The sequence below is a fragment of the Pseudophryne corroboree genome, chromosome 2 (genome assembly GCF_028390025.1).
Source record: "Pseudophryne corroboree isolate aPseCor3 chromosome 2, aPseCor3.hap2, whole genome shotgun sequence".
Classification (NCBI taxonomy): Eukaryota; Metazoa; Chordata; class Amphibia; order Anura; family Myobatrachidae; genus Pseudophryne; species Pseudophryne corroboree.
The window spans coordinates 1035056256-1035200434 of record NC_086445.1 but is presented as its reverse complement, the minus strand read 5'-3'; the positions used below and the strand labels follow the sequence as shown (position 1 = coordinate 1035200434).

General features: G+C 47.3%; 1 protein-coding gene and 1 pseudogene across 1 annotated transcript; one reads left to right on the top strand and one right to left on the bottom strand.

Annotated features, from left to right (window-relative positions):
* Positions 1-38455: 38455 nt before the first annotated feature.
* On the bottom strand, positions 38456-38576 carry LOC135051691 (5S ribosomal RNA; annotated as a pseudogene).
* Positions 38577-70975: 32399 nt separating this feature from the next.
* On the top strand, positions 70976-138660 carry GAP43 (growth associated protein 43). The gene is made up of 3 exons (XM_063956779.1): positions 70976-71236; positions 96792-97347; positions 137993-138660. The coding sequence occupies exons 1-3, from the start codon at positions 71093-71095 to the stop codon at positions 138079-138081; spliced, it is 789 nt and encodes a 262-aa protein (XP_063812849.1). The 5' UTR covers positions 70976-71092; the 3' UTR covers positions 138082-138660.
* The last annotated feature ends 5519 nt before the right edge of the window (positions 138661-144179 follow it).

Genomic DNA, 144179 nt, shown 5'->3' with positions numbered 1-144179 from the left:
ATAACAATAACAAACTGGGTGATAACAGTCATAGAGGTAGGAAGGCCCTGCTCGCAAGCTTACAATCTATAGGGAAATAGGCATATGTACATAAGGAAAGGTGCTATCTATTGCATAGAATGAGAAGACATGTGAGGATATGTGTGGACAGTACAGAGTGGATGTAATTTGATAGGAAGGTTTATGAAAGTTATGTGGTCGGTTCAGGAATTTGATACGCTTGCCTAAAGAGGTGAGTTTTGAGGGAACGCTTGAAGGTTTGGAGACTAGAGGAGAGTCTTATTGTGCGTGGTAGGGCATTCCACAGGGTGGGTGCAGCCCGATGAAAGTCCTGCAGTCGTGAGTGGGAGCGAGTAATGAGTGTGGATGAGAGACGCAGGTCTTGTGAAGAGCGCAGAGGTCGGGTTGGGAGATATTTTGTGATAAGCGAAGTGATGTACGTTGGTGTAGTTTGGTTAATGGCCTTGTGTGTGAGTAAAAGTATTTTATATTGAATGCGGTAGAGTACAGGTAACCAATGGAGGGACTGACAGAGTGGATCTGCAGACGATGAACGTCTAGCGAGGAAGATAAGCCTCGCCGCTGCATTCAGAATGGATTGTAGTGGTGAGAGTCTTGTTTTGGGAAGACCAGTTAGGAGACTATTGCAATAATCAATGCGGGAGATAATGAGAGCGTGGATTAGAGTTTTAGCAGTGTCTTGTGTAAGGTATGGTCGTATTTTGGATATGTTTTTTAGATGCATGTAACATGAACTTGAGACAGATTGAATGTGGGGAACAAAGGACAGATCAGAGTCAAGGATGACACCTAGGCAGCGAGCTTGTGGGGTAGGGTAGATAGTCGAGTTTTCAACAGTGATAGAGATATCAGGTTGGTACCTACTATTGGCCGGTGGAAATATAATTAACTCTGTCTTTGAAATATTAAGTTTGAGGTGGCGAGATGTCATCCAGGATGAGATGGCAGAAAGGCATTCAGTGACACGGTCCAGTACAGATAGGGACAAGTCAGGGGAGGATAGGTAGATTTGAGTATCATCTGCGTACAGATGATACTGAAAACCAAAAGCGCTGATTAGTTTACCAAGAGATGAGGTATAGATAGAGAAAAGCAGAGGACCCAAGACTGAGCCTTGCGGTACTCCAACTGAAAGAGGTAGCGAAGAGGAGGTAGATTCAGAGAAGCGAACACTGAAGGAGTGATTAGATAGGTACGAGAGGAACCAAGAAAGGGCTGTGTCTTTAAGACCTAGGGATTGTAGTGTCTGTATGAGAAGAGAGTGGTCTACAGTGTCAAATGCAGCAGATAGATCTAGAAGAATAAGTAGTGAGTAGTGGCCTTTAGACTTCGTAGTGACCAAATCATTAACCACTTTAGTCAGTGCCGTCTCTGTGGAATGTTGGGAACGGAAGCCTGACTGAAGTGGGTCCAACAAAGTGTATGAGTTAAGAAAGTGTGTGAGTCGAGTGTAGGCAAGTCTCTCAAGTAGCTTAGAGAGACAAGGGAGCTGAGAGATAGGGCGGTAGTTTGAGAGAGCATTAGGGTCAGAATTTTGTTTTTTTAAAATGGGAGTAATCACTGCATACTTGAAGAGTGAAGGAAAAATACCAGTAGAGAGAGAGAGATGACAGATGTTAGTTAAGGTAGGGATGAGCACCAGAGACAGAGCTTTACTTATTTGTGAGGGTAAAGGATCAAGAGGAGAGGTAGTAGAGAAGCAGGATGAGAAGAGTGATGATACTTCATCTTCATTTGTGGGATCAAATGAAGAAAGAGTGCCAGAGGGTTCAGGTAAAGAACGGAGCAGGTCACTGGCTGCCGAAGAGCATACCATTTCATCTCGGATCTTATCAATCTTCTCCTTGAAGTAGGAAGCAAGATCCTGTGCCTTGATAGTGGCTGGTGGGGTAGGTGCGGGAGGATTCAGAAGTGATTTAAATGTATTAAAGAGTCGTTTGGGGTTAGAGGCTTGAGCAGAGATAAGAGTTTGGAAATATGTTTGTTTGGCAGTGTCCAGGGCATTTTTATAAGAATGGTAGACTGTCTTATATGTGAGGAAGTCACTTGAAATACGAGATTTACGCCACTGACGTTCAAGTTTTCGTGTGAGTTTTTGTAGTTGTCTTGTTGATTTGGAGTGCCATGGTTGACATCTAGGCCTACGTGGAGTGTGATAGGTAGCTGGAGCCACTTCATCAAGGGCTAGTTCTAGAGTCATATTAAGGTGTGATACAGCCATCTCAGGAGAGGTGAATGCAGAAATAGGTGAAAGGAGTTGTTGGAGTGAAGTGGAAAGTTCTTGAAGATTAATTGTGTTAATATTTCTGCGAGTTTGAGGAAGATTGGAGAACTTCCGCAACACAGGGTTTGAATTAACAGAGGAAAGCATGCAGGTGATAAGGTTGTGATCTGATAGGGGGAAAGGAGTGTTAGTGAGTTCAGAGATGGAGCATAGTCTGGTGAATACTAGATCAAGGCAGTGGCCCGCCTGATGAGTAGAGGAGTCAGTCCATTGGGAGAGGCCAAGAGAGGAGGTTAGAGAGAGTAGTTTGGAGGCATGTGCAGCAGATTTTGGACAATCAATAGCAATATTGAAATCACCCATGATAATGGTGGAGATGTCAGAGGATAGAAAGTGAGGGAGCCAGGCAGAAAAATCTTCCAAAAATTGTTTTGGATGCCCAGGTGGGCGGTAGATAGCTGCAACACGCAGAGAGAAAGGAGAGTAAACCCTAATGGAATGTACTTCAAATGATGTAAATGTGAGTGATGGAACCTGTGGTAGAACAGTATATGCAAAAGATTGGGATTGCTATGTGGGTATGGCCATTTATATGTGGGTGTGGCCGGTTCTATGTGGGTATGGCCAGTGATATGTGGGTGTGACCGGTGCTATGTGGGTGTGACCAGTTATATGTGGGTGTGGCTGGTTCTATGTGGGTTTGGACAGTGCTTTGTGGGTGTGCCCAGTGCTATGTGAGTATGGACAGTTATATGTGGGTATGGCCAGTGATATGTGGGTGTGGCTGTTGCTATGTGGGTGTGGCCAGTGTTATGTGGGCGTGGCCAGTGTTATGTGGGTGTGGTTAGTGCCATTTGGGCATGTCCACCCATTATACTGTCAGTCCCAATGTCTTCCTAAATATATAAAAGTAAAAAAAAATGCCTCAATTTTTATGGTCAAAGTACCAGGCAAAACCAGTGCTACCCCCCTGCCTCCGCTCCAGCATTAGGATCAAATATTGATGGGAATAATTATAATAGCTAATATAATCATTGTCATAAAAATGTATCCGCCTCCTGGACGAAGCTCAGACAGTCCCCGGTGCCCCGTAACGAGCCGTCATCCGAAAAGGATGAATCCGAACTGATCGATGTGCTTGTCTCTACGTCTAACGTATGCAATTTAATTACTCATCTCATTATTTCATGCAGGGAAACTAGCATCAATTCCGCCACATCCCCAACACCAGTGACGTGCAGTGAGGTCATTGGCTGGGGTGGCACTGAGATTTTATATATTTATATATATATATATATATATATATATATATATATATATAATACAGGATTATCCACCTAGTGGAACAGATAGCACTCTCCAGACTTTATCTCAATAAATCAGCAAAAAAGTATTTAATGTAAAGGTAATCTCACAGTTCCAATGTAATGTCCATTTCCAACGTTTCGGTCCACACCAGGACCTTTGTCAAGGAGTTAAAGCATGGTTACAGCAGTCATCAGCACATCATGGTCAGCGTATTTGGAAACTGTAATTACAAAGATGCTGCCTCACCGGCCCATATTAAATATCCAGCTAAAAGGCGCCAGTCCCGCCCCTATACTTCCTGGGAGTGGGGTGGAACCGCCTCTCTGTAATGGGGGTATCCAGTCTATCAGTTTCGACCTGAGATCAGAAACCTGATACCGTAGGGTCAAAAAATGTCTGGCAACCGGCAAGGTGGCAGTCCCTGTGGTGATTGCCTGATGTATTGACGTTCTGTGGTCCGCCATCCTGTCACGAAATCGTCTGGTCGTCAATCCCACATAATATAGTCCGCACGGGCATGTTAGAATGTAAATCAGGTGGTCCATATTGCAATGTAGGCTATACTTGATAGGTATCTGTCGCCCCGAATGGGGATGCGGGAATGTTGAGCCTGTTAGCATACCCCTGCATGTAGTGCACCCGGTGCATTTGAAGCAACCAGGTCTTTTCTCATGCAACCATGTGGTGTTTGTGGGTTGTTCCTGTCCAGCCAAAGGTCTTAACAGTAGCTGTTTTAGATTGGCTGCCCTACGGTAGGCCATGATGGGGGGTGGTGTCCTTTTCAGTTTGAGCTGGTCATCGGAGGTTAGAATAGGCCAGTTCTTGCGGACGGCTCCTCGGATCCTGTTGGACAGATGATCATACGTAGTCGTGAAGATCATGCGATCTGGTGCAGATGTCACATTTGTAGGAGCTGTGGATGAGTCATATTTTCTCCTGGCTTTATTCAAGCATTGCATCACCGTTTTCTTGTCATATCCTCGCTCAAGGAATCGTGATGTCATCTCAGTTATTTGTGTTTCCATGATGTCCTGTTTGGTATTGTTACGCATCACTCTCAAAAATTGAGAGATTGGGAGATTGTCCTTCAGAGCAGGTGGATGTTGACTGGTTGCAAGTAACAGAGTATTGCGGTCCGTGGGTTTTCTATAAAGACTTGTGGTGATGCGACCCTCCTCCAGTGTGATAGTAATGTCCAGAAAGTTGATACTGGCGGGATCTACCTGATGAGTGAATCTTACTGGACTATCCAGTCCGTTCAATATGCTGACCATTTTCGTTAAACGACTCTAGTGACCCTTTCCATAACAGGAATACATCGTCAATAAATCTTCTGTAAAACAAAATCTGAGATCCAAATCTCGGGAAGATCTGTAGTTGCTCATATTCAGCCATATAGATATTGGCGTATGCTGGCGCCAGGTTCGAACCCATCGCGGTCCCTTTGCGTTGCAGGTAGTATTTTCCTTTATAGAGGAAGTGATTATGTTTAAGGACTGCAGTAGCCAATTCCAAGAGAAATTCAGTTGACGGTCCAGTTGGTGGGTATTGTTGCCAGGCGTTTGCTAATGCTTGTAGACCTCGGTCATGGGGGATGATAGTGTACAAGGAACAGACATCCATGGTGGCCAACAGCGTATCCTCGAGTTCGTATGGAAAAGTCATCAGCTTCTGCAGAAAGTCGGATGTGTCTCGCACATAGCTATCTCCCTGTTGTACTATGGGCTGTAGGAACGTATCAACATAGATGGCAAGCGACTGTAGCAGAGATTTTCTATCAGAGATGATAGGCCTACCAGGTGGATGTGATAGAGTTTTATGGATTTTGGGAAGGGTATAGATTATGGGGCAAACGGGATGTTCAACGGTGAGGAATTCCAGTGTGTTCTTATCAATCTGTTGTGTTTTATACCCTGTCTCTAGTATGCGATCAATTTCCAGTTTGATCTCAGGAATGGGGTTGTGCTGCAGGATAGTATAGGTAGCCTCATCGTTCAGCTGCCTCAATATTTCGCTATTGTAATCAGCCCAGTCCTGCACTACCACCGCACCCCCCTTTGTCTGCAGGCCTAACCACAAGGCTAGTGTCCTTTTTAAGTGATGCCAGGGCCTTGCGTACTGCGGTGGGCAGATTGTCAAAGCGCTTAGTGGAAGGCTGTGTATGGACATCGTGTTCCAGAAGGCGAGTAAATGTTTTGATGCTAGGGTTGGAGGAGGCTGGGTCGAACGTGGAGGGTTTCCGAAATTGTGTGCTTTCTTTATTAATTTCTGTGGTAAAGTGCTCTCGTAACCTAAGTTTTCTGCCGAACTTATATATGTCAACTACGGTATCAAACCGTCGGTGGGGAGCTGTTGGTACAAACGAGAGGCCCCTCGAGAGGAGTCGTGTAGTTGCCTCATCAAGCGTCAAGACCTTTGGCTGGACAGGAACAACCCACAAACACCACATGGTTGCATGAGAAAAGACCTGATTGCTTCAAATGCACCGGGTGCACTACATGCAGGGGTATGCTAACAGGCTCAACATTCCCGCATCCCCATTCGGGGCGACAGATACCTATCAAGTATAGACTACATTGCAATATGGACCACCTGATTTACATTCTAACATGCCCGTGCGGACTATATTATGTGGGATTGACGACCAGACGATTTCGTGGCAGGATGGCGAACCACAGAACGTCAATACATCAGGCAATCACCATAGGGACTGCCACCTTGCCGGTTGCCAGACATTTTTTGACCCTACGGCATCAGGTTTCTGATCTCAGGTCGAAACTGATAGACTGGATACCCCCATTACAGAGAGGCGGTGACCGTGCTCTCCTGCTCAGAAAACGAGAAAGCCTGTGGATACACAAGCTGGACACGATAGCACCAAAAGGAATGAATGAAAACAATCCCTTGTCTATTTTCCTAAAATAGACTTTTGAATCCCACTGGGATAATCTATTTACAATATGGTTATGTTTGTAATTATATAAATATAATTATCAGAACTTGTTTTTGCCACAAGGGTGTAATGGTAAATACCCCATGGGGAGTGGGAGTAAAATATGTATTTATGCACCCCAACTAATGGTGTTGCTCCACAATTTATGTCTATATGTTAATGTGAATTACGGTACAGCACCGATGTAGTGACCTCACTGGCCTCTATTATACCCAGCTATATTCGGAACCTTTTGTTACATTGGTCTCACTAATAATACATTTATTTTGATGGGGGCAAACTATGAACTGGCTTGCGGTGGGTACCAAGCCCATCACTACCAGTCAGACATCTGCCCATTAGTCATTAGTGTATATGAGTATAATATATCAATTGAGGTGGTTTCCCTTATATTGCCCTGATGTCTGATATACTTATTATAACCGCGGTGAGTAATTCCCCCAGCACCGCTGGTTCTACATTAGCCCAGGTACCAGTTGCCACTCCACCTCATACCAGGAATTGATCCATACACTAGTGCAGTGAGCCAAGCGGCAACCGCTACTATAAACAGCTCGCTCGCGCAAACACCGGAAGTGACGCGTGCGTTCCAGCACTTACTTCCGGTTTGCGTTCCACGGCGCGCCCGATGCACCAAACACATGCATGGACGCGGCACACCTCCTGTGATTCAGGAAGTGATGCTAGCGGTTCAACCATGCGTTCCACCCCACTCCCAGGAAGTATAGGGGCGGGACTGGCGCCTTTTAGCTGGATATATAATGGGGGCCGGTGAGGCAGCATCTTTGTAATAACAGTTTCCAAATACGCTGACTATGATGTGCTGATGACTGCTGTAACCATGCTGTAACTCCTTGACAAAGGTCCTGGTGTGGACCGAAACGTTGGAAATGGACATTACATTGGAACTGTGAGATTACCTTTACATTAAATACTTTTTTGCTGATTTATTGAGATAAAGTCTGGAGAGTGCTATCTGTTCCACTAGGTGGATAATCCTGTATTGTACTATGGGTCCCACCTCTATGTGGGTCGGACTCTGATTGGCACCCCAGTTGTTGGCAGAGTTGCGTGAGAGTGCAGGGATTTGTATGTATATATATATATATATATATATATATAGGCAATGGACGCGGCACTCCTGGTGTCTGGATCAATAAAGACTCTTAGCAGGCAAGTAGTAGCAGACAACGTTTCAATGACGTTTAATGTGTCATTTTCCTCAGGTCTAAAACAACAATGGTACATGTCTTACCTTATAAAGAGTGCATCACCCCGTGAGAACGGCTCTGCTAGTACTTGCCTGCTAAGAGTCTTTATTGATCCAGACACCAGGAGTGCCGCGTCCATTGCCTATATATATATATATACATACAAATCCCTGCACTCTCACGGGGGCACCCGGTGCAGCAATTTATTCTAAAGGAGAGCCGGATCACATGGACACTGACTGTATATATATATATATATATATATATATACATACAGTGGTCGAAGTGAAAATTTTGTAGTGGGGGTATGGAAAAGTGAAGGTTGCAATTATGTGTGCGCCTCCAGAAAAGGGGGTGTGGCCACTCAAATGGGGGCGTGTCCATCAGTGTAGTAGGACCCCTTATACCAGTGGTTTCCAAACTTTTTTGAATCACGGCGCCCTAGAATATCAGAATTTTTTTCACGGCATCCCTAGGCAAAAAATTTCTTATTGAGAAATTTAGAAAGAAACATTACATTAAGTAGATTGCGTTTCTATGTCATCCTTAGGGTCAGTTGTGTGGTGAGGGACAAGATTTGCTTCTGTTTGGCCACATATTTTATGACTGGCAGCCACCAGCACTGGTTTTGCCTATTTTATTGACCATGAATAATTTTAATTGGTCCTGGACCACCAACCCAGGGCACCCCTGCAAGTGTCCCGAGGCACCCTAGGGAGACACGGCACACAGTTTGGGAACCTCTGTCTTATACTATTGAGTACTGGTGCCCCTTTAACCTTATACCACACAGTATGAGCCGAAATTCCCATTACAGCACACGGTGTGAGCCGAAATTCACATTACAGCACACGGTATGAGCTGAAATTCACATTACAGCACACGGTATGAGAGGAAATTCACATTACAGCACACGGTATGAGAGGAAATTCACATTACAGCACACGGTATGAGCAAAAATTCACATTACAGCACACGGTATGAGCCGAAATTCACATTACAGCACACGGTATGAGACGAAATTCATATTTTACCACACGGCATGAGACGAAATTCATATTTTACCACACGGTATGAGCCAAAATTCACATTACAGCACACGGTATGAGCCGAAATTCACATTATAGCACACGGTATGAGCCGAAATTCACATTACAGCACACGGTGTGAGCCAAAATTCACATTACAGCACACGGTATGAGCCGAAATTCACATTACAGCACACGGTGTGAGCCGAAATTCACATTACAGCACACGGTATGAGCTGAAATTCACATTACAGCACACGGTGTGAGCCGAAATTCACATTACAGCACCGGGTATGAGCCGAAATTCACATTACAGCACACTGTATGAGCCGAAATTCACATTATAGCACACGGTATGAGAGGAAATTCACATTACAGCACACGGTATGAGCAAAAATTCACATTACAGCACACGGTATGAGACGAAATTCATATTTTACCACACGGTATGAGCCGAAATTCACATTACAGCACACGGTATGACCCACAATTCAGGGACAGGGAGAGAGAGTGACAGCAGGGACAGAGAGAGTGACAGCAGGGACAGAGAGAGTGACAGCAGGGACATAGGGAAGCAGGGGAACATTACCTGATATGTGCAGCGGAGGTGCGGAAGGGACTGTGGTTGTTGGCGGCGGGGGAGCCCATGGTCTGCGGGGGATGCGGCGGTACTAAGCTGTCCTTCGTTGCTGTGGCGTTCATATCCCTCTGACCACTGCCAGTTGTGGTCTGCGGTGGTCAGCTTTCAGTGGCGGTGCGGCGGTGAGCGGTGGGCGGCTGTGATATAAATATATAATTTTTTTACATTTATTTTATTTATTCCTCCCTGTCCTGCAGTCCAAGTGATCTGGGGGTGAGCCGCAGTCCAAGTGATCTGTGGGTGAGCTGCTCAGTCACTTCCCACCTAGCCCAACTGTCCCCATCCCCCTCTCGCCTGGGTGGTCCTGGGCCCCCAGTCCCGGAGGGAGCAGGTGCTGCCGGTGATGCTGTTAGGAGGGCAGAGCACAAGGAAGGAGAGGTACCAGTGCTGCCCGGCGCCGCCGCGCGGTCCCTAGCTCTGGCGTTCCCGATGTCTCCGGAGCTGCCACTGCTGTAGTGACAGGCAGCTCCAACATCTGGTCCCGCCACCACTTCACCCCGCCGCGCTACTGTAGTGGCAGCTCCACTGTAACACCGGGTCCCGTCGCCACTTCACCCCAATGCATATGGGTGATTGGACCAGCGGATCCAGTACTGGATCCGCTGTCCAACCACATCTGCCTCGCTGACAGGGGCGGGTTTCCCCTGTCAACGAGGCACATAAGTGCCGCTTACCCCTCAGTTTTTTAATGGGCTCTTACCGCCCAGTGCTTGCCCCCCCCTCCCCCGTTTTATCCTATTCCTGCTAGCAGTGCCTCCCAAACTAATTAAAAGTATTAAAATGCTTAGCATAATATAAAGAAATGACTTATGACACAGAATCTGTGTCATAAGTATCTTCTTTATATTATTTTAACCATTAACGGCAGGGAAGCCTCCCCTGACTGCATGTCCCTGCCCAACACCTACACAGCTCATTCCATCTTGTTATATCTCATCAACATAATTCAAATTTGAGTTGTTCCAGACAATTGCGTATTCCGAATGGGAGATAATTTGCAGAGAGGCCTCATTGGTATCTGTGTAATAACATAAATCAGTGGGATGACAGAAAAGATCTGTTTCATTTATTATCAGCTAAAGGGTTTATATTTAAAGGTTTTGTATATGTTTTAGCTATAATACTGTAAAAGGTAGAAAATACAGACACAATATGGGTAAGAGTCCTAATACAGGTGCCATCAGATGTTGTGTATTTAGCTCATTTCTCATCTGGTTAATGCGTCCCTATCTGTGAATGAGCCAGTCATTTCAGGCCAGTTGCAATCACGCTGTGTGTCACAGTATGGATACCAGTGTACAGGTGAAAGACAATGAAGGATTTAGACAATCGGGAACTGCTTGTATAATCCCGCCGCCGTCACGTTACATGTGGTTTTCTGAGAGGAACCGTGTCTGCATATGTGAAGGGGTTTTAATCTGTCATTATTGCTGCATTAAAACATTTTCCTGCTGGCGAGTCGGCTTTATGAAGTGTGTACAGTAGAGAGGAGACAGAACGGTTATTGCCGCTTGGAAATTTGGTTAGATTTAAAGCTATGCTCAAAGTCTTCCGTCTCTCCGACACGAATAACCTAAAATGACAAAGAAATAAATCTATGTGGTCTATTCGTAAAGCAGTGAAAAGAGTGGAAAAGTGAGCCAGTGGGGAAGTTGTCCATGGTAACTTTAAAGGGGCAATCGTGTACGGGGCTAAACCATGCCTTGTACAGGATTGCCCCTTTTAAAAAAGCCTGCGTTCGGCCGGCATCCCGCATGGCCGCCAAACGAAGACTTCATTACATCCCGCCCATAGATTTTTTTCCCCTTTTTTTATTATCGACACAGCCGTACCGACACACCGCACACACACAGGGAATGCTCTGACTGAGGACAGGACCCCACGAAGTCCTTTGGGGAGAGAGAGAGTATGCCAGCACACACCACAGCGCTATATAACACAGGGATTTTCACTATACTGAGTGATTTTTCCCAATACCTGCTTATTACACCAATTGCGCCTAAATTTATGTGCCCCCCCTCTCTTTTTACCCTTGTTGTACTGTATACTGCAGGGGAGAGCCTGGGGAGCGTCCTTCCAGCGGAGCTGTGAAGAGAAAATGGCGCTGGCTGTGCTGAGGAAGATAGCCCCGCCCCCTCAGCGGCGGGCTTCTCCTGCTTTTTATAATGTTAATGGCGGGGGTTTTTGCACATATACAGTGTTATACACTGTATTATGTGCTATTTGTGCCAAAAGGTAAACGAATTGCTGCCCAGGGCGCCGCGCCCCCCCCCCACCCCCAGCGCCCTGCACCCAACAGTGACCGGAGTGTGTGGTGTGCTATGGGAGCAATGGCGCACAACTGCAGTGCTGTGCGCTACCTTAATGAAGACAGGAGTCTTCAGCCGCCGTTTTTCATCTTTATCTTCCGTCTTCTGGCTCTGCAAGGGGGACGGCGGCGCGGCTCCGGGAACGGACGATCGAGGTCGGGCCCTGTGTTCGATACCTCTGGAGCTAATGGTGTCCAGTAGCCTTAGAAGCACAAGCTAGCTGCAAGCAGGTAGGTTTGCTTCTCTCCCCTCAGTCCCACGTAGCAGTGAGTCTGTTGCCAGCAGATCTCACTGAAAATAAAAAAACCTAACAAATACTTTCTTCTCTAGTGAGCTCAGGAGAGCCCACTAGGTGCATCCAGCTCTGGCCGGGCACAGATTCTAACTGAGGTCTGGAGGAGGGGCATAGAGGGAGGAGCCAGTGAACACCAGATATAGTACCTAATCTTTCTTTTAAGAGTGCCCAGTCTCCTGCAGAGCCCGTCTATTCCCCATGGTCCTTACGGAGTTCCCAGCATCCACTACGGACTACGAGAAATAGAATTACTGGTGAGTAAATTCTTATTTTTTTATTTATTTTTTCCATACATTTTAATTTACGTGACTTAAAAATGTGTTTAAATTGGTGGAAACATTCATAAAATATGGTAATAAGAGATAAAATTACCTGACGGCTTCATGCACTCATGTTATTCTTCAATGTTATATAAAAGCCCCCAGTATGCATAGTTCCGCTTTCCATTACATCTATTGATCTTGGGGTGCGGTGCTGAGTAAAAGGGTAGTTTGTTTTGGCGAATGATAAAGGTTTCATAGAGTAGGTCATTATTTATGAATATCTATAGGTGGATCAGTGTGGCTAATAGAGCTTATACTGTGGAAAAGTGTGTACAAATAAAATGATTATTATAGTGGTTCCCAAACGGGGTGCCTCGGGGCACTTGGAGAGATGCCTCAGGGTGGTGCTCCAGGACTATCAACTACAGTATAATCGGAATACATACTATTTACCGGCGGGTGAATGCCATCAGCAGGGCGAGTGCTAAGAGTCCCCTTGCGGGCTGACTGCCCTCGCCACGCTGTGGGCTCTATGGGTGGGAATAGCCCCTGTGCGCCGGAATTCCAGCTGTCGACAAATCGGCTGCTGCTGTGAAGCCCAGAGGGGAGGGGAAGGAGGAGCCGCTCTCTCCTCTCTGCTCCTCCCCTTTTCTCTGTGTGACTGCACTCGGTGCCAGGAGAGGGGGGAGATGGGACAAATTACCCGGGCTCAGGTCTGATGGAGGGGCCCCTGGCCCATTGCCCCTTACCTGCTAGCAGCAGCTGTAGCTCTTCTCAGCCCAGCACACGCTGCTGTGTGCTGGGCTGCAGTGTGGCCACGGAGGAACTTAAAATACCATTTTTTTTCAGCTTTTTTTTCTAAGGGTGCATGACCACGCCTCCTATGATTAGGCCACACCCCTGAAAAGTACCTGGGCCTAGCCCGGCTCTCAACGGCCCTGACTGCACTGAGGAAATTCTGCAGCTTCCCTTGCAACCATTGATGGGGTTCTGAGGTCATGCTGCAGCTCTGCCGTGTGCCCAGGTAACTCCCTCTCTATTTCTCCCTATCACCCACCCCCAGTCACCCTCTAACTCTCCCTGTCACCCTTCGCCCCGTCATCCTCTCCGTCACCATCTATCCACAGCTCCGCCCACCTCTGCGTCCCGCCTTTTCCCTGTGGAAGCCCTGCCCATTTTGTCAGTCCCGGACTCCACAATTTCTGATGGCAGCCGTTGCTCTAGGGTGCTGTGAGTCAGGAAAGTGTGCAAACCAGTGGATGAATATACACTGCTCAAATAAAAAAATAAAGGGAACACTAAAACAACACATCCTAGATCTGAATGAATGAAATATTCTTATTAAATACTTTGTTCTTTACATAGTTGAATGTGCTGACAACAAAATCACACAAAAATTATCAATGGGAATCAAATTTATTAACCCATGGAGGTCTTGATTTGGAGTCACACTCAAAATTAAAGTGGAAAACACACTACAGGCTGATCCAACTTTGATGTAATGTCCTTAAAACAAGTCAAAATGAGGCTCAGTAGTGTGTGTGGCCTCCACGTGCCTGTATGACCTCCCTACAACGCCTGGGCATGCTCCTGATGAGGTGGCGGATGGTCTCCTGAGGGATCTCCTCCCAGACCTGGACTAAAGCATCCGCCAACTCCTGGACAGTCTGTGGTGCAACGTGGCGTTGGTGGATGGAGCGAGACATGATGTCCCAGATGTGCTCAATTGGATTCAGGTCTGGGGAACGGGCGGGCCAGTCCATAGCATCAATGCCTTTGTCTTGCAGGAACTGCTGGCACACTCCAGCCACATGAGGTCTAGCATTGTCTTGCATTAGGAGGAACCCAGGGCCAACCGCACCAGCATATGGTCTCACAAGGGGTCTGAGAATCTCATCTCGGTACCTAATGGCAGTCAGGTTACCTCTGGCGAGCACATGGAGGGCTGTGCGGCCCCCCAAAGAAATGCCACCCCACACCACTGCTGACCCACTGCCAAACCGGTCATGCTGGAGGATGTTGCAGGCAGCAGAACGTTCTCCTTGGCGTCTCCAGACTCTGTCACGTCTGTCACATGTGCTCAGTGAGAACCTGCTTTCATCTGTGAAGAGCACAGGGCGCCAGTGGCGAATTTGCTAATCTTGGTGTTCTCTGGCAAATGCCAAACGTCCTGCACGGTGTTGGGCTGTAAGCACAACCCCCACCTGTGGACGTCGGGCCCTCATACCACCCTCATGGAGTCTGTTTCTGATCGTTTGAGTAGACACATGCACATTTGTGGCTTGCTGGAGGTCATTTTGCAGGGCTCTGGCAGTGCTCCTCCTGTTCCTCCTTGCAACCCAGCGGTCCTGCTGCTGGGTTGTTGCACTCCTACGGCCTCCTCCACGTCTCCTGATGTACTGGCCTGTCTCCTGGTAGTGCCTCCATGCTCTGGACACTACGTTGACAGACACAGCAAACCTTCTTGCCACAGCTCGCATTGATGTGCCATCCCGGATGAGTTGCACTACCTGAGCCACTTGTGTAGGTTGTAGGGAGGTCATACAGGTACGAGGAGGCCACAGACACTACTGAGCCTCATTTTGACTTGTTTTAAGGACATTACATCAAAGTTGGATCAGCATGTAATGTGTTTTTCCACTTTAATTTTGAGTGTGACTCCAAATCCAGACCTCCATGGGTTAATAAATTTGATTCCCATTGATAATTTTTGTGTGATTTTGTTGTCAGCACATTCAACTATGTAAAGAACAAAGTATTTAATAAGAATATTTCATTCATTCAGATCTAGGATGTGTTATTTTAGTGTTCCCTTTATTTTTTTGAGCAGTGTATTACCGGACGGTGCCGTGGGTGCTGGCTCTGCACCTCCTATAACAGACACCCACGTCATCCAACAAAACAAAGAACCAGATATTACGTATCTAAGTGGAACTTTGAAAAACAAAATAATAATCTATTTGGAAATTGTTTTACAAAATTGACATGGCGATGTTACAGTGTCTAGTATGTGCACACATATTCCGCCATGGCCACCATGATAAGCTGACGTTGATATAACAAATATACACGCATCATAGCCCCCTTTGGAAGGACAAAAAGATGGCAGGCATAAAAACAAATGCGTTACGTGTACATTGATGTGAACGCAATTCCAGTTCCTTGCTGCCAATGGAAAGCTAATGTGACTATACGCATCTACAGATGTACACCAATACTCAGGTCATGGCTATATACCTATCCTCAAATCTCCGGTGCCTGCCACAGCCCCTTCATTCTCGTCCACAAATGCAGCCCCCCCCCCCCTTCCTTCTTAGGTTTCTTAATGGGGCTGCGGTGCTGCCGGATTTACCGAGGCCCCCAAAAATACCACCATAATTCTCACTGGCAATATCCGCCGCACATGTGTGGTCCGCAGAGCAGCCCTGGCACACACTATAGAAGTGCAATGATTTCACTGTTCCCACCACAGGGACGGGCTCCAGGCATGGAATGGTTCTAATAAAAACTTTAGAAAATTCTTACCCTAATTTGTTTTTAATCCAACCCATACTAAAAGTTTAAAACCGAAAACTGCAAGTGTTGATGAGATGAGTGCTGTACTGTATATATCTGCGCGCTGCTCCGCACACCGTTCCGGTGACTTCTATAGCAGGAAGGCTCGGCGGCGCGTTCAGCAGGACAAAGTGATGGCTCAGGAAATGAAAACTCAGGAATTTTCATTACAGCGTTTCTTCAGCGTCTCCCTCAGAGAATGATAATGACTGTCTATCGCCTCTCACCTCAGAGTGATCAGTGCTGTACCTCCAATATGTGCCTCACATTACTCTTATGCCGTACCTATGTGCCTCACATTACTCTTATGCCGTACCTATGTGCCTCACATTACTCTTATGCCGTACCTATGTGCCTCACATTACTCTTATGCCGTACCTATGTGCCTCACATTACTCTTATGCCGTACCTATGTGCCTCACATTACTCTTATGCCGTACCTATGTGCCTCACATTACTCTTATGCCGTACCTATGTGCCTCACATTACTCTTATGCCGTACCTATGTGCCTCACATTACTCTTATGCCGTACCTATGTGCCTCACATTACTCTTATGCCGTACCTATGTGCCTCACATTACTCTTATGCCGTACCTATGTGCCTCACATTACTCTTATGCCGTACCTATGTGCCTCACATTACTCTTATGCCGTACCTATGTGCCTCACATTACTCTTATGCCGTACCTATGTGCCTCACATTACTCTTATGTAGTGTTCACTCTAGGCTGTTTTAGCTGGGCGCCGCGCCCTGCCCGTTTTTTAACAGGCAAAACCCGCCCTGCCCCTTTTGCGGCGCCCTGCTAGAACAGCCGCCCGCTCCCTGCCCTCCCGGCGTGTATAGATGCCGTGCGCATGCGCGCGGCATCCATTCACGCATTGGGAGAGGGCTGGGGGAAGCCCTGCACCGACGGAGGTGATGGGCACGCCCCCAGCAGTGACGTCGCCGGCCACAGACGCTCTCTATAGTAGCGTCTGTGGGCCGCACCGCCCCCTAAAATGACGGAGGCGTGGCCACTCCCCCTAATTTGCGTGGCAGCGCCCCTATTTCGGAAGCGCGCGCGGCGAAGTCCGGCGCCCTGCCCCTTTTCACTCCTAGAGTGAACACTAATGCCGTACCTATGTGCCTCACATTACTCTTATGCCGTACCTATGTGCCTCACATTACTCTTATGCTGTACCTATGTGCCTCACATTACTCTTATGCCGTACCTATGTGCCTCACATTACTCTTATGCCATACCTATGTGCCTCACATTACTCTTATGCCATACCTATGTGCCTCACATTACTCTTATGCCATACCTATGTGCCTCACATTACTCTGTCTTATGCCGTACCTATGTGCCTCACATTACTCTTATGCCGTACCTATGTGCCTCACATTACTCTTATGCCGTACCTATGTGCCTCACATTACTCTGTCTTATGCCGTACCTATGTGCCTCACATTACTCTTATGCCATACCTATGTGCCTCACATTACTCTGTTTTATGCCATACCTATGTGCCTCACATTACTCTGTCTTATGCCGTACCTATGTGCCTCACATTACTCTTATGCCATACCTATGTGCCTCACATTACTCTTATGCCGTACCTATGTGCCTCACATTACTCTTATGCCGTACCTATGTGCCTCACATTACTCTGTCTTATGCCTTACCTATGTGCCTCACATTACTCTTATGCCATACCTATGTGCCTCACATTACTCTGTCTTATGCCATACCTATGTGCCTCACATTACTCTGTCTTATGCCGTACCTATGTGCCTCACATTACTCTTATGCCATACCTATGTGCCTCACATTACTCTTATGCCGTACCTATGTGCCTCACATTACTCTTATGCCGTACCTATGTGCCTCACGTTACTCTTACATCACTACCCTATTAGCAGAGACTCTCCATACTGGCATTTCTGCGTGCCCCTTTACTCAGCGTTACATTGTGTGTAGGTGTCTGTGTGCCCCCTGTGGAATCCCATTGATGTGCGCCGCGCCAGGCTCTGCTCAGTATTCTAGGAGGAAATTAACAGATTCCGACATTGGGAGCCAGCAGCTCATAATACATATCAGATGTTGTGTACAGGCCGGGGACACAGTCTGCAGTGTAATATGTGTGCAGCCTCCCAAACTTCTGCAGCACGTCAATGAGCGATCGTTATTCACAGATACGCCGACACCTAGATATGCCGACACCCAGATACGCCAACACCCACAAACGCCGACACCCACTTATACCGAACACCCAGATACACCCACACCCAGATACACCCACACCCAGATACACACACACCCAGATACTCCCACACCCAGATACTCCCACACCCAGATACACCCACACCCAGATACTCCCACACCCAGATACTCCCACACCCAGATACACCCACACCCAGATACACACACACCCAGATACGCCCACACCCAGATACGCCCACACCCAGATACGCCGAACATTCAGATACTGTGACACCCTGATACACCGACACCCAGATACTCTGACATCCACATACGCTGAACATCCAGATACTGTGACACCCAGATATGCCGACACCCATATACACCGACACCCAGATACATCGACACACAGATACACCGACACACAGATACTCTGACACCCAGTTACATCGACCCCCAGATACAACGACACTCAGATACTCTGACACCCAGATACCCTGACATCCAGATTCACTGACACCCAGATACTGTGACACCCAGATACGCCTACACCCACATACGCCGACACCCACATACGCTGACGCCCACATATGCTGACAACCAGATACACCGACACCCAGATACTCTGACACCCACATACACTGACACCCAGATACACGTCACCCAGATACACGACACCCAGATACACCGACGCCCAGATACACCGACGCCCAGATACAACGACACCCATATACTGTGACACCCAGATACTCTGACATCCAGATACTGTGACACCCAGATACGCCGACACCCACATACGCCGACACCCACATACGCTGACGCCCACATATGCTGACACCCAGATATGCCGACACCCAGATACTCTGACACCCAGATACTCTGACACCCAGATACTCTGACACCCAGATACGCCGACACCCAGATACGCTGACACCCAGATACGCTGACACCCAGATACACGACACCCAGATACACCGACACCCATATACTGTGACACCCAGATACGCTGACACCCAGATATGCCGACACCCAGATACTCTAACGCCCAGATACACTGACATCCAGATACATCGACACCCAGATACTCTCACCCAGATACACCCACACCCAGATACACCCACACCCAGATACACCCACACCCAGATACTCTCACCCAGATACACCCTCACCCAGATACACCCACACCCAGATACTCCCACACCCAGATACACCCACACCCGGATATACCCACACCCAGATACACCCACACCCAGATACACACAAACCCAGATACACCCACACCCAGATACACCCACACCCAGATACACACAAACCCAGATACACCCACACCCAGATACACCCACACCCAGATACACACAAACCCAGATACACCCACACCCAGATACAATGACACCCAGATACACCGACACCCAGATACTCTGACACCCAGATACGCAGAACATTCAGATACTGTGACACCCTGATACACCGACACCCAGAAGATTATTATTATTATTATTATTATTATCCTTTATTTATATGGCGCCACAAGGGTTCCGCAGCGCCCATTTACAGAGTACATAAATAATCAAACAGATACGCTGAACATCCAGATAATGTGACACCCAGATATGCCGACCCCCAGATACGCCCACACCCACATACGCCCACACGCAGATACACCCACACCCAGATACGCCCACACCCAGATACGCCCACACCCAGATACGCCCACATCCACATACGCTGAACATACAGATAATGTGACACCCAGATATGCCGACACCCAGATACACCGACACCCAGATACTCTGACATCCAGATACACCGACACTCAGATACTCTGACATCCAGATACACCGACACTCAGATACTCTGACACCCAGATATGCCGAACATCCAGATACACTGACACCCAGATACTGTGACACCCAGATACACAGACACCCACATACGCCGACGCCCACATACGCTGACGCCCACATACACTGACACCCAGATAATCAGACACCCAGATACGCCGACACCCAGATACGCCGACACCCAGATACACGACACCCAGATACACCGACACCCAGATACACCGACACCCAGATACACCGACACCCATATACTATGACACCCAGATACACCGACACCCAGATACTCTGACATCCAGATAATCTGACACCCACATACGCCGAACATCCAGATACGCTGACACCCAGATACGCTGACACCCAGATACACGACACCCAGATACACGACACCCAGATACACCGACGCCCAGATACACCGACGCCCAGATACACCGACACCCAGATACACCGACACCCAGATACACCGACACCCAGATACACCGACACCCAGATACTCTGACATCCAGATAATCTGACACCCAGATAATCTGACACCCACATACGCCGAACATCCAGATACGCTGACACCCAGATACACCGACGCCCAGATACACCGACACCCAGATACTCTGACATCCAGATACTCTGACACCCAGATACGCTGACACCCAGATATGCCGACATCCAGATACTCTAACACCCAGATACACTGACATCCAGATACATCGACACCCAGATACTCTCACCCAGATACACCCACACCCAGATACACCCACACCCAGATACACCCACACCCAGATACGCCGACACCCAGATATGCCGACACCCAGATAAGCCGACACCCAGATACACGACAACCAGATACACCGACACCCATATACTGTGACACCCAGATACACCGACACCCAGATACTCTGACACCCAGATAATATGACACCCACATACGCCGAACATCCAGATACGCTGACACCCAGATACACGACACCCAGATACTCCCACACCCAGATACACCCACACCCAGATACTCTGACACCCAGATACTCTGACACCCAGATACACCCACACCCAGATACTCTGACATCCAGATACACCGACACCCAGATACTCTGACACCCAGATACGCCGAACATTCAGATACTGTGACACCCTGATACACCGACACCCAGATTATTATTATTATTATTATTATTATTATTATTATCCTTTATTTATATGGCGCCACAAGGGTTCCGCAGCGCCCAATTACAGAGTACATAAATAATCAAACAGATACTCTGACATCCACATACGCTGAACATCCAGATATGCCGACCCCCAGATACCCTGACCCCCAGATACACCGACACCCAGATACACCGACACCCAGATACACCGACACCCAGATACGCCGACACCCAGATACGCCGACCCCCAGATACACAGATACGCCGACCCCCAGATACGCCGACCCCCAGATACACCGACACCCAGATACAACGACACCCAGATACAACGACACCCAGATACTCTGACATCCAGATACACCGACCCCCAGATACACCGACCCCCAGATACACCGACCCCCAGATACAACGACACCCAGATACTCTGACATCCAGATACACCGACCCCCAGATACACCGACCCCCAGATACAATGACACCCAGATACCCTGACATCCAGATACACTGACACCCAGATACTGTGACACCCAGATACTGTGACACCCAGAAACACCGACACCCAGATACACCGACACCCAGATACTCCGACACCCAGATACTTTGACATTCAGATTCACCGACACCCAGATACTCTGACACCCAGATACGCCGAACATCCAGATACCCTGACATCCAGATACCGTGACACCCAGATACCGTGACACCCAGATACGCCGACACCCAGATACGCCGACACCCAGATACTCTGACATTCAGATTCACCGACACCCAGAATACTGTGACACCCAGATACGCCGAACATCCAGATACCGTGACACCCAGATACCGTGACACCCAGATACCGTGACACCCAGATACCGTGACACCCAGATACCGTGACACCCAGATACACCGACACCCAGATACACCGACACCCAGATACTCTGACATCCAGATACACCGACACCCAGATACAACGACACCCAGATACTCTGACATCCAGATACTCCGACACCCAGATACACAGATACGCCGACCCCCAGATACGCCGACCCCCAGATACGCCGACCCCCAGATACACCGACACCCAGATACAACGACACCCAGATACAACGACACCCAGATACAATGACACCCAGATACTCTGACATCCAGATACACCGACCCCCAGATACACCGACCCCCAGATACAACGACACCCAGATACAATGACACCCAGATACTCTGACATCCAGATACACCGACCCCCAGATACAACGACACCCAGATACAATGACACCCAGATACAATGACACCCAGATACCCTGACATCCAGATACTGTGACACCCAGATACTGTGACACTCAGAAACACCGACACCCAGATACACCGACACCTAGATACTCCGACACCCAGATACTCTGACATTCAGATTCACCGACACCCAGATACTCTGACACCCAGATACGCCGAACATCCAGATACCCTGACATCCAGATACCGTGACACCCAGATACGCCGACACCCAGATACTCTGACATTCAGATTCACCGACACCCAGAATACTGTGACACCCAGATACGCCGAACATCCAGATACCCTGACATCCAGATACCGTGACACCCAGATACCGTGACACCCAGATACACCGACACCCAGATACACCGACACCCAGATACACCGACACCCAGATACACCGACACCCAGATACTCTGACATCCAGATACACCGACACCCAGATACAACGACACCCAGATACTCTGACATCCAGATACTCTGACATCCAGATACTCCGACACCCAGATACTCTGACACCCAGATATGACGAACATCCAGATACTCTGACACCCAGATACCCTGACATCCAGATACACTGACACCCAGATACACTGACACCCAGATACACTGACACCCAGATACACCGACACCCAGATACACCGACACCCAGATACTCCGACACCCAGATACTCCGACATCCAGATACTGTGACACTCAGATATACGGACACCCAAATACTCCGACACCCAGATACTCTGACATCCAGATTCACCGACACCCAGATACTGTGACACCCAGATACTCTGACATCCAGAGACACCGACACTCAGATACTCTGACACCCAGATATGACGAACATCCAGATACTCTGACACCCAGATACCCTGACATTCAGATACCGTGACACCCAGATACGCCGACACCCAGATACACCAACACCCAAATACGCCGACACCCAGAGATGCCGACATCCAGATACGCCGACACCCAGATACACGACACCCAGATACACCGACGCCCAGATACACCGACACCCAGATACACCGACACCCAGATACTCTGACATCCAGATAATCTGACACCCAGATACGCTGACACCCAGATATGCCGACATCCAGATACTCTAACACCCAGATACACTGACATCCAGATACATCGACACCCAGATACTCTCACCCAGATACACCCACACCCAGATACACCCACACCCAGATACACCCACACCCAGATACGCCGACACCCAGATACGCCGACACCCAGATATGCCGACACCCAGATACACGACACCCAGATACACCGACACCCATATACTGTGACACCCAGATACACCGACACCCAGATACTCTGACACCCAGATACGCCGAACATCCAGATACGCTGACACCCAGATACACGACACCCAGATACTCCCACACCCAGATACACCCACACCCAGATACTCTGACACCCAGATACTCTGACACCCAGATACTCTGACACCCAGATACCGCCCAAACCCAGATACTCTAACATCCAGATACACCGACACCCAGATACTCTGACACCCAGATACGCCGAACATCCAGATACCCTGACACCCAGATACCGTGACACCCAGATACCGTGACACCCAGATACGCCGACACCCAGATACTCTGACATTCAGATTCACCGACACCCAGAATACTGTGACACCCAGATACGCCGAACATCCAGATACCCTGACATCCAGATACCGTGACACCCAGATACCGTGACACCCAGATACCGTGACACCCAGATACCGTGACACCCAGATACACCGACACCCAGATACACCGACACCCAGATACACCGACACCCAGATACACCGACACCCAGATACTCTGACATCCAGATACACCGACACCCAGATACAACGACACCCAGATACTCTGACATCCAGATACTCCGACACCCAGATGCACAGATACGCCGACCCCCAGATACGCCGACTCCCAGATACACCGACCCCCAGATACACCGACCCCCAGATACAACGACACCCAGATACAACGACACCCAGATACAATGACACCCAGATACTCTGACATCCAGATACACCGACCCCCAGATACACCGACCCCCAGATACAACGACACCCAGATACAATGACACCCAGATACTCTGACATCCAGATACACCGACCCCCAGATACACCGACCCCCAGATACAATGACACCCAGATACCCAGACATCCAGATACACTGACACCCAGATACTGTGACACCCAGATACTGTGACACCCAGAAACACCGACACCCAGGTACTCTGACATTCAGATTCACCGACACCCAGAATACTGTGACACCCAGATACGCCGAACATCCAGATACCCTGACATCCAGATACCGTGACACCCAGATACCGTGACACCCAGATACGCCGACACCCAGATACTCTGACATTCAGATTCACCGACACCCAGAATACTGTGACACCCAGATACGCCGAACATCCAGATACCCTGACATCCAGATACCGTGACACCCAGATACCGTGACACCCAGATACCGTGACACCCAGATACCGTGACACCCAGATACACCGACACCCAGATACACCGACACCCAGATACACCGACACCCAGATACACCGGCACCCAGATACTCTGACATCCAGATAATCTGACACCCAGATACACCGACACCCAGATACACCGACACCCAGATACACCGACACCCAGATACACCGGCACCCAGATACTCTGACATCCAGATACACCGACACCCAGATACAACGACACCCAGATACTCTGACATCCAGATACACCGGCACCCAGATACTCTGACATCCAGATACACCGACACCCAGATACAACGACACCCAGATACTCTGACATCCAGATACTCCGACACCCAGATACTCTGACACCCAGATATGACGAACATCCAGATACTCTGACACCCAGATACCCTGACATCCAGATACACTGACACCCAGATACACTGACATCCAGATACACTGACACCCAGATACACCGACACCCAGATACTCCGACACCCAGATACTCCGACACCCAGATACTCCGACACCCAGATACTCCGACACCCAGATTCTCTGACATCCAGATTCACCGACACCCAGATACTGTGACACCCAGATACTCTGACATCCAGAGACACCGACACTCAGATACTCTGACACCCAGATATGACGAACATCCAGATACTCTGACACCCAGATACCCTGACATTCAGATACCGTGACACCCAGATATGCCGACACCCAGATACACCAACACCCAAATACGCCGACACCCAGAGATGCCGACATCCAGATACGCCGACACCCAGATACACGACACCCAGATACACGACGCCCAGATACACCGACGCCCAGATACACCGACACCCAGATACTCTGACATCCAGATAATCTGACACCCAGATACGCTGACACCCAGATATGCCGACATCCAGATACTCTAACACCCAGATACACTGACATCCAGATACATCGACACCCAGATACTCTCACCCAGATACACCCACACCCAGATACACCCACACCCAGTTACACCCACACCCAGATACGCCGACACCCAGATACACGACACCCAGATACACCGACACCCATATACTGTGACACCCAGATACACCGACACCCAGATACTCTGACACCCAGATAATCTGACACCCACATACGCCGAACATCCAGATACACGACACCCAGATACACCCACACCCAGATACACCCACACCCAGATACACCCACACCCAGATACACCCACACCCAGATACTCTGACACCCAGATACTCTGACACCCAGATACCACCCAAACCCAGATACTCTGACACCCAGATACGCCGAACATTCAGATACTGTGACACCCTGATACACCGACACCCAGATTATTATTATTATTATTATTATTATCCTTTATTTATATGGCGCCACAAGGGTTCCGCAGCGCCCATTTACAGAGTACATAAATAATCAAACAGATACTCTGACATCCACATACGCTGAACATCCAGATACTGTGACACCCAGATATGCCGACCCCCAGATACACCGACACCCAGATACTCTGACACCCAGATATGACGAACATCCAGATACTCTGACACCCAGATACACCGACACCCAGATACACCGACACCCAGATACTCCGACACCCAGATACTCCGACATCCAGATACTGTGACACTCAGATATATGGACACCCAGATACTCCGACATCCAGATACTGTGACACTCAGATATATGGACACCCAGATACTCCGACATCCAGATACTGTGACACTCAGATATACGGACACCCAGATACTCCGACACCCAGATACTCTGACATCCAGATTCACCGACACCCAGATACTCTGACATCCAGAGACACCGACACTCAGATACTCTGACACCCAGATATGACGAACATCCAGATACTCTGACACCCAGATACCCTGACATCCAGATACCGTGACACCCAGATATGCCGACACCCAGATACACCAACTCCCAAATATGCCGACACCCAGAGATGCCGACATCCAGATACGCCGACACCCAGATATGCTGACACCCAGATACGTCAATACCCAAATACGCTGACACCCAAATATACTGACACCCAACTACGTCAACACCCAGATACACTGACACCCACATACAGTGACACACAGATACACTGACACTTAGGTATACTGATACCTAGATACACTGACACCCAGGTATACTTACATCGATATACGCCGACACCCAGATACACTGACACCCATATGCACTGACGGATACACTAACACCCATATACACTGACACCCAGATACAATGACACTGATACCCAGGTACACTTACACCTAGATACACTGACTACCAGGTACACTGTGTGTGGACTTTACTGGGTGCCCCGGATTGAGGGAGAGGTAATATGCAGGAATCATAAATCAAGTACTGAGGAGAAAAGAAAGAGATCGGTGTGATGCACAGTAGATTGGACCATAAATGTAACATAATTGATATTTTGTGGAACTTTTGCTCATCTCTGTTTAAAGGACTGATTTATCTCCCATCGGCATCCAAGGATGCGTATATGTGAGATGATAACATCGGGCCAATCCGCAATGCGATTATTGCTGACATTGCACTGATGCATCAATTATTGCATGCAGGGACAGAACATGCGAGAAAGCTCTGTCCCTGCGTTGCTACACCGCAGCCCATATCGGGGTATCCCGAGTAATGGCTGCAAATGCGCCGCTGACACTGCCGCCGGGCGCCCACCACCACAGCTACTACCGCGCCTCATGCACCCAGTGTCTGCTCAGTAAAACCAACTTGTGTCAGCTGCTTTCCTAGGTGTTATATAGATGACATGTTGGGTGGGGGCTTACCTATAAGATCCCGTGTGCAGGTGAGCCTCAAACCAGAAAGCTTGTCTTATGTTTTATACTGATGTGGTAGCAATGGTTATAATTCTACAGAGAATGACTGACAAGATGGGGAAGACTTTGGCGCAGTCGGTCAACTTAACAAATGTTATCTCTTTTTATTTTGATATTTGCAGTTTTTCCTTCAGGGATTAACACAAACAAATGCTTGGGTCTACTAACTCATGAGCAAGCCACGTAAAGCTGTCCATGGGAGAAGCAGCTGGTCCTGAGAACTACGCCTGCAGCCCTGAGCGTTTGCCCCTGCGACTTGTTGATCGTCATAGCGAAGCAGATGCTTACAGGAAACTGCAAGCACATACAGTAAATTGAAAAGGATAAGGGGTATATGTAATATAAACACAGTCTCACCTGCGCCATATTCCGTTAGAATCCCTGCCTCAATTAGGTTCCTCTATAGAGCAGTCACTATAAGTCGGGTTCTGTTGCATAACTTGGGCGGAGTCAAGTCCAGCAGAAGCGTGATGGGAACACCAACTTTCCGTGCGCCGAGTTTCGTGTCTGTTTTTTCCTTTATTGCTCCTCTCCCTGATGTCATACATACTGTACCCCAGTTTCTTTCTAGGTCACTAAGCTATACAAAAGTGAGAACACCATCCAAATTCCTCCAGTAGTTTTTGCGTGATGCCTGAACGATCAGACAGTAAAAAAAATCAGAACTTTTTTTTCGTCTCCATAAACAGTCCCTAGAGGTATATTTATCGGGGAAAAAAAAAAAACCACACCCTTTACAGTTTTATTATAAGTATAGATATATATTTATTTTTTTGCTTAGATATCGTTCAATTGTTACCTGTCACCTAGAAGACAGTAAACAGCTACTCAGCCCGAGAACCACTCATGCTGATAATTACACAATGACTGGTGTATATGCTGTAGAGTAATATAAGGGATACTTCAGAGATAACTAAGAGCTCCTGTAAGAGATTGTTCAGTCATCAGAGCTTTTTCTTAAAGTGTTTCATCCTCATTGAAGTAACCTGTTCTTGCAATTATGTTTGTCAGGTCTTCCATAAATAACAAAGAGAGGAACTGAATAACTCCCAATAAGGAAACCACTTGTACAGATGGAGCCACGTTTATCTTGGCTTCTCTGCTGCACCTAGGCACACCATGGTTTATTAGCATAAACCCTTCCCCTATTTTTCACAGCTGCAATACAATACAGAGAGAACAATACATCAGGGGATTAAGTCATTACAGCAGGGGATTAAGTCTGACTGCCCTGTTTTATTTAATCCTATTAAAGGCCAAGATAAAGATGGCTCCATTTGTACCACACAAATCCAACACTGACGCTCTACCACGCACAACCCCAGTTCAAATCTGAGGCCTCTTAGGTTGGTGCATACTGCGTTTATCCAATACAATGGACAGCCTGTAGCGCTATTTCCAGAGAGCGAGTTGCCCTTTATAAAGAGAAACCACTTACGTGGAATTTACATACAATCATAAATATTCAGGGAGATTTTCTTTATGAATAGTTAGAGATAATCCTGGTTTATGTGAGGATACTGCATCAACAGGCACGCTAATTAAGTTTTCCTTTATTTGCTGAACTTATAAATGAATAAACTTTATCCTTATAGTTTGTCTTACACGAAATACTGATGGTGAGAGGAGACATTAGACACAGGGGTGACGTGTCCCGAGCCCCAATCTCTCAGGGGGCTTTCTATGGGTGCTAAATGGGTATTTCTGGGTGGAAACTAGGCAGTGACCTTGCGAATGCCTGTAACTGTTCCATTCCGTGGGTGTGTCGGTCCCTCGTGAAAGCCGGCATCCATGCTCGATTTTAACGCGTGGACGGAGATAGGACCCCTGTTTCGGATGGATCTTTTGCATCTGTCATGGGGTGGGCTAAGGTCCAGATAGTAATGTTGATGGCTGCGGGTGCACATGGGAAATCAGTAGGCGGAATAGGCTTTTCTATACAGATGTGCAGGGTGTTAGACTACTCGTGTGGGCAATCGTGTTGGTATACGGAAGAAAGGGGCGATGGGTCTAATTCAAACTTGGTCGCTCCTTTGCGTTTTTGCAGCAGTCTGCAATCAGATAGTCGCCGCCCATAGAGACTGAAAACCCGTCTTGTGCAAATGTGCGAATGCATGCGTACGCCGTGCGAAAACCTCGCCAGACAGCGGACAGCTGCAAATCCGTTCACAACTCACTCACCATCTAATGATGTTTCTAGTCTGTGCGCAGCCCAGGACTAACTCCTACAGCGCGATCCAAACAGGCTGATCGGGGCCGGAGCTGACGTCACACACCCGCCCTGAAAACGCTTGGGAACGCCTGCGTTATACCTGACACTCCCAGAAAATGGTCAGTTACCACCCCCCAAACGCCGGCTTCCTGTCAATCACCTTGCGTATGAATCAAAATTTCCACACCATCCTATCGCTGTTTGGCATCGCATGTGCGCATTGCGGTGCATATGCATGCGCAGTCATTCTATAATCAGCCGCTGTGCGATTTTGGACAACGGCGATCAGGTCTGAATTAGGCCTCATGTACTAAGATTTAGAGAGAGATAAAATGGACAGAGATAAACTACCAACCAATCAGCTCCTAACTATCATTTTTCAAACAAAGGACGTAACATGGCGGGAGCTGACTGGCTCATACTTTATCTCTCTCCAAGTCTTAATACACAGACCATAGCGTCTGCAGATGCGTCCACAATCTGGCCTGATCTGCATAGCTCAGGTCCTTAGGGGGACATTTACTAAGCAGTGATAAGAGCGGAGAAGTGAGCCAGTGGAGAAGTTGCCCATGGCAACCAATCAGCACTGAAGTAACATCTATAATTTGCATACTATAAAATTATACAGAGCTGCTGATTGGTTGACGGGGCCACTGGCTCACTTCTCCGCTCTTATCACTGCTTAGTAAATGTCCCAAGTAACTTATTTATCACTGAGCGCCAGACTGTCCCCCAGATTTGGGTTTTCAGTTCCTATCAGATAAAAAGAAAAAAAAACCTATTTATTTACTTACAATAAAAGTGATATACCACATAAACATGTTTCCTTTATCTGCATAACCGTAGAGATATCACTTTAGATATAATAATGATTCCGTGTTCTCTGCTGTCAGCACGCTGAGCCGGTGATGTATTTCCCCGTGTTGCGGGGTTGCCAGTGCCGGAGCAGGGAAAAGGCCTGTTCTGTAAAGATAATTCAGAAATAATATTTATAATGCGAGCTTTGAATGAGGGGTCACGGCTAATCAATTACCGCCTCATTATTAGAGTCTACAGAGGGATCCGGTGAGACTGCTCCATTGGCTGGCGGCCCTGTGTAGTCGCTCCATCAGTGCTAGAGGCAGATGCTTTGTCACCTGCGATGTCGCCACAATGAATGGGCCTCTAATTCTGCCCCCGGAGCTTAATAAATTGGTAAAGCAGCTACATGAGGAACACATGTTATTCGTCTGATTGTGATTAGTGACAGCGCCGGCGACTGCAAACCTGTCCTTACCGCTGACAACGCTGCAGAGCGACCAGCCGTCTACAAACATCTAGCAACTACCGCAGGAGGACATGACAATCAGTAGCGGGCACTATGGCACAGTAGCGGGCACTATGGCACAGTAGCGGGCACTATCGCAGTGTAATACGGGCTCCGGCGTGTCAGCATCTCTGCATTAATCTTCTACAGGGAGCCAGCGCTTTACTGCTGTTCACGAATGCAGTGGTTTTGGGAGGATATGTACTATAAGAGTGATAAAGTGCCGGCCAATCAGCTTCTGGCGTGTTACAGGCTACGGGCCTAATTCAGCTCGGATCGCAAAATCCGATCCAATGGCAAAAATTGCTAAAAGGTTGTGGCCGCATGCGCAGCGCCCGTCCTGCGCATGTGCCTGCATTTTCTGCCCAGGGGGGGCGGGGGGCAGAAAATGCGAGCACCTCTGCCTGTCAATCAGGCAGAGGAGTTCGCTGGGCGGGGAGGGGGTGGCAATGCTCCATTTCCTAGGCGGAGATGGAGCGTTGCGGGGGGCCGGAGGCAGCCAAAAGGGCAGCGTCACTAAAACAGGGGGCGTAGTGTGGGCATGATCGCGGCGACTGCGCTGGCAAGAGGCAACCTTACTTTCTGCAATAAAGCAGAAGTTGCGATGCGATTGCAATTTCTGCTTCATCGAGGTGGGATGGGGGTGGCGGCGGTCAGCATGCGCTCAGAAGGATTGCAAATTCTGCTAATAAGCACCTTCCACTATATAACTCTCAGTCTGTGGCTTCCTGCTGCCTCCATTCCCCTCCTCACATCATGTCACTGCCCCTGTCACATGCAGCCCTGTCCTCACTGACACATCACTCATCTCCTGATATACTCTGTGCTGCTGGGGACCCTGCTCCTCCCACTATATAACTCTCAGTCTGTGGCTTCCTGCTGCCTCCATTCCCCTCCTCACATCATGTCACTGCCCCTGTCACATGTAGCCCTGTCCTCACTGACACATCACTCATCTCCTGATATACTCTGTGCTGCTGTGGACCCTGCTCCTCCCACTATATAACTCTCAGTCTCTGGCTTTCTGCTGTCTCCATTCCCCTCCTCACATGTCACTGCCCCTGTCACATACAGCCCTGTCCTCACTGACACATCACTCATCTCCTGATATACTCTGTGCTGTTGGGTGACCCTGCTCCTCCCACTATATAACGCTCAGTCTGTGGCTTCCTGCTGCCTCCATTCCCCTCCTCACATCATGTCACTGCCCCTGTCACGTACAGCCCTGTCCTCACTGACACATCAATCATCTCCTGATATACTCTGTGCTGCTGGATACCCTGCTCCTCCCACTATATAACTCTCAGTCTGTGGCTTCCTGCTGCCTCCATTCCCCTCCTCACATCATGTCACTGCCCCTGTCACATGCAGCCCTGTCCTCACTGACACTTCACTCCTCTCCTGATATACTCTGTGCTGCTGGAGACCCTGCTCCTCCCACTATATAACTCTCAGTCTGTGGCTTCCTGCTGCCTCCATTCCCCTCCTCACATCATGTCACTGCCCCTGTCACATGTAGCCCTGTCCTCACTGACACATCACTCATCTCCTGATATACTCTGTGCTGCTGGGGACCCTGCTCCTCCCACTATATAACTCTCAGTCTCTGGCTTTCTGCTGTCTCCATTCCCCTCCTCACATGTCACTGCCCCTGTCACATACAGCCCTGTCCTCACTGACACATCACTCATCTCCTGATATACTCTGTGCTGTTGGGTGACCCTGCTCCTCCCACTATATAACGCTCAGTCTGTGGCTTCCTGCTGCCTCCATTCCCCTCCTCACATCAAGTCACTGCCCCTGTCACATACAGCCCTGTCCTCACTGACACATCAATCATCTCCTGATATACTCTGTGCTGCTGGATACCCTGCTCCTCCCACTATATAACTCTCAGTCTCTGGCTTCCTGCTGCCCCCATTCCCCTCCTCACATCATGTCACTGCCCCTGTCACATGCAGCCCTGTCCTCACTGACACATCACTCATCTCCTGATATACTCTGTGCTGCTGGGTACCCTGCTCCTCCCACTATATAACTCTCAGTCTGTGACTTCCTGCTGCCTCCATTCTCCCTCACATCATGTCACTGCCCCTGTCACATGCAGCCCTGTCCTCACTGACACATCACTCATCTCCTGATATACTCTGTGCTGCTGGGGGACCCTGCTCCTCCCACTATATAACTCTCAGTCTGTGGCTTCCTGCTGCCTACATTCCCCTCCTCACATCATGTCACTGCCCCTGTCACATGCAGCCCTGTCCTCACTGACACATCACTCATCTCCTAATATACTCTGTGCTGCTGGGGGACCCTGCTCCTCCCACTATATAACTCTCAGTCTGTGGCTTCCTGCTGCCTCCATCCCCCCCCTCACATCATGTCACTGCCCCTGTCACATGCAGCACTGTCCTCACTGACACATCACTCATCTCCTGATATACTCTGTGCTGCTGGGAGACCCTGCTCCTCCCACTATTCCACATGTCACTAAACCACACCCTTCTTGAAAGCCACAAGTAATGTAAACATACAAAATAAGTGTACATACTGTAACGTCACATATGTGTCTCTTCCAGTACATAAAACAGCCCATTGTGCCGGTAAGAGGTCTCAGAGGTGAGTGAAAGTTGAACTAATAGTTTAATTGAGGAATAAAATGAAATGTAAATGACTGGGCATAGCGCACTGTATGTGTCAATGCAGGACGGTACTGACATCCATCAGGTCTGAAGATGGACAATAGCGTAAGAGCGACACATATTAGGAATTAGGTACAATGTACAGGTCAGGGTTACAATGAATTTGTCAATAAATCGGGTTATATTTTCTAGTGTACATAATGAGTGTACGCTCTTATTGAATCGTTACATAACGAGTGTATGCTCGTTATTGAATAATAATTAGCAAAAACTAGAGATGATCAGAACAGAAATTACGTTTTGAAATCTCTGCTTATCCTAAATAAATAACACGGAATTCAGTGAAGATTCCAAGCGCATACTGTATCACCAAGATCCAATAAAGTCGTCTTATTCCATTTTATTCAGACATAAGTTTTCACTAATGATGCATCACGCTGAATAGGACGATAAAACGCAGCACTGAGAACGGGAAGTCATGTACGCTCAATAAGCCTGAAACTATCTGTAGTGATATGCAGGAATAAAATAATATCATTAGCTGTCACTCTCAGACCACTACTGTACCTGTGTGATCTACATTCACAGGTGGATGGGGGAAGGTACAGTACAGATAAGGTGGGACACAGGTGAGATGCAGAATAGGTAAGTAAGGGCACAGGTGAGATGCAGTATAGGTAAGAAGGGACACGAGAGATACAGAATAGATAAGGAGGGACACAGATAAGATGCAGAATAGGTAAGTAAGGGCACAGGTGAGAATCAGTATAGGTAAGGCGGTACACAGGTGAGATGCAGTATAGGTAAGGAGGGACACAGGTGAGATGCAGTATAGGTAAGAAGGGACACAGGTGAGATGCAGTATAGGTAAGAAGGGACACAGGTGAGATGCAGTATAGGTAAGGAGGTACACAGGTGAGATGCAGTATAGATAAGGAGGTACACAGGTGAGATGCAGTATAGGTAAGGAGGTACACAGGTGAGATGCAGTATAGGTAAGGAGGTACACAGGTGAGATGCAGTATAGGTAAGAAGGGACACAGGTGAGATGCAGTATAGGTAAGGAGGGACACAGGTGAGATGCAGTATAGGTAAGGAGGGACACAGGTGAGATGCAGTATAGGTAAGGAGGTACACAGGTGAGATGCAGTATAGGTAAGGAGGTACACAGGTGAGATGCAGTATAGGTAAGAAGGTACACAGGTGAGATGCAGTATAGGTGAGGAGGGACACAGGTGAGATGCAGTATTGGTAAGAAGGAACACAGGTGAGAAGCAGTATAGGTATGGAGGGACACAGGTGAGCTGCAGTATAGGTAAGGAGGGACACAGGTGAGAAGCATTATAGGTAAGGAGGGACACAGGTGAGATGCAGTATAGGTAAGGAGGTACACAGGTGAGATGCAGTATAGGTAAGAAGGGACACAGGTGAGATGCAGTATAGGTAAGGAGGGACACAGGTGAGATGCAGTATAGGTAAGAAGGAACACAGGTGAGATGCAGTATAGGTATGGAGGGACACAGGTGAGATGCAGTATAGGTAAGGAGGGATACAGGTGAGATGCAGTATAGGTAAGGAGGGACACAGGTGAGATGCAGTATAGGTAAGGAGGGACACAGGTGAGATGCAGTATAGGTAAGAAGGGACACAGGTGAGATGCAGTATAGGTAAGGAGGGACACAGGTGAGATGCAGTATAGGTAAGAAGGAACACAGGTAAGAAACAGTATAGGTATGGAGGGACACAGGTGAGATGCAGTATAGGTAAGGAGGTACACAGGTGAGAAGGATTATAGGTAAGGAGGTACACAGGTGAGATGCAGTATAGGTAAGTAGGGACACAGGTGAGATGCAGTATAGGTAAGGAGGGACACAGGTGAGATGCAGTATAGGTAAGAAGGGACACAGGTGAGATGCAGTATAGGTAAGGAGGGACACAGGTGAGATGCAGTATAGGTAAGGAGGGACACAGGTGAGATGCAGTATAGGTAAGGAGGGACACAGGTGAGAAGCAGTATAGGTATGGAGGGACACAGGTGAGCTGCAGTATAGGTAAGGAGGGACACAGGTGAGAAGCATTATAGGTAAGGAGGGACACAGGTGAGATGCAGTATAGGTAAGGAGGTACACAGGTGAGATGCAGTATAGGTAAGAAGGGACACAGGTGAGATGCAGTATAGGTAAGGAGGGACACAGGTGAGATGCAGTATAGGTAAGAAGGAACACAGGTGAGATGCAGTATAGGTATGGAGGGACACAGGTGAGATGCAGTATAGGTAAGGAGGGATACAGGTGAGATGCAGTATAGGTAAGGAGGGACACAGGTGAGATGCAGTATAGGTAAGCAAGTACACAGGTGAGATGCAGTATAGGTAAGAAGGGACACAGGTGAGATGCAGTATAGGTAAGGAGGGACACAGGTGAGATGCAGTATAGGTAAGAAGGAACACAGGTAAGAAACAGTATAGGTATGGAGGGACACAGGTGAGATGCAGTATAGGTAAGGAGGTACACAGGTGAGAAGGATTATAGGTAAGGAGGTACACAGGTGAGATGCAGTATAGGTAAGTAGGGACACAGGTGAGATGCAGTATAGGTAAGGAGGGACACAGGTGAGATGCAGTATAGGTAAGAAGGGACACAGGTGAGATGCAGTATAGGTAAGGAGGGAAACAGGTGAGATGCAGTATAGGTAAGGAGGGACACAGGTGAGATGCAGTATAGGTAAGGAGGTACACAGGTGAGATGCAGTATAGTTAAGAAGGGACACAGGTGATATGCAGTATAGGTAAGGAGGGACACAGGTGAGATGCAGTATAGGTAAGAAGGAACACAGGTGAGAAGCAGTATAGGCATGGAGGGACAGGTGAGATGCAGTATAGGTAAGAAGGGACACAGGTGAGATGCAGTATAGGTAAGGAGGGACACAGGTGAGAAGCATTATAGGTAAGGAGGTACACAGGTGAGAAGCATTATAGGTAAGGAGGTACACAGGTGAGATGCAGTATAGGTAAGAAGGGACACAGGTGAGATGCAGTATAGTTAAGGAGGGACACAGGTGAGATGCAGTAGAGGTAAGGAGGGACACAGGTGAGATGCAGTATAGGTAAGAAGGGACACAGGTGAGATTCAGCATAGGTAAGGAGCTACACAGGTGAGATGCAGTATAGGTAAGAAGGGACACAGGTGAGAAGCAGTATAGGTATGGAGGGACACAGGTGAGGTGCAGTATAGGTAAGGAGGGACACAGGTGAGATGCAGTATAGGTAAGCAGGTACACAGGTGAGATGCAGTATAGGTAAGAAGGGACACAGGTGAGATACAGTATAGGTAAGGAGGGACACAGGTGAGATGCAGTATAGGTAAGAAGGAACAGGTGAGAAACAGTATAGGTATGGAGGGACACAGGTGAGATGCAGTATAGGTAAGGAGGTACACAGGTGAGAAGCATTATAGGTAAGGAGGTACACAGGTGAGATGCAGTATAGGTAAAAAGGGACACAGGTGAGATGCAGTATAGGTAAGGAGGGACACAGGTGAGATGCAGTATAGGTAAGAAGGGACACAGGTGAGATGCAGTATAGGTAAGAAGGGACACAGGTGAGATGCAGTATAGGTAAGAAGGGACACAGGTGAGATGCAGTATAGGTAAGGAGGGACACAGGTGAGATGCAGTATAGGTAAGAAGGTACACAGGTGAGATGCAGTATAGGTAAGAAGGGACACAGGTGAGATGCAATATAGGTAAGGAGGGACACAGGTGAGATGCAGTATAGGTAAGAAGGAACACAGGTGAGAAGCAGTATAGGTATGGAGGGACACAGGTGAGATGCAGTATAGGTAAGGAGGGACACAGGTGAGAAGCATTATAGGTAAGGAGGGACACAGGTGAGATGCAGTATAGGTAAGGTGGTACACGGGTGAGATGCAGTATAGGTAAGAAGGGACACAGGTGAGATGCAGTATAGGTAAGGAGGGACACAGGTGAGATGCAGTATAGGTAAGAAGGAATACAGGTGAGAAGCAGTATAGGTATGGAGGGACACAGGTGAGATGCAGTATAGGTAAGAAGGGACACAGGTGAGATGCAGTATAAGTAAGGAGGGACACAGGTGAGAAGCATTATAGGTAAGGAGGTACACAGGTGAGAAGCATTATAGGTAAGGAGGTACACAGGTGAGATGCAGTATAGGTAAGGAGGGACACAGGTGAGATGCAGTATAGGTAAGGAGGGACACAGGTGAGATGCAGTATAGGTAAGAAGGAATGTAAACATAGAAAAAAAGAAGACTCTTGTTGGGAAGCACTCATATACAGATAATGTTATATGACTAGATGTCACAATAGCTAACTAAAATGCAATACTTTAATAATTCTCATTAAAATAAATTATTGAGGAGTTCAATGAGCGCCAATATTTGTTAAATAGTGACATTGCGAAAATATAGAAAGTAATATATAAATTGCAAGGTGCAAATACCTAATATGCGCCGAAATGGGTATATCTGTGTTTTTGTTGACAATCGCACTCCAACTGTAGGACAACCTGTGATCAAAAAGTTGCTCATTCAGTGTATATATATATATATGACCATCATTTAAAAACTGCTATATATCCCAAATGGAAATTTTATCCTAGCAGATGGTTGAATCATAGGTCATAACCAAGATGTAAGACGATGCTCTATATTAGTGACAAGTGGGTGGCAAATATTTGCAGTACCTGGGTGTTCCTTGGTGGTCTCCCATCCAAGTACTTAACCCGGCCCTCCACTGCTTGGCTTCCAAGATCAGATGAGATTGGGCATCTCCAGCAGGGTATGACCGCAGACCTTATGCTCACCCTTGTCACACTGTGTCCTAATTGGGCACAGATAAGAGCCGATTTGCGTTATTATGTGAGCCACAGGTATCGAAACAGCTGATTTGATGTGGAAATAAGATATCAAATTTTTTTTATCACAGATAATAACGTATAACAAAAGATTCAGATACCCATCTAAAACGGTTTAAGCAGTCGCAGTACAAGTAGAAAAAAACATCTATGCTGCACAGTTAATTCATATATATATATCAGGTAATAATATTTTTAAATCATAAAATTATTTTAACTGTGCAAAAAGGGAAACCTCCAAATTTGGTCTCCATAACACAAATAAATGTATAAAAATACACTATGGATTGTGCAAATTATGGATTAGATAACATAAGCAGTGAAACCTTCAGCTCAAATGACCAATCGTTAATTATTTTCAAGCAGTAGGAAAATAATAAATTGACACAGAGTATATTCCATATGATGCATATATATCGTCAGCTGGTATTGAGATAACTATGGATTTCTGCAGTGCAAAAGAGAAAGGCGTTTGTGTGTTTGACAGGGTCCAAAGATTCGCAGATGTATCTACATCCGCTGTTTAGATAGAAATATAGACCACACTTAGAATAGCACTTATTCACTTGCTGGTGATAATTGACTGTCACTTGTACATATAGTACAATAGTCTATGTACCACGTGGGTAAGATTTATAAATACCAGTCCGTGCAATAAAGGATGCAAAGGTACATGTATCACGTGTATTACCTAATCCAGGTGTAAATTCATTAAGTTTTGTCCTACTTGTATGATGAGGGAGATCCTGGTGTAGGGAAGGTGCTGGCCGCGTTCTGCCCGCTGCCGTGCTCCGGCTGCACTATACTTCCTATTAGACTGGTTCCCTTGGCGACGAACTTTACCGAGATCGGCTGGTTGGGGTCACGTGTGCGCACCACGTGACCGTGAGGATGTTACCTCCTTCCTTCCTGACGTACGTTTCGCAAATAGCTTGGTCACAGGTGAGATGTGTTAGGCGCCGGGGTCCGCTTGTCTGCGCGGCCCGGCGCCTAGCAACTAGAGACGCCGTGCGCGTACAGCCGCCGGCTCCCTAGCAACGCTAGACGCCGGGCGCGCTGAGCCGCACGGACCCTAGCAACGGGGACGCCACTGGCGGACCGCGTTCCCCGTTGCTAGGCTTTAGGAAATTAAGATATTCACCTGCTCTCTGGCCGTGCAGCAAGGCAGCTGCACGGCATTTATTCTAATCAGCCTTTAGCAGCTGATTGGAGGACTCCTTGTTAAATACACTCCCAGGGCTTCTCACAGACGCCGGTAATAGCTTCCTGCATGCTGCCTTTGTTTGCTGAGAGTCTGTTTCCAGTCCTGCTGTATCCGGTCATTCCAGTCCTCAGAAGTCCGGTATTCGGGAGTTGTATCTCATCCCAAGAGGTCGTTTGGTTCCCTGGAGTCCTGACTGATCACCGTTTTATATCCAGTGGTGTTCGTGAGTTGCGGCTCTGCCGTGTGTTGCGGCTCAGCCGCTTTACCTTTTATATTTTGTGTTTGGAGCATTTGCGGAGGGTTCCGCTTCCACAAGTCCTCTCTTGTACTCGGCGGTGCCCGGTAGGAGAATTGGACAAGTGGATATTTTGGTTGTCCTTTTCCCTGGCGGTTTCTCCGCTCATATTATAGTTTTGAGTTTGCTTAGCCCCTGGCCTGGTTGTTTAGTTAGAGGGCCTCTTGTTATCACCCTGTCTCAGGTTTCCATTTGTCTCTCATTAAGCCCGGGGGGCATCGAAGTTGGGCAGACAAAATCCGCCCTTCAAACGCGGCTGCCAAGGGCTCAAGAAACCATAGTCTCGCAGGGGATTTCTGACAACACGGGTGAGACAACAGAGTTAGGGCGCCAGGGGCTATTTTCCTGTCCTGCTCCCTTCCCCAGCATTCCGTTCCAGTGCTCCGGTCCTTGCCATAAGATCTCCTCTGACCAGAGTGCTGGAATCATAACATTATTACCGGCCATACCAAAACTTAAAATTAAACGGGGTTTAATTTTTTCTCATTCAGTTTTGTGAGAGTTTATCGGCCTCATGAATCCAACAGGTTTAGGGCCAAATCCTGGTCAGCTCTTAGTCAGCCAGATTCAAGAACTTACTCAGATGGTTCAGGATCTTTCTCTTCGGGTGAAGTCGCAGGAAGATCTTTTGCGAGCTTCCCCAAGGGTAGTCCCTGAACCAAAGATGCATTTGCCTGACCGTTTTTCTGGTGATAGAAAAGAGTTTTTTAATTTTAAAGAATCCTGTAAACTTTATTTTCGTTTAAGACCGACTTCCTCGGGTACTGAATCTCAGCGGGTCGGGATTATTATTTCTTTGCTCCAGGGGGATCCTCAGACCTGGGCATTTGGTTTAAGAGCAGAGGATCCGGCATTGTTGTCAGTTGACGCTTTTTTTGAGTCTTTAGGGCTCTTGTATGATGACCCTGATAGAGAGGCGTCCGCTGAAAGTCAGTTGCGCGCTCTCAGACAGGGTAGAAATCCTGCGGAGGTTTATTGTACGGAGTTTCGCCGTTGGTCGAACGACTGTGGCTGGAATGACCCAGCCCTGCGCAGTCAGTTTCGCCTCGGCTTATCAGAGTCTATAAAAGACAGTCTCCTTCAGTACCCCGCTCCTGAGACTCTCGATAAACTCATGGAGCTTTCTATTAAGATTGATCGTCGTCTCAGAGAGCGGAGGGCTGAAAAAGGAGCACCTGTAAGGTCAAGTCCGTGTGTATATTCCATTCCTGAAGACGTAGAGGAGCCCATGCAGATGGGTCTCTCCCGGCTGTCTCCTGAAGAAAGAGCCAGAAGGCAAAATTCTGGTCTTTGTCTGTACTGTGGGGGTAAGGGACATTTTGCTAGTAATTGTCCGAACAAGTCGGGAAACGCTTTGACCAGGTGAATTGTGAGGGGGTTCACCTAGGTCTGCAGCTTATCTCCTCGAATAACTCCCTTTTAGTCCCAGTTAAAGTTTCCTTTGGCAGCCTCAGTTCTTCGGTGTCGGCTTTTGTTGACAGTGGAGCTGCAGGACACTTTATGGATTTAACTTGGGCTAAGGCCTTAGGCATTCCTCAGTTACCTTTGGGTAGGTGTGTCACCATGCATGGCTTAGATGGGAGTCCGCTGTCTAATGGGATTATTTCTCTCCATACACCCCCTGTACTACTTACAGTAGGAGCTCTACATTCCGAGAAAATCGAGTTCTTTCTTACACATTGCCCAGCAGTTCCAGTTGTTCTGGGTCACCCTTGGCTGGCCTTTCATAATCCCACCATTGATTGGCGGTCGGGGGAGATTTCACAATGGGGTACTTTTTGTGATAAGGAATGTATCACGTTTCCAGTCAGAGTAGCAGCTATCATTCCAGAACTCATTCCGGTGGAATACCAGGAGTTTGCTGATGTTTTCTCCAAAGGCAATGCGGACATTCTGCCTCCCCATCGGCCTTATGATTGTGCTATTGAGTTAATTCCTGGTGCCGCATTGCCAAAGGGAAGATTATATGCATTATCCGGGCCAGAAACTGCGGCTATGAATGATTATGTAAAGGAAAGCCTTGAGAAAGGATTTATTAGACCATCAAAATCTCCTTTAAGTGCAGGCTTCTTCTTTGTGGAGAAAAAGGATGGCTCGCTTAGACCTTGCATTGATTTTAGAGCCCTGAATAAGATCTCAGTTAAAAACACCTATCCTTTGCCGTTGATTTCTGTACTCTTTGATCAGTTACGTTCTGCTGTGATTTTTTCTAAAATTGACCTTAGAGGAGCGTACAACCTCATCCGAATTAAATCTGGAGATGAGTGGAAAACGGCCTTCAGTACTCAGTCGGGTCACTACGAATACCTGGTGATGCCGTTCGGCCTGTCCAATGCTCCGGCAGTTTTTCAAGACCTCATTAACGATGTGCTCCGTGACTTCCTAGGGAAATTCGTGGTCGTTTACTTAGACGACATCCTGATTTTTTCTGAATCAATGGAACAACATGTTACCCAGGTGCGTCTGGTTCTTCAAAAGTTACGTGAGAATCATTTATATGCCAAGCTGGAGAAGTGTGAGTTTCATGTCACGGAAGTATCTTTTTTAGGGTACATAATTTCCCCTCAGGGATTTTCCATGGAACCAAAGAAACTCCAGGCCATCCTTAGTTGGGCGCAACCCACCAATTTAAAAGCAATTCAGCGCTTTTTAGGGTTTGCGAATTATTATAGGAGGTTCATCCATTCTTTTTCTGACCTGGTTGCTCCCATTGTAGCTCTGACAAAGAAAGGAGCGGATCCTACCAACTGGTCGTGTGAAGCTGAGTTGTCCTTCCGGGCCTTGAAACAAGCCTTTGTCTCGGCTCCAGTCCTCAGACATCCTAATCCGGAATTGCCCTTTGTGGTGGAGGTTGATGCCTCGGAGGTTGGAGTGGGGGCTATCCTTTCTCAAAAGGATCCGGAGTCTCTGGAGTTACATCCTTGTGCCTTTATGTCCAGGAAATTCTCCTCCGCTGAATCCAACTATGACGTTGGTAATCGGGAGTTACTGGCGGTAAAGTGGGCTTTCGAGGAGTGGAGGCATTGGCTGGAGGGAGCAAAACATACTGTTTCGGTATTGACTGACCATAAGAACCTGCAATACATTGAATCGGCTAAGCGGCTTAATGCCCGGCAGGCACGTTTGTGCATTATTTTGTACGCGTTTCAAATTTATAATCACTTTCAGGCCTGGTTCCAAGAATACTAAGGCTGATGCCCTGTCACGTAGCTTTCTTCCGGTTCACAATAACAATCCTGTTACCCCCATACTTCCATCTTCGGTCATCTGGGCGGGCCTCACACAAGATTTATTTACCCAGTTAAAACAGCTTCAACACCAAGCTCCTAGAATTACTCCTGCTGGTCGTCTTTACGTCCCTGAGTTTTTGAGAGCTACTGTTTTAACGGAATTCCATGATAACAAAGTTTCAGGGCATCCAGGAGTCTCTAAGACATTGGAGTTAGTCTCTCGCTCAGTATGGTGGCCTGGTCTTTCTAAAGACGTCAAGTAATTTGTTTATTCATGTCAGGTTTGTGCACAGCATAAGGTTCCCCGTTCCTTGCCCATCGGTCAACTTATGCCCTTAAATGTTCCTCTCAGGCCGTGGTCTCATATTTCCATGGATTTTGTGGTTGACCTTCCCCTTTCAGCCGGATTCCGAGTCATATGGGTGGTAGTGGACCGTTTTAGTAAAATGGCTCATTTTATTGCTCTTCCCCGATTGCCTTCTGCCCAAGGGTTGGCAGTTTTGATTCTCCGCCATGTATTCAGGCTTCATGGGTTGCCTACTGATATTGTTTCTGATCGGGGTCCACAATTCATTGCACAATTCTGGAAATGTTTTTGTGCCTCATTGAAGATGAAATTGTCGTTAACATCCGGTTACCACCCACAATCCAACGGGCAAACCGAACGAGTTAACCAATCATTGAAACAATATTTGCGCTTATATTCAGCCAAACTCCAGAATGATTGGTCCGAGTTTCTTCCGTTGGCTGAATTTGCTTACAATAATTCTTGTCATTCCTCCACTAAAGAGTCTCCATTCTTTTCAGTTTTTGGTTTTCACCCCAGAGCTAATTCTTTTTTTCATCATTCCTCAGTCTCCTCGCTAACCTTAACCTCCCATCTCAGAGCCATTTGGAAAAAGGTGCACCTTGCTCTCAGAAAAGCGGCCTTTCGAGAGAAGAAATTTTCTGACAGGCTCCGACGTCCTTGCACTTTTAAGGTAGGAGATAGGGTGTGGTTTCGACTCGCAACATCAGGCTTCGACAATCCTCGGCTAGACTGGGACCCAAATTTATTGGGCCATTTCTTATTATTAAAAGAGTCAACCCAGTTGCCTTTCGGTTATGTTTACCAAGATCTCTCAGGATTGGAAATACGTTTCATTGTTCCCTGTTGAAACAATACGTTTCTTCCAGTAGATTTCCTCGGAAGATCTCTCAGGGTAGATCTCCAGTGGATGTACAGGGACAACAGGAGTTCTTGGTAGAGAAGGTTCTCGATTCCAAATTGTCCCGGGGTCGGCTGCATTTTCTAGTTCACTGGAAAGGCTATGGTCCGGAGGAAAGGTCTTGGGTCCTGGATAAGGATCTTCATGCCCCGAGGCTCAAGAGGGCATTTTTTCGGGAATTTCCTCAGAAACCTGGCTTTAGGGGTTCCTTGACCCCTCCTCAAGGGGGGGGTACTGTTAGGCGCTGGGGTCCGCTTGTCTGCGCGACCTGGTGCCTAGCAACTAGAGACGCCATGCGCGTACAGCCGCCGGCTCCCTAGCAACGCTAGACGCCGGGCGCGCTGAGCCGCACGGACCCTAGCAACGGGGATGCCACTGGCGGACCGCGTTCCCCGTTGCTAGGCTTTAGGAAATTAAGATATTCACCTGCTCTCTGGCCGTGCAGCAAGGCAGCTGCACGGCATTTATTCTAATCAGCCTTTAGCAGCTGATTGGAGGACTCCTTGTTAAATACACTCCCAGGGCTTCTCACAGACGCCGGTAATAGCTTCCTGCATGCTGCCTTTGTTTGCTGAGAGTCTGTTTCCAGCCCTGCTGTATCCGGTCATTCCAGTCCTCAGAAGTCCGGTATTCGGGAGTTGTATCTCATCCCAAGAGGTCGTTTGGTTCCCTGGAGTCCTGACTGATCACCGTTTTATATCCAGTGGTGTTCGTGAGTTGCGGCTCTGCCGTGTGTTGCGGCTCAGCCGCTTTACCTTTTATATTTTGTGTTTGGAGCATTTGCGGAGGGTTCCGCTTCCACAAGTCCTCTCTGGTACTCGGCGGTACCGGGTAGGAGAATTGGACAAGTGGATATTTTGGTTGTCCTTTTCCCTGGCGGTTTCTCCGCACATATTATAGTTTTGAGTTTGCTTAGCCCCTGGCCTGGTTGTTTAGTTAGAGGGCCTCTTGTTATCACCCTGTCTCGGGTTTCCCTTTGTCTCTCATTAAGACCGGGGGGCATCGAAGTTGGGCAGACATAATCCGCCCTTCAAACGCGGCTGCCAAGGGCTCAAGAAACCATAGTCTCGCAGGGGATTTCTGACAACACGGGTGAGACAACAGAGTTAGGGCGCCAGGGGCTATTTTCCTGTCCTGCTCCCTTCCCCAGCATTCCGTTCCAGTGCTCCGGTCCTTGCCATAAGATCTCCTCTGACCAGAGTGCTGGAATCATAACAAGATGCAGTATAGGTAAGGAGGGACACAGGTGAGATGCAGTATAGGTAAGGAGGGACACAGGTGAGATGCAGTATAGGTAAGGGACACAGGTGAGATGCAGTATAGGTAAGGAGGGACACAGGTGAGATGCAGTATAGGTAAGAAGGGACACAGGTGAGATGCAGTATAGGTAAGGAGGTACACAGGTGAGATGCAGTATAGGTAAGGATAAATATAGTACGCTGGAGGAAGAGAAATGCAGATGCACACTACTCGCACTAAGGGCCCGATTCAGGAGCCGATTCAGACCTGATCGCTAGGCTGCGTTTTCTCACTGCCTGCGCTCAGATCTGAACTGCGCATGCGTATGCACCACAATGCGCAGGCGCGACGGACCGTAGCAACGGGGATCGCTGGCCAGTGACGGGATGGTGTGAAAATTCCAACCGCACCGGCGATTGCAAGGAGATTGACAGGAAGAGGCCGTTTGTGGGTGGCAACCGACCGTTTTAATGGAGTGCCCGGGAAAACGCAGGCGGGACCAGGCGTTTGAAGGGAGGGATTCTGCCGTCAGCTCCGGCCCCGATCATCGCAGCAGCTGAGTAAGTCCTGGGCTAAGCAGAAACTGTACAGACTTATGTTTGTGCGGTTCTGCTACACATGCGATCGCACCCCTGCACACACACCATACCCTCCCCCTGTAGGCGGCGACTACCTGATCGCAGGTATACAAATGATGCACCCTAGTGATCAGGTCTGAATTACTCCCTCAGTAAGGATAGCAGATGCTGTTTATTAGCAGAATTTGCAATCCTTTTGATCGCATGCTGGGGGCCGCCCACCGCAGGGCAAGGCCGCCCAGCATGCTACCCGTCGCCCCCCCTCCCCTCGCAGAATTTGTTGACGCCTCCTGCCGGCGCAGCCTGGCTGCGACGGCAGAAGGCCCGCCGCCATCTTTGTGATCGCAGTGATTGCGTGAGACTTCACACAGCCGTCCCGATCACACCCACACCACACCCCCAATCGTCTGCCACCGCCTCCGTTTGCCAAACGCCTCCCCTGCAACGCTCCGATTCCACTTAGGAAACGGAGCTTGCCCCCCCTCCTGCCCCGCGAACGCCTCTGTCTGATTGACAGGCAGAGGCGTTCACATTTACTGCGGTCGCGCGCAGTAAATGCAGGCGCATGCACAGGACGGGCCCTGCGCATCCGCCAACATTCACTTTTCATTTTTGAATGAGGGCCTAAGAACACTGATAATAAAAATAATTTAGATAAACCCTCACAATTAACATGTGAAGTTCTTAGCACACATTTGCGCAAATATGCGGGCCTATGTACCGCGACCAGGTGACTTAATCACATGGGTCCCTACCATATACTGGCCTACTCTCCCGGAATGGCCGGAGGCTCCCAAAAATCGGGTGGCGCTCCCGGCCCCCTGGAAGAGTGGGTAAGTCTCCTGGCCGAGCACCCACCACCCGCAACCCTCCTGCATCCCGTTGCAAACCCCCGACGGCGCAGTTCAAAGTGGGCGATCTGGGGGTCAGATGACGCGATTTGCATCATCCCGGCCCCGCCCCCTGCCTTGCAATGCCAATATTATCGGCATTGCTAGACAGGGGGCGGGGCCACGATGACGTGATCATGCGGCCACGCCCCAATCTCGCTCCTAAACGTCATCTTCCATCATCGCCACTCTGCGGCTGCGACCTGGCTGCCTCCTCCCGGAGGGAGCAGACAGATTGTCGGTAAGCATGCCCTAACATCATCTGTGCTGAGAACTTCACTGTTACGCCATGGTAATGTGAGGGTTCATCTAAATGATTCTTACTGTCAGTGTTTTTAGTGCTAGGAGTGTGCATCTGCATTTCCCTTCCTCCAGCCTAGTCAGAGCCGGCCATAGGCATAGGCAAACTAGGCAATTGCCTAGGGCATTTGATATGCCTATGGGCATCAGCAGCTTCTGCTGATTAAAATGATATGCGGCATGCCTATATTCTGTGTGTAGCATTTCATATGCAGATACAGCCACAGTCTCACACAGTATATAGGCATGCTGCATATAATTTTAATCAGCAGAAGCTGCTTGTGCATCCTAGCCACATGGCAATGCAAATAAGATGCATTTTCATACAAAACGGGTGCCAGATGTTAGCATTGAGGCAAGATTTATGAGGACACATCTGTATCCAAGCAGAGGCAGAGGTCACAGTGTTAGTGGCAGTGTGAGTGCTGTGTGCATGTGAGTGGGTTGGTTGTGCAGTAGTGTTCAGAATATGTGTAAGGAGCATTATGTGTGTCATGTAAAATGCATTAATAATGTGCAACATATGTGTAAGGGGCACTATGTGTGTCATTATGTGTATAAGGGCATTAATAATGTGCGGCATATGTGTAACAGGGTACTACTGTATGTGTTTCATTATGTGTATAGGGGCACTAGTAATGTGCAGCAAATGTGTATGGGGCACAATGTGTGTCATTATGTGTATAAGGGCATTAATAATGGGGGTAATTCCAAGTTGATCGCAGCAGGATTTTTTTAGCAGTTGGGCAAAACCATGTGCACTGCAGGGGAGGCAGATATAACATGTGCAGAGAGAGTTAGATTTGGGTGGGTTATTTTGTTTCTGTGAAGGGTAAATACTGGCTGCTTTATTTTTACACTGCAATTTAGATTGCAGATTGAACACACCACACCCAAATCTAACTTTCTCTGCACATGATATATCTGCCCCTCCTGCAGTGCACATGGTTTTGCCCAACTGCTAAAATAAATCCCGCTGCGATCAACTTGGAATTACCCCCAATGTGCGGCATATGTGTAAGGGACATTATGTGTAAAAGGTCATTAATAAAGGTTGTCATAATGTGTAAGGCGCATTATGTTTATAAGGACATTAATAATGTGTCTCATATGTGTAAGGGGCATTACTGTGTGAATTATGGCCCTCATTCCGAGTTGATCGGTCGCAAGGCGAATTTAGCAGAGTTACACACGCTAAGCCGCCGCCTACTGGGAGTGAATCTTAGCTTCTTAAAATTGCGACCGATGTATTCGCAATATTGCGATTACTAACTACTTAGCAGTTTCAGAGTAGCTCCAGACTTACTCTGCCTGTGCGATCATTTCAGTGCTTGTCGTTCCTGGTTGACGTCACAAACACACCCAGCGTTCGCCCAGGCACTCCCACCGTTTCTCCGGCCACTCCTGCGTTTTTTCCGGAAACGGTAGCGTTTTCAGCCACACGCCCCTGAAACGCCGTGTTTCCGCCCAGTAACACCCATTTCCTGTCAATCACATTACGATCGCCGGAGCGAAGAAAAAGCCGTGAGTAAAAATACTTTCTTCATAGTAAAGTTACTTGGCGCAGTCGCAGTGCGAACTTTGCGCATGCGTACTAAGCGGATTTTCACTGCGATGCGATGAAAAAGAATGAGCGAACAACTCGGAATGAGGGCCTATGTGTACAAATGCATTGCTAATGTGTGGCATTGTGTATAAGGTGCTCTACTGTGTGGCGTAATGTATAGGAAGGGCACTACTGTGTGGTATAATGTGAATAAAGAGAAATAGGGTGTGGTGTAATGTGAATAAGGGGCACTACTGTGAGGAGTAACGTTTATAAGGTAAAGTAATACTACTGTGGGATGTAAAATGAATTATGGACACTATCGCATGATCAAATGTGAGTAACGTTGCACTACTGTGTGGCGTAATTGGAATTGGGGTTACTATTGTGTGGCCATGCCCCTTCCCAGCAAAAACACACCCCTTTTTGGGCTGCGCGCCAAATGTGCGAACTGTTCCTAGTTAAAATAAAGGGGGTACAAATACCAAAATAAGGACAGCTATGGGTGAGGAGTGATGGTGCTGGGAAAGAGGTGCAAGGTCAGAGGCGGAACCAGCGGTGGTGCTAGGGGGCACCAGCCAAAATCTTGCCTAGGGCATCATATTGGTTAGGGCCGGCTCTGAGCCTAGTTGTAGAAGCCTCAGCATGATAACGCCTCTTAATATCTCTAGTAATAGAGTGTATCTCTTGTAAACGGTTTAAAAAGCATTAAGGGTACTGTATGTGTATAAAGTACATGTATAAAGCATATTTGCCTATGCTCCTGCATTTTGCAGGAGACTCCCTGAAATAGCAGCAATCTCCCTGACTTCCTGAATAGACCAGCAATCTCCCTAATTGCACCTTACCCCCATTATGCAGCTGTTACATTCTGGAAGGGGGGCAATAAATCACAGATACATACATTCAAATGAGAACATCAGTACCATTTCCCTGCATTGGTTATAAGACACAATGGGGGTCATTCCGAGTTGATCGCTAGCTGCTGTTGTTCGCAGTGCAGCGATCAGGCTAAAAATCGGCATTTCTGCGCATGCGTATGGGATGCAGAGCGCACGCGCGAAGTACTTTCACAAAAAACTATACAGTTTCACACAAGGTCGAGCAACGCTTTTCAGTCGCTCTGCTGATGGGTGAATGATTGACAGGAAGGGGGCATTTCTGGGAGGTAACTGACCGTTTTCCGGGAGTGTGCTAAAAAATGCAGGCGTGTCAGATGAAAACGCAGGCGTGCCTGGGGAAACGGGGGAGTGACTGGCCGAACGCAGGGCGTGTTTGTGACGTCAAAGCAGGAACTAAACTGACTGCAGTGATCGCAATCCTTTCGTTCGCACTTCTGCTAAGCTAAGATACACTCCCAGAGGACGGCGGCCTAGCGTTTGCACTGCTGCTAAAAGCAGCTAGCGAGCGATCAACTCGGAATGTGGGCCAATGATCCCTATGGCTACATGCATTTTAAATAAAGTTTCTCATGGCGCTTACAGTATATGGAACCTCTTGTAAAGCACAATGACCCTCATTCCGAGTTGATCGCACGTAGCAACTTGTTGCTGCTCGTACGATCAACTAGACGCCGCCTATGGGGGAGTGTATTTCTGCATAGCAGGGCTGCGATCGCTTGTGCAGCCCTGCTATGCTAAAAAAGTTTCCTGCAAAACAAGACCAGGGTCAGACTTACTTACCCTGTGCGACGGATCCAGCAACGAAGGTCCCGCGATTGACGTCAGACATCCGCCCTCCAAACGCCTGGACACGCCTGCGTTCGGATCTCCACGCCCGGAACGCCTGCCCGCTGTCAATCTTCTTTCGATCGCGCCAGCGATTACTCTCTTCTCACTTCTGGTCATTGCCCGGCGCATGCGCAGTTCTGACCCGTTCGCACCGCAGCGAAGAACCGCTGCCTGCGAACGGGTTGGAATGACCCCCAATACACGAACACATTCTGCAAAATATCAGTGTCTTTTCTTCAACAAGTAGATCTTACTGACTTTGGGGCTCATTTACATTTGGATGTCAGTCATTTTCATGACACGCCTCTCAGATGTAGCTGTACACGTCCGCACTGATAGGTGTTACTTTCATAATCTCCCTGACATGCTTTTTCAAAAGTAGGCAAGTATGGTATAAAGTGCTTTAATCCTTGATACATTGCAACAGAATTGTAATTAATATAAATAAATAAATATATATATATATATATATATATATATATATTTTGTATAAGAATCAGCAGCACACCGTCCAGAAATAATATATAATCAATAAGCCGGTGCCATCCAGGTAACAACCCCGAATCGGGTGTCCATAAATATGCAAAGTAATCAGCGGCACTCACGGCTCCCGGATAGGGAAATGAAGACACTCAGTCGTTGTGCGGTCAACGTTTCAATGTTATTCACATTAACATTTGTTTCCTGATGAAAATGTTAATGTGAATAACATTGAAACGTTGACCGCACAATGACTGAGTGTCTTCATTTCCCTATCCGGGAGCCGTGAGTGCCGCTGATTACTTTGCATATATATATATATATATATATATATATATATATTTATTTATTTATTTCAACATCTAGAACTCCTTTTAACGCTTTCTTGAGCACTATCTTGGAGAACCATCGACACTATCTTGGAGACCTGTCGACAACAGAACACTGAGAGCGAGACTGAGTAAGCGCCGGCCTGAGTAACCTGCTAAATCTTGCCACACCTGATTCCGCATTTAATCTTACAGCCACTTAGACCGCCCTGCCCCGATAGTCCTGGAAAATTAGCATTTCCCTAATGTTTCTCTTGCATCTATACAGAGTCCCGGGAAGAAGAGAAATGAGACACTTCCAGCACAATATCTCAGCAGTGACGGGTTAATCCCGGCAGGGAGAGTTGGTTTATCTTGTTGCCAGGAATATGAAAGAATCCCTGCACTAGAGTCAGACTTGCAGAGAGCGATTCTGTCCAGATGGCTGATTTATCCACCTTCTGTCCTGAGTGTGGATCATGTTTCATATGTTGTATCCATGAATTCTGTTCTATTCACATAACCTGATAGAAAGCAGATTCCTGCTGCATACAGCTATTGGTTACACTGTAGCTGCGGCCTTGCTGGGCCCTTCTCTTGCTTCCTGCAGATGACTGATTGTAAGCACCTCTCACGCTGGAATCTTCCTGGAAATCCGCTTCCGGGAGATGGGAACCATCCCAGAAATCAGATACCTACATATTGTAACCCCGGACTGTTCCTCCAAATTTTACTCCGACAAGCAAGTAGAGGGCCACTGGACCCCCATTCCTCCACTCAGCCAGCGCAAACCCAATTGCTGGGTGCTGGGATTCAATGTTTATTAGTATAATAATGTCAGGCAGGGAAATAGGCTCAGCACAGGGTCAAAGCCCCATGTTAGACTATCACATCACCACTACCTGCAGTGCAGTCTGTAACCGCTATACCCATAGATAAGTGCGAGGAAGAAACTGGGGATTATATAATGGTTGATGGAAGAGTTGCCAAAGTATCAGCTCCTACCCAATACTACCCACCTCTGTCAGGTTCCCACTAGCACAGGTTGTCCATAGCTATTACCGTACATTTCATGGTTTTTATACTTTCCTAATAACATCTGCCTAACACAGGGCTGACTTTTTTACGACACACCCATGACATTCCTATGAAAACCAGTGGCATTGTGCAATTTAGTATTCTCCGTCCAAGAACAGCCCATTTCTTACTAAACTGTTACCGCTCACCCATGCATGCATATCCATGCGACTTTTGATGCCTGCACAGTGAAATACAATACAGAGCATTTTTGTGACGCTAGACCGTAGAAAGAGCATTTTAACCACCGCCATACAATGTGAAAAATTATTTTGTGACTGCTATATAATACTTTCAAGTCGTGTTACCAATATAGGGGGTCATTCCGAGTTGTTCGCTCGTTATTTTTTTCTCGCAACGGAGCGATTAGTCGCTAATGCGCATGCGCAATGTCCGCAGTGCGACTGCGCCAAGTAAATTTGCTATGCAGTTAGGAATTTTACTCACGGCATTACAAGGTTTTTTCTTCGTTCTGGTGTTCGTAATGTGATTGACAGGAAGTGGGTGTTTCTGGGCGGAAACTGGCCGTTTTATGGGAGTGTGTGAAAAAACGCTACCGTTTCTGGGAAAAACGCGGGAGTGGCTGCAGAAACGGAGGAGTGTCTGGGCGAACGCTGGGTGTGTTTGTGACGTCAAACCGGGACCGACAAGCACTGAACTGATCGCACTGGCAGAGTAAGTTTCGAGCTACTCAGAAACTGCTAAGAAGTGTCTATTCGCAATTCTGCTAATCTTTCGTTCGCAATTTTGAGAAGCTAAGATTCACTCCCAGTAGGCGGCGGCTTAGCGTGTGCAAAGCTGCTAAAAGCAGCTTGCGAGCGAACAACTCGGAATGACCCCCCTAGTTTGATGTGCTGGGGAACACCGGGAGTTAATCCCCATTCTGTATCTTGCTTAGAATGACTCCTTCCTCTCAAGGGTGCGGGTCCCCCTGGATTGGAGTGGCCGGGCTGCAGTGGGGTAGCACAGTATAATATTAATTTAGCGCCACCTTTAACACTTTCATCAATTCTGTATGTCTTTTAATTACACCTTCACTAGTGTATCACTTTTTGTACATAGATTTTGCTTTCCTTTTATTAAGACATACTTACTAACAGTCTACCCTCTTACATGTGTGCTACTCTGGGGTGGGTGGCCTGTGCCAGCTTGTGGGGCTCTGCGCCCCAGATTTAGATACAGTATTAGAGACCACCAGTAATCAGAGGAGCCTTGTCGGGGCCTGGTGGCTTGCAATATATTTGCAAATATATGTAACTAAGACCTCTGGATTTCTATTATATATAGTTTTTCAAGTCATGTTACCAATATAGTTTGGTGTGCTGAGGGACACCGGGGGGTTATTCTTGCTTTGAAAGCATTTTACTGACTGCCATATTATATTGGGGACATTTTAATGACCACCATACAACACTGAGAGGATTTTTGGGACTGCCGTATAATACAGAGTGCATTTTAGTGACCGCCATACAATACTAAGAGCATTTTAGTGACTGACATATAATACTGAGAGCATTTTAATGCCCGCCATACCATACAGAGAGCATTTTATTGACCGCCATACCATACAGAAAGCATTTTATTGACCTCTACACAATACAGAGAGCATTTACGAAGCTCCATACAATACAGAGAACACGTTTTGTGACTGCCAGGCAATACATTGAACATTTTTGTGACTGCCAGGCAATACTAAGAGCATTTTAGTGACAACCATACAATATTAAGAGCATTTGCCTGTCTGTCTCTTCTTTCTGCCCCCCTCCCAGCTCTGCCTCCCTGCTGCAGGACCTCAAGGGGAGCTTGAGATTTCCATCCTGGGATTCTCCGCTCCATTGTTGTCACCTGATAAGCACTTTGTTGCCATCTCCGAAGTCTGTCATACCCAGGCAGGCTAAGCACATGATCAGGTCAACTACTTTGTCACGTTCCATATTGCCTGATTCTTTGGCTGAGACACAGAGTGCAGGGAGTGCAGCAGGAGGAGACATAGATGCAGCACTCGGCCAGGGGGGGCAGTAATGAGCCTAATGTGTGTGAGCGCAGTAGCAAGGAGATTGACCATCACCCTTCTTTTCATGGGATCACGGGGCCACGGCTCTCCCCCTAACTAGATCACCCAGGTTTGGTCAAGGTGCGAGGGTAGTGGCAGGAGCGGCTTCAGGCACTTATAGCTAGGGGGTGGTGGAAGCTGGGACAATGGAGGAGAGCTGGTCGCCGGAGGCAACCTCTTCCATTGTCTCCAGGTACAACAATGAAACTATTCTTACACAGGCAGCATGGTGGCATAGTGGTTAGCATTACTGCCTCACAGCACCGAGGTCATGAGTTCTATTCCTGATTTAGGCATATCTGTGTTAAGTTTGTATGTTACCCTCATGTGTGCATGGGTTTCCCCTGTTCTAACCCTAGTATGTGTGTCCATGTGATAGGGGATATAGGACTATATCCAGTATCAGTAGCAGATGCTAAAAAGCAGAATTTGCTACTGCTGACGATCGCATGCTGGGGGCTGCACAGGACAAGGCCGCACAGCATGCAAATCTCCATTCTGAGATGCGATCGCGAATCAATTGCGATTGCATCACAGAATCAGAAATTGAGGTTGACCCCTGCATACGCAGCCAGACGTATGCAAGCGCAGCGCTGGCATTTTCTCTGTCACGCGGCCTCCCCTCAAATGGTCCAGACATGCCTGCGTTGTCCGGACCATGCCCCCACAACACTGTGCTGACGCCTCTCGATGGCCGCCGCTGTCAAAGTGCAATCGCATGGAATACGGCTGTCTGCGATTTTAGCAGTTTTACAAGTGCTACTGAAAAGGGTCCATAGAGTGGATTTGAATGACTGTGTGGGAGAGAGGCGTATGTGTGACAGGCTGCTGTGTGGGGGAGGGAGCATGTGTGACAGGCTGCTGTGTAGGGGAGGGAGTATGTGTGACAGGCTGCTGTGTGGGAGAGAGGCGTATGTGTGACAGGCTGCTGTGTGGGGGAGGGAGCATGTGTGACAGGCTGCTGTGTGGGAGAGGGGCGTATGTGTGACAGACTGCTGTGTGGGGGAGGGAGTATGTGTGACAGGCTGTTGTGTGGGGGAGGGAGTATGTGTGACAGGCTGCTGTGTGGGGGAGGGAGTATGTGTGACAGGCTGCTGTGTGGGAGAAGGGCGTATGTGTGACAGGCTGCTGTGTGGGGGAGGGAGTATGTGTGACAGGCTGCTGTGTGGGGGAGGGAGTATGTGTGACAGGCTGCTGTGTGGGGGAGGGAGTATGTGTGACAGGCTGCTGTGTGGGTGAAGGGGGTATGTGTGACAGGCTGCTGTGTGGGGGAAGGGGGTATGTGTGACAGGCTGCTGTGTGGGGGAAGGGGGTATATGTGACAGGCTGCTGTGTGGGGGGAGGGCATATGTGTGACAGGCTGCTGTGTGGGGGAGGGGGTATGTGTAACAGGCTGCTGTGTGGGGGAAGGGGGTATGTGTGACAGGCTGCTGTGTGGGGAAGGGGGTATGTGTGACAGGCTGCTGTGTGGGGGAGGGGGTATGTGTGACAGGCTGCTGTTTGGGGGAGGGGGTATGTGTGACAGGCTGCTGTGTGGGGGAGGGGGTATGTGTGACAGGCTGCTGTGTGTGGGGGAGGGGGTATGTGTGACAGGCTTCTGTGTGGGAGAGGGGGTATGTGTGACAGGCTGCTGTGTGGGAGAGGGGCGTATGTGTGACAGACTGCTGTGTGGGGGAGGGAGTATGTGTGACAGGCTGTTGTGTGGGGGAGGGAGTATGTGTGACAGGCTGCTGTGTGGGGGAGGGAGTATGTGTGACAGGCTGCTGTGTGGGAGAAGGGCGTATGTGTGACAGGCTGCTGTGTGGGGGAGGGAGTATGTGTGACAGGCTGCTGTGTGGGGGAGGGAGTATGTGTGACAGGCTGCTGTGTGGGGGAGGGAGTATGTGTGACAGGCTGCTGTGTGGGTGAAGGGGGTATGTGTGACAGGCTGCTGTGTGGGGGAAGGGGGTATGTGTGACAGGCTGCTGTGTGGGGGAAGGGGGTATATGTGACAGGCTGCTGTGTGGGGGGAGGGCATATGTGTGACAGGCTGCTGTGTGGGGGAGGGGGTATGTGTAACAGGCTGCTGTGTGGGGGAAGGGGGTATGTGTGACAGGCTGCTGTGTGGGGAAGGGGGTATGTGTGACAGGCTGCTGTGTGGGGGAGGGGGTATGTGTGACAGGCTGCTGTTTGGGGGAGGGGGTATGTGTGACAGGCTGCTGTGTAGGGGAGGGGGTATGTGTGACAGGCTGCTGTGTGTGGGGGAGGGGGTATGTGTGACAGGCTGCTGTGTGGGAGAGGGGGTATGTGTGACAGGCTGCTGTGTGAGGGAGGGTGTACGTGTGACAGGCTGCTGTGTGGGGGAGGGTGTGTGTGTGACAGGCTGCTGTGTGGGGGAAGGGGATATGTGTGACAGGCTGCTGTGTGGGGGAGGGAGTATGTGTGACAGGCTGCTGTGTGGGGGAGGGGGTATGTGTGACAGGCTGCTGTTTGGGGGAGGGGGAATGCGTGACAGGCTGCTGTGTGGGGGAGGGGGTATGTGTGACAGGCTGCTGTGTGTGGGGGAGGGGGTATGTGTGACAGGCTGCTGTGTGGGAGAGGGGGTATGTGTGACAGGCTGCTGTGTGAGGGAGGGTGTATGTGTGACAGGCTGCTGTGTGGGGGAGGGTGTGTGTGTGACAGGCTGCTGTGTGGGGGAAGGGGATATGTGTGACAGGCTGCTGTGTGGGGGAGAGGGTATGTGTGACAGGCTGCTGTGTGGGGAAGGGGGTATGTGTGACAGGGTGCTGTGTGGGGAAGGGGGTATGTGTGACAGGCTGCTGTGTGGGGGAGGGGGTATGTGTGACAGGCTGTTGTGTGGTGGAGCGTGTATGTGTGACAGGCTGCTGTGCGGGGGAGGGGGTATGTGTGACAGGCCGCTGTGTGGGGGAAGGGGGTATGTGTGACAGGCCGCTTTGTGGGGAAGGGGGGTATGTGTGACAGGCTGCTGTGTGGAGGAAGGGGGTATGTCTGACAGGTTGCTGTGTGGGGGAGGGATTATGTGTGACAGGCTGCTGTGTGGGGGAGGGAGTATGTGTGACAGGCTGCTGTGTGGGGGAGGGGGTATGTGTGACAGGCTGCTGTGTGGGGGAGGGGGTATGTGTGACAGGCTGCTGTGTGGAGGAAGGGGGTATATGTGATAGGCTGCTGTGTGGGGGAGGGCGTATGTGTGACAGGCTGCTGTGTGGGGGAGGGGGTATATTTTACAGGCTGCTGTGTGGGGGAAGGGGGTATGTGTGACAGGCTGCTGTGTGGGGAAGGGGGTATGTGTGACAGGCTGCTGTGTGGGGAAGGGGGTATGTGTGACCGGCTGCTGTGTGGGGGAGAGGGTATGTGTGACAGGCTACTGTGTGGGGGAGGGGGTATGTGTGACCGGCTGCTGTGTGGGGGAGGGGGTATGTGTGACAGGCCGCTGTGTTGGGGAGAGGGTATGTGTGACAGGCTGCTGTGTGTGACAGGCTGCTGTGTGGGGGAAGGGGGTATGTCTGACAGGTTGCTGTGTGGGGGAGGGATTATGTGTGACAGGCTGCTGTGTGGGGGAGGGAGTATGTGTGACAGGCTGCTGTGTGGGGGAGGGGGTATGTGTGACAGGCTGCTGTGTGGGGGAGGGGGTATGTGTGACAGGCTGCTGTGTGGGAGAGGGGGTATGTGTGACAGGCTGCTGTGTGAGGGAGGGTGTATGTGTGACAGGCTGCTGTGTGGGGGAGGGGGTATGTGTGACAGGCTGCTGTGTGGGACAGGCTGCTGTGTGGGGGAAGAGGGTATGTGTGACAGGCCGCTGTGTGGGGGAGGGGGTATGTGTGACAGGCTGCTGTGTGGGTGAAGGGGGTATGTGTGACAGGCTGCTGTGTGGGGGAGGGAGTATGTGTGACAGGCTGCTGTGTGGGGGAGGGGGTATGTGTGACAGGCTGCTGTGTGGGGGAGGGGGTATGTGTGACAGGCTGCTGTGTGGGGGAGGGGGTATGTGTGACAGGCTGCTGTGTGGGGGAAGGGGGTATGTGTGACAGGCTGCTGTGTTGGGGAAGGGGGTATGTGTGACAGGCTGCTGTGTGGGGAAGGGGGGTATGTGTGACAGGCTGCTTTGTGGGGGAAGGGGGTATGTGTGACAGGCCGCTTTGTGGGGAAGGGGGGTATGTGTGACAGGCTGCTGTGTGCCTTTAACACAGACAAGCAAATTACTGGGCCAAGAATTTCTACCCAGTAATTTGCGGATCAAAATGGTATTTCGTCTGTGTGAAAGGGCAACCCTGGTCGAAATTCCTGGGTCGAAGTCCCGGGAATTTCAACTTGGGTTAACCCTTTCACACAAGGACCCGTGTTTATCGTCAAATTACTGGGTGGAACTTCTTCACCCGGGAATTTGCCTATCTGTGTGAAAGGGTTATCAGTAATATGACTGGGGGTCTTAGACCATTAATGTAATAGTGACGGCTATGGCTGGTTATTTTCACATTACAATACATACATTGATGAGAGCGGATTAAATGTTGGTTTGTGGGCTAATAATTGAACGTGGAATTTCTGGAGATGGATCACTATTACATCTGAATCCCAATTATACAATCAGGGCTGTTTGAACGGAAATTCCTTCTAGTAATAATGATAATGATAATAATAATAATAATAATAATAATAATTAGAGATGAGCGGGTTCTCTGAGAACCGAACCCTACCGAACATAACGTCCCGAACCCGGATCTGAGTCCGGCTCAGGTTTTCCTGCCTGACTCGGAAACCAGAACGAGGCAAAACGTCATCATCCCGCTGTCGGATTCTCGCGGGTTTTGGATTCCATATAAGGAGCCACGCGTCGCCACCATTTTCACTCCAGTCCTGGAGAGTGTAGCGAGAGGACGTGTCTCCTCAGTGTCTGTGCGAGAAAGTGGTGTGGTGACCTGCTCTGTCTTATGTGTGTCATTCCAGTGCTGTCTTGTGCTGCATCAGTCCAGTCACAGTGGTGGTGTCCTCTGCTGCCATATGTCCAGTGCTACCGTATAAGTCCAGTCCATTGCAGTGGTGCTGTGTTGTCCTGCATCAGTCCAGTGGTGGTGTCCCTGTGCTGCTGTATAAATCCAGTGATACTGCTGTATATGTCCAATTGTACTGCCATATAAATCCAGTGGTACTGCCATATAATTCCAGTGATACTGCCGTATAAGTCCAGCGGTACTGCCGTATATGTCCAGTGGTACTGCCATATAAATCCAGTGGTACTGCCGTATAAATCCAGTCCAGTGATACTGTCATATAAGTCCAGTGGTACTGCCGTATAAGTCCAGTGATACTACTGTATAAATCCAGTGGTACTGCCGTATAAATCCAGTCCAGTGGTACTGCCATATAAGTCCAGTGGTACTGCCGTAAATGTCCAGTGATACTGCTGTATAAGTTCAGTGGTACTGCCGTATAAGTCCAGTGGTACTGCCGTATAAATCCAGTCCAGTGGTACTGCCATGTAAGTCAAGTGTTACTGCCGTATATGTCCAGTGGTACTGCCGTATAAATCCAGTGGTACTGCCGTATAAATCCAGTCCAGTGGTACTGCCGTATAAATCCAACGGTACTGCCGTATAAATCCAGTCAGTGGTACTGCCGTATATGTCCAGGGATACTGCCATATAATTCCAGTGATACTGCCGTATAAGTCCAGTGGTACTGCCACATAAGTCCAGTGGTACTGCCGTATAAATCCAGCCCAGTGGTACTGCCGTATAAGTCCAGTGGTACTGCAATATAATTCCAGTGATACTGCCGTGTAAGTCCAGTGGTACTGCCGTATAAATCCAGTGGTACTGCCGTATAAATCCAGTCCAGTGATACTGCCGTATAAGTCCAGTGGTACTGCCATATAAGTCCAGTGGTACGCCGAATAAGTCCAGTCCAATGATACTGCCGTATAAATCCAATGGTACTGCCATATAAGTCCAGTGGTACTGTCGTATAAATCCAGTCCAGTGGTACTGCCGTATAAGTTCAGTGATACTGCCATATAATTCCAGTGATACTGCCGTATATGTCCAATGGTACTGCCGTATAAATCCAGTGCAGTGGTACTGCCGTATGAGTCCAGTCCAGTGGTGCTGCCATATAAGTTCAGTGGTGCTGTCCTGTGCTGTATATTATTTACTCCAAATAAAGGGGTTATTAATATTTAATCCAAATAATTTTTACAAGGTTTGTCCTGTGAGGTGTAGAGGTACGCTCTCCTGTGCTGCATTTTGTTATATAACTCCAGAAAAATAATGGAGAACAAAATTTTGGAGGATAAAATAGGGAAAGATCAAGAACCACTTCCTCCTGCTGCTGCCGCTGCTGTTGTTGCTGATGGGAGTCGATCGTCATCCCAGAGGGGAAGTCGGGAGACCACTTGTACTACTTCAACTAAGCAAATGACTGTCCAACAGTCCTTTGCGAGGAAGATGAAATATGACAGCAGTCATCATGTTGCAAAGTGGATAACTAAGGCGTTGACAGCTATGTTGATGTTAGACGTGCGTCCGGTATCTGCCATTAGTGCAGTGGGACTGCAGTGCCACTCCTAGATGGGCCAGGTGTTTGTGCCGCACACTTGGGTCGCTTAGCTTAATCATCCAGCTACCTCATTGCACCTCCTTTTTTTACTTGCATCATGTGCTGTTTGGGGCCTATTTTTTAAATCTGCCATCCTGTCTGCCCCTGCAGTGCCACTCCTAGATGGGCCAGGTGTTTGTGCCGCACACTTCTTAGACATACAGCCACCTCGGTGCAACCTTTTGGTCTAAAAACAATGTTGTGAGGTGTGAGGTGCTCAGAATAGACTGGAAATGAGTGGAAATTAATTTTTTTGAGGTTAATAATACCGTAGGATCAAAATTATCCCCAAATTCTGTGATTTTAGCTGTTTTTATGTTGTTGTTTTTTCAAAAATCATCCAGATCCAAAACCAAAACACGAAAGGGTAGTTTTGGCAAAACCAATCCAGATTCAAAACACAAGCATGGAACCAGAACCAAAACCAAAACACACGAAAAGTACCCGCCGCACATCTCTAGTATATTTATATACTATCTATCTATCTATCTATCTATCTATCCAACTCATATCTATCTATCTATCTATCTATCTATCTATCTATCTATCTATCTATCTATCTATCTTACATCTAATACTGTACATATTTCATATCTATTTGTAAATCTCATATCTATCTATCTATCTATCTATCTATCTATCTATCTATTCATCCATCTACCCAGCTTACAGCTATCTATCTAATACTCTATCTATCACATATCTATCTATTGTGACAAGAACACTGGGATAGTGTTTGAGGGCAGGTATGTTTGTCCCAGGTTCTTGTCTTACATGTTTTAGGAAGTGTTAACTTCTAGGAAAAATGCTTTTGGTTTTGTCAGAACCTTTTCAGTTTGCTGTAAAAGCTGGGTATAGGCTCTAAGAGAGAGATAAGGAGAGTTCTAGACATTGGGCCCAGTTCGGGTCTTTGTCCTCACAGAGGGCTAATCAGGGTTTCAGCTGTGTAAGAGTGTTATAGGGCTGCTAGCCTGATTAGTATGGGCAGACTGCCTGGGAAGGCTGCAGGGTCTGTGTGAGAGGAACACGCTTTTTGACACAAGTAAGCTGCACAGTATTTACTGGAGAACTCTTTGTTTTTGTTTAGTGACAGTTAGGAATATCCTGTGTTTAGTTAGTGCCGGATAGGCAAGGTATTTTCTTTTGGTGTTTGTTTTATTTTCTGTTTCAATAAAACTGGCCGGGGCCAGTTGTACCAGAAACTGGACTTGTGTTGTTCCTCAGCTGCTGCGTGCTGCCATATTCCCCAGGAAGAGGCGCCTTGCACCCCTACAGTGTTACAACTTGGTGGAGAATGCGAGCACTCCGTTCTGCGCATAAGTGAAAGCAGCAGCTTTGTGAGGACTGCAGAAAACGGTGGCTTATGCAGATACAGCCCAGTGTGATGTTACTGAGACTTGCCCTGAGGGTTTGATATATGTCCTGGGTAAAAGCAGCTATAAAGCCGCCTGCAAAGTCTGTCGACATGGAGGAACTGCTCAAAGCCTTGCTGCAAGCTACAGCGGCTCAGCAGGAGGCCAACAGACAGCAGCAGGTGGCAATGGAGGAAAATTGGAGACTACAGCGAGAGGCCTTAACAGAAGTGATGCAGAGCCTTGCAGCCCGGATTGGAGATATGGCCGTCAGTGCTCCGACCAGCTCTAGTTCTATACGGGCCAGTCACTTCCTGCAGAAAATGACAGAGGCTGATGATGTGGAGGCCTACTTGACCACTTTTGAAAGGACTGCAGAGCGTGAGAACTGGCCAAAAGCACAGTGGGCCAGTCTGCTTGCACCTTTTCTGTCAGGTGAGCCCCAAAAAGCGTACTTTGATTTAAGCCCTGCTGAGGCTCGGGACTATGATAAACTAAAGACTGAGATCCTGACCCACCTGGGAGTCACGCTGTCAGTACGAGCACAACGGGTGCACCGTTGGGTGTACGCCATGGAGAAGCCGCCGCGCTCCCAGATGCACGACCTTATTCAGCTAACAAAAAAATGGCTACAGCCAGAGACATTAACTGGTCCCCAGATGGTTGAAAGAGTCGTCATGGACCGCTACTTGAGATCTTTGCCCATGGTCCTGCGCAAGTGGGTGAGCCATGGAAACCCGGGTACTGCTGACCAATTAGTGGACATGGTAGAGCGGTATTTGGCAGCAGAGGAACTACTGATGACCACCCAGCAACCCATAGATCCTCGACAGCGCCCTTCAGTAAAGACTGGTAAGACTGTTCCGTGGGAAAACGTTGCTGGGCGGTTAAGAGAACGCAAGGCTGGAGAGACTGTAAACGCTGCCTCTGGAGACAGGCCAATGGGGCTAGAACGGTCTATGTTGCCCAAACGGGTTGATAATCGTGTGGTTAAATGTTTTAGATGTGGTATGCCAGGTCATGTTATTGCCAATTGCCCAGTCATGCAAGAACCCATGCAATGTGATGCTGCCTTTGAATGTCGCAGAATGTCTTTCTTTGCTAGGTTAGCCTGTACTGTGGTACCTTCACCTGAGCTGGAAAAACAAATGTGTGATGTGTTCTTGGAGGGTAACCGGGTAGAGGCCTTGCTAGATTCAGGAAGTTTAGTTACCCTCGTGAAAGCTGGGTTAGTGAACCCCTTAAAGGTCCAGCACATACCTATTGGGGTAACTTGCATACATGGGGATACCCAGTATTATGTCACTGCTGAAGTAAATATAGAAACTTGTTGTGGGTCAGCAATGGTTAAAGTAGGACTGGTCCCCACCTTGGTGCATAAGGCCATAATAGGGAGGGATTTTCCTCATTTTTGGAAACTGTGGGAATCACGTTTATCAACAGATGTGAGAAGTGAAGAGCCAGTTGATAATGCCGGTGATTGTATGGATGTACGTGTGTCTTCGGAACTTACTGACCCTTTGCCTTTTGCCAGTTTGGCTGGGGAAGTGACAGATGGGGAGTCCAGTGAGGACCCTCTTGCTGGGAATAGAGACATAGTGGTTGGAAACGAAAGCGTGCCTGACCTGGAGGTAAAAAAGGATCTGTTTGCATCTGAACAGTTAAAGGATCCTACCTTGATAAAGGCTAGAGAGAATGTTAAGATTGTTAATGGGGAGCCTGTGGTACCAGGTGACAGGGTTACGTATCCCCACCTGGCCATCTGTAATGAGCTCTTGTACCACATTGTCAAAAAGGGTGAGGATGTGGTAGAACAGCTGGTAGTACCCCAGCCTTATCGGAGAACGGTACTAGATTTAGCTCATAGTCACGTTACAGCAGGACATTTAGGGGCAGAAAAAACCACTGAAAGAGTTTTACAAAGGTTCTTTTGGCCAGGGGTTTATAAAGAAGTGTCTGAATATTGTTCTTCCTGTCCTGAATGCCAGTATCATGCCCCTAGACCCCATTTCAGGAGCCCACTAGTTCCCATGCCTATTATAGAGGTCCCGTTTGACAGAATAGCCATGGATCTTGTGGGGCCCTTGTTAAAGTCCGCTCGGGGCCATCAGTATATCCTGGTAATAATGGACTATGCCACTCGATATCCTGAGGCTGTCCCTTTACGCACTATTACAACCAAGGCGATAGCTAGGGAGCTGGTGCAGGTTTTTAGTAGAGTGGGAATACCAAAAGAAATTTTGACTGACCAAGGTACTCCCTTTATGTCAAAGGTCATGAAAGAATTGTGCAAATTATTTAAGGTCACTCACCTCAGGACGTCCATTTACCATCCCCAAACTGATGGGTTGGTGGAAAGGTTTAATAAAACACTAAAAAGTATGTTAAAAAAGGTGGTTGATAAAGATGGGAAAAATTGGGATTGTTTGTTGCCCTACTTGTTAATGGCCGTCAGAGAAGTTCCTCAGTCCTCTACGGGGTTTTCTCCATTTGATTTGTTGTATGGTAGACACCCCAGAGGGCTGTTGGACGTTGCCAAAGAGACGTGGGAAGGACAGCCCACTCCTTATAGAAGCGTTATTGAACATGTATCACAAATGCAGGATTGGATTGCAGCCGTGGTACCTATTGTCAGAGAGCACATGGAACAGGCCCAAAGTGCTCAACAGAGGGTATACAACCGGAGTGCCAAGATACGGGAATTTGCTCCTGGAGATAGAGTTCTTGTTTTGGTACCCACTGTGGAAAGCAAATTCCTAGCTAAATGGCAGGGTCCATTTGAGATTAGGGAAAAAGTGAATGAGGTTAATTACAAAGTATACCAGCCGGGAAAGAGAAAACCCGAACAGATCTACCATGTTAACTTAATCAAACCCTGGAAAGATAGGTTGTCTCTGTCAGCGGAGCCTTGCCCTTCGGTGTCTTCACCCCGGTTGCTTCCCGCAGTGAAGGTGTCAGAGACATTATCAGCTGATCAGAACAATCAGGTTAAAGAATTTCTCATCCAAAATAGGGAGGTATTTTCAGAGCTGCCTGGCCGAACGACCATAATAAAACATGACATTGTCACAGAACCAGGGGTCAGGGTTCATTTAAAGCCATATAGGATTCCGGAAGCTCAGCGAGAAGCTATTTCTAAAGAAGTTAAAACCATGTTAGAACTTGGAGTCATAGAGGAGTCTAACAGTGAGTGGTCCAGTCCCATAGTGCTCATCCCGAAGCCCGATGGTAGCATACGCTTCTGTAATGACTTTCGTAAGTTAAAGGAGGTGTCCAAGTTTGACGCATATCCCATGCCCCGTGTGGATGAGCTTGTAGAAAGGCTGGGAACAGCCAGGTTTCTCACCACATTGGACCTGACCAAAGGTTACTGGCAAATACCTTTATCTGATAGCGCCAAAGAAAAAACAGCTTTTTCGGTTCCGGAAGGGCTGTACCAGTATAAGATGTTACCCTTTGGGTTGCATGGGGCTCCAGCAACCTTTCAACGGGCGATGGATAAAATTTTGAGGCCCCATAGAAAATATGCAGCTGCCTATTTGGATGATGTGGTAATTCACAGTACAGACTGGGGGTCCCATTTGGTTAAAGTACAAGCAGTACTGGACTCAATCAGAGAGGCAGGGTTAACTGCTAACCCAAAGAAGTGCTGCCTTGCAATGGAGGAGGTCAAATACTTGGGCTTCACCATAGGCAGAGGTCTGATTAGGCCCCAATTGAATAAAGTTGATGCTATTCAAAACTGGCCTCGTCCAGGGAATAAAAAACAGGTAAGGGCTTTTTTGGGAATTACTGGGTACTATAGACGGTTTATTCCCAATTTTGCGACCACAGCGGTGCCGTTGTCAGACCTTACCAAAGGGAAGCAGTCAAATATGGTGAAATGGAACCCTGATGCAGAAAAAGCGTTCCAAGCGTTAAAAGTGGCTTTGTGTTCACAACCGGTATTGATAACACCAGATTTTTCAAAAGAATTTGTGGTACAGACAGATGCCTCAGAGGTAGGGATAGGGGCTGTGCTGTCCCAAACCAGAGATGGGGACGAACACCCTATCATTTATTTGAGTAGGAAACTCAATGAGCATGAAAAAAGGTATGCCATTGTGGAAAAGGAGGCTTTGGCCATTAAGTGGGCACTAGATACCTTGAGATATTACCTCTTGGGTAGACAATTCAGACTAGTGACAGACCATGCCCCTTTAAAATGGATGTATGTAAATAGAGGCAAGAATGCTCGTGTAACTAGATGGTTTCTAGCGTTGCAGGACTTTAAGTTTACGGTCGAACATAGACCGGGAACACAATTGGCCAACGCAGATGCATTGTCTCGCATCTTCTGTTTGGGGGCTACAAGTGTTCCGGCCCCTAGGTCGAAACAGGGGAGGGGGATATGTGACAAGAACACTGGGATAGTGTTTGAAGGCAGGTATGTTTGTCCCAGGTTCTTGTCTTACATGTTTTAGGAAGTGTTAACTTCTAGGAAAAATGCTTTTGGTTTTGTCAGAACCTTTTCAGTTTGCTGTAAAAGCTGGGTATAGGCTCTAAGAGAGAGATAAGGAGAGTTCTAGACATTGGGCCCAGTTCGGGTCTTTGTCCTCACAGAGGGCTAATCAGGGTTTCAGCTGTGTAAGAGTGTTATAGGGCTGCTAGCCTGATTAGTATGGGCAGACTGCCTGGGAAGGCTGCAGGGTCTGTGTGAGAGGAACACGCTTTTTGACACAAGTAAGCTGCACAGTATTTACTGGAGAACTCTTTGTTTTTGTTTAGTGACAGTTAGGAATATCCTGTGTTTAGTTAGTGCCGGATAGGCAAGGTATTTTCTTTTGGTGTTTGTTTTATTTTCTGTTTCAATAAAACTGGCCGGGGCCAGTTGTACCAGAAACTGGACTTGTGTTGTTCCTCAGCTGCTGCGTGCTGCCATATTCCCCAGGAAGAGGCGCCTTGCACCCCTACAGTGTTACACTATCTATCTAATTTCTTTTTATCTATCTAGCTATCTATCTAGCTATCTATCCAAATTACAGTTATCTATCTAATACTGTATCTATCTCATATTTATCTATCTACCTTCTATTTATCTCACATCTATCTATCCATCTATCTATCTATCTATCCATCCACCCAGCTTACAGCTATCTATCTAATACTCTATCCAGGGCTGTTTCTTGGGGCAGGCGAGCAGTGCAACCGCACTGGGCGCCCGCCGCGGCACTAACTGTGTCTCCCTGCTTCCCCCTCCTATTTCTCCCCTAGTAACCCGCTCGGGGGGCAGAGTTTCACGGAATGACGCGGTTGCGTCGTTACATCACGACGCAACCCCGTCACTCTGCGAAACTGCCCCCCCCCCCCCCCCCCCCCCCGAGCGGAGTACAGAGGGGGATCCAAGTTAGGAAGAGGGAAAGGCCGGCGCGAGGAGCGACTGGTGAGGCGGGCCAAAGACAAAGAGCGGTAATCGCCTCTGTAAGTATTCTCTCTCTCTCTCTCTCAATGTGTAAAATGGGGACACCTGCCGTAATGTGTGAAATGGGGACTCGTGCCTGCCGTAGTGTGGGGATTTAATGTATCAAGGGCATTGCGGTGTGTGGCATAATATGGTGCAGGGGGCATTACTGTGTGGGGCTTAATATGGTAGAATTTATTTTTCCTGTGGTGGTCGTGATCTGTTGGAGCAGGGTCAAAAACTGGATTGTGAGGTAGTCTTTTCAGACGAGGCCATGCCCATTTAAATGAGGCCACACCAATTTAGATGAGGCCACACCCCCTTTTCGGGTGCGCGCACAAGTTTTTTTTTTATCTAGGTGTGTGTGGGTTGGTGGGGGGGCACATTTTTTTATGTCATGGGGGGGGGGGGCGCATTTTTAAATCTCGCACTGGGAGCCAAATTGGCTAGAAACAGCCCTGACTCTATCTCATATCTATCTATTTATCTAATGTCTTTCTTTCTTTCTTTCTTTCTTTCTTTCTTTCCATCTATATATCCAAATTACAGCTATCTATCTAATACTGTATCTATCTCGTATTTATCTGTCTATCTTTCTAACTTCTATTTATCTCACTTCTATCTATCTATCTATCTATCTATCTATCTATCTATTTATCCAACTTCAGCTATCTATCTAATACTGGCCCTCATTCCGAGTTGTTCGCTCGTTATTTTACTTCGCATCGGTGCGATTTTCTGCTAACTGCGCATGCGCAATGTTCGCACTGCGGCTGCGTCAAGTAAATTTGCTAAGAAGTTTGGTATTTTACTCACGGCATTCCGAGGATTTTTCTTCGTTCTGGTGATCGGAGTGTGATTGACAGGAAGTGGGTGTTTCTGGGCGGAAACTGGCCGTTTTATGGGTGTGTGTGAAAAAACGTTGCCGTTTCTGGGAAAAACGCAGGAGTGGCTAGAGAAACGGGGGAGTGCCTGGGCGAACGCTGGGTGTGTTTGTGACGTCAAACCAGGAATGAAACTGACTGAACTGATCGCAGTGTAGGAGTAGGTCTGGAGCTACTCAGAAACTGCTAAGAAATTTCTATTCGCAATTTTGCGAATCTTTCGTTCGCAATTCTGCTAAGCTAAGGTACACTCCCAGAGGGCGGCGGCTTAGCGTGTGCACTGCTGCTAAAAGCGGCTAGCGAATGAACAACTCGGAATGAGGGCCACTGTATCTATCTCATTCCTATCTATCTTTTTATATATATATATTGTAACACTGTAGGGGTGCAAGGTACCTTTTCCTGGGGAATATGGCAGCACGCAGCAGCTGAGGAACAACACAAGTCCAGTTTCTGGTACAACTGACCCCGGCCAGTTTTATTGAAACAGAAAATAAAACAAACCCCAAAATAAAAATACCTTGCCTGTCCGGCACTAACTAAACATAAGATGTTCCTAACTGTCACTAAACAAAACACAGAGTTCTTCAGTACATACTGTATAGCTTACTTGCATCAGAAAGCGTGTCTCTCACACACAGATCCTGCAGCCTTCCCAGGCAGTCTGCCCATACTAATCAGGTTAGAAGCACTATATCACTCTTACACAGCTGAAACCCTGATTAGCCCTCTGTGAGGCCAAAGACCCGAACTGGGCCCAATGTCTAGAACTCGCCTTATCTCTCTCTCAGAGCCTTTACCCAGCTTTTACAGCAAACTGAAAAGGTTCAGACAAAACAAAAAGCATTTTTCCTAGAAGTTAACATTTTCTAAAACATGTAAGACAAGAACCTGGGACAAATATACCTGCCCTCAAACACTATCCCAGTGTTCTTGTCACAATATATATATATATATATATATATATCTTTCTGACTTCTATTTATCTCACATTGATCTATCTATCTATCTATCTATCTATCTATCTATCTATCTATCTATCTATCTATCTATCTATCATCTTATGGGCCCTATACACTGGCAGATAACACTGAATGATATGAACGTTCTTGTTCATTAATGAACGAGAACTCATTCATATTGTTCAGTGTGTATGCACCAACGATGAACGATGTGCGGTCCCGCGCTCGTTAATCGTTGGTGCCCCGTCGCTTATGCATGCAGGCCAATATGGACAATCTCGTCCATATTAGCATGCAGTGCTATGGAGCAGGGTTACAGGGGGAGTGAAGAAACGTCACTCCCCCCATCACCTCCTCCCCGCCACCGGGTCGCCTGCTGGCCGTATCGGCGGTCGGGCAGCTCGTGGCGAGTCGACAAGTGTGTAGGGCCCATTACATATATTTAATACTGTACATATTTCATATCTATGTCTCTCATATCTAAATATCTTTCTATTTCACATCTATCTATCCATCCATCTCCCTATGTAAGCGTGGGATGATGATAGAAAGGTTATGTGATACACAGGTGTGCGCAGGGAGGCAGATGGAGCAGACATATACCGTGTCCTCCTCCAGTGACGCCACCTAGTGAGTGATCTCACCGGTGGTCCTCAGGCTTCTCCTCATCCCCTACACAATGGGAGCTGAAGGCAGAGGTGGGGGTGATCACACCCTGCTCCTCTTCTTCCCCTGGCTGGATGGATAGATGCTATCTCAGCCTGGGAAGGGAGGAGGAGGAAGGAGCAGTGACTAAATGACATAAGTAGGTAAAGAAATAGAGAAATGGAGGTGAAGCTGCCCCCTCTGCTTGTGCTGTGCAGGGGAAGTGGTGGGTAATTGGGTACAGATTGTCGCTGTTTAAATATTCATGAGAGGGGACTGGGAGGAGGAGGCTGTCTGGGCGGGCTGAGAAGAGGCACAGAGGAGGCGAGGAGTCATTGGGAGCCAGTGAACAAGTCTGAGGAAGATACGGAGAGAGAGAGAGGGCGTGCATGTGATGTGCAGAAGGGACAGACCCTCCAGATTCTGCTGCTAGCCCCCCTGCTGCATGTGTGTGCCTGTCTATGTGTGTGTGAGAGAGGGGGAGACAGAGAGAGAGAGAGGAGAGGAAGAAGAGAAGGAGAAAGGAAGGAAGGAGGAGAACAGCCCAACACACCTAACCATGCTGTGCTGTATGAGGAGGACCAAACAGGTAATTCTCACCTTTTCCTAACGCTGGGGCTGGTGTCATTCCGTCATAGACCCCCATCCTGTATTATTCCCACACCTTTGTTGCATGGGTGCTATGACGGAGAGATGGGGGGGTCTCCTGTACTTCCAGCAATCCCCCCTCACCTGCCATGTCTGGGTGATGTTCTAGGTTTAGGGTCTGCGCTGCGGTGGGTGAGAAGGATGCCAGCCCAGTGGGTGGCACGGATTTATTGCAGTCAGATTTTGTGTTTTATATTGTAAGATGCCCCGGTCTGTCTCCAGGAGCCTTGGCTGGATGCTGGAGCATTGTGTCTGCCGATGAGCGGAGTGAAGGATTAAGCCTTGTTGTATTAAGGGAGAACAATGAGTTCAATGCTAGAGCAATTAGCTGTGGAGGATTAGAAGCAGGGGGATAAGAGGAACAGGATTTTCCCCTGTTAACATGACACCCACTTCATCCCATTCCTAGTGACTGGAACAGCTGGGAACAGGCAGGACCCCTCCCCGGCACATTCCGGGGGACCTGTTACCAGCCACTTAGAGGGGGCTGGTGACGCTTCCAGGTGAAAGATTGGGTGACACCTGAATTCATTGCTCTGAATAATCTTCAGATCTGCATTTGGTTGTTGGGGAGAAAATTTAAAACCCTCTGTATGTATTAATTCTGCCATTCAGCAGGTCCCCCCCGTACTGTACGCTGCATTTTGTGTGTAACAAGTGGAATGTCTCTTTGGAATTAGGCGACACCCTTACAGTGCAGCTTGTGACTGCAAGCCACTGAATTATGTTATATGCATGGATGATGGGGAGTGTAACACTTATTACACACAGTGGCGTCAAATTAAATAGGGGTGTCGCCTCATATATAGACCTACGGTGGGAGAATAAAACTGTATTTCATCATAAGAGTACAAAGGAGGTGATTTTATTCTGTCTTTGCATTGTATCCCCTCCACCGTTACTGTATATCAATGCATAAGAACAAGACAGGTTTGAGGCTACTTGGAATTCTACACTAGCCTGTGTGTGTGAGATACTGTAGTCTGGCGTGTACAATATAGGGGACTGTGTCTCTGGTGCTTGCTACAGGGGTGATATGGTTGTAACCGGTAACGTCTGACCACGGGGATTATAATTTGCTCCATTTCCTGTGGGTTTGGCCCCAGCGGCCGTGCATGGGTTAAAGGTGTGGCAGCTAACGTGCAGCACTTGTAGAATGGGGAGAGAGAGAGAGATAGAGAGAGAGCAGTGGGGTGGGGTCTGCAAGAACCCAGGGAGTGATGGAGAGAGGCTGGGAGACCTGGCCGGCTGGAATGGAGCACGGCATGCCAAGATTTTCCTGGCGTCGTGTCATTTAATGTGCAGAACACATACCCAGAGCCCAAAGTCTGTAATTATATATCTGAAACGTCGGACGTCTGTGGCTGCGATGCTGTGGGTGGATTTAATATATGCATTTTGGATAAGACAGGCAAGAAAATTGCCTGCTCAGGGGAAACACTTTATTTTGCATACATATACAGTATATATATATATATATATATATATATATATATATATATATATTCTCCAATAGCTCTGACAGTTTGATGCAGAATAGCAGATTAAGACCTTTGCTGAGCCACAGACACAGGGGTAGGGGCTGATCACTGGTTTGTGAGTAACCGCCTGCAATCGCTCAGTGGCACCTTCAATGATCTGCATTCATTGATGATTTTGACGCTTCAGTGATAATTGCTTCCTGTAATCTACAAAATTACAATTCAGCTGCCCCTGTATCCCGCTGAGAATAAAGGGCACAATATTTGGCACCCGGTCCGCACCCGTAACCCTGTACCTGCAAAAACCCATATGTGCTGCAAAGTCAGGTTCGTGCCTCAAATTTTTATTGATAAAAAATCAAAAATCAGGGAGTGATCATGAAATAAATGAAATAAGCAGAAAGCGTACCATTATAATGCAGCAACAAAGTGTTGTAGGAGTAAAAATGATTACTGAGCCATTGTTATATTATATGGAAGGTACATGTATTTCCTCCCATCCCCTATCTGTCCCCTGTACAGTATTACATATCTGATTCCGTTATGTAGGGATGACTATATGCCACACCTATCTCTAGAGCCACAATGGGTTCCTCTGTCTGCCCTTATGTGAGACGCTGGTGGAAAGTAACACTTTGTTGGTCAATGTGTCTTGTGTCAATCAACGTGTAGGACTATAAAGCCTATTACAAGAGGCATCAGACCTTCTAAGCTTTTACTAGAGGCATCAGCCCATCAAAGCTTTAAGCCAATTAAAAGAGCAACGGTATTACATTATTATTATGCGCCGACCAATTAAGAGTGACTCCTGCTGTAACTGGATAGTGGTCATGTTATCTCCTGGAGTGGTTCAGATGCCGTAATCAATAGGTCGCAGTCTGGATGGCTCTGTGGATAAAGTTGGAACAGATTGCCTTTAAGCAATGGCTGAAAGGGATATTGTGCAGCTGACGTGGGCCATGCATGACACAGTCTAAGTTAGAAGGCTGTCAGGAGGTGGATTTGCATGTTTGACAGACAGCATCCCAGCAAGGGGGCATTTTGAAGCTCTGGAGATGATGGCTGGAGCCGCCTCGGGGATGGGAACAAACACTCCAGTATAAAAGTGCCTGGTGAGGAGGAGAACGCCAGGCAGGAAGGGAGATGAATGAACGTCTAGCAGGAATTGGATTTGACGCTGGGACGGTTCTCTGCTCATTTGGGATTCAGAGGTCTCCATTATTTTATCCATCATGCAGCTGAATTCTCCGCCAGTGGCAGGGATGTACAGCAAATTACATCGGAGAGCCGGATATGGGTACTCCCAGGGATGGCAAGGCTCAAGAAAAGATGTTATACTGTACACACATTCCTTTCCTGGCTCAGTAACCAGAATAAACCCCAAACCTTAAGTCAACGTCACATAAAGTGGGTAACCGCCGGCTAATGCCAAGCGATAAAGGAATAAGTCTTTCAGCTGCTAATATATTCCTACCTCATGTTCCTGTCTGGGTGAGATGCCAGCAAGGGAAGGAGATGCAGGATTTCCGGATTTCTTGGAGCACCTGGAACCTCGGGCTTTAAAATAAAGAAACGCATAAAGTCAATTGTCCAGTTGGAATTATTTTTAACAGCTGCTTATGTTACACCTCCACTGGCCTATTCCCTGGAAGTTGGAAAAATCAAAGTAAAAGTTACGCGTGCTGTATAGATGCGTTCTGGGTATTGCAAGAGCATATGCCTGTATGGGGAATACGCAGGAGCCAATCCAAAGCCAGTTGCTAATTAGCTAATGGACTGATGGAACCATCGTAATCTACAGGCGTTGCAATTGGAATAATAACCCTGACATTCTACGTACTCGTGGTGTTCGCCGGTTGTTCTAGGATTTCTTTACGCGTGACTCTGACCTTTCTGAAAAGCCTAAGTGGTATAAACGCATCTCTTATGGTAATCTGGCTACAAGGAGGACTTTGGCCCTCAGGAGTAAGAGCAATGGAAAAAAAAGAGCAATTTGCACCTTGGCAATACCATGCTGCGCTGCAGGTGGGGCAGATGTAACACGTGCGGAGAGATGTATATTTGGGATGGGCGTGTCCTAGCTTAATCCTACATCTCAGTGTAAATGTGTGGGCTGCATGCAGAAGCAGCCAGTATATACCCTGCATACAAAACAAATAAATGCATTTGCAGTACACACATTGCAACATGGTTTATTTTTTTTGCCCCAAGAATATTTACTATTATTATTTACGTAGAAACATAGAATTTGACGGCAGATAGGTACCACTTGCCCCATATAGTCTACCCTTGTACACGCACACCCGTGTACACTCACAGAGTCAAACATTCGAGTAAATTAACCTACCAGCATACTTTTGGATTGTGGGAAGAACCGTAGTACCTGCAGGATGCCAATGCAAGTACGGGGAGAATATACAAACTCCACACAGTCAGTGTCATGGTGGGAATCGAACCCATGACCACAGTACTGTGAAGCAGTAATGCTAACCATTACACCTGCCCCAGCGGAGCTTACAATCTAAATTTCCTACCACACGCACACACATACTGTACAAACTAGGGTTAATCTTTAGTGAGAATCCAATTAGCCAACCAGTATATTTTTGGAGTATAGGAGAGACATGGAGAGAACATACAAACTCCACTCAGAATGGGCTACGGTGGGTATCTATCTCAAGACCTCGTGCTGTGAGGCCCCGCACTGCTTACTGTATATAAAACCTGTGATACTGATCTCTTGGTGAGGATTGACAAGTCAGGCAAAGCACATGAAACTCATGGGTAGAAATTTTAGAACCTGGGACAAAATCGCCCCTGAGAACCAGACGCTGTTGGGCTGATTGGACTGTCTAAGGGGGCTGAGAGAGGTTGTGAGTCTTCAGAGCAGTTTGATGATCATTGTTAAGTGACATCTACGTATAGACTTATGAAGATTTAGTAAGGGCCCATGCGGTAGGCTCAATCATTTCAGTGGGTCCAGTTGTGTCTGGCGGAGATACACCGTCTGAGTAATATGCACACTTCTCTGGGAAAGATAATAGTAAGATGTTCAGTTTAGAAGCCATATCTGGTAACAGGGTCTAGTTTCTTAGTGTTCATGTGCTCAGTACTAAGTTATGCATTCTTTTCCTATAATAATAATAATAATATTGGGCGTTGTTTTGCATGTGTTTTTGACGATATTAGCATATAATCGCAAGTGCATACGGCATATCATTGCAACAGGAGTAGAAAGAACAACTGCACCTGAACGATCCCCTCAGTGCTTCCCATTTTTGGAGGAAACCCACAAATATATGTGTGTGTGTGTGGAGGGGGGCTTTTAGATGTGAAATTGATTGTATTGATCACACTTCAGTATGCGCCCTGCAGCAACTTTCACCATATACTGTGCCTTGGTGGTCATTCCGAGTTGATCGCTCGTTATTTTTTTATCGCAACGGAGCGATTAGTCGCTAATGCGCATGCGCAATGTCCGCAGTGCGACTGCGCCAAGTAAATTTGCTATGCAGTTAGGAATTTTACTCACGGCATTACAAGGTTTTTTCTTCGTTCTGGTGATCGTAATGTGATTGACAGGAAGTGGGTGTTTCTGGGCGGAAACTGGCCGTTTTATGGGAGTGTGTGAAAAAACGCTACCGTTTCTGGGAAAAACGCGGGAGTGGCTGGAGAAACGGAGGAGTGTCTGGGCGAACGCTGGGTGTGTTTGTGACGTCAAACCAGGAACGACAAGCACTGAACTGATCGCACTGGCTGAGTAAGTCTCGAGCTACTCAGAAACTGCACAGAGAAGTCTTTTCGCAATATTGCGAATCTTTCGTTCGCAATTTTGATAAGCTAAGATTCACTCCCAGTAGGCGGCGGCTTAGCGTGTGCAAAGCTGCTAAAAACAGCTTGCGAGCGAACAACTCGGAATGACCCCCTATGTGCACTGCAGGGGAGGCAGATATAACATTTGCAGAGAGAGTTAGATTTGGGTGTGGTGAGTTAAATCTGCAATCTAAATTGCAGTGTAAAAATAAAGCAGCCGGTATTTACCCTGCACAGAAACAAAATAACCCACCCAAATCTAACTCTCTCTGCAAATGTTATATCTGCCCCCCTGCAGTGCACATGGTTTTGCCCAACTGCTAACAAAGTTCCTGCTGTGATCAACTTGGAATTACCCCCTCTATGCGGAGCACAGAGCAGAGCTATGCCGTATTCAAGTGCAATGATTAAAACCCTGTGGCTGATTCTATAAAGCAGGGTCACATTTAGACCCCAATCGGTCCCTTATTGTGCTAGCCTTCCTGCTGGGATTAGCGCATAAGTAAACTGTCAAATACTGTATGAGAATAGGGCCTAGTGGGTTGACAACCAGTCCCCGCTCCTTGAAGTGCCAATAGCACGCTGCTGGGATTTGCGCTGGCGGGTTCCCGGCGTCAGTCACCTGACCTACGGGATCCCATACCAATCCCATTTACACACAGGGTATAGGTGGTCATTCCGAGTTGTTCGCTCGCTAGCTGTTTTTAGCAGCCGTGCAAACGCTAAGCCGCCGCCCACTGGGAGAGTATTTTAGCTTAGCAGAAGTGCGAACGAAAGGTTCGCAGAGCGGCTACAAAGATTTTTGTGCAGTTTTAGAGTAGCTCAATACCTACTCAGCGCTTGCGATGACTTCAGACTGTTCAGTTCCGGATTTGACGTCACAAACACACCCTGCGTTCGCCCAGCCACGCCTGCGTTTTTCCTGGCACGCCTGCGTTTTTCCGAACACTCCCTGAAAACGGTCAGTTGACACCCAGAAACATCCACTTCATGTCAATCACTCTGCGGCCACCAGTGCGACTGAAAAGCTTCGCTAGACCCTGTGTGAAACTACATCGTTCTATGTAATAGTACGTCACGAGTGCGCATTGCGCCAATATGCATGTGCAGAAGTGCCTTTTTTTGCCTCATCGCTGCACAGCGAATGAATGCAGCTAGCAATCAACTTGGAATGACCCCCATAGGGGGTCATTCCGAGTTGATCGTAGCTGTGCTAAATTTAGCACATCTATGATCATCTTCCCTGACATACGGGGGAAGCCCCGCATGTCAGTCCGCCCCCCCCCCCTCAGAAGTGCAAAGGCATCGCACAGCAGTGATGCCTTTGCACTTCAAGAGTAGCTCCCGACCAGCGCAGCTTTAGCGTGCTGGCCGGGAGCTACTCATCGCTCCCCGTCCCGCAGCGGCTGCGTGTGACGTCATGCAGCCGCTGCGGGCCGACCCCTGTTCGATCCGGCCACGCCTGCGTTGGCCAGACCGCACCCACGAAACGGCGGACAAACGCTGCCGTTCCGCCCCCCCCCCCTCCCGCCCAGCCACCGCCTCTGCCTGTCAATCAGGCGGAGGCGATCGCAGCCCTACAACGGCCGTCTGGCATGCGCCGGCGCATGAGCAGTAGGGACCCGTTCGCTCGTCTGCGACAAAAAGCAGTGGGCAAACGGGTCAGAATGACCCCCATAGTGCTGGAAAGAGCTGAAAATGAAGCAGGCTGAATAAACAGAATATAAATGAACCAGCAATGAAAGTAGTCCGGGAACGGATAACTCAGAATGCTCTGTGGATTAATACAATGCACTAAGGCAATGACATGCATGGACAATGGCAGAACAGACATATCACACGGTAACTCACTGCCGATACTTGTGCAGAAACGGGATGGTACTGCAATTGCGATTATTCGCGCCCAGCTGTGATCCGTTTGCGGGAGCTCCCGCACCCATGCAATCCTACGCAGTTCCCGCACACATCCTCTGGCACGCTTATGGTGTCAAATGACCAGCATTTGCAGCGATCAGCCTGTAACATGAGGGCTCGCATACTACTCACTGCTGTAGAAACAGGTGGTGATGCAGGTTTTCAGGATGTCCAGTGTTGAACAATGGTGCAGGTTTCCGGATAGCACTAGAACAGAATACTGTGAAGAAATACCGGAGCAGGTTTTCCAGATAGCACTGAAGCTGAATGCTGGGAAGCAATACTAGAACAGGTTTTCCAGATAGCACTGAAGCAGAATGCTAGGAAGCAATACTAGAACAGGTTTTCCAGATAGCACTGACGCAGAATGCTAGGAAACAATACTAGAACAGGTTTTCCAGATAGCACAGAAGCAGAATTCTGTGTAGCAATACTGAAATAGGTTTTCTGGATAACGCGGGAGTAGATACTGAACCAAGAGCCAGGGTACAGATCCTCAAAGAGAAATGTCCTGTAGTTCTGGGATTCCAGGATCCCAAGGAATAGAATCCAGCAGGATCCAGGTGCATGAAACGTGAATCAGATGTACACGAGTCTGATGATCTGGACCTGTAGAGCAGAGGTCCAGCATAAGACAGATGCAGCCTACCGACCTGGGATCCCAACCGCTGGAAATCCTGACAGTCGGCATGGCGACTAAAAGGGACTATTCCCACTGGTGGGTGTTCACGACACTCATAGGGGTAAATTTACTAAGGTGGGAGATTTTTAGAACTGGTGATGTTGCCCATAGCAACCAATCAGATTATATCTATTATCTGCTAGAAGCAGCTAGATAAATGGTAAGTAGAATCTGATTGGTTGCCATGGGCAACATCACCGTTCTAAAAATCTCCCACCTTAGTAAATTTACCCCATAGAGTGGGAATAGAACCTATGGCGAGGCACCGAGCCTGTTGCGTGGCGAACCCCTGCCGGCAATCTGCCGGCCAGGATCCCGGCTTCGGGATGCCGATCGATGGGATCCCGACCGCCGGTAACCCGATCCCAACCCGATCATGACACAGACTTTGTGTAGGATGAACCAGTACTCATGAGACATTCCGTGGCTCATACCTCACCTATCTCGCTAGTTTCAAGGAAATTGAGACTGAAAATATTAGATTAACGGCTGGAGCATTACTCTCTTTAAATTACTCTTATGAGATTGTCCAATTTTAGGATTATTTTAAGTAGAGGGTGACCATCCTACTCCCATGTGAGGGACCCCACAACTTTCCACATGGGAGACAGGACAAAGAGGGTAGTGCAGACTGGATCGTGGCAGCGGCAGCGATCGCAGTCTGAATTACTGTGTGGAGTGCGCACGCGCAGCGGCCGCACTGCGCCTGCGCACCCCGAGAGCCCATTGAGATGCTATCAGCATCTCATTGGCTGCGATCGCCTCTGCCTGATTGACAGGCAGAGGCGGTCACGGGGCGGGAGGGGGCGTGCCAACGGCGTTAGAATTCTGTTGGCGCAGGGCACGGGCCAGACAACGGAGGCGTGTCTGGAAGTTGGGGGTGGGGTGGGCCGCGGCGGCTGTACGACGCCACGCGCAGCCGCTGCAACCCGGAACGCGGCGGGTAGCTTCCTGACAGCGCACAGGAGCTGTGCTGGCAGGGAGCTACTCGTCAGGTACAAAAGTATAGCCGCCGTGCGATGCTTTTGTACCCGGGCGGGGGGTGGGGCAGGGCCTGACATGCGGGGCATTACCCCCCCCCCCCCCCCCCCCCCCGCATGTCAGAGCTATTAGATTAGCACATCTACGATCAACTCTGAATTACCCCCAAAGTATGGAGAGTGGAAAGGCCCCATCAGTGCAGTAATGTCAACTGAGTGGTAACTGGAGTAAGGGATAAATGTGATAATTTCCCATTTCAAATTTATGACAGAATAAAATAAATTGTAAATAAAAAATGCAACCATTTTTTTTGCATGTTCTAGAACAAGCCTGGCCAACCTGTGGCTCTCCAGCTGTTGTGAAACTACACATCCCAGCATGCCCTGCCACAGTTTTAGCATTCCCTAATAGCAAAACTGTGGCAAAGCATGATGGGACTTGTAGTTTTACAACAGCTGGAGAGGCACAGGTTGGCCAGGCCTGTTCTAGAACAAATAGATTGTGTACTGTAATTCCTATTTTCCATGTAAGGAACGTCCAGGACTCCCGGGGAGCAGTAAGACAGGTGATTAAAGCTGCATCTATGTAGTGGAGATGATCTGGAACAGGAAGGCCGCTCCCCTCACACCTGTTCTGTCAGTGACACAAGCTACCCCAAAGACTGGGAGCAGCGCCAGCGGCAGGAAACATCTCCGCAATTATTCCACCTATCACCTGACCCCGCTGCTAATTGCTGAACGCATCAAGAAACTCATACAGAGGCCTATTGTCACTTAACCCCAAATGGGGCGTATTTCACAGATGCAACAATGTAGCGGAGACCAGACACCAGGGAATATGATTCATATGAAGCCTGATGAAGGACGTTTCCAACATGCACTAGAAAAATGACATCTGATTGGGTGGTTGCTATAACCATACCACCTATGTGATAGATAGATAGATAGATAGATAGATAGATAGATAGATAGATAGATAGATAGATAGATAGATATGAGATAGATAGATATGAGATAGATAGATAGATAGATAGATATTAGATAGATAGATAGATAGATAGATAGATAGATCGATCGATCGCCTCTCTCTTGACTGCAGAAGATGAGTATTCTCTCAGGGAGATTTGCTTTCAGCCTATTTGTGAGATTGAAGGAACATGAAGACCCCGTAGAAGACCCCCGGCCTCTATCATTTTGCTGCATGATGAATAACTATGAGTTTGGGACACCGTCCTTTGATCCTCTCCTGGCATTACATCTCACGGGATGTGGAAGTCAGATGGAAATCTGGGGCACATTTGCATTTGACACATTAAAGTTCCTGGCAGCTGATGTGAGTATTCCTGTCGCTGCTATAGAGTCTCCGAGCCTCCACGCTGGTATTCACCCCCGTCTGCCCCTTTCATAGGATTGCTTCCATCGCACTTGGTCTGTTTCTCTGTGTATTGGAGCAAATCACTAGGGGACTGAACACGCCAGAAGGCTGCAGATGTACTTCTGTACAGCCGTCACCTTATCATCCCACTACCACTGATCTATTTCATCTTCCCGCAATAACCTAATTCCCACTCACCAGCGTGTCCCCAGGCATGTTACCCGTCTTCATCATCAGCTTCTCATTCATGTGGCTGCTCCTGGCAGTGTGGTGGGTGGGGAACTTCCTGGATAGGTCACCTGATACTGCAGCAAACCACGCCCCCTAATCTGATAGCTCCTCTCGTGCTGTGCATTGAAGTGTTATTGGCCACAGTAGTGCAGCCCCGCCTCCAAGCTGCCTCACCTCTGCTCTCTCCCTGACACTCCCTGTATTCCCAGCTCACAGCTGCCTCACCTCTGCTCTCTCCCTGACAGTCCCTGTATTCCCAGCTCACAGCTGCCTCACCTCTGCTCTCTCCCTGACACTCCCTGTATTCCCAGCTCACAGCTGCCTCACCTCTGCTCTCTCCGACACTCCCTGTATTCCCAGCTCACAGATGCCTCACCTCTGCTCTCTCCCTGACACTCCCTGTATTCCCTGCTCACAGCTTCCTCACCTCTGCTCTCTCCCTGACACTCCCTGTATTCCCTGCTAACAGCTGCCTCGCCTCTGCTCTCTCCCTGACACTCCCTGTATCCCCAGCTCACAGACGCTTCCACTCTGCTCTCTCCCTGACACTCCCTATATTCCCAGCTCACAGTTGCCTCACCTCTGCTCTCTCCCTGACACTTCCTGTATTCCCAGCTCACAGACGCCTCCACTCTGCTCTCTCCCTGACTCTCCCTATATTCCCAGCTCACAGCTGCCTCACCTCCGCTCTCTTCCTGACACTCCCTGTATTCCCAGCTCACAGCCGCCTCACCTCTGCTCTCTCCCCCTGACACTCCCTGTATTCCCAGCTCACAGCTGCCTCGCCTCTGCTCTCTCCCTGACACTCCCTGTATTCCCAGCTCACAGCTGCCTCACCTCTGCTCTCTCCCTGACACTCCCTGTATCCCCAGCTCACAGCTGCCTCACCTCTGCTCTCTCCCTGACACTCCCTGTATTCCCAGCTCACAGCTTCCTCACCTCTGCTCTCTCCCTGACACTCCCTGTATTCCCTGCTCACAGCTGCCTCACCTCTGCTCTCTCCGACACTCCCTGTATTCCCAGCTCACAGCTGCCTCACCTCTGCTCTCTCCCTGACACTCCCTGTATTCCCTGCTCACAGCTGCCTCACCTCTGCTCTCTCCCTGACACTCCCTGTATTACCAACTCATAGCTGCCTCACCTCTGCTCTCTCCCTAACACTCCCTGTTTCCCCAGCTCACAGCTGCCTCACCTCTGCTCTCTCCCTGACACTCCCTGTATTCCCAGCTCACAGCTGCATCACCTCTGCTCTCTCCCTAACACTCCCTGTATCCCCAGCTCACAGCTGCCTCACCTCTGCTCTCTCCGACACTCCCTGTATTCCCAGCTCACAGCTGCCTCACCTCTGCTCTCTCCCTGACACTCCCTGTAATCCCAGCTCACAGCCGCCTTACCTCTGCTCTCTCCCTGACAGTCCCTGTATCCCCAGCTCACAGCTGCCTTACCTCTGCTCTCTCCGACACTCCCTGTATTCCCAGCTCACAGCTGCCTCACCTCTGCTCTCTCCCTGACACTCCCTGTATTCCCTGCTCACAGCTGCCTCACCTCTGCTCTCTCCCTAACACTCCCTGTATCCCCAGCTCACAGCTGCCTCACCTCTGCTCTCTCCCTGACACTCCCTGTAATCCCAGCTCACAGCTGCCTCACCTCTGCTCTCTCCCTGACACTCCCTGTAATCCCAGCTCACAGCCGCCTCACCTCTGCTCTCTCCCTGACACTCCCTGTAATCCCAGCTCACAGCCGCCTCACCTCTGCTCTCTCCCTGACACTCCCTGTATTCCCAGCTCACAGCTGCCTCACCTCTGCTCTCTCCCTGACACTCCCTGTATTCCCAGCTCACAGCTGCCTCACCTCTGCTCTCTCCCTGACACTCCCTGTAATCCCAGCTCACAGCCGCCTCACCTCTGCTCTCTCCCTGACAGTCCCTGTATCCCCAGCTCACAGCTGCCTCACCTCTGCTCTCTCCCTGACACTCCCTGTATCCCCAGCTCACAGCTGCCTCACCTCTGCTCTCTCCCTGTATTCCCAGCTCACAGCTGCCTCACCTCTGCTCTCTCCCTGACACTCCCTGTATCCCCAGCTCACAGCTGCCTCACCTCTGCTCTCTCCCTGACACTCCCTGTATTCCCAGCTCACAGCTTCCTCACCTCTGCTCTCTCCCTGACACTTCCTGTATTCCCAGCTCACAGCTGCCTCACCTCTGCACTCTCCCTGACACTCCCTGTATTCATAGCTCACAGCTGCCTCACCTCTGCTCTCTCCCTGACACTCCCTGTATTCCCAGCTCACAGCTGCCTCACCTCTGCTCTCTCCCTGACACTCCCTGTATACGCAGCTCACAGCTGCCTCACCTCTGCTCTCTCCCTGACACTCCCTGTATACCCAGCTCACAGCTGCCTAACCTCTGCTCTCTCCCTGACACTCCCTGTATTCCCAGCTCACAGCTGCCTCACCTCTGCTCTCTCCCTGACACTCCCTGTATACGCAGCTCACAGCTGCCTCACCTCTGCTCTCTCTCTGACACTCCCTGTATTCCCAGCTCACAGCTGCCTCACCTCTGCTCTCTCCCTGACACTCCCTGTATACCCAGCTCACAGCTGCCTCACCTCTGCTCTCTCTCTCCCTGACACTCCCTGTATTCCTAGCTCACGGCTTCCTCACCTCTGCTCTCTCCCTGACAGCCCCAGAAGAACACAGAAAGCTCCTTACAAAGCCAGAATAATGACCCTATATAATGGCATGTACAATAAAGAAAGCATCATTCCAGCGTCCTGTGTAGAAGCAAATCTACACCTGAAGTGATCTTTGTATATGTTGCTGAATAGCCGTCCAGTAGAGCGTCCAGCTAATGAGTTATCGCGGCCGCACTAATACGCCTCTCCGCTCCCCCGCCGCTCCCAGCCAGGTTTCCGGGGACAATAGAGCCATTCACTGCTGCACTCTATCAGCTGATGGCAGCTGCTTAGGACAGAAGGATAGAAAGTGACAATTTGGTGGCAGGATGGAGTCTGCGGGTCCTCAGAGACTGCACTTTTTGTCTTTTTTATATTATATTTTTTGCTTCATAAAATAATTTTACATAATAGATTTATAAATGGCTAAAGCCTGAGTAGTAACAATATACAGGAAGCATTGTATCCTCCGTGTAGGAAAAGAGGAATATCAGTGAGCGCCTGGTCAGTGCTGAAAAATAGGGACACAAATGTCCGGGGACAATTTCCTGGGTCAGTCCCTGGAAGTGAGGGCCCGTTGGCAGTTACCCTCTTCCCGCTGCCTAACCCTATCCCTCCCCCCGCAGTCTAAACCTAACCTTCCCTCCCCCGCGGCTCACCTCCTAGGCAGCCTGGCAGTCACTTGATCAGGATCCCTCATCCATATACGCATGTGCTGCCAACCCCAACTCCAGCAGGTAGCTCCCAACATTTAGAAATGCACCATCGTGGGTGGAATGTACTAAGCTTTGCTCCCGCGATGCGGTATATCCCGCCACTTACTGCATCTATACTAATCGTATACAGTATGTACTTACATATGCAGTTAGCACTCTACCTATAAGAGCTGTCCTATGCGATGACTGGACTTCTGGGTTTCGTCCCCGGGAACCCCTCTGTGCAAGCGACCAAAAGCGTTTTCGGGGATTTGGCCCATTTATTGGGTGGAATTCAAATGATGTATCACGCCCAATCTCCTGTCTAAAATGATCCCCGTTATCGTGCATATTGTGCCCATAGTAATCAGGTTTAGCTGTGTAAAGGGTCGGGTGCCTCGCTACTCCAAGGGTAGCGAGCTGAAATAATGATACCATGCCCCCGAGGGCAGAAACAGAACAGGTGTGGAAAGGGGTGAAAATAATTGAATCCCGCCCACTAAGTGATATCCCCTTTACAAAAACGTCTGCGTTCGGCATTACATCCCTCCCCATATATCAGGCTTGCGCACAACTGCAGTGGCTTGCGCGTCAAAGCAATAAGTTAACCCTTACCACTCCGGGCCAGTACCACTGGAATTTTTGGACTCCTAATAAGAAGTCCCCTGCGGGATGCGGCAGTCTCCTACTTTTTGCGGTACGGTGTGAAATAATAGTGTAGGGAAGGTTTCACCTATAGATGGTTACAATGGGGGCTGAGCTGTCCGGAACCTTTTGCTCTGGCAATAATCGATAAACGCAGCAGATGTGAGGTGGTGGAGAACGGTTGCGGAGGTTTATGAACAGGTCTCTACCAGTCACTTGGCTCCTCTCTGGTTGAACCTCAGATGAGATCTTAGTGAATTCTCACACATTCCTTAATCCACAGAGCGGCTGCAGGTTAATGTAAACATTGCTGGCTATAGACAATCACAGGGACCAAACTTCTCGCAGTTTAACCCCAACAGATGTAAAACATAAACTTTATTTATAACTAAGTTTGAGCCAAGCAAGTGTCCGGTTCAGAGCAATGGAGATCGCATCCAAATTCACAAAGTACTCACATTTCGTGCATTAAACACAAAGGATATTGTGTTACCAGATGTTTCTGTGATATATAAAACCCACTGAATGTTTTTGCAGAATGAGAGGGGGAAAAAAATATGTATTTGCTGAGACACATGCTGCGGATGTCAACTCTGTGGGTTGGCTCGATGGCTAAGAGCACGGAATGGAAAACATGTATACTTAATACACTGCATTCCAGATTAATGCAAAGTTCAGCTGAGCAAGTAAACTTGAAAAAGATGATGTGTTCAGCAGTATCTACTATTTTATATAAGAATCAGGAATGTCACAAGTGACAGGGAGACTGCTTTCTGTCTATTGTGTGTTTTCCTTTAGAATACACACAAGGCAGACTGGCCCACTGGAGTATAAGGGAAATCCCTGCCGGGTCCTACTGCCTGAGGGCCACACGCCTTTCTCTAGTGTCAGGTTCTAGATTGTGCACTCAAAGTATACTTAGGGTTAGGCACCCCTGGAGGGTTAGGGCTAGGCTGCGGGGGAGGGAGGAATAGGTTTAGGCTGCAGGAAGGTAGGGGTTAGGGTTAGATTCCCCCTGAGGAGGATAAGGGCTAGGCTGCAGGGGAGGGAGGAATAGGTTTAGGCTGCAGGAAGGTAGGGGTTATGGTTAGGAACCCCCTGAGGAGGGTTAGGGTTAGGCTGCCGGGAGGGGTACTTAGGGTTAGGCACCCCCTGAGGAGGGTTAGGGCTAGGCTGTGGGGGAGGGAGGGTTAGGTTTAGGCCGTGCGAAGGTGGGGGTTAGGGTTAGGCACCCCCTGAGGAGGGTTAGGGTTAGGCTGCCGGGAGGGGTACTTAGGGTTAGGCACCCCCTGAGGAGGGTTAGGGCTCGGCTGTGGGGGAGGGACGGTTAGGTTTAGGCTGCGGGAAGGTAGGGGTTAGGGTTAGGCTGTGGGAAGGTAGGGGTTAGGTACCCCCTGAGGAGGGTTAGGGCTAGGCTGTGGAAGAGGGAGGGTTAGGTTTAGGCTGTGGGAAGGTAGGGGATAGAGTTAGGCTGTGGGAAGGTAGGGGTTAGGTACCCCCTGAGGAGGGTTAGGGCTAGGCTGTGAAAGAGGGAGGGTTAGGTTTAGGCTGTGGGAAGGTAGGGGATAGGGTTAGGCTCCCCCTGAGGAGGGTTAGGGCTAGGCTGTGGGGAGGGAGGGTTAGGTTTAGGCTGTGGGAAGGTAGGGGTTAGGGTTAGGTACCCCCTGAGGAGGGTTAGGGCTAGGCTGTGAAAGAGGGAGGGTTAGGTTTAGGCTGTGGGAAGGTAGGGGATAGGGTTAGGCACCCCCTGAGGAGGGTTAGGGCTAGGCTGTGGGGGAGGGAGGGTTCAGGAAGGTGGGGGTTAGGGTTAGGTACCCCCTGAGGAGGGTTAGGGCTAGGCTGTGGAAGAGGGAGGGTTAGGTTTAGGCTGCGGGAAGGTGGGGGTTAAGGTTAGGCACCCCCGGGGAGGGTTAGGGCTAGGCTGTGGGGCAGGAAGGGGCGGGGTTACATTCTGGCTGTGGGTAAGGAGGGTTAGGGGGGGTTGGAGATTAGGGCTAGTGTTCTTACCACCTTCGTGTCGGCTTTCTAGGCTTCAGGATTCCTCTGTTGGTATTTTGACTGCCGGCATCCCAATACCATCCCATACAGTACCATGTAATAGAGCTCAGTTTATGGGGAATGTTGGTAAGCGGGGATATACTGCACCAGGCCGGCTCATTGTAAAATGGTCTCTACACAAAGATTTTCGGGCAAAAATAATATAAAAGTGGGTGTAAGAAATCGTGTTGTTGCAATCACACCGCACAATTCAAGTGGCTGTAACATCTATTTACAAGTCATCAAATATAACTAGATAATTTGCCAGACACAATATTCCCAGTTGTCTATTAATAGCAGGCTGCACTTACTTTCCTTGATTGCAATTAACACATGATTGCTAAGCATGAATCATGTAACACAACGGGAGAAGCAAAATGTTATGGAGCACGAGGTGCTAACAGCGCGGAATATTACACATCTATGTTCTGCAGTGCGACACTAAGGGGAGCAGCGCCAAAATATTACTTGTTTTACAGACTATGGGTCCGAAATGCTGATATTCGGTCACACGGTCAGTGTTTTTCAACTACGCTAGAAAAACCCGCCTGCGTCCCACGTTGTGTTACCATAGTGTCGCAATAGTGACTGAGAGTCATGGTCTCAGAAATGTACTGGACGTTCCTGGGTGGTGTCTGGGAGGGATCGTAGCCACCCAGATGCACAGCGATATACCGTGTTATACACGTGTTATTGCAGTGTCGCAGGTGTGCCACATAACTAACCGCTTACATTCTCTCAGCAAGAGTCTGCACTTGGCATGGGACAGCTGCGAGCTTCAGTGGTGCATCCGATTGCAGCATCTAAAGACGCACAAAGTGGGCATCCTTTCCATTTATCAAGTACAGTCTATAGAATGATAGCTGGATCCTGATTGGTTGCTATGGACAACTACTACTCCTCTTTAGAAGGTTTGATACATAGGGCCTAATTCAGACCTGATTGCAGCGACAAATTTGTTAGCTAATGGCCAAAACCATGGGGGTCATTCCGACCCGTTCGCACACAGCGGTTCTTCGCTGCGGTGTGAACGGGTCGGGACTGCAATTGCGCGGCACCTGCAATGCGCACGCGTGTCGTTGCCTGGTGACGGACGTCGACGGGCAGCGACGCCACCAGCACTGAAAGTGATCGCAGCGGCGATCGCAAGAAGATTGACGGCGGGGGGGAGGCGTTCCAGGGCGTCTACTCACCGTTTTCCGGCCGTGGAGATCCGAACGCAGGCGTGTCCAGGCGTTTGGAATGTGGATGTCTGACGTCACAGCCGGGACCTTCGTCGCTGGATCCGTCGCACAGGGTAAGTAGGTCTGACCCCGGTCTTGTTTTGTGTGAAACTTTTTTAGCATAGCAGGGCTGCACAAGCGATCGCATCCCTGCTATGCTAAAATACACTCCCCCATAGGCGGCGTCTAGTTGTTCGCACGAGCAGCAAAAAGTTGCTTGGTGCGATCAACTTGGAATGAGGGCCCATGTGCAGTGCAGGTGGGGCAGACGTAACATGTGCAGAGAGAGTTAGATTTGGGTGGAGTGCGTTCAAACTGAAACCTAAATTGCAGTGTAAAAATAAAGCAGCCAGTATTTACCCTGCACAGAAACAAAATAACCCACACAAATCTAACTCTCTCTGCACGTTATATATGCCCCCCCCCCTGCAGTGCCCATGGTTTTGCCCAACTGTTGACAAATTTGCTGCTGCGATCAGGTCTGAATTACCCCCATAGTGAGATAAATCTGTGTAAATACTAATCCAGGCTTCCAGGCTGGGGAGGTAATTTTTCCATGGAACATTCATGAAAGTGAATCACAGCCTCAGCAAGTTGCTTGAGGTATGCCGGCACAGCCTATACCCCTTGGAAACGTCACATTCCTATTGGCTGTTGCCACCAGCCAATGGAAAGTCTGCAAGTTGTGTCAGACTTCCCATTACCAGAGGGCCAAACACAAGACAAAAACACAGAATACAAAAAAATATCACGAGGGACCTACAATTGCTGCGTTGTCCCTTAGGGGGACCTTCTAGCCTTTCCTAGCTGTACCCTAGCTGAATCACAATTTGACAGACTATGGGCGAGATTTATCAAAGTTTGGAGAGAGATAAAGGGGTCTATGTTCTACGACTTGGAGAGTGATAAAGTGCCAGCCAATCAGCCCCTAACTGCCATGTCACGGGCTGTGTTTGAAAAACGACAGTTATGAGCTGTTGGTGGGGACTTTATCTCTCTCCCAGGCTTAGTACATAGACCCCAAAGTGTTCAGAGATAAATTACCAACCAGCCTGTCATTTTTTCAAGCATTCCCTGTAACACGGCAGTAAGGAGCTGATTGGTTGGTACTTTATCCCTCACCACTTTATCACTCACCAAGGCTTAGTACATCTCCCCCAAAGTACCAACCAATGTTACAGACTGTGCTTGAAAACGACAGGAGCTGAGTGGTCGTCAGTTTATTTCTCTCCACTTTATCTCTCTCCAAGGTTTGATAAATCTCCCCCCCCTCTCCCATATTTCTTACTGACAGCAAAAAAAATTAAACAATTTCTATGAAATTCAAGTGGTTTTCCATTTTCTGACGACTTTGGCTTTTTTGTATGTACACGCCCTCCGGCAGTTCATACTGTTATTATGTTTGCATTGCTATTATTATGCTTATTATTACTATTACTTGCATATTACACAGCGCTGTGCAGAGACCAATAATTCACACTTGCCCAAAGATGGAAAAGCCATTTAGCGCACAAGCCTGATCCTATTTTCTCCGGAAAGACATATGATACGAGAATGGATTTGCCTGGATATTACATAAATTAGCATGAAGGTTTCTCTTGGTATGACCTGTTCCCCCGAGTTACAGCCAGATTTCCTTCCACTGATTGGAAATGCAGTTTTCCTTTGAAACTTCAGCATTTCAGTGAATGGAAAAAACAAAAGGGCCTGTTGGCCGGGATACAGCCTGCCTTCCCTGCAGACACAGATTACATACTCAGCTTCTTGGAAAACCCTGGAGCCAAGCTTTCTGGATCAGCAGATTGGACGTTTCTATACAGGGGAGACAGTTGCTGCTTTGTTACAGGCGGGGAGCTGGGCTGTCTCTTCCTTGTATCAGGGACACATTGACCGGTTACATTGTAACTGCCAACGGAACAGAGGTGAAAGCATACAAAACGCATTGTCCCATGGCTACAATATTCATTATATAATTCCCAGTAACAGCTGAAAAGAGAATCAGTTTATGTACTATGGGGGTCATTCCGAGTTGATCGCTAGCTGCCGTTGTTCGCTGCGAAGCGATCAGTGGAAAAAACGGCTACACTGCGCATTCGTAGGCACCGCAATGCGCACGCGCGTCGTATGGGTACAAAGTCCATTGTGGTTTTGCACTGGTTCTATCGACGATTCCAATCGCACAGACGGCCGCAAAGAGATTGACAGGAAGAGGGCGTTTCTGGGTGTCAACTGACCTTTTTCTGGGAGTGTTTGGAAAAACGTAGGCATGCCGGAGAAAACGCAGGCATGGCTGGGCGAACCCTGGGCAAGTGTGTGATGTCAAAAGCCGTCCCTCCAACGTTAGAAACATCGCACACAAAGAGTAACTACAGGGCTGGTCTTGTTTTGCACAAAATGTTTTTGCAGGCGCTCTACTGCACAAGCGAAAATACACTCCCCGGTGGGTGGTGACTATGCGTTTGCACGGCTGCTAAAAACTGCTAGCGAGCGATCAACTTGGAATGACCCCCAATATCACAGCGCTTAACGCGTTCTGCCACCAATTTCACAGGTTGCAATTACCAAGCATAGATGGGTTCGGGTGTGGATCACAGGGTCGGCAGTAACTAGGTCGTCAATCATTAGGTCGACAAGTATTGGTCGACAGTGACTAGGTCGACACCTGAAATAGGCCGACGCGGTCATTAGGTCAACATGAACAAGGTCGACGTGGAAAAAAGTCGCCATGCGTTTTTTTATTCTATTTTCGTGGGTGTCATTTTCTTTGTAAAGCGACCAGGAACCCCAATTAGTGCACTCGCCATGCTTCGGGTAAGGTGTCTCGCTCCCCTACCGCTGCGCCCGACACAGGATACTATCCCCAATCATAGTCCACGTGGATCGTAAAGTATGAAAAAGTTCAAAAAAATAAAAAAAAATTGAAAAACGAATGTCAACTTTTTCATGTGTCGACCTTTGCCATGTTGACCTAGTGACCATGTCGACCTAATGCATGTAGACCAATAGTGGTGGACCTAATGAGTGTTGACTTAAAGACCGATTACCAGATGGGATGATGCACCCCCTACTGTAAATGATATGGATATTAGAAGTCACCGAGGCCAAGTGCGTTTATACAGGTCCTCGAAACCTGACAATGCCGCCAGCCGGAATCCTGGCTAACAGGGCCTATTCCCACTCGTGGGTGTCCACGAGTCTGCGGCGTGGCGAGCGCAATGGTGTATCTATAATGGTTTCAAGATGTGTGGTACACACAGGCCCCAGGATCCAGGGGGCGCCTGTATCGAACACCCCGCACCCGGGGGGGGGTAAGGTAGCGCAGTCCAAATTCCAGATAGGGGAGCCGCACCAACTGCCAGTGAGTCAGTTTGGAATGACAGTTGGTGACAGTTGTGACTTTGAATTTTGGACTGTGTTGCAGCCCCTACCTTTGGAGCCGCCATTTTTCCAGGGATTTGCACATATGCAGTAAGGGAATCACCGGGAAATGCCATTTCCTCGTAGATCAGAGATGTTGGGTAATGCAGTCGGGGTGGCAGATGCTCCCTCTATGGCGGTTGCAGAAATATGTAAGTGCTTTTCTCAGCCTTCCCTTTGTGCTCTACCATGTAATGGTATGTGCGAGCGCTACTAGCTTCTCTCCTCAAATCCAACTGCACATGGCTCTGAAGCACTTTACAAGTGTTAGCGACGCTGTGCGCAATTATAAATGCCATTGAACACTTGGGTTTTGCTTGTGCACAGTAACGGCTTTCCAGGACTTTTCACGCAAGCGCAATAACAACATCATCGCTCAACTACGGAAACATCGACACTGAACCAGGCCCTTAAGTACCCCATTTTCTGTCCTCTCCTAATGTATTGGTTACTGGAGCCTCATGCATGAGAGTGAGGAGGTACCACACCGCACTTCCAACGCCTCATTTCTATATCAGCAACTTTATTGCGTTGGATATTGGGTGCAGCAGATAAATGTTCTTTATTTCTAACTAATACAAAGAGAACCACATTGAAAGTGATGGCCTAAAGGGGAATAACAGAACCATCGATCTGCGGTTATCAGTAGAAGACTCCAGCTTATAAATGGATTGCATTATATTACACCACTACAGCATCACGCCATTTCCAACCACTGGGACTTGCTGCATCCAAAACTGCACTTAGACCCGGGACGCTGTTCTCCTAATTGCGGACACGGGGGTGTAGAGTCGCTTATAGTGTTATAATGTTCTCAGAGAGAAAGATGAAGCCATTTAAAGTTTCATCTGAGGCATAATAGCCAAACTGTTCTGTTGTTAAAGTCCATCAGAGCATTTGTTATTGATGTCCCCCAATGTTAGATTTGTGTCACTCGGAGCATTATTTTTCGGAGTGATTCATTTTGCACGGACACCGGTTAAACTTGAAACATCTTCCAGGGCTGGAGAACCTACAGTGGACCCCATCACTTGCTGACCCCCTCCTCCCCCTTTGTTGATGGCAGAAATGCCATCAACTAACCTTTGGTGCTTTGAGGTGGTGCCAACCCCGCACCTCCCTAAATGGTCAGGTCTTTCGTCCTTTGAAATGAAATCCAGTTATCTGCATTTGGATGTAGTGTATGATCAGGCTGACAATATCCGCCATGAAAAACCCAGCATTGATGCGGTAAACCGTGGACATGGCTGCCGTAAGTAACCAAGCGGCACGCTAAAAGAAGGAATGGACATTTCTGCGGCATCTCTGCAGTTTTTCGTGCCGGTAACTAAATAATGCGTCAAGTTGTGTGCAAAATGAGACGTGCCCTATTTCACACCCGTACCCATAGTCAGACCGGCCCATAGGGGTACAGGGGAAATCCCCAGTGGGCACTAGTGCCTGTGGGCCCCAACCTCTCCTATAGTGTCAGGTTCCAGACTGTGCCCTTGCATATACATTGTTACTCTATCAAATCCCGTTCACACTGCACAAATAACCTGCTATCGACTCTATATTTTGCCGGGTCAACACAGGTCGCTGTGCAGTGTGAACTGGCCACTGCCAAATTCCCGGTAATTCAACCAGGGAATAAAGAAGGGTTATTCCCGGGTCAGGCGCAGTGTGAATGGGTTAGCCGGGATCCGTTGAGAGTATAGGCAGAGGTGGCGTGGAGATTATGTCATCTCCAGCGCCACCTCCGCATCCGCCCCGATGCTGACTCTGGTCCCGCCACCGGATGGCACCCCGTTAACACTGCACAGGTCCAATGACGGGTCACACCCGGGAAGGACCCGTATCCAATTCCTGGGTGGGACCCGGCAATGGCGGTGTGAACGGGGTCTAAGAGCGTCAGTCACTGCCCATACCTGCAGCCCTCTACCTGAGAACGGACACATGTGAGCGTTGTTCAGACGCCCTATCGCAGTAAATACCGGACAGTTTTAGCAGCATAAGAGCATTTAGAGCAGCAAAGGAATTGACTGAATAAGCAAAGTTTTTGTCGCTTTGTGTGACTTGGCGGTGCTTTTGTTTGTGCTGGTTGTGTTACAGTTACACATCACTGCTATTGTCGTGTCCCGTGGCCTGGGCGGGTGAGGTGCAATGCAATCCTTCTGCTTTGCTGTCATGCAGAGAAATAATATCGCCCTAGCGAACGCTCCATCTACCAGAACTGCCTGGCTCCCCTTCTCGGGCTGCTGCCAGTAACATTTGTCTTCTCCGGCTGATAATTATTAGCAGTGAAATATTCCGGCCGGCATAATGTATGCGGAGCAGACAGCCCCTTCGCTGTGGTGTGACTGCTGCATGGATTTGGCTGAAAGTGACGTCAGATAGGGTCATCTAATGACATTGCATCTCATCAGCGGATTTTATACCAACGTTAAAGCTGCTGTAACATGTGCAACATCTGTACTTTCTATTCAGTGGAATTAATGTATTTAATGAAAGTGTAGTTAAAACGTATATAGTAGTTAATGTAGTACTCAACTTTGGAGTTGCTTTTTGTGATCTATGAGGGTAATTCCAAGTTGATCGCAGCAGGAAATTTTTTAGCAGTTGGACAAAACCATGTGCACTGCAGGGGAGGCAGATATAACATTTGCAGAGAGAGTTAGATTTGGGTGGGTTATTTTGTTTCTGTGCAGGGTAAATACTGGCTGCTTTATTTTTACACTGCAATTTAGATTGCAGATTGAACACACCCCACCCAAATCTAACTTTCTCTGCACAGGTTATATCTGCCTCCCCTGCAGTGCACATGGTTTTGCCCAACTGCTAACAAAATTCCTGCTGCGATCAACTTGGAAATACGCCCCGTGAGCAATATACAAAAGTAGCAGCTAGATTGATACCAATTTATTAACAATGATCTGAAGAACTTACAGTCTACTTAGGTAAACTATGAACAGAATGCATCAAAACTGTTAGTTGATATCTATTAACGTTATAGAAACGCATAAAACCGCTGTGATTTATTATATGGTTAATTTGTCTACTTTCTGCCAGTATATACTGTATTTTACTTTGGAACCTCTAATACTGTAACTTGTGATTTCCATGTTCTAGTAATGTAAATCCAGCAATACAAATTGGTAATGGGTGAGGATGAACCTGTGGCGTGAAATGTTTTACTTATCAACATTTATTTATATATAGTGCCAGTATAGTCCAATGCGCTACAATTTAAACACTACAACAATAAAACAGGACTGGATGCTAACATACAGAGAGGTACGAGAGCCCTGCTCACAAGCTTACATGATCCAGTCCAGGAATGTTGGACTGGGGTTGGCAGGCGGGAGTGTAGGATAACATGGAAGTTTTGTGTGAACTGTGCAGATGGGTGGTAATTGAGTAGGATAACTTATGGCGGTTACATAGGTGCGTCTCTGGAATGCGATAAGCTTGCTTGAAGATGTGAGTTTTCAGGGAACGGTTGAAGACTTGGAGACTAGAGAAAAGTCTTGTTGTGCAATGGACAAAATTCCACAGAGTAGGTGCAGCCTGAAAAAGTACCCGTTAATGGTATGACCTGTATCAGTTTCCATCAGTGCCCCATACTAAAGATGTGTGAGGGTCTTAAGCTGCCTGTAACGGGGCGGTCATACCTTTGTGGCTCATATATAAAGAATTCAATTATGGGGGTTTATTTGTCTTCAAGAGATATCTTAATATACAATACAATTTTATGTTAAATTCTGTGTATTTTACAGTGGTTCCAAAACATTGGTAGTTTGAGCAATGTACTGTAATATTTATCTTCAGTACTATAGTGACATTGCAATACATTGCAATATTATTATTTTTTCACCAGAAAACAGTTTTCAGAAAACCTATGAGAATTTAAATTGTGGAACTATCTGTGCAGGAACACCCGAAATTATATTACCCTAATTATTTAGCAATTTTTCAGGCAAATCCAGTCTACAGGTTTCTTTTAAAGGGTAACGCTATTAAAAAACATGATGTTGTCTAATTAGTTACTGATTATACTTATTTGTGTGACATGTATATGAACGGTTTGTATTGCAGTGTGTAGAGATAATTATTCTTGTGGTGTTTTGTAAGACCCTTGAGATCGTGATTATGTAAAAAGCTTTCTGAGCCCATGAATGATTCATTTCTGTTTGTATCTAATCACCATCTAGAGTAAGACTCTTGGCATACAAAAAGCCCAAAGGCACAAAAAAGTGAAACTTCTTGAACTCTATTCAACAAACGGCACCATTAGCTATTAGATGGCATAACTTGCAAAAGTTTATTAATGTTTCTCATTTCTTCCTCTGCAGGTTGATAAGAATGAGGACGCAGACCAAAAAATCGAACAAGATGCAAACAAACCAGAGGACAAGGCTCACAAAGCAGCAACCAAAATCCAGGCCAGCTTCCGTGGACATATAATCCGGAAAAAAATGAAGGGGGACAAGAAGGGAGATGAATATAATGGAGAAGCAGCAGAGAATCACAAGGATGAGGCCAAGGCGGAAACAGGAAAGACAGAGAATGACATCTCCAAAACAGAGGAGCCCACTGCCGATGGACCTTTGTCTGAAGACGATAAGAAGAAAGCAGAGAGCTCTTCGGAAGATAAAAAGCAGGAGGCAGGTTCAGAAGCAGAAGCCAAAAAGTCAGCCAAGACTCCTTCAGAAGAGAAGCACGCCCCCGCGGAGTCAGAGGGCGCCGGGAAGGGCACTACTGACAAGTCCTCGGGTGGCGACGCCAATAAAGCTAAAGATGACTCCAAACAAGCCGATGTGCCTGCTACTAGCCCAGAAGCTGCCCCGGCAAAAGACAAACCCAAACAGGAGACAGTGGACAGCAGTCAAGATGATGGAAAGAAAGGAGGTAAGGTACAGTGTCCGCCCCCCTAATCGTTAAAACTATCCCACCAATGCTTTTCTATCGCCCAGTTTTGTGTTTGACAATTTTTTTAAAAAACTTTCAGAAGAGAATAAAGTTCAATTTAATTAATACAATAATTTGGATAAATATATGAACATTTATGTATATTGCACAAGCATATTCGATAGCACTTTACAACTGCAGATAAATACAGTAACAAAACAAGGATAGAGAGGTAAGAGGGCTCTGCTGACAAACTTAGGCCTACAGGAAGTTGGCTGCTACATGTTGCATACTGGTCAAGGGTAAAGTGTGCTTGGTGGGCAATATGATCCAATCAAATGATGCGGCAGTTTTGTCTGGATTTTAGAAGGTTGTGTGAGTATAGCAAAAGAACACATGTAAGTTTTGTGCGAACTGTGTAGAGGGGTGTTAATCAGGAAGAGTAGTCTAGGGAAGTTAGAGGGTGATTCAGGAATGTGGTAAGCATGCCTATAGTGGTGAATTTAACTTTGTAGGGATTGCTTAAATGTTTGGAGGCTAGCGGAAAGTCTTGTTGTAAAGATTGCATATTGTTTTTAAAAACTTCTATAACCAGGAATGGGTGTAGGATAATGCAGGAGTGTGGATGAGAGACACAGATCATACAAGTTGGGAGATAGTTTGAGACAAAATAGTAGAATTCATTCAATACGGTAAAACCCAGACAGGACGGAGCAGCAGCAGAATTCTAGCCGCTATATATTTACCGTAAAACAGATTGTCGCCATGAAAGTCAGTTTGGAATCGCAATAGTCATTGCGCGAGATAATAAGTGCATGAGTTACCGTTTTTCCAGTGGCATGTGTGAGATATGTGTGTATTCTGGAGGTGTCTCCTAGATGTATGTGCTTCTGTGCAGCCTTCGGGACCTTTATACGTGGCTGTTGAAAAGCTTGTACTTTGTCTTTGCAGAGTTACAATTATCCAAATATCTCCTTATAAGTCATCCAGCAGGCAGTCATCACACTGCTGTATCTACATTATAATTTCCCTTTGTGTGAACTAGCCAGAAAGTGTTTCTCTCTTGTTAGCACTAAATAACATTTTTACAGCGAGATATGAGATGACTGGGAATACGTATCACTCAGTATCTGATTCCCAAGTGCAATCAGAGATCCGTGAGATGCTGGATCCAGTAAACGGCGTCAGATAATTGGTGCTCATTATGTGTGCATAGGTCATTAAACCACACCCACCCCTCGCGCCATACCTGCATTTGCTGGAAATCATACCACATACTGTAGCTTGCTCTCATTACTGTGCCTGAAAATCAAAATTGTCTTGGAAAAACCAGGATTGTTGGCAGAAATGATTATCCTTCCGTATCGTAGATGTCTCCTAGATTGAGATATGGCTTCACACACGTCTGGCACATATATGGGAGCAGAAGGTCTTTCTAGCAATCCCTGCCACGCGTTTCACAGCCACCCTCTGTGGCACTGGCTTCCTCTAGCATCTTTCATCTTCTAATTAATAGTCTGTTGGCCGTCCGACAGCCACCGCTAGATGAGATTTTTATTGGCGGCCCTCCAGTGTCAAAAGTTGGCATCTAGCTTCAATGTCAATAATAAAATGCGGTCAGCTTGTGGACACGGTAACTGTATATAATTTAATACCAGGGGACCATTTAAAGGCAGATATATCTAATTATAAAACCGTTTTATTCTCAAAAAGAAAATCCTAGACACATAATAGCGTAGCTACACGTGTCAGAATCAGAGTGACTGGAAATATCACTCGGGATAAATAAACTGTCACTCTACAGAAGATCTGGAACCACTCGTGGTTGATCATTTTGGTATGGGTGCTCTGATGGTCGGGAAATTATAGGATTAAAAATCTTAATAATCACAGCCACGCATATTGGAGGTAATTCCAAGTTGATCGCAGCAGGAATTTTTTTTAGCAGTTGGGCAAAACCATGTGCACTGCAGGTGGGGCAGATGTAACATATGCAGAGAGAGTTAGATTTGGGTGTGGTGAGTTCAATCTGCAATCTAATTTGCAGTGTAAAAATAAAGCAGCCAGTATTTACCCTGCACAGAAACAAAATAACCCACCCAAATCTAACTCTTTCTGCACATGTTATATCTGCCCCCCCCTGCACTGCACATGGTTTTGCCCAACTGCTAAAAAACATTCCTGCTGCGATCAACTTGGAATTACCCCCATTCTTTCTACTTTCCCCGATCTGATAAATGGATGATTTGCCAATTTTATTCATGTTTCCATTTCCTTCTGGTTGAAATAAATCATGTATTAAAGCATAATACTACTAAACATTAGCTTCTAGGGGGGGTATGCAGTCAAAATTCACTGTTGTAATTCATTAGCTCTCACGAGCAGGGCCCTCCTCCCGTATGAGTTTCTCCTTCCTTTACTTACACTATCATCTTCTCCCCACGGCGTAAACGGCACCAAACCTTCGGGTTCGGTCGCCCCGTTCTTTGGGTATTATGACCACTGATGTAGCAGTGTTTATAATATTGTCCTGAAATGCTCTGTACTGTAAGTCACGTTGTTTTGTTTTGTTCATACTGTTTCTGTACTTTGTAAGGCACTGCGGACCCCTTGTGGCGCTATATAAATAAAGCATAATAATAATGTGGACACCGCAGTGTGGAATGATATGATGTCGACATGGGTAAAATGCCTACATCTGGAAAATGTTGACATACCGTATGACATTTCGACATAGGTGGTAATTCAGACCTGATCGTAGATGTGCGAAACAACGCACATCTACGATCACATTTTTTGACATGCGGGTGGAACGCCCAGCACAGCGCAAGTCCGCCCTGCATGTCAGGTCCTAACACCCCCCTCCCCTGTACACATGTGAAAGCATCTCACAGCGGCAATGCTTTGGCATGTTTCGAGTAGCCCGCCATGTTTCTGGTCACAACAGCTGCGTGTGACAGCCCGCCACAGCAACGGTTTGGATACTCCTCCATTGTGGACTGGACCCCTTAAGCGGAGCGCTGACGCCCACAAAATGCGGCATTGACGCCCCATTCCCGTTCTGCAGAGAACGCGGTTTAGGAACTTGCACATGCGCAAACCGGCATACGCAGATGTGCAAAAAAACGCTTCATTGCGATTTTCACAAATCAGCGACGAGGTCTGAATTAGACCCATAGCTAGAAGCATAAGGCCAGTGTTACCCAAATCTGTAAGGCACCTAACAGTCCAGGTTTTAAGGATAGCCATACCTAAGCTCAGGTAATTTAATGCCTCGGTCAAATTGATTCTACCATCTGTGTTCAAACATGGATATTCTTAAAACCTGGACTGTTGGGGCGCCTCGAGGACTGAGTTTGGGGAAACCTGCATTAGGGTTAGGTGTCGACAGTGTACCATGTTGACATTGTATCAACATCTTACAAGTTGACATCCTGTTTGCTAATAACGCAGTGCACGTCAATATAGCGGACATCTGTATGTTGACATTTTAAACGCCGACATAACATATGTATCCCTTGGATGGAGCATCCTATACAAAAGCGTAGCTAGCTAGGATGTGGCTTTCAGACAGTTAGGAGCTGATTGGTTGGCAGTTTATCCCACTCCACTTTACGTCTCTCCAAGGCTTAGTAAATAGATTCCAAAGTTTCTTCTTAAACGTTCTTATGTTCTGTCATTTATTACTATTTCCATTACTATTAAGCTTTATTTACAAACCGCCAACATATTACGTAGCGCTGTAAATCGAGGGGATTTTCACATGTATTCATTTCATACCAGGTCCTGCTCCAATGAGCTCACAATCCATTAGCTCCTGGCACCGTACTGTTCCTGAGTACGTCGCACTTTGGTTTTTATTTCATTCTCACAACAAGCGACTAACAGATGCTGTGAATTTATAGAGAAGCGTTTCCTGCATCATCAGTTTCCGAGGTTAAACAGCGGAACAGTTTATTGTTACATATCCACCATATTAATAGGTGTCACACATACTTCCAGCTCCTAATATACCACAAGGAGATATTTAAATGGGGATGATTATTTATGGGAAGGATGATGAGAGTATTTTATGGGAGGAAGCCCTCCGCCTGCAGAATTCCTTTATGGAAGAGCCTCTGTCAGAGCCGGATTAAGAGGGGGGTCCCGGGGATAAGTACCCCGGGCCCCCTTTTTTTAAAGGGCCCCCCGTCGCTGCCGCAGATCGGAACAGAGATCCGATCTGCGGTATTGCGCTGCGCTCCCTGGCGGCTCTGGCTCCCGGCGGCGGCTTCACAGGCTGTGATGGAAGGACAGCTGAGCGACGGCTCAGCTGTCCAATAACGTGAGGAGCAGCAGCAGCCTGCGGCTCAGACATTGGCTGCCGCTGGGCGCGCAGGCTGCAGGGAAGGAGTAGGGAGGACAGCCGCGTGAGGACTCCGTGGAGGCAGCAGCCAGCCCAGCACCCTTTCTCAGCCAGGCTAGCCAGCTCTCAGACTCCTAAAAAAAAACGTAAGGTTGCGTAATTTACATTATGTACTGGGTTTTAATATATATATAAATATATATATATATATATGTGTATATATATATAATGTATATATATATATGTATGTACATATATATGTATATATGTGTATATATAAATGTGTGTGTAATGTATATAATATATCTATCTATCGTATATATACATATATATATATAATGTATATATAAATATGTGTGTTTATATAATATATATATATATATATATATCTATCTATCATATATATATATATATATACACACGTGTGGGTGTATGTGTATATATATATATATATATGTGTGTGTGAATAAATATATATATATATATATATATATATGTGTGGTGTGTGTGTGTGTGTGTGTGTGTGTGTGTGTGTGTGTGTGTGTGTGTGTGTATATATATATATATATATATATATATATATATACACACCCCCCCCCCCACACCCCCTTTGAATAGGGGCCCCACTGTCTTAACTACCCCGGGCCCCCCATGGTCTTAATCCGGCTCTAGCCTCTGTACAGTCTTCCAAAGGTGTTGTTACCGCAGTGGCGTGAGAGTGAGTAGTAGCTGGTGGGAACAGGCTTCTGCAAGAAAATACATCCTGGAACAGGGCTGACAATGTTTATCAATGGATGAATTAAGAGTCCAATTGGGATGCAGTCAATGTACTGTACCGGCTGTTGGGATCCTAGCGGTCAGGAGACCGACACCGGAATCCCAACAGCCGACATTTTATAGACACCCACCTAGTATTCCCACTCGGTTGGTGGGTCCACGCCACCAAGCGAGTGGGAATAGAACCTGTGGCGAGCGCAGCGATCCCACGAGGGGACTGGCTGCCAGGATTCCAGCAGACGAGATGCCACTGCCGGTATAGTGACAGCCGGCATCCTGTCTGCCGGGATATCGTATGTATCCCGTCCAATGTTGTCAGCCGTACAGTATATCACATCTAGTAGCTTCAATTCATCAGTCCTCCCGCTCCCAACTGCCGCTCTCTTCCCATCTCCACTTATCTCTCTCTCTATTCCCATCTCCCCCTATTCTCTCTCCTATTCTCTCTCCAACTCCCCTTCTCTCTCCACCCATTTATCTCTCTCTCTATTCCCATCTCCCCCTATTCTCTCTCCTATTCTCTCTCCAACTCCCCTTCTCTCTCCACCCATTTATCTCTCTCTCTATTCCCATCTCCCCCTATTCTCTCTCCTATTCTCTCTCCAACTCCCCTTCTCTCCTCGACTCTCTCTCACCACCCACTTATCTCTCTCTCTATTCCCATCTCCCCCTATTCTCTCTCCTACTCTCTCTCCAACTCCCCTTCTCCCGTCTCTCTCTCTCTCCACCCATTTAGCCCTCTCTCTTTCTCTCTCTCCCCATATTCTCTCTACAGTATCTCTCACTACATGTCCCCCTATTCTCTCTTTCTTTAACTGCCTCCCTTTGTGTCTCTTCATCTATACTCTCTCACTGTCTCCCCCTACACTCTCTCTACCTGCCTCGCCTTTCTGTCTCTCTGCACCTATTCTCTCTCTCTCTCTCTCTATACCTGCCTTTTGTCTATCTCTGTCCCCCTTCTCTCTCTCTCTCTCTCTCTCTCTCTCTTCCTGACTTCTTTCTATCTATCTATCTATCTATCTATCTCTCCTATTATCTTTCTCTACCTGCCTTCTTTCTATCTCTGTCCCCCTATTCTCTCTCTCTACCTGCTTTCTTTGTATCTTTGTCCCCCTTTTCTCTCTCTATCTGCCTTCTTTCTATCTCTGCCCCCCATTCTCTCTCTCTCTCTCTCTCTCTCTCTCTCTACCTGCCTGCTTTCTATCTATCTCTATCCCCCTATGATCTCTCTCTACCTACCTTCTTTCTATCTCTGTCCCCCTATTCTCTCTCTCTCTCTATCTGCCTTCTTTCTATCTCTGTCCCCCTATTATCTCTCTACCTGCCTTCTTTCTATCTCTGCCCCCTATTCTCGCTCTCTAACTGTCTTCTTTCTATCTATCTCTGTCCCCCTATTATCTTTCTACCTGCCTTCTTTCTATCTCTGTCCCCATATTCTCTCTCTACCTACCTTCTTTCTCTGTCCCCCTATTATCTCTCTACATGCCTTCTTTCTATCTCTGTCCCCCTATTATCTCTCTACCTGCCTTCTTTCAATCTCTGTCCCCCTATTATCTCTCTACCTGCCTTCTTTCAATTTCTGTCCCCCTATTATCTCTCTACCTGCCTTCTTTCTATCTCTGTCCCCCTATTATTTCTCTACCTGCCTTCTTTCTACCTCTGTCCCCCTATTATTTCTCTACCTGCCTTCTTTTTGTTTATCTTCGATTATTCTCTCTCTTTACCTGCCTCACCTTTGTGTCTCCCTCCCCCGATTCTCTCTCTCTCTCTCTCTCTACCTGCCTTCTTTCTATCTCTCTAGCCATATTCTCTCTCTCTACCTGCCTTCTTTCTATCTCTGTCCCCCTATTATTTCTCTACCTGCCTTCTTTATATCTCTGTCCCCCTATTATTTCTCTACCTGCCTTCTTTCTACCTCTGTCCCCCTATTATTTCTCTACCTGCCTTCTTTTTGTTTATCTTCGATTATTCTCTCTCTTTACCTGCCTCACCTTTGTGTCTCCCTCCCCCGATTCTCTCTCTCGCTCTCTCTCTACCTGCCTTCTTTCTATCGCTCTGATCCTATTCTCTCTCCCTCTCTCGCTCTCTCTCTACCTGCCTTCTTTCTATCGCTCTGATCCTATTCTCTCTCCCTCTCTCGCTCTCTCTCTACCTGCCTTCTTTCTATCTCTCTGGTCCTATTCTCTCCCCCTGCCTTCTTTCTATCTCTCTGGTCCTATTCTCTCTCTCTCTCCCTCTCTCTCTCTCTCTCTCTCTCTCTCTCTCTCTCTCTCTCACTCTCTCGCTTTCTCTCACTCTACCTGCTTTCTTTCTGTCACTCTTCCCTTATTCTCTCTCTTTACCTGCCTCACCTTTGTGTCTCCCTCCCCCAATTCTCTCTCACTCTACCTGCCTTCTTTCTATCTCTCTGGTCCTATTCTCTCCCCCTGCCTTCTTTCTATCTCTCTGGTCCTATTCTCTCTCTCTCTCCCTCTCTCTCTCTCTCTCTCTCTCTCTCTCCCTCTCTCTCCCCCTCTCTCTCTCTCTCTCTCTCTCGCTTTCTCTCACTCTACCTGCCTTCTTTCTGTCACTCTTCCCTTATTCTGGTCCTATTCTCTCCCCCTGCCTTCTTTCTATCTCTCTGGTCCTATTCTCTCTCTCTCTCCCTCTCTCTCTCTCTCTCTCTCTCTCTCTCCCTCTCTCTCCCCCTCTCTCTCTCTCTCTCTCTCTCTCTCTCTCTCTCTCTCTCGCTTTCTCTCACTCTACCTGCCTTCTTTCTGTCACTCTTCCCTTATTCTCTCTCTTTACCTGCCTCACCTTTGTGTCTCCCTCCCCCAATTCTCTCTCTCTATACCTGCCTTCTTTCTGTCTTTCTTTCTTGCTTCCCATTTTATCTCTCTCTCTTTCCATCCCCCCTCAATATTCTCTATCTCTCCCTGTCTCCCTTTATTCTCTATCTATACCTGCCTTAACTTTTCTGTCGCTCTTGTTGCATCTCTCCCTGTTCTCTGTCTCCCCCTATTCTCTCCCTCTCATTGCCTGCCTCCCCTTTGTGTCTCTCTCTCCATATTCTCTCTACCTGCATTGTTTCTGTATTTCTTGCTCCCCTTATTCTCTCTTTTACCCTATCTCCCCTATTCTCTCTCTCCCCCCATAATCTTTCTCTCTCTTCCCCATCTCTCCATATTATCTCTCTCTCCCCCATTCTCTCTCTATCTCCATCTTTCACTATTTTCTCTCACTCCCTCTATTCTCTCTCTCTCTCCCCATCTCCTCAAATTCTCTCTCTATTCTCTCTCTCTCCCTATCTCCCCATATTCCCTGTCTCCCTCTATTCTATATCTCTGTCTTCCCCTATTCTCTCTCTCTCCCACCCATCTCTCCATATTCTCTCTCTCCCCCATTCTCTCTCTATCTCCACCTTTCCCTCTTCTCTCTCTCTCCCTCTATTCTCTCTCTATCTCCCTCTATTATCTCTCTCCCCATCTTCCCATATTCTATCTCCCTCTATTCTCTCTCTTCCTCTCCCCATATTCTTTCTCTCTCCCCATCTCCCCCTATTCTCTTTCAATCTCCCCCTCTTCTCTCTCTCTCCCTCTATTATCTCTCTCCCCATATTCTTGCTCTATCTCCCTCTATTCTCTCTCTCCCTCTATTCTCTCTCTCCCCATCTCCTCATATTCTCTCTCTATTCTCTCTCTCTCCCTATCTCTCCATATTCCCTGTCTCCCTCTATTCACTCTCTATCTCCGTCTTCCCCTATTCTCTCTCTCTCCCACCCATCTCTCCATATTCTCTCTCTCCCCCATTCTCTCTCTATCTCCGCCTTTCCCTCTTCTCCCTCTCTCCCTCTATTCTCTCTCTATCTCCCTCTATTATCTCTCTCCCCATCTCCCCATATTCTCTCTCTCCCTCTATTCTCTCTCTTCCTCTCCCCATATTCTTTCTCTCTCCCCATCTCCCCCTATTCTCTCTCAATCTCTCCCTCTTCTCTCTCTCTCCCTCTATTATCTCTCTCCCCATATTCTCTCTCTATCTCCCTCTATTCTCTCTCTCTCCCCATATTCTCTCTCTCCCTCTATTCTCTCTCTTCCTCTCCCCATATTCCTTCTCTCTCCCCATCTCCCCCTATTCTCTATCTCTATCTTCCTCTATTATCTAACTCACTTTACCTGTCTATCCTTTGTGTTCTCTCCCCCAATTCTCTCTCTTTCACCGTCTCACCCTACTCTCTCTCTCTCTCTCTCTCTCTCTCTCTCCATCTCACCCTATTCTTTCTACCTGCCTTCTTAAGTGTTTTCTGTGTATCTCCCCCTATTCTCTCTCTCTCTCTTTCTCACTCTCCATCTCCCCCTAAACTCTTCCTCCGCATCTCCTGCTTTCTCTGTCCCCTGTCTCCGCCTAGTTTCTCTCTCTAACCCCCCATTGCCCCGCCCACCTCCATCTTTTATGATGTCTTGAAGAGTCACAAGAAGAATGCACCACTTCCTACTCAACAGACGCAGTAGTAGAAATGCATGTGTGTGATTGTGTAATGACACACTAACGCTCATGTAATGATGTGTATGTGCGAAAACACCAGTACGCAAACACATGCACGCCAATATGCCAGAGCACACGTCACACATCTCCTGCTGCGTATAATGAAGAGAGAGCTTGGCGGTCCTGTGACGCTTTAAGACATCACAAAATACGGAGGCTGGTGGGGCTTGCGCAGAATGCATTATCAACTGCCTGAAGTTCAGCACAGTGGGAACTGTCCCAATCCCTGAGACGGATGGAGGGCAGGGGAGGTGGGCATTCAGGACAGGGGGAGCTGGCCCAAACACTGTGATGGGTGAAGGGCAGGGGGAGGTGATAGAGAGGTAGGTGGAGGCAGGAAGATGTGACTCTGCAGCTGACACTGAGAGTTCTGAAGGGGGACAACTGAGAGCTACTGTATATAATGGAAGGAGCAGGGTCCCCAGCAGCACAGAGTATATCAGGAGATGAGTGATGTTTCAGTGAGTACAGGCTGCATGTGACATGATGTGAGGAGGGGAATGGAGGTAGCAGAAAGCCACAGACTGAGAGTTATATAGTGGGAGGAGCAGGGTCCCCAGCAGCACAGAGTATATCAGGAGATGAGGGATGTGTCAGTGAGACAGGGCTGCATGTGACAGGGGCAGTGACATGATGTGAGGAGGGGAATGGAGGCAGCAGGAAGCCACAGACTGAGAGTTATATAGTGGGAGGAGCAGGGTTCCCAGCAGCACAGAGTATATCAGGAGATGAGTGATGTGTCAGTGAGGACAGGGCTGCATGTGACAGGGGCAGTGACATGTGAGGAGGGGAATGGAGGCAGCAGGAAGCCACACACTGAGAGTTATATAGTGGGAGGAGCAGAGTCTCCAGCAGCACAGAGTATATCAGGAGATGAGTGATGTGTCAGTGAGGACAGGGCTGCATGTGACAGGGGCACAGACATGATGTGAGGAGGGGAATGGAGGCAGCAGGAAGCCACAGACTGAGAGTTATATAGTGGGAGGAGCAGAGTCCCTAGCAGCACAGAGTATATCAGGAGATGAGTGATATGTCAGTGAGGACAGGGCTGCATGTGACAGGGGCAGTGACATGATGTGAGGAGGGGAATGGAGGCAGCAGGAAGCCACAGACTGAGAGTTATATAGTGGGAGGAGCAGGGTCCCCAGCAGCACAGAGTATATCAGGAGATGAGTGATGTGTCAGTGAGGACAGGGCTGCATGTGACAGGGGCAGTGACATGTGAGGAGGGGAATGGAGGCAGCAGGAAGCCACACACTGAGAGTTATATAGTGGGAGGAGCAGAGTCTCCAGCAGCACAGAGTATATCAGGAGATGAGTGATGTGTCAGTGAGGACAGGGCTGCATGTGACAGGGGCACTGACATGATGTGTGGAGGGGAATGGAGGCAGCAGGAAGCCACAGACTGAGAGTTATATAATGGGAGGAGCAGAGTCCCTAGCAGCACAGAGTATATCAGGAGATAAGTGATATGTCAGTGAGGACAGGGCTGCATGTGACAGGGGCAGTGACATGATGTGAGGAGGGGAATGGAGGCAGCAGGAAGCCACAGACTGAGAGTTATATAGTGGGAGGAGCAGGTCACCCAGCAGCACAGAGTATATCAGGAGATGAGTGATGTGTCAGTGAGGACAGGGCTGCATGTGACAGGGGCAGTGACATGATCTGAGGAGGGGAATGGAGGCAGCAGGAAGCCACAGACTGAGAGTTATATAGTGGGAGGAGCAGAGTCCCTAGCAGCACAGAGTATATCAGGAGATGAGTGATGTGACAGGGGCAGTGATATGATGTGAGGAGGGGAATGGAGGCAGCAGGAAGCCACAGACTGAGAGTTATATAGTGGGAGGAGCAGAGTCCCTAGCAGCACAGAGTATATCAGGAGATGAGTGATGTGACAGGGGCAGTGATATGATGTGAGGAGGGGAATGGAGGCAGCAGGAAGCCACAGACTGAGAGTTATATAGTGGGAGGAGCAGGGTCCCAGCAGCACAGAGTATATCAGGAGATGAGTGATGTGTCAGTGAGGACAGGGCTGCATGTGACAGGGGCAGTGACATGATGTGAGGAGGGGAATGGAGGCAGCAGGAAGCCACATACTGAGAGTTATATAGTGGGAGGAGCAGGATCCCCAGCAGCACAGAGTATATCAGGAGATGAGTGATGTGTTAGTGAGGACAGGGCTGCATGTGACAGGGGCAGTGACATGATGTGAGGAGGGGAATGGAGGCAGCATGAAGCCACAGACTGAGAGTTATATAGTGGGAGGAGCAGGGTCCCCAGCAGCACAGAGTATATCAGGAAATGAGTGATGTGTCAGTGAGGACAGGGCTGCATGTGACAGGGGCAGTGACATGATGTGAGGAGGGGAATGGAGGCAGCATGAAGCCACAGACTGAGAGTTATATAGTGGGAGGAGCAGGGTCCCCAGCAGCACAGAGTATATCAGGAGATGAGTGATGTGTCAGTGAGGACAGGGCTGCATGTGACAGGGGCAGTGACATGATGTGAGGAGGGGAATGGAAGCAGCAGGAAGCCACAGACTGAGAGTTATATAGTGGGAGGAGCAGGATCCCCAGCAGCACAGAGTATATCAGGAGATGAGTGATGTGTTAGTGAGGACAGGGCTGCATGTGACAGGGGCAGTGACATGATGTGAGGAGGGGAATGGAGGCAGCAGGAAGCCACAGACTGAGAGTTATATAGTGGGAGCAGCAGGGTCTCCAGCAGCACAGAGTATATCAGGAGATGAGTGATGTGTCAGTGAGGACAGGGCTGCATGTGACGGGCAGTGACATGATGTGAGGAGGGGAATGGAGGTAGCAGGAAGCAACAGACTGATCATTATATAGTGGGAGGAGCAGGGTCCCCAGCAGCACAGAGTATATCAGGAAATCAGTGCATGTCTTAAGGGTAGTTGATGGTCTGTCTAAGTGTGATTATGCAAGTATGGACTCGGCTACACATGGTAGAAGTTGTGTCATTATGTTTTAGCCAAGTTGGAAGACCGTAGCAGAAAATGTCACATAGGGGCCAATTCTGAGTCAGAGTCTGCCGCGTCTGTAGCACACCGGCCTTCTCTGGCGTTAATATACCCTTACTGAAGAGGTTAAAGGAAACAGTCTAAAAAGAGGAATTTTAAGGGTCTTGATTAGTTTTTAACATCAAAATATACATTTATTCCATTCTGTCAGCGATAACATTTCTATTTGAAGACTTTGCCGTTCTGTTATTTTCTCTAGAAAAAGTAAATTAATATTTTTTTAATTTGCTCAAAGTAGCTAGTTCTAAAAACAGAATTTACTGCAATCCTTCTGAGTTGTTTGACTATTTTAGTCAATAGAAAAATATGGAACTGAATATAGCCGGGCTGAGTTGATAAAGCAGAAAGAAGTCATTAATTAGTGACAGAATGACTAATTACAGTTATTCTTACTAGAGAAATTCGCACACTTCCAATTGTGCAGTCAATGTACTTTTAATACTCTTTTTGTTTCATTAGAACGCTGGCATTATGGAAAGACGTTGAAGCATAAAAGAGATAGAAAAAAAAAGTTCTAGAATGTGCAATTCAGGCATAAAATAACAGAGCAGTTTATACCAGTGTTAGATCTGTGAGTCAGCATTTGCAGCCGACCTGAATGTCTCCCAGGAGAGCAATTACGCTTTTTATCTTTTAGACAGTAACCAAAAGAATCCTATATTTGTCTCTAAAGGGGGTGAAAACCTCTGGCTGCATCCCAGTATTCATGGTGATTGGTCCGGTTCTCGTGGGCTGTACGGCACCCTCATAAGTCAGATACTGTACACCACAACGCTTCCATCTGAGGGGGCGTCATTCACCATAAAATCCCTTTCTTGCAGATATTGCTCTGTATTGTATACATGTAATTACCTGTCGCACTGTATTGTATAATAGTCATCAGATGTAGCTCTGTGTTGTATAATAGTCATCAGTTGTGTCTTTGCATTGTATAGTAGTCATCAAATGTCGCTTTGTATTGTATAATAGTCATCAGATGTGGCTCTGTATTGTATACTAGTCATCATATGTGGCTCTGTATTGTATAATAGTCATCAGATGTGGCTCTGTATTGCATAATAGACATCAGTTTTGGCTCTGTATTGTATAATAGTCATCAGATGTGACTGTATTGTATAATAGTCATCAGATGTGACCCTTTATTGTATAATAGTTATCGGATGTGACTCTGTATTGGATAATAGTCATCAGGAGTGACTCTTTATTGTATAATAGTCATCAGATGTGACTCTGTATTGTATAATAGTCATCAGGTGTGGCCCTGTATTGTATAATAGTAATCAGGTGGGACTCTGTATTGTATAATAGTCATCAGGTGTGGCCCTGTATTGTATAACAGTAATCAGATGTTGCTCTGTATTGTGTAATAGTAATCAGATGTGACTCTGTATAGTATAATAGTAATCAGGTGTGACTCTGTATTGTATAATAGTAATCAGGTGTGGCCCTGTATTGTACAATAGTAATCAGGTTGGACTCTGTATTATATAATAGTCATCAGGTGTGGCCCTGTATTGTATAACAGTAATCAGATGTTGCTCTGTATTGTGTAATAGTAATCAGATGTGACTCTGTATTGTATAATAGTTATCAGGTGTGACTCTGTATTGTATAATAGTCATCAGATGTGGCTCTGTATTGTATAACAGTCATCAGGTGTGACTCTGTATTGTATAACAGTAATCAGGTGTGACTGTATTGTATAACAGTAATCAAGTGTGACTCTGTATTGTATAACAGTAATCAGGTGTGACTCTGTATTGTATAATAGTCATCAGATGTGGCCCTGTATTGTATACAACTCATCAGATGTGTCTCTATCTTGTATATAAGGGATTAGATGTGGCTTTGTGTTGTATAATAGTCATAAGATATGTCTCTCTATTATATGCAACTCATCAGATGTGGCCCTGTATTGTATAAAGGTAATCAGATGTGACTCTGTATTGCATAATAGTCATCAGGTGTGGACCTGTATTGTATAATAGTAATCAGGTGTGGCGCTGTATTGTATAATAGTCATGAGGTGTGGATCTGTATTGTATAATAGTCATCAGATATGTATCTCTATTGTACACAACTCATCATATGTCGCTTTGTATTGTATAATAGTCATCAGATGTGGCTCTGTATTGTATACTAGTCGTGAGGTATGGATCTGTATTGTATAATAGTCATGAGGTGTGGATCTGTATTGTATAATAGTCATCAGATATGTCTCTCTATTGTACACAACTCATCATATGGGGCTCTGTATTGTGTAATAGTAATCAGATGTGACTCTGTTGTATAATAGTCATCAGATGTTGCTCTGTATTGTATAAAAGTCATCAGATGTTACTCTGTATTGTATAATAGTAATCACATGTGGTTCTGTATTGTATACAACTCATCAGATGTTTTTCTATGTTGTATACAAGTGATTAGATATGGCTTTGTATTGTATAATAGTCATCAGATGTGACTCTGTATTGTATAGTAGTCAGCAGGTGTAGCTGTGTATTGTATAATAGTCATCAGATGTGACTCTGTATTGTATAATAGTAATCAGGTGTGGCTCTGTATTGTATAATAGTAATCAGATGTGACTCTGTATTGTATAATAGTTATGAGGTGTGGTTCTATATTGTATTATAGTCATCAGATGTGGCTCTGTATTGTATAATAGTCATCAGATGTGACTCTGTACTGTAGAATAGTCATCAGGTGTGTCCCTGTATTGTATAATAGTAATCAGGTGTGGCCCTGTATTGTATAATAGTCATCAGGTGTGGATCTGTTTTGTATAATAGTCATCAGATATGTCTCTCTATTTTACATAACCCATCAGATGTGGCTCTGTATTGTATAATAGAAGTCAGATGTGACACTGCAATGTATAATAGTAATCAGATGTGGCTTTCTATTGTATGCTATTCATCAGATGTGGCTCTGTATTGTATACTACTCATCAGATGTGGCTCTGTATTGTATACAACTCATCATATGTGGCTCTGTATTGTATATGACTCATCAGATGTGGCTCTTTGTTCTATACATGTGATTAGATGTGGCTCTGTATTGTATAACAGTCATCAGATGTGACTCTGTATTGTATACTACTCATCAGATGTGGCTCTGTTAGTATACTACTCATCAGATATGGCTCTGTATTGTATACTACTCATCAGATGTGGCTCTGTATTGTATACAACTTATCAGATGTGGCTCTTTGTTGTATACAAGTGATTAGATGTGGCTCTGTATTGTATAATAGTCATCAGATGTGGCTCTGTATTGTATACAACTCATCAGATGTGGGTCTGTATTGTATATGACTCATCAGATGTGACACTGTATTGTGTACAACTCATGAGATGTGGCTCTGTATTGTGTACTACTCATCAGATGTGGCTCTGTATTGTATATAAGAATGTATGATAGAGTGACCTGGGCGCCCCCTTTCAGTGGCTGGGTGCAGATGTAATTACTGATGATTCACTTTCTTAACCAGTATAATTAGTAAATATCTCAAAATGAATGTCATCCAATTATATTAAAAAAAAATGACAATAAATTTAATACAATAAGATAAAACAAACATGCATAAAATATTTCTAAGGACAAATGTCCCAAACTCAGAATGAAATCGTACCCATAGGGTAGCAAAGGAGCCGCAGGTGGTATATATACGGCAGGGTGGTCCAGATTTCACCCTGCTCTGGCTCCTTAGCTTACCAGTGGAAGTCTATCCGCAAACGTCCTGGACCCAGAAGTGTGGATGTCCAATAGCCAAACGTGTAGATGTCCAATAGCCAACGCGTTTCGAGGTGTATAACCTCTTCCTCAGGGCTTGATGGAAGAGGTTATACACCTCGAAACGCGTTGGCTATTGGACATCTACATGATTGGCTATTGGACATCCACACTTCTGGGTCCAGGACGTTTGCGGATAGACTTCCACTGGTAAGCTTAGGAGACAGAGCAGGGTGAAGTCTGGACCACCCTGCCGTATATACCACCTGCGGCTCCTTTGCTACCCTATGGGTACGATTTCATTCTGAGTTTGGGACATTTGTCCTTAGAAATATTTTATGCATGTTTGTTTTATCTTATTGTATTAAATTTATTGTCATTTTTTTTTAGATAATTGGATGACATTCATTTTGAGATATTTACTGATTATACTGGTTAAAAAAGTGAATTATCAGTAACTACTGTACATCTGCACCCAGCCACTGAAAGGGGGCGCCCAGGTCACTCTATCATACATTCTCATATCTGTTTCATTTGGGGGTTAGGGAAACCCCTCAGTGTGTCCAAGGCAGCACCAAAAAACTTTCAGCGCCCAACGAGTTACTCCAAATTCCATATCTGTATTGTATATAACATGAAATGTGGCTCTGTATTGTGTACAACTCATGAGATGTGTCTCTGTATTGTATATAACTCATCAGATATGGATTTGTATTGTATATAACTCATAAGATGTAGCTCAGTGTTGTATATAACTCATCTGATGTGGCTCTTTATTGTGTATGACTAATTAGAAGTGGCTCTGTATTGTACAGGTAGTTTAGAAAGTCCCTCCGCAGTGACTATGTGGTAAGCAAGCCTTCCCGCAGAGCATGTAATAAGTCATCAGAAAGAGCTTAGAGCTCCGTATTGAATACTTGCCATCAGATGTGGGTCTGTATTGCATACTAGTCATCAGATGTTGCTATGTATTGTATAAGTCATCAGAATGAGCTTAGAGCTTCGTATTGAATACTTGCCATCAGATGTGGCTCTGTATTGCATACTAGTCATCAGATGTGGCTCTGTATTGTATAATAGTCATCAGAATGACCTTAGAGCTCCGTATTGAATACTTGCCATCAGATGTGGGTCTGTATTGCATACTAGTCATCAGATGTTGCTATGTATTGTATAAGTCATCAGAATGACCTTAGAGCTCCGTATTGAATACTTGCCATCAGATGTGGCTCCCTATTGTGTAATGGCTCTGTACTGTATACTAGTCATCAGATACAGTATGGCTCAGTATTGTATAATAGTCATCAGAATGAGCTCCGTATTGTATTCTTGCCATCAGATGGGCTTTGTGGTGGCATTTTGTGTAATGTTGCAGACAGGTGACCCCCAGAAGATGCAGTTGCTCTCACGTCTCATCCACCTTATGCCCTTTGTGTACAGCTCTGTCTCCTCCCAAATTACCTTTGCTTTGGAAGCTCTTCATTACCATTAAACAACCCAATTATCATTAAATATCTTTCACATGAAAATATATATTTTGTGGCATGGATGAAACCTTTGAAATCTATGACCATGTGCCAGGGAAATGACAGATAATGTTATAATGGAGGTCCTGCTGGGTTATTCCGGTCTATCCTGTAATCCTGCCAGGCTGAGTAGCCGGTACTTTATTGACCGTCAGAAGAGCACAGAAGTTATATGATCGCTCGGATACATTGTTGAGCTCATTGTATCTTCTCTGCTCTTTTATTCTCGTACTGTAAGTAACACGTCCCGATTATCGACAAGGTTCTATCTATCAATCCTCATAACCATCAGCCGCTTAGCTCTCTCACCGCAATATGTGTCAGGTCGTTATTAAGCTTAGCACTCGTTAATTATTATTGCCGCAATAACTGACCAATTCTCTGTCACCGTATTTAGGAATCGTTGCAATGCCACCAGCAAATTGATGTTAAAGTCCTTACCTCCTTATCTAGCCTATATTTCCCCGGATCATTGCTTTACTACCAAATTCCCAACTGAATTTACCTAGGGTGAAATATTTAACTGATTACAAAAAAAAAACCTTTTAAAATCAGTTACTTAAACGGTAACTATGCCCCTAAAATAAAGGTGGTAGAACGTCATTGTCCTCCATATCATATGGTACTTTTGATCTTCAAACCTACAGTATATACAGTAAGAAGGGTCGCGGCAGTGCCTGTACTCAGGATGGCGATAACAGAAAAATTTTATGGGGAAAAATGATTTATTAATTGAATAAAACATTTATAGTATGTTTACATTTTTGTTTACTTTTTTTAAAAAATTTATCTATTTTTTTCTTCCTTTTTATAATAAACTAATGGACTGATCAGACCTCAGGGGCGGAACTCCCAGAGGCAATGGAGACACCGGGCTCCAAGCCCCGAAGGGGTACCTGCATTTACAGCAGCACCTGTGTGGGTCACAGCAGGATCTATGTGTGACCGCTGCTCCTCCAATGAGCTCTGTAGCACACCCGCTGCTGCTGTTGTAGAGTTACTCGGTTCTATCCCTCTGGCCCTGCTAACACCTGCAATAGGGGCAGGATGGCTCCCGCATGGTACCGCTCAGCCTGCACTGCTGCAAGTGCGATACAGCAGCCGCAGCCGCCGCTAGACTGTGAGATAAGACCCGCCGGTGACCGCATTTACTGCATGCCGCAGGCGGCTGAATCTCGTGAGTCTGACCCTGTCCCATCGGCGGTTGTCATACAGCGCATCTGGAGCCCTGCCAGTTCACCGGCTGAGAGCGTTATCTATATAACTGTGTAAGTCGTGTGTGAATGTCAGCACCGACAGATGCAGTGTAGCCCGTACGTTACAGCGTCTGACGGGTCAGCTTTGGTTAGACCCGGATTACACTGACTGAATGTACAGTATCATGCTGCCAATAGGGGAGACAGAAAAAGAAAACTCAGATTCCAAATGTTGAGAATGGATTTACCACCCTCCTTATGTTCATGCCACTCCGTGTGGTCCCGAGGATACAATCTGCAGGTCTTACATAGCAGCACGTAATGTCGCCCTCCCGTGCATCAGCCCCTAATTATGATTCTGAGTATGGGCGTAACTATAGTGGGTGCAAGGGGTGCTATGGGGCCCAGAGGCTTAGGGGACCTGGACTCAGCTTGCATACCAATTTCCCAGATTTGCCTGCTAAGTAATTGGGTGTGATACACTGACCAGCCTGAGCTGTGTGACATTACATTGTCAGTGAGAGGTGTGTGTAGTGGATGCTATAATGGTAAGGGGCACTGTAATGTGGCATAATATGAACTGGAGGCTACTGTCATGTGGCATAATATGAACTGGAGGCCACTGTAATGTGGCACAATAAGAACTGGAGGGCACTGTAATGTGGCACAGTATGAACTGGAGGGCACTGTAATGTGGCACAATATGAACTGGAGGGCACTGTAATGTGGCACAATATGAACTGGAGGGCACTGTAATGTGGCACAATATGAACTGGAGGGCACTGTAATGTGGCATAATATGAACTGGAGGGCACTGTAATGTGGCATAATATGAACTGGAGGCCACTGTCATGTGGCATAATATGAACTGGAGGCCACTGTAATGTGGCACAATAAGAACTGGAGGGCACTGTAATGTGGCACAATATGAACTGGAGGCCACTGTAATGTGACACAATATGAACTGGAGGCCACTGTAATGTGTCATAATAAGATCTGGGGGGCGCTGTAATGTGGCACAATAAGAGCTGGAGGGCACTGTAATATGGCACAATAAGAACTGGAGGACACTGTAATATGGCACAATAAGAACTGGAGGGCACTGTAATGTGGCACAATATGATCAGGAGGGCACTGTAATATGGCACAATAAGAACTGGAGGGCACTGTAATGTGGCATAATATGAACTGGAGGGCACTGTAATGTGGCACAATATGAACTGGAGTGCACTGTCTTATGGCACAATAAGAACTGGAGGGCACTGTAATGTGGCACAATATGAACAGGAGGGCACTGTAATGTGGCACAATATGGACTGGAGGGCACTGTAATATGGCACAATAAAAACTGGAGGGCACTGTAATGTGGCACAATATGAACAGGAGGGCACTGTAATGTGGCACAATATGAACTGGTGGGCACTGTCATGTGGCACAATAAGATCTGGAGGACACTGTAATGTGGCACAATAAAAACTGGAGGGCACTGTAATGTGGCACAATAAAAACTGGAGGGCACTGTAATGTGGCACAATATGAACTGGAGGGCACTGTAATGTGGCACAATAAGATCTGGGGGGTACTGTAATGTGGCACAATATGAACTGGAGGGCACTGTAATGTGGCACAATATGGACTGGAGGGCACTGTAATGTGGCACAATAAGAACTGGAGGGCACTGTAATATGGCACAATAAAATCTGGAGGCCACTGAAATGTGGCACAATATGAACTGGAGGCCACTGTAATGTGGCACAATATGAACTGGAGGCCACTGTAATGTGGCATAATATGTACTGAAGGCCACTGTAATGTGGCATAATATGAATTGGAGGACGATATAATGTAGCACAATATGAACTGGAGGCCATTGTAATGTGGCACAATATGAACTGGAGGACAATGTAATGTGGTACAATATGAACTGGAGGCCACTGTAATGTGGCACAATATGAACTGGAGGCCACTGTAATGTGGCACAATATGAACTGGAGGCCACTGTAATGTGACACAATATGAACTAGAGGCCACTGTAATGTGACACAATATGAACTGGAGGCCACTGTAATGTGACACAATATGAACTGGAGGCCACTGTAATGTGACACAATATGAACTGGAGGCCACTGTAATGTGTCATAATAAGATCTGGGGGGCGCTGTAATGTGGCACAATAAGAGCTGGAGGGCACTGTAATATGGCACAATAAGAACTGGAGGGCACTGTAATATGGCACAATAAGAACTGGAGGGCACTGTAATGTGGCAAAATATGAACAGGAGGGTACTTTAATATGGCACAATAAGAACTGGAGGGCACTGTAATGTGGCATAATATGAACTGGAGGGCACTGTAATGTGGCACAATATGAACAGGAGGGCACTGTAATGTGGCACAATATGAACTGGTGGGCACTGTACTGTGGGACAATAAGATCTGGAGGACACTGTAATGTGGCACAATAAAAACTGGAGGGCACTGTAATGTGGCACAATAAAAACTGGATGGCACTGTAATGTGGCACAATATGAACTGGAGGGCACTGTAATGTGGCACAATAAGATCTGGGGGGCACTGTAATGTGGCACAATATGAACTGGAGGGCACTGTAATGTGGCACAATAAGAACTGGAGGGCACTGTAATGTGGCACAATAAGAACTGGAGGGCACTGTAATGTGGCACAATAAGAACTGGAGGGCACTGTAATATGGCACAATAAGATCTGGAGGCCACTGTAATGTGGCACAATATGAACTGGAGGCCACTGTAATGTGGCACAATATGAACTGGAGGCCACTGTAATGTGGCATAATATGTACTGAAGGCCACTGTAATGTGGCATAATATGAATTGGAGGACAATATAATGTGGCACAGTATGAACTGGAGGCCACTGTAATGTGGCACAATATGAACTGGAGGCCACTGTAATGTGGCACAATATGAACTGGAGGCCACTGTAATGTGACACAATATGAACTGGAGGCCACTGTAATGTGACACAATATGAACTGGAGGCCACTGTAATGTGACACAAAATGAACTGGAGGCCACTGTAATGTGACACAATATGAACTGGAGGCCACTGCAATGTGACACAATATGAACTGGAGGCCACTGTAATGTGTCACAATATGAACTGGAGGCCACTGTAATGTGTCACAATATAAACTGGAGGCCACTGTAATGTGACACAATATGAACTGGAGGCCACTGTAATGTGTCACAATATGAACTGGAGGCCACTGTAATGTGTCACAATATGAACTGGAGGCCACTGTAATGTGACACAATATGAACTGGAGGCCACTGTAATGTGTCACAATATGAACTGGAGACCACTGTAATGTGTCACAATATGAACTGGAGGCCACTGTAATGTGACACAATATGAACTGGAGGCCACTGTAATGTGACACAATATGAACTGGAGGCCACTGTAATGTGGCACAATATGAACTGGAGGCCACTGTAATGTGACACAATATGAACTGGAGGCCACTGTAATGTGACACAATATGAACTGGAGGCCACTGTAATGTGGCACAATATGAACTGGAGGCCACTGTAATGTGACACAATATGAACTGGAGGCTACTGTAATGTGACACAATATGAACTGGAGGCCACTGTAATGTGACACAATAAGATCTGGAGGCCACTGTAATGTGGCATAATATGAACTGGAGGCCACTGTAATGTGTCACAATATGAACTGGAGGCCACTGTAATGTGTCACAATATGAACTGGAGGCCACTGTAATCTGATCTGCTCATTGTAATGTGAAGGGCACCACAATGCCACAGAATAAGTAAAACTGGGCACTATAATGTGGAGGCACTGGCATGTCTATAATGGGTGCAAGGTGTACAGCGTACATGGGCCCCTGGGGCCCCCACACCACACATTCTGCACCCATTCAATTATACTTACCACTCTGTCAGCTCGGAGCGGGCTCCAGAGCTACAGAAATTGCTGGGAACTTTTTCTGGTGATTCGCGCAAGTGCCTCTGTGTGGAGGGCATTATAAGGTTACATAATCATAACTGGAGGGCACGCTAATATGGTACAGTATTAACAGGATGCACTGCAATGTGGCACAATATGAACAGGAGGCACTGCAATGTGGCACAATATGAACAGGAGGCACTGCAATGTGGCATAATATGAACAGGAGGCACTGCAATGTGGCATAATATGAACAGGAGGCACTGCAATGTGGCACAATATGAACAGGAGGCACTGCAATGTGGCACAATATGAACAGGAGGCACTGCAATGTGGCATAATATGAACAGGAGGCACTGCAATGTGGCATAATATGAACAGGAGGCACTGCAATGTGGCATAATATGAACAGGAGGCACTGCAATGTGGCACAATATGAACAGGAGGCACTGCAATGTGGCATAATATGAACAGGAGGCACTGCAATGTGGCACAATATGAACAGGAGGCACTGCAATGTGGCATAATATGAACAGGAGGCACTGCAATGTGGCATAATGTGATCTGGGGACACTATGTCATAAACTCATAATGTGAATTGGGGACACTCTGTGGCGTAATGTGACATCATTTAAACCTAGACACTACTATGGGGTATAATATGAACTAGGGCACTACTATGGGGCATAATATTAATAAATGCTGCAGAGAAGTGTCTCTCAAAAAGCATAGGAACAGGGGTCCCTCCAATATGCTGCTATGGGGCCCACAAAGGTCTGGTTATGCCCCTCTGTTTCTGAGCTTTATTACAATATATTTAGTGTTTCAAAATAAGTGATATCAGATTTATTATTAATGTTTTATAGTGAGTGACATCAGATTTATGTGAAAGCAGTTTTATAATCAGTGAAAGCAGTTTTGTGATTAGTATTTTGTAATCAGTGAAAGCAGTTATATTATCAGTGTTATATAAACAGTGAAAACAGTTTATGATCAATGTTATATAATCAGTGAAAGCAGTTTTACGATCAGTGTAATATAATCAGTGAAAGCAGTTTTATGATCAGTGTTATATACAGTAATCAGTGAAAGCAATTTTATGATTAGTGGCCCTCATTCCGAGTTGATCGGTCGGTATTTTTCATCGCATCGCAATGAAAATCCGCTTAGTACGCATGCACAATATTCGCACTGCGACTGCGCCAAGTAATTTAACAATGAAGATAGTATTTTTACTCACGGCTTTTTCATCGCTCCGGCGATCGTAATGTGATTGACAGGAAATGGGTGTTACTGGGCGGAAACACGGCGTTTTATGGGCGTGTGGATGAAAACGCTACCGTTTCCGGAAAAAACGCAGGAGTGGCTGGAGAAACGGAGGAGTGGCTGGGCGAACGCTGGGTGTGTTTGTGACGTCAAACCAGGAACGACAAGCACTGAACTGATCGCACAGGCAGAGTAAGGTTGATGTTACTCAGAAACTGCAAAGTAGTTTGTAATCGCAATATTGCGAATACATCGGTCGCAATTTTAAGAAGCTAAGATACACTCCCAGTAGGCGTAGGCTTAGCGTGTGTAACTCTGCTAAATTCGCCTTGCGACCGATCAACTCGGAATGAGGGCCAATGTTTTATACTGTAATCGGTAAAAGCAGTTTTGTGATCAGTGTTACAAGTGAAAGCAGTTTTACGATCAGTTTATATAATCAGTGAAAGCAGTTTTACGATCAGTTTATATAATCAGTGAAAGCAGTTTTACGATCAGTTTATATAATCAGTGAAAGCAGTTTTACGATCAGTTTATATAATCAGTGAAAGCAGTTTTACGATCAGTTTATATAATCAGTGAAAGCAGTTTTACGATCAGTTTATATAATCAGTGAAAGCAGTTTTACGATCAGTTTATGTAATTAGTGAAAGCAGTTTTACGATCAGTTTATGTAATTAGTGAAAGCAGTTTTAAGATTAGTGTTATATATTCAGTGAAAGCAGTTATATTATCAGTGTTATATAAACAGTGAAAACAGTTTATGATCAATGTTATATAATCAGTGAAAGCAGTTTTACGATCAGTGTAATATAATCAGTGAAAGCAGTTTTATGATCAGTGTTATATACAGTAATCAGTGAAAGCAATTTTATGATTAGTGGCCCTCATTCCGAGTTGATCGGTCGGTATTTTTCATCGCATCGCAATGAAAATCCGCTTAGTACGCATGCGCAATATTCGCACTGCGACTGCGCCAAGTAATTTAACAATGAAGATAGTATTTTTACTCACGGCTTTTTCATCGCTCCGGCGATCGTAATGTGATTGACAGGAAATGGGTGTTACTGGGCGGAAACACGGCGTTTTATGGGCGTGTGGATGAAAACGCTACCGTTTCCGGAAAAAACGCAGGAGTGGCTGGAGAAACGGAGGAGTGGCTGGGCGAACGCTGGGTGTGTTTGTGACGTCAAACCAGGAACGACAAGCACTGAACTGATCGCACAGGCAGAGTAAGGTTGATGTTACTCAGAAACTGCAAAGTAGTTTGTAATCGCAATATTGCGAATACATCGGTCGCAATTTTAAGAAGCTAAGATACACTCCCAGTAGGCGTAGGCTTAGCGTGTGTAACTCTGCTAAATTCGCCTTGCGACCGATCAACTCGGAATGAGGGCCAATGTTTTATACTGTAATCGGTAAAAGCAGTTTTGTGATCAGTGTTACAAGTGAAAGCAGTTTTACGATCAGTTTATATAATCAGTGAAAGCAGTTTTACGATCAGTTTATATAATCAGTGAAAGCAGTTTTACGATCAGTTTATATAATCAGTGAAAGCAGTTTTACGATCAGTTTATATAATCAGTGAAAGCAGTTTTACGATCAGTTTATATAATCAGTGAAAGCAGTTTTACGATCAGTTTATATAATCAGTGAAAGCAGTTTTACGATCAGTTTATATAATCAGTGAAAGCAGTTTTACGATCAGTTTATGTAATTAGTGAAAGCAGTTTTACGATCAGTTTATATAATCAGTGAAAGCAGTTTTACGATCAGTTTATATAATCAGTGAAAGCAGTTTTACGATCAGTTTATGTAATTAGTGAAAGCAGTTTTAAGATTAGTGTTATATATTCAGTGAAAGCAATTTTCCGATTAGTGTTTTATAGTACTGTAATCGGTGAAAGCCGCTTTGTATTCAGTGTTTTAATAAGTGAAAGCAGTTTTATGATTAGTGTTACAGTATATAATCAGTATAAGCAGTTATATTATCAGTGTTATATAAACAGTGAAAACAGTTATATTATCAGTGTTATATAATCAGTGAAAGCAGTTTTACCATTAGTGACATACAGTATAATCAGCAAAAGCAGTTTTCTGATTAATCTATATATATAAAAATGGACGTGTGTGTGTGTGTGTGGGTGGGTGTGTGTGTGTGTGTGTGTGTGTGTGTGTGTGTGTGTGTGTGTTCCACCACACCAAACTTGGTACACATATCACTTACAATATGGAAAAAAATACTTTGGGGTAAGACACCCCTAGCACCCATAGGGGGTGGGAAAGGGGTGACATGTAAAATTCCATAGTTTTCGGGGTGTCGGAGATGAATAGTGACACTCCCGATGCCGTTTAAGTCCAAGTTCAGCCCCCATCAGCATGACACCCCAGTTAAGACACCCCTAGCACCCCTAAAGGTAGGGGTAGGAAGAGGGTGACATGTAAAAATCCATAGTGTTCGGGGTCGCGGAGATGAATAGTTACACTCCCGATGCAGATTTTCCTGTGCACCTGCTGGGTGACCTGGAACATGTGACCTGCTGGGCTGTCTGGCAACTGTGACAGTTATTTGCAGCCTCCCACTAAGCAGTTATTTTTTGAAATTTGACTCCTGAGGGGTGGGGGAAAGGGTTAAAATGTTCCACCCAGCAAACCTTTACCCGGGTGAAACCGGGCACATCAGCTAGTATTATATAATTAGTGAAAGCAGTTTTATGATCAGCGTTATATAATCAGTGAAAGCATTTTTATGATCAGTGTTACAAAATCAATGAAGGCAGTTTTATGATCAGTGTTATATAACTAGTGAAAGCAGCTGTGTGATCAGTGTTATATAATCAGTGACAGCAGATTTATGATCAGTGTTATATATTCAGTCAGACAGAAACCGGGGCTACACGCCTTTTTTCCCAGGGTTATTGAACTCGAGTTGGACCCGGGTTTTAGCTCCTGCACCCCTTTAACACTGCAGCTGGGACCCGGGTTTTAGCTCCTGCACCCCTTTCACACTGCAGCTGGGACCCGGGTTTTAGCTCCTGCACCCCTTTAACACTGCAGCTGGGACCCGGGTTTTAGCTCCTGCACCCCTTTAACACTGCAGCTGGGACCCGGGTTTTAGCTCCTGCACCCCTTTCACACTGCAGCTGGGACCCGGGTTTTAGCTCCTGCACCCCTTTAACACTGCAGCTGGGACCCGGGTTTTAGCTCCTGCACCCCTTTAACACTGCAGCTGGGACCCGGGTTTTAGCTCCTGCACCCCTTTAACACTGCAGCTGGGACCCGGGTTTTAGCTCCTGCACCCCTTTAACACTGCAGCTGGGACCCGGGTTTTAGCTCCTGCACCCCTTTCACACTAAACCCTGCAATATACTGTGACATAAGAAATGGACTGTGTATGGGCACACAGATATGAGGTCATAGGCGGGTGGTGCTGCTCAGTGCATTGCAGTAATCATGGCAGACGGGTAACCAGCTCTGAGTTCCTGGCTTATTGCTATTCTGTGCTGTTGTCTGCAGCATACGAGCGCCTGATGCGGCAGCTTACGCAGTGCTACCTGGCGCAGTGCTGTCTCAAGAGGATAAGGGTCCAGATTCTGGTGGAGAGGGACAATTCCAGACTCCGGTACAGTCTCAGGAGGCGAGCCCTGTTATTGGCCTGCATTTCATCTATATTGAATTCTACCAGCAGGCATGGAGGTGGCGCCACCTGGTTGTGAGTATCTTGGCTATGCTGGAATAGACTGTGGCATCTTTCACCGTGACGGTGATTTGTCTGCGGATCTCCTCCTGCCCGCTGATTGCCAGCAGCTCCCTGATCTCCCTTCTCCTTCCGGCGTGGCATTGTGTCTGCATCTGTGCAGCTCCCTAATGACATCCCCCGCCAGTGGCCCGCCCGCTCCATAGCCAGCGTGTTTTCAGGGTAACCTGAGTCCGTTCATCTCCAAGAGTCGGCAGGGGAGTTAACTTAACACCATACTTGCCTACTCTCCCGGAAGCTGCAGGAGGCTCCCGTTTTTTGGGGTAGCCCCCCACACCCCCGGAAGAGTAGGCATGTCTCCCACATGCTGCTCGCATCCTAGTGTTGCAGGCAGGATGGAGAGATTCTCTCCCATGTTCGTGGGTCCGTGGAGTGGGGAACGGGTTAAAATAACGTGAATCGCGTCATTTTAGCCCTTCACCCTTCCCGCAGACCCGCGAATCGCTGTGTTTTCCGGATGCGAGGCGGGGCTTGCTGATGTCACAGCCCGAATCTGGGCTTCTCCCGGAGAGGAGAAATTCAATGTTGGTAAGTAGGCTTAACACCCATGTGCTGTGTGAACAGTGCCACCCCCCGGCATAGCCCAGGTTGGAGCCGCAGTGTGAACGGGTCTATCCTGGGTCTGACTCAGCTTAATACCGTGTTCCAAATCCCAGATCAGACCCAGAGTTTTGGTCTGAAAAGGGTATTATTAGACAGCAGGTCACCTAGGTAAGACCCAGCAATAACCTCCGTAGTGAGCAGGGTTTAAGCCCCGGCAATTTGGACGTGGGTTGACCCTTTCACACAGAGAGAGGACCCAGATTGACATGGCTTGCACCGGCAAATTCTCTGTGGGGTTTATTGTGCCGCTGCTCTGTCGCTTAGTAATCAGCCCTTGGGTCCCCTCTAATTCTTGGAGCCCGCTACAGGTGTCCCCTTTGACCACTTCCCTGTCGCCGGCCCTGGGTTTAAGAGTGTAAAAAATAGGCGACACTTGGCAAGATCAGACGTTTGATATGTTGCTGTACTTCAGTAGTAATATAATGATAATGTGAGCATGGTCACGACCTGGGCTTCATATATATATACCCCTCCTGTAACTGAAGAACGTGAGCCATGATAGAGAGTAGCGATGGGATGCTGATATTTGTTTCCAGAAAGTTGTAACTGTTCTCTGCAGCCCCCCCCTGTGCCCCTCTCCATGAAGGCCAACATTGCAGACCCTGCACCCACTTTTACTCTCCAGACTCCCACGTTAGCAGCAGCAGCGCCGTAGAAACCACAGCTTGCGCAGTAGTAAAATCAAGGGATTATGGCCGCTGCACCATTTTCTCGGAGGCTTGAGCTTGCGTGCTAGACTCTGGCACAGAGCTAGGATCTCCTAGTGACCCTAGTGCACAGAATCTATTGCTCTGCTGGCTAGAGAGGAAGGGGACCCGGAGGGAGTCTGCACACGGGCCTCCTGCTCTCTTGATGCGCCCCTGAATCTAAATGATATTTTCTCCTACCCTAAGGAATGATGAATAGGCCCCTAAGTACTTCATGTCTCAGTGATTTCCTTTTGATTATACAGGCCTCAACAAAATGGCTTCCTCCACTGGGTGAGGGCAACAGGAACACTTCAGAGAAGAGAGAGAGAGTGATGCTGCAATATTGTAAGGAAGGATTACAATCTGTCACCAGAAATGTGTTTTTCTTTCCCCTTGAAGTTGCAGGAGACCCTGTAGGGAGAAGAGGACGGGCGCATCCTGTCAGCGCTGAGCCTCCTCTCAGGGACATGAAGCTGGTCCACCAGCGGAGGTGGCAGGTTTCTACGGCAACCGTGCATCTGTTGTCTAGACGATGAGCATCGCGGGTCCCTCTTGGCGTCATGCCCTTACATTCACAGCCCTGGGTACTGTTCACACAGCACTCATATTTCTGTCCCAGGGTGATAGCTTCTGACGAACAAGTGGAATAAAAGTATTTTTAACTTGACAAATGAAAATATATAAAACAATTAGGCCAGGCGGGAATGTCTGTCTGATTATCTTATGTTATGTGACATGTCTCATTCCTGCCGCAGTCCTGCCGGGCGGTACTGTTCACTGATGAATATGGGAGCAGAGGATGGGAGCCTCCTATGAGCGCGGTGCCTCCTGCTGTATCGGAGCCTCCTATGAGCGCGGTGCCTCCTGCTGTATGGGAGCCTCCTATGAGTGTGGTGCCTCCTGCTGTATGGGAGCAAAGGAGGGGAGCCTCCTATGAGCGTGGTGCCTCCTGCTATATAAGAGACTCCTATGAGCGCTGTGCCTCCTGCTATATGGGAGCACAGGGCGGGAGCCTCCTATGAGCGTGGTGCCTCCTGCTATATGTGAGCACAGGAGGGGAGCCTCCTATGAGCGCGGTGCCTCCTGCTGTATGGGAGCCTCCTATGAGCGCAGTGCCTCCTGCTATATGGGAGCCTCCTATGAGTGTGGTGCCTCCTGCTGTATGGGAGCACAGGACGGGAGCCTCCTATGAGCGCGGTGCCTCCTGCTGTACGGGAGCCTCCTATGAGCGCAGTGCCTCCTGCTGTATGGGAGCCTCCCATGAGTGTGGTGCATCCTGCTGTATGGGAGCATAGGACGGGAGCCTCCTATGAGCATGGTGCCTCCTGCTATATGGGAGCCTACTATGAGCGCTGTGCCTCCTGCTATATGGGAGCCTCCTATGAGTGCGGTGCCTCCTGCTGTATGGGAGCACAGGATGGGAGCCTCCTATGAGCGCGGTGCCTCCTGCTATATGGAAGCCTCCTATGAGTGTGGTGCCTCCTGCTGTATGGGAGCACAGGACGGGAGCCTCCTATGAGCGCTGTTCCTCCTGCTATATGGGAGCACAGAACAGGAGCCTCCTATGAGTGTGGTGCGTCCTGCTGTATGGGAGCACAGGACGGGAGCCTCCTATGAGCGCGGTGCCTCCTGCTGTATGGGAGCACAGGACGGGAGCCTCCTATGAGCGTGGTGCCTCCTGCTATATGTGAGCACAGGACGGGAGCCTCCTATGAGCGCGGTGCCTCCTGCTGTATGGGAGCCTCCTATGAGCGCAGTGCCTCCTGCTATATGGGAGCCTCCTATGAGTGTGGTGCCTCCTGCTGTATGGGAGCACAGGACGGGAGCCTCCTATGAGCGCGGTGCCTCCTGCTGTACGGGAGCCTCCTATGAGCGCAGTGCCTCCTGCTGTATGGGAGCCTCCTATGAGTGTGGTGCATCCTGCTGTATGTGAGCATAGGACGGGAGCCTCCTATGAGCATTGTGCCTCCTGCTATATGGGAGCCTACTATGAGCGCTGTGCCTCCTGCTATATGGGAGCCTCCTATGAGTGCGGTGCCTCCTGCTGTATGGGAGCACCGGATGGGAGCCTCCTATGAGCACGGTGCCTCCTGCTATATGGGAGCCTCCTATGAGTGTGGTGCCTCCTGCTGTATGGGAGCACAGGACGGGAGCCTCCTATGAGCGCTGTTCCTCCTGCTATATGGGATCACAGGACAGGAGCCTCCTATGAGTGTGGTGCGTCCTGCTATATGGGAGCACAGGACGGGAGACTCCTATGAGCGCGGTGCCTCCTGCTGTATGGGAGCACAGGACAGGAGCCTCCTATGAGCGCGGTGCCTCCTGCTATATGGGAGCACAGGACGGGAGCCTCCTATGAGTGTGGTGCCTCCTGCTGTATGGGAGCACAGGACGGGAGCCTCCTATGAGCGCGGTGCCTCCTGCTATATGGGAGCCTCCTATGAGTGTGGTGCCTCCTGCTGTATGGGAGCACAGGACGGGAGCCTCCTATGAGCGCTGTGCCTCCTGCTATATGGGAGCACAGGACAGGATCCTCCTATGAGCGTGGTGCCTCCTGCTGTATGTGAGCACAGGACGGGAGCCTCCTATGAGCGTGGTGCCTCCTGCTGTATGTGAGCACAGGACGGGAGCCTCCTATGAGCGTGGTGCCTACTGCTATATGGGAGCCTCCTATGAGCGCTGTGCCTCCTGCTATATGGGAGCACAGGGCGGGAGCCTCCTATGAGCGTGGTGCCTCCTGCTGTATGTGAGCACAGGACGGGAGCCTCCTATGAGCGTGGTGCCTCCTGCTATATGTGAGCACAGGACGGGAGCCTCCTATGAGCGCGGTGCCTCCTGCTGTATGGGAGCCTCCTATGAGCGCAGTGCCTCCTGCTATATGGGAGCCTCCTATGAGTGTGGTGCCTCCTGCTGTATGGGAGCACAGGACGGGAGCCTCCTATGAGCGCGGTGCCTCCTGCTGTACGGGAGCCTCCTATGAGCGCGGTGCCTCCTGCTGTATGGGAGCCTCCTATGAGTGTGGTGCATCCTGCTGTATGGGAGCATAGGACGGGAGCCTCCTATGAGCATGGTGCCTCCTGCTATATGAGAGCCTACTATGAGCGCGGTGCCTCCTGCTATATGGGAGCCTCCTATGAGTGTGGTGCCTCCTGCTGTATGGGAGCACAGGACGGGAGCCTCCTATGAGCGCTGTTCCTCCTGCTATATGGGAGCACAGGACAGGAGCCTCCTATGAGCGTGGTGCCTCCTGCTGTATGGGAGCACAGGACGGGAGCCTCCTATGAGTGTGGTGCCTCCTGCTGTATGGGAGCACAGGACGGGAGCCTCCTATGAGCGCGGTGCCTCCTGCTATATGGGAGCCTCCTATGAGTGTGGTGCCTCCTGCTGTATGGGAGCACAGGACGGGAGCCTCCTATGAGCGCTGTGCCTCCTGCTATATGGGAGCACAGGACAGGATCCTCCTATGAGCATGGTGCCTCCTGCTGTATGGGAGCACAGGACAGGAGTATATTTCCTATATAAGCCAATAGACCTATACAGGCACATTGTGACAGCGGTTCCCTTCTCTCTGTGTATTGTGCTGTTGCCTGCATTGGTCAGAAACCTTATTGCTCTGTACTGTAGAAATGTGCAGTTTTGTCTGCAGTTTAGCATTGTAGCGATGCTCGCTGCTAAGCGGTGTGCCACCATCAGCGGTCACTGGCATAGGCAGTGTAATGAAGTGGCCGGGTGAGAGGCTATCACCGCGCCCATCTTCTGAGTAGGCAGCCTGTCCAGACATATTGAGTGACCCCGATTGGTGTGTATAGCTAACCAAACCGGTCATTCAGTCAGCGGGTCACTCAGTTGGCCTGTCGGTCGGTCAGGTGTTTACTCAGCATTAGTTTTTCTTGGCGCATTTCTGTGTCCATGGCCAGCAGTTCATCAGAAGGTATATAGAGTGATACATAAAGTATAGGCGCTGTAAGTAACCTTCTGATGAAAGCGTTGATCACAGACACTGAAACGCGTTAAGGACATAATTGGATGGACACTAGCATCTGATCTCTGCTCTATACTGCACATGAATGGGACAAAGCGGCTGTTTGGGGGGGTTTTAGAGCCACATGCTTACGGCAAAGGTCCTGGATGATTTTCCACTGAACAGTGCCGCAGGGACAGATTTGTTCCTCCAGAATCTATATCTATACATTATATATAAACTTGCCAAGCTTGGAAAAGGTTCATTTACAAACCTTCAATAATCTGCCTATTATAATTGCAGGCTGTTTATTATGTATTGCAGATTGCTAATGTATTATATGATTTTTGGTCGTAAAAACGTTGATTAAACATGATTACACAATTTATCGTATTTTTAGCATGAACCTTCAATGGTGCAGAGCTTTACAATCAAATCTATGTGCTTTTATTAAAAAAAAATCTTATTAACCCCTTAGCATCCAATGTAAAAAAAAACTTCTGGTCTCTACTAATAAAATGTTCTGCAACGTGCCGATGCAGAGCTGAATGTGGGTCCATTTGTAGAGTTTATCTTGCGGCTTTCTGCACTGCGCATACGCCAAGACCAAGTGTATGCAGCTGCGGCCATATGCTTTTCTTTTCCATCTTCACGTGGAGCCGCATGGATGCATTTGGCAGAAATACACACTTAGTTCAGTGCATGCACTGCAAGAGCAATTACAGGCTACATGTATTCATCTCTGCATCTGCCACTGAATGTGCAACACATGTGTTGCATAGATATTAATTGATAACTTGGTGGATGAACATCCTTTGTAGCACATAACAAAGCTTTAAAAGATACAGTGGATTGCACCTTGGGAGCAGGATTGCACCTTGGGAGCAGGTTTGCACCTTGGGAGCAGGATTGCACCATGGGAGCAGGATTGCACCTTGGGAGCAGTTTTTTTGTAATTATGCCTCTATTTCTTTGCCAAATTATATGTCATATACTGTTTTTATCAATCTACTTCTCCGTTTCATCATACTATGTTACCCAAGTATGATGCAACTATCGATCAAAGTAAAATTAGTGCTGTAAAAGACACACAATACAGGGTTCCACACTGTGTATGTAAGAAAAGCGATAACCTGAGAATTACACCATCACTGTATACGTAAATTGCCAGCACCATATTCAGCCACATTTCACAGAGCACATAACAATATTTTACTGATCATTTTAATGCTGCACCCTCTTCCTTTGTATCTGTGACATTGCACCTTCTCTCTAACTTTTCCTCCTGGGCTCCTAGCCCTGCTGCCCACTCTCCACAGTTTTCACACCTCCAGCCAATCTTATACAGGTTGAGTCTCCCTTATCCAAAATGCTTGGGACCAGAGGTATTTTGGATATCGGATTTTTCCGTATTATGGAATAATTGCATACCATAATGAGATATCATGGTGATGGGACCTAAATCTAAGCACAGAATACATTTATGTTTCATATACACCTTATACACACAGCCTGAAGGTCATTTTAGCCAATATTTTTTTTACAACTTTGTGCATTAAACAAAGTGTGTGTACATTCACACAACTCATTTATGTTTCATATACACCTTATATACACAGCCTGAAGGTCATTTAATACAATATTTCTAATAACTTTGTGTGATAAACAAAGTTTGTGTACATTGAGCCATCAAAAAACAAAGGTTTCATTATTTCACTCTCACTCAAAAAAGTCCGTATTTCGGAATATTCCGTATTTCGGAATATTTGGATATGGGATACTCAACCTGTATTTAATTCCAGGTCATGACATTGCTGGAGAGTAGAAGTTATAAGGGCAATAGTGACATGAATGAAAGTCGATATAAATGGCCACTTTAAGTTCATCCCACGTGCACGTCCATTACTCTGTCAGAGTTTTTTCCTCCCAATATTTCTGGGATGTTTAGTCTCCAGCGGGTGTACTCGGGCTTGGATTACAGATAAGATAATATTCTGCATTTAGTTTCCAAAAACAATGAAAGCCGTTAACGTAATAGTTCAGCTGTTGGCAATTTAATCACCTAATCAAGTTATTCTTCTTTTTTGATTTCCATCTAGTAAAACAATGACTTTAGTTTTGAATAAAAAAATAAAACTGACTGGTTCACCTGAAAGGGATTAGAATGTGTTACTTTCCTCTGGGTTTAAGAAATCAGGTACATCAGGAACAGCCACTATCAGGTTCATAAACCCTCAGTGCTGCAAGTATGGCGGAACGGGGCGGTACAACATACTTGTAAGAAAATCCCAGCAGGTGCGCCGTACTGCCGGGCCGCCACCTTGCAGACACCGGGTGTTGGAGAGAGGAGAGCGCAGCATGAGCCTCTCCTGCCTGCGAGTCTCCTGAGTCTGGCAGCGCCGGCGGCGTGCACTGAGCCGGTTCGTGAGACAATCACTGCTCGCGGACTGGCAGCCAATCAGGAGCCGCTGCTTCCGGACCGTGAGCTCTGATTGGCTCACGGACCGGCGCCAGTTCAGGAGACTGGACTGATGGTAGGAGAGGGACAGGAGGAGCGCGTGCTGCGCAATCCTCTCCCCAGTAGCAGGCTAGCAGCAGAGTATATTGCCAGCCCCAGTCAAGAGCAACAACGGTGAGTTGCACTGCTGGGGCATATCTGGCACTGTGGAGGCATGTGTATCTGGCACTGTGGGGGCATGTGTATCTGGCACTGTAGGGGCATATCTGGCACTGGGGGCATATCTTGTACTGTGGGGGCATATGTGTATCTGGCACTGTGGGGGCATGTATAACTGGCACTGTGAGGGCATGTATATCTGACACTGTGGGGGCATATCTGACACTGTGGGGGCATATCTGGCACTCTATGGGCATATGTGTATCTGGCACTGTGGGGGCATGTATAACTGGCACTGTGGGGGCATGTGTATCTGACACTGTGGGGGCATATCTGACACTCTGTGGGCATATGTGTATCTGGCGCTCTGGGGGCATATGTGTATCTGGCACTGTGGGGGCATATATGTATCTGGCACTCTGGGGCAATGGGTATCTGACACTCTGGGGCAATGTGTATCTGGCACTGTGGGGGCATATATGGCACTACTGGGGGCATTTGTGTATCTAGCACTGTGGGGCATCTGTGCATCTGGCACTGTAGGAGCATATCTGGCACGGTGGGGCCGTATCTGGCACTGGGGGTATATGTGTATCTGGCACTGTTGGTGTCATAAGTGTGTCTGCCCCCCCCCCCCCCATATGTGTATCATGCCCCCATTTTCATTGGTCACGCCCCATGTGGCATTTGGTCACACCCATTTTATCGGTGCGCGTGCACACAGTACCTATAAGACATTTTTCTACTGCAAACCCTTCAACAGAGTCAGGAGTACTTCACCCCACCCCATTAGCAAAGGATCCCAAAACCTTTTTGTGGATCACCTCAATCCTTGTACACATTAAATACAGGGTACCTGGGGACCACCTGAATCTAAAAGTGGTTTGGAGGATTCAATGCTATTTGAAGATCAGATGATCTCCAAGTGCCACCTCTGTCTATGCAGAGAACTGGTGCCAGGTCGCATCGACCTGGCTTAGCCATTTTCACTGCACCGTGACCCAGCTCCTTCCCGGGACCAACCCTGCAAGCTAGCCAGGATGGATTCCCAAGTCACTGGAACTGGGTAAACCCTTTTTTCACCGAGCCACGTTCCGGATTAACCCGGCCATAGCGGGGTCAAAAGCTCAGTGCAAAAGCGGTATTACTCATCTCTTTTGATGATAGACTGATGTGACCTTAGGGGGAAAAAATGAAAAAATAAATATATATATATATATATATATATATATAATCTCCTCTTTCTCCCCCTCTTACTCTCTTTTCCCCTCTTCTGTCTTTTTTTTTTTTTATCACCACTTTATTTTATTATTTAGATTATCTATATATTACTTTTCTTCTATTCATTTATTCTTTTGTATTGTTTGAGACATTCTCATCTTTTCTCCTCTACAATCAATGAATTAATCGATGTTTATTTATATAGCACATTTCATACAGTATGTTATGTACAATGGCCCTCATTCCGAGTTGATCGGTCGCAAGGCGAATTTAGCAGAGTTACACACGCTAAGCCGCCGCCTACTGGGAGTGAATCTTAGCTTCTTAAAATTGCGACCGATGTATTCGCAATATTGCGATTACTAACTACTTAGCAGTTTCAGAGTAGCTCCAGACCTACTCTGCCTGTGCGATCATTTCAGTGCTTGTCGTTCCTGGTTGACGTCACAAACACACCCAGCGTTCGCCCAGGCACTCCCACCGTTTCCCCGGCCACTCCTGCGTTTTTTCCGGAAACGGTAGCGTTTTCAGCCACACGCCCCTGAAACGCCGTGTTTCCGCCCAGTAACACCCATTTCCTGTCAATCACATTACGATCGCCGGAGCGAAGAAAAAGCCGTGAGTAAAAATACTTTCTTCATAGTAAAGTTACTTGGCGCAGTCGCAGTGCGAACATTGCGCATGCGTACTAAGCGGATTTTCACTGCGATGCGATGAAAAAGAACGAGCGAACAACTCGGAATGAGGGCCAATGTTCATTCTCTCTGTGGCCTGTGCGCCCCGGTGTGCCTTTTTTTCTTTCTTTTATACTGTTATACATGTTTGGTTGTGGATAATGCTGTGATGTTGTTATTGGGTGATTACTAGGAGTGTCTGTGTTGTCATGAGGTAGTGTGATGTGTAAGAATGGGAAATAACAGTATTGTGTGGAGACTGTAGATGTGTGTTATTTGGGTAATCTCAGAAAGTGACATCACTGACATTGGTGGGAGGGATCAGACCAACTGTCATTACATTCCAATGTGATGACATCATTTTTGTCACTTTCAGCTTTATATATAGATAGATTATATAGCTAGATATTTATTATTTTTTTAAAGCCTTTTCCATCATGATAACCCAAAGCATTCTCCCCTACCGTGTTTTTATGGCATATAATGAAGAAGAACATGTCTCCATTCACAATTCCCAGATGGAAGTTAATAGCTGCCTTGTCTAGTTCTGTGTGTGTGTTTTGGAAGAATTGGTTCATGGGCGTAGACGTGTGTCGTCCAGATGCTGAATCTGTCGGGAACGTTGAGTGTAAATAATCTCTTATGTTGGTGCAGTAAATCTCTGCTATAAAACACTTCTATCCTGTACGCCTGTAACACAGCCATGTTCTAACACAGTCCATTCTCACCAGCAGACGCCTCCTCCTCTGTGGTACTTAGGGGGACATTTATAATTTGCATACTATAAAATGATACAGAGCTGCTGATTGGTTAATGGGGCAACTTCTCCACTCTTATCACTGCTTAGTAAATGTCCCCCTTAGGGTATTTTTGGCTTTTTTTGTTTTTGTTTTAGCTCTTATGTAGGTTGTTCAGGTTATGGTACAATTACTAACTATCTACACCAGAGGTTCTCAAACTCGGTCCTCAGGACCCCACACAGTGCATGTTTTGCAGGTCTCCTCACAGAATTGCAAGTGAAATAATTAGCTCCACCTGTGGACCTTTTAAAATGTGTCAGTGAGTAATTAATACACCTGTGCACCTGCTGGGTTACCTGCAAAACATGCACTGTGTGGGCTCCCGAGGACCGAGTTTGAGAACCCCTGATCTACACAATCACATACCGTAACAAGACATTTGCCCCCAACTATTCTGGTAAATGCAGCTGATTACACTTCTGCTATATTCTATATTCTATAGTTCAGTTAGCAATCCCAATAGGAAATACTGTATACACTGTTACTACAGTATATAAGAATATTGGGGGTATACTGTGTGCACATAGGGGGTCATTCCGAGTTGATCGCTCGCTAGCTATGTTTTGCTGCGCTGCGATCAGATAGTCGCCGCCTATAGGGGAGTGTATTTTCGCTTTGTAAGTGTGCGAACGCATGTGCAGCTGAGCGGTACAAAAACAGTTTATACAGTTTCTGAGTAGCTCTGGACTTACTCAGCCGCTGTGATCACTTCAGCCTGTCTGGTCCCGGAAATTGACGTCAGACATCCGCCCTGCAAACGCTTGGACACGCCTGCGTTTTTCCAACCACTCCCAGAAAATGTCAGGTGACACCCACAAACGCCTTCTTCATGTCAATCTCCTTGCGATCAGCTGTCCGTATGGATTCTTCATTAAATCCATCGCCCAGCATCGATCCCCTTTGTACCCGTACGGCGCGCCTGCGCATTGTGGTGCATACGCATGCGCAGTTTTGCCGAGTTTTGACCTGATCGCAGCGCTGCAAAAAATAGCTAGCATGCGATCAGGTCGGAATGACCCCCATAGAGCAGCCAGTGGCTGCAGAGCTTTGGAAGGCAGTGGAGACATTAGTGGGAGTGACAATGAAATTATTTTTCTTCTATCCAGTGACTAAACTAATTCTGCCTGGTGCAGATAGGATGTGATGGGCAGCTATAGTATGCAGCACCTTTTTCCTCTGCACCAGTTGTAGTAAACGCCTTTCTGCATGCATTATAGTTGTGTCTTTATACACCTAGCTTCTTTATTCCATACAGCGCGAGACCCCTGAGAGGCTCTGACACAGGTAGCGCAGCGCACTTTCCCCATAAGTATTACGTCTTATTCGCCCCGTAGCCTCACACAAAGCCACTCACAGTGCACCAGAGACGCTTGGTTGCGATTCTCGTCTCAAAAGAATTAGTGCAAGCTGCTGTATGTACAAAGTTGCAGATTCAGCAGCGTTTTTTAAACAGATCTGTGACGTGCAGATGTGCAAGAACTGCAAGTCCCAGCGATCAGTGTACCCTAGCGATGTAGTTCTTGCTTCTTGATGTTTTGGTGGCACGCATTACACACAATATATTTTTTTTTTTAAAAGGACACTTGCCGTGGCTATGTCGCAAGGACCCAAGCTGGGATATTTGGTGCGCCTTGAGCAAATGAGGACACATCTGTAGTGTTAAGCATGTATACTATAAAAGGGGTTCCGGATTATAAATTGACCCCATATGGTCGACAATGCATGATGTCGACAGATACAAAAGGTTGAGATGGTCAAAAGGTCAACGTGTAAAAGGTAGACAGTGCTTAAGGCCGACATGGTCAAATGTCGACATGACAATTGTCGACGCACATATGGTCAACACAGGATTTTTAAAAAAAAGTTTTTTTAATCATTTATCATCCACGTGGACTGCGATTAAGTTGTTTGTGCTATTCATAAAGAAGGATTTTGCTGACCGCTGTCTCATTCTGTTTATTCTGCAGATGACGTAGATGGAACCAAACCTAGCGAAAGTGCCCAACAAGAAGAGGCCGTCAGTAACGAGAGCAAGGCTGACCAAGAAGATGCCTGAACAGAATGAAACGTCTCCCCTCTTACTCACCTCTTGGACTCCAACGTTCTACCCTATGGCTCCCCCTCCCCCCGCGACCCTCTTCCTGCTCCTCATGTGGGCTCCTCCACCTCACTACCCCCCTACTCTTTCTCTGTGTGGCAGAACATGTAAAAGGCAGGAAAAAAAGTTTCAGTCCAACAGTGTGGCTTAAACATTCTAAGTGTTTCTTGGTGTTGTTATGGCAAGTTTTCAAGTACGGACCAATCCGGTTCATTTTGGACATTCTCTTGCACTGTATCCGAGTTTAATTCCAGCTCCTGTGCTCTTCTCTCTCTTTCTCTCTGTTACGCTGTGTGCAATGTTGCGTTAAACTAATGGGTTTCCCAATCTATCCAGTGAATTTCAAAAGGCGTCTTCTATTTTTGTTTTTCGTTATGTTACTTCTCGTTCATTTATTTGTTTTTTGTTTTTTTATTAAATTCTTGTTTATCTTCAATGTGATGGAATGAACTTATCGAACAAAATAATAATAATAATTAGCCCGCCCTACAGTTTGTTTTCCAAAATAAAGCGATGTGCCAATTAGCGTATACAGCCGTCCGTCCTCTGTGTGTCTTTCTTGTCCTGCTCGCTGAACAGATGTTGACACCTCCAGAAAGATGTTTGCCGATGTCTCTGATTGTACTCCTGTCCTAGGTCTCCGTGTGTGTGAGGAATGGATATACTGTAGGAGGTCATTCCGAGTTGTTCGCTCGCTAGCAGTTTTTAGCAGCCGTGCAAACGCTATGCCGCCGCCCTCTGGGAGTGTATCTTAGCTTAGCAGAAGTGCGAACGAAAGGATCGCAGAGCGGCTACAAAAAAAATTGTGCAGTTTTAGAGTAGCTCCAGACCTACTCTGCGCTTGCGATCACTTCAGACTGTTCAGATCCGGATTTGACGGCACAAACACGCCCTGCGTTCTCCCAGCCATGCCTGCGTTTTTTCTGGCATGCCTGCATTCTCCCAGCCACGCCTGCGTTTTTCCGAACACTCCCTGAAAACGGTTAGTTGACACCCAGAAACGCCCACATCATGTCAATTACTCTGCGGCGAATATTGCGAATGTATGGTCTGACGTTTGGTAGAGATAATAAATAGATTGATGTTCAGTCCTTGGTGCTGTCCTTTGCAGTATGTTCCAATGCTGAAATAAATGGTGGAGTCACATTATTATTTATGACACCAGCTAATAGCCAGAGTCACCGCCATGTGCGGCACGGACAGCAGCTAGACGGGCCGAACTGTCATTTCAGGCTGGTAGCCCGCAGGTTCATTGTGACGGTGAGCTGCTCCACTATATAGTCGGCCCTCACGCACTTTCGTAGCCGACAATCACCTCTGACATCAATGGCGCGTGGTGTTCCGCAGTTTCCGCGCCGGTTATTCGCAATGGTGCCATTTGTCCAGTCACGATACACCTTCACCGCAGCAGCACGTGTACAGTTCACAAACTGCGCTGTGTCAGAGATACCGCCACCATTGGCCCGTGAGCCAATAATCACCACTTTATACAACTGTGATAAATCTCCCCTTTTACCTATGACGGCAACGAGTGATAGGTGCAGACGGCCTTTCACCCACAAAGCCAGCACACGTCACGTGACGCACTTCATGGGCTACGCGCTGCCGACTTCACGTGTAGGAGGTGGTCATAATAATGTGACTCGACCGCGTAGATGGCAGGGTATTAATAATGCAGCATACAACATCCAAACATCCTATAAAGCAGGGGTGAGCGACGCGGTTCGCAAGGACCCTTAGCAGTTCATGTTTTCCCGGCCACCCAGCTGGTGCAAGTGGCGCCCCACTCATTTGTTAATTGGCCCCTGGAGTAGGATGTAAGAAATCAGTTCTAATTCACTTCAGACATGTCCGGTGAAATCTTCAGTCCATAGATTGCAGAGAGCCTCCCATGTGTAATTATCCTTCCACCAAAAGGCAACAGAAAAAGTTAGTAATACATTATAAAGCCCGCCGTTATTATTATACATTGAGATTCAAATTTGAAAAAATAGATGTGGGTTTTACTTTAAGCTTGCAATAAAGTGTACACGGGGTGACTGAGAGAAACTATGAAGCCTCAGTATACACATTTGTATGTCGGCTGTATGCCTAATGCAGAAATACGTTTTTAAGTTGAGCATTTATTGAGAAAAGTGCTACTTAATAAACACAGGTAAGTATGTTTTTTTTGGGGGGGGGGTTCATTTTTGTGCATTTCACCATTTAATGTTCAAGATCAGATGGCGAAATGCATCAAACTGCCAACAGAAATTGTGGGGCTCTGGACTGACAAAATAGACAGGTGCCCTCCCAAAAAAACTAAAAGATTCTGCTGCTCTGCTCCACCCCCGTGTGATGTTACATATAGGTGGAGTGTGCCGGATCTAAAGGAACAGTTTGCAAAGAGCTGATGCGCAGATAAGGCTTGTTTTAAGAAATCCACTATGCGCATTAGACTGCTGTTGATTCACAGACTGGTGCAGCTCTACAAGTATTGGTGGTAGGAGGCAGGGGTGGGGCCCCCACTCTGTAAGGGCCTGGGACTCCAGTCCCCTCAGTCCCCACCTGATGGCTGCCCTGGGGTTAATGGCCTTCATTCCGAGTTGTTCGCTCACTAGCTGCTTTTAGCAGCCGTGCAAACGCTAGGCCGCCGCCCTCTGGGAGTGTATCTTAGCATAGCAGAAGTGCGAATGAAAGGATCGCAGCGCTGCTACAAAAAAAGATTGTGCCGTTTCTGAGCAGCTCGAGACTTACTCCTACCTAGCGATCACTTCAGACTGTTTAGTTCCTGTTTTGACGTCACAAACACGCCCTGCGTTCGGCCAGCCACGCCTGCATTTCCCCAGGCACGCCTGCGTTTGTATCTGACACGCCTGCGTTTTCCCACACACTCCCGGGAAACAGTCAGTTACCTCCCAGAGACACCCACTTCCTGTCAATCACTCTGCGGCCAGCAGTGCGACTGAAAAGCGTCGCTAGACCTTGTGTGAAACTGCTGCTGTGAAAGTACATCGCGCGTGTGCATTGCGCCGCATACGTATGCGCAGAAGTGACGTTTTTTTGCCTGATCGCTGCGCAACGACCGAAAACAGCTAGCGAACAACTCGGAATGACCACCAATATCTCTAAATGAAACGTAAAGTTATTAGAAGAAATGTATATATTTTTTCATTTTACATAGTTATTTTGCATCATATTCTTCACAATAATGGTCTCAAAAGTGAATTTATATGTTTATGAATACTGAGTTCTTTAGAAGGCACTTACGAAAAGGATCCAAGGCTTCCTTTGGGATATTGGACTAATGGCTGGTTATATGGAGATTCTGAGTCTTTCAGTAATATCAGCAAGGTAATATCATCAGAACTATTGGAAGCAACTGTCCTGCACTTCCACCAACAGCGTTTAACACAGATAATACAGAATTGATTATGTGGCCTGATTCAGAAGGTGTGTGTGGTGGAGTAGCAGCTGTGATGGTTGTCGCAGCCACTACTGCTAAATTATTGTAATGTCTTCTGTAAATCCACGCCTCTTGCCAGCTTCTGCGATCCACTGTTACTCCCAGAGACGCACCCCCAGAAAATTGGGCGAGACATGACCACGCTTGCAGGAACACTTGCCGGCGCCATTCCCACCCTACCCCAAACGGCTTAGGAAGTGCATGCGCAGTACCCCCACCATTACAGTTGTATGCAAACCATCAGGTTTGAGGTCAATTCTGATTCAGCCAGCATCTGATGGTTCCAGTTTGCCCGCCATGGTTCTGGTGTACCGCCATGCCGATCGCAGCAACTATGACAGATATCTGGGGAGAAGAAAATAATATTGATAGAAAGAAGAACAACAAAAGTAACATTCATGGTGTACAGCTGACATACTGCAGGAACATAGGGCGTAACCTACGTAGAAACATAGGGGTATATTTACTAAAATTCGTATTTTTCCGAATGAGGTTAAAGTTCAAACACGAATGACATCGAAAGTGTAAAATTGCAACTTTTTGAATTTATTACGACTAATTTACTAAGCTGTCGTATTCTGCATTTTCGTATTTTCCGATGTCTATGTCATTCGTATTTTTTGGCAGTGTTTTACGGGAGTGAATTGTAAAACACTGCCGACATTAACACAATGAATCTCGGCCGGATCTGTGAGATCTGTGCTGGGCTTCATTGTGCACCTTTCGTAAAAAAAAAACATTGTTAAAAATAAAAATTAAAAATGCGTGGGGTCCCCCCTCCTAAGCAAAACCAGCCTCGGGCTCTTTGAGCCGGTCCTGGTTGAAAAAATATGGGGAAAAAAATGACAGGGGTTCCCCCATATTTAATCAACCAGCACCGGGCTCTGTGCCTGGTCCTGGTTCCAAAAATACGGGGGACAAAAAGCGTAGGGGTCCCCCGTATTTTTTAAACCAGCACCGGGCTCCACTAGCCAGGTACATAATGCCACAGACGGGGGACACTTATATTGGTCCCTGCGGCCCTGGAATTACATACCCAACTAGTCACCCCTGGCCGGGGTACCCTGGAGGAGTGGGAACCCCTTAAATCAAAGGGTCCCCCCCTCCAGCCACCCAAGGGCCAGGGGTGAAGCCCGAGGCTGTCCCCCCCCATCCAAGGGCGGCGGATGGGGGGCTGATAGCCTTTTTTTAAAGATGTGAATATTGTTTTTAGTAGCAGTACTACAAGTCCCAGCAAGCCTCCCCCGCACGCTGGTACTTGGAGAACCACAAGTACCAGCATGCGGTGGAAAACCGGGCCCACTGGTACCTGTTGTACTACTACTAAAAAAATACCCCAATAAAAACAGGAGACACACACCTTGAAAGTATAAGTTTATCACATACATACACACCGCCAAACATACATACTTACCTATGTTCACACGAGGGTCGGTCCTCTTCTCCATGTAGAATCCATGGGGTACCTGTTGGAAAAATCATACTCACATAATCCAGTGTAGATCGGTACTCTTCTGTTCTTTGTATAATCCACGTACTTTGCAAAATAAAAAAACGAACACCCGACCACGCACTGAAAGGGGCCCCATGTTTTCACATGGGACCCCTTTCCCCGACTGCCAGGACCCCCCCCCCCCCCGACTCCTGTCTAAGAGGGTTCCTTCAGCCAATCAGGGAGCGCCACGTCGTGGCACCCTCCTGATTGGCTGTGTGCTCCTGTAGTGTCTGTCAGGCAGCACACGGCAGTGATACAATGTAGCGCCTATGCGCTACATTGTTACCAATGGTGGGAACTTTGCGGACAGCGGTGAGGTTACTTTCGGTCAACCGCTGTCCGCAAAGTTCCCACCACTTGGCCCATCTAGTCTGCCCCCCTTTTTTTTTTTTTTACCATATTTTTATCGCAAACCTTATTTGATCTTTATTTTATTTGTAAGGATATCCTTATGTCTATCACATGCATATTTAAATTGCTCTACCACCTCTGATGGGAGGCTATTCCACTTGTCCACTACCCTTTCTGTGAAATAATTTCCTCAAATTTCCCCAGTACCTACCTCCCCCCAGTCTCAATGCATGTCCTCGTGTCCAATTGATTCTCTTCATTTGAAGAATGTTTCCGTCCTGGACTTTGTTAAAGCTATTGATATATTTGAAAGTTTCTATCATGTCCCCCCTTTCCCTTCTCTGCTCCACACTATACATATTGAGATTTCTTAGTCTTTCTGGGTATGTTGTGTGGTGTAGGTCATGCACCATTTTAGTTGCCCTTCTTTGTACACTCTCTAATGTATTAATATCCTTCTAAAGATATGACCTCCAGAATTGAACACAGTATTCTAGATGAGGCCGTACCAATGACCTATACAGTGGCATTATTACTTCTTTCTTTCTGCTGCTGATTCCTCTCCCAATGCAGCCAAGAATCTGACTAGCCTTCCTCATTGCCTTGTTACATTGCTTACCTGCCTTTATGTCACCTGAAATAGTGACTCCTAGATCCCTTTCCTCCTCAGTAGTTCCCAGTATAGTGCCATTAATACTATATTTATCCTTTATGTCACCTGAAATAGTGATTCCTAGATCCCTTTCCTCCTCAGTGGTTCCCAGT

What these genes read in the sequence shown, in the direction of transcription:
- GAP43 (XM_063956779.1), top strand. Translation starts at nt 71,093, where the DNA reads ATGTGTGTGCCTGTCTATGTGTGTGTGAGAGAGGGGGAGACAGAGAGA. An exon ending in GTATGAGGAGGACCAAACAG is followed by an intron (nt 71,237 to 96,791) that starts GTAATTCTCACC and finishes CTTCCTCTGCAG; the next exon opens with GTTGATAAGAATGAGGACGC. An exon ending in AGATGATGGAAAGAAAGGAG is followed by an intron (nt 97,348 to 137,992) that starts GTAAGGTACAGT and finishes TTTATTCTGCAG; the next exon opens with ATGACGTAGATGGAACCAAA.